Source organism: Mauremys reevesii, linkage group 7 (assembly GCF_016161935.1).
Source record: "Mauremys reevesii isolate NIE-2019 linkage group 7, ASM1616193v1, whole genome shotgun sequence".
NCBI classification, from domain to species: Eukaryota; Metazoa; Chordata; order Testudines; family Geoemydidae; genus Mauremys; species Mauremys reevesii.
The window spans coordinates 71,129,416-71,269,978 of NC_052629.1; the positions used below are offsets into that span (position 1 = coordinate 71,129,416).

A 140,563-nucleotide genomic window follows, 5' to 3' on the forward strand; every position below is an offset into this window, starting at 1 on the left:
ACTCATCACCTTTGCAGACCTTCTTTGGCCCTCTTCAGCCAGTTGTTTTGTAAACAAGGGAAAACACCCGATTCTCTGTCATTGTTGAATAAGAGCTCAGCTGGCGGTTGCATAAGTTGTTGATGTTCCAATGGGATTAATGTTCTTTCCAATAAAAATTCCATTCAGGCCTTCTGTTAAAAAAATGCATGAAGCATAACTTGCTTTGCAAGACAGCTGCTGCCAGTCTGGAAGGCAGGGCTTGTTGGAGAAGACATTTGGATTTGAATTCTGGTGAGAGCTGGGGAATGAAAGAGCTTCTGGTGTTTACTCCTAGCACTGAACTGCTTGGATCTTCAGCCAGCAGAGGAACTGCATTTTCTGCTTCCCGAGATCTGGCTGGATACAGTATAGCGCTGCTCAAACCTCAAATGAGGGAGGCCAGGATTCACGTTTTCAAAAGTGGCCTAGAATGTTAGACCTAATGGTGCCTCCACCTGGGCACCCATAAAACAGCTGCACTCTGAGTTAGGCACTTTGGGAAATCTGTGCCCAGGGTCACTCCGTGAGTCCTGCGGAACAGAACCCCGGAGTGCTATCTAAAGGAGAAGGCAGTGTGGCCTAGTGGATAGGGCACTAGCCAGGGAGTCAGCAAATCCACCCATTCTGGGCTTTGCCACTGACCAGCCATATGGCCTTGGGTGACTCACTCCACTTCTTGGTGCTTCTGTTTCTCCTCCCACCTCTCTCTCACCTGTTCAGGTCATGAGTTCTGTGGGGCAGGGATGGGCTCACTCTGTGTTTCTGCAGCACCATCCTAACACAATAGGGCCCCAGTTACAGCTGACTGAAGATTTGTGATTAAAAATGGCCTTTATTCCCCTAAATGCAAATGCTTTTGTTTGCTTTTGAAATGTTCTTGGTCCACAGACAAACTGAAACTGAGTCAGCTTTTGAAAAATAACATGGATTTTACTGAAAGCCATGCACTTTTCAGACACCCCCCCCCCCACACACACACACACAGCCATTGAAAAAATGTTTGGGGGGCAGGTGGCTGGTTGTTCTTTCAGAACATATGGGGGTGGACATTTGTCCTTCCCTCCCCTGCCTTTCTTATATGGAGCCTCAAGAATTGCCAGAGGGAAAGAGCTGCAGGAGAGTGGTAATTGTGAGTTGCTGGTGATGAGTTCTGAGCTGTGGGGAGGACTGGCTGGAGCTGGGGGACCCTGCTGAGCTGCATGAAGGCTGGTGCAGAGGGGCCCAGGAATGAGGGGAAGAACCAGCTGGGTCAGTGTAATCAGGGCCCACAAACAAGGGGTTGGGCCTGGAAGAAGGTTCCCTTGAGCAGGGGCAGGGCTCACAGGTAAGGAGTCCTGGAGGAGTGAAATACTGTGGGGAGGCCAATCATGGGACAGCTGACTTGGGGCTATAGAACCAGCCTTGTGAGAGCCAGTGGGACTTGGTCCTATCAGGCAGACAGCCTGGAGAATACGGTCCTGGAGCAGGGCTAAGGGACTGGGACTAGGTGACCTTTGAATGGGACTGAAAAGCTGCTCCACTGACACCTGGTCTTGGAAAGGAGGGGTGAGGAATGACTGCTTTCATCATGGGGGATCTGTAGACTGTAGCACCTTTATATAAAATCAGAAGGTTTACATTTGCTGCTGGGACACAATATTCCTTTGCACGGGTGGATAAAGGGAAAACCAAGGTGGGTCATGCCAGTGCTTCTGAGGTCTGCCATGGGAGGATGCTGGTGTTGGGGGTTTCCCTGTAACAAGCCCCCTAGAGCAGGGGCTCTCACAGGGGGTCTATGACCCCCTGGGGGCCCACAGCCCCACTCCCCAAGAGCAGCAGGGCTGAATTCTGGAGCCCTGAGTCCATGGGCAGAGTTGGGAGGTGTAAAGGAGCAGGACTCACCCCTGCAGTACATCCTGGTGGTCATCTCAGAGAATTAGCTCTTTTCCAGCCTCAGAGCACCCTCTGCAGGGCCAGTGTCCTGCTTTCACCTTACCCCATGTCCCTCCCAGACCCGGGTGCCCCTTTGCCCTGGGGCTGCCCCCGGCCATACCTCCACCAGTCTCTATGGGTCTCTCCAGCCTCTATCCCCACCTTGCCTCAGTCATGGGCTACAGCCAGTCACCATCTAGCCCCCACTCCCTGGGGCAGACGGCACTATAAAAGCCACTCATCATAGGCAAGGGGGGTTGGACAAGCTGCCTTCCTCTACCAACCAGTACCTCTGTGGGCCTAGGACCAGGCCCTGCAGTCTGGGGCATTGCCAGCCTGGAGCTCCCCTGGCTCTTCCCAACCCTGCTTCACTTTCAGTATCCTTACTGCAGGCAGCCAGGCCCTGCTCTCTCCCAGCCTGGAGAGAGACTCCTCATGGGCCTATGCCTCAGAGCCTTTTTATACAGGCCAGCTGTGGCCTGATTGGGGCATGGCCCAGCTGCAGCCACTTCCCCAATCAGCCCAGCTTAGCAGCTGTCAGCCACAACCTTCTCCCAGGGCTGACTTTAACCTTTTTTCCGCCGGAGTGGGGGAGCCACCCCACTACAGGGGGACACAGGGGTGTTGCTCACCCTGAAACTACAGTGCAAGAGCATCACCTCCATACTGGTGCACATAACAAAATTCATGTGGCGGGGGTGGGGCTGAGGGATTTGGAGTGTGGGAGGGGGCTCAAGGCTGGGGCAGAGGGTTGGGATGCAGGGGTGTGAGGACTCCAGCTGGGGGGGGCAGGCTCTGGGGTGGGACCAGGCATGAGGGGTTTGGGATGCAGGAGGGTGCACTGGGGCTAGAGCAGGGAGAGAGGACTCTCCCCAGCTCTCTCTCCCCACAGCAGCACCTGGGCTGGGCAGGAGGGGCATCTCTCCCTGCCGCAGCAGCTCTGGGGCTGAGGCCACAGGATAGGCGCCCCTCCTCCAGCCCCTGCAGGTCTGGCCAGGGCTAGGTTCAGGGAGGGGCACCCCAGCCGTGACAGGTCCAGGCCAGGCCACCCCAGCTGTGGCTGGGTCTGGGCCGCAGCATAGCTGGGGATGGGGAGCCTCCCCTGCCGTGGCAGGTTGGGGGCTGGGCTAGATTGGGGCTGGGGGAGAGGCACCCCTGCCCTGGCCGCAGCAGGTTCCCAGGCAGGTTCCCTGAGCGCATGTGCCATGCTAAATAGGCTGCTGCACAGCCGCGTGGCCGCGCAGCTTACAGGGAATTTAGCAGGCGACCAGTTTGGTTTAACAGTGAAATCTTTGGTGAGCTTAAACACAAAAGGAAGCTTACAAGAAGTGGAAACTTGGACAGATGACTAGGGAGGAGTATAAAAATATTACTTGAGCATGCAGGGGTGTAATCAGGAAGGCCAAAACACAGTTGGAGTTGTAGCTAGCAAGAGATGTGAAGAGTAACAAGAACGGTTTCTACAGGTATGTTAGCAACAAGAAGTTCAGGGAGAGGCAACCTAGTGACAGATGATGTGGAAAAAGCTGAAGTACTCAATGTTTTTTTGCCTCGGTCTTCACAGATAAAGTCATCTCCCAGACTGCTGCACTAGGCAGCACAGTTTGGGGAGGAGGTGAGCAGCCCTCAGTGGTAAAAGAACAGGTTTAGGACTCTTTAAAAAAGCTGGACATACACAAGTCCATGGGGCCGGATGCAATGCATCTGAGGGGGCTGAGGGAGTTGGCTGATGTGATTGCAGAGCCATTGGCCATTATCTCTGAAAACTCGTGGCGATCGGGGGAGGTCCCACATGATTGTAAAAAGGCAAATATAGTGCCCATCTTTTAAAAAGAGAAGAAGGAGAATCCGGGGAACTACAAACTGGTCAGCCTCACCTCTGTCCCTAGAAAAATCATGGAGCAGGTCCTCAAAGAATCCATTTTGAAGCACTTGGAGGAGGGGAAGGTGATCAGGAACAGTCAATATGGATTCACCAAGGGCAAGTCATGCCTGACCAACCTGATTGCCTTCTATGATGAGATAACTGGCTCTATGAATATGGGGAAAGCGGTGGACATGATATATCTTGACTTCAGCAAAGCTTTTGATATGGTCTTCAAAAGTATTCTTGCCAGCCAGTTAAAGAAGTATGGATTGGATGAATGGACTATAAGGAGGGTAGAAAGCTGGCTAGATTGTCAGGCTCAATGGATAGTGATCAGTGTCTAGTTGGCAGCCAGTATGAAACAGAGTGCCTAGGGATCGGTCCTGAGGCCAGTTTTGTTCAACATCTTCATTAATGATCTGGATGATGGGATGAATTGCAAGTTCATGGATGACACTAAGCTGGGGGGAGAGGTAGATACACTGGAGGGTAGAGATAGGGTCCGCTGTGATCTAGACATAGATGATTAGGGTTGGAAGAGACCTCAAGAGGTCATCTAATCCAATCCCCTGCTCAAAGGAAGGCCAACACCAACTAAATCATCTCAGCCAGGGCTTTGTCAAGCCGGGCCTTAAAAACCTCTAAGGATGGAGATTCCACCACCTCCCTAGGTAACCTATTCCAGTGCTTCACCACCGTCCTAGTGAAATAGTGTTTCCTAATATCCAACCTAGATCTAGAGTTGTGTCTGGGACAGGAGATATTGGCTAGTGTCATTTGGTTGCACAATCCAAGGAGCAGCTTACATGCCAGAGGCTGTGTGTGAACAACCCAGGAGTGGGGGTTCTCCCAGCAGAGCAGGGTAAGGCTGGCTCCCAGAGCCAAGGATTGGAGTGACCTAGCAGATCACTGGTCCAGATAACACCAGAGGGGAACATCACAGTGGTGCAGCAAGCAGGGTGTATGTACGGCTTGTTACTCCAAATGAAGTTCACACTTTAAGCACTGATATTTGTGATTTTAAGTGAATCTTAAGTGCAGTGGCTAAGAACAGTCAGGAGGAGGTCACAGTTTTGTTATTTTCTGTTTGTTTATTTCAGGAAAGGAAAGCAGGAATAGAAAAGCAGGAAAATGCAATTGCTTCACTGCTTTTACTCAAAGTTGGAGCTTTTTAGGCTGCAGAGTGCAGAAAAGGAGAGGGAGCACCAGAGATTATTGCAACTGAAAGAACTGGAGATAAAGGAAAAAGAGAGAGAGGAAAAAAAGGAAAAAGGAAAAAGAGGTAGCCAGGGAGGAGACTGCACACAGAAGGGCTATGGAAGAAAAAGAGAGAGAGAGAGAGAGAGCAAAAACACCATCTGGACCTGCTACGAAAGCAGAACCAGAACCCCCCGACCTCAATGACTCTCATCACTCCGAAAATCCACAAGTGCGAACACTTATGCCCTGCATACAGTGAGGACGATGATATTGCTGAATATCTGACTACCTTTGAAAGGCTGTGTGTAATACATGGAATCCCTGATATTAAGAGGGTTCCTACCCTGATTGCAAAATTAACTGGCAAAGCTCAAAATGTATTCAATGGAAAGCCTATTGAAGATGCTTTAGACTATTGTAAATTAAAAATCGTGTTTTGCGAAGTTTTCAGATTACCCCTGAAACATATAGAGTTAAATTTAGGAATCTTAAGAGGGATATTGGTATGAGTAATGGGGAGTCATGGGTATGAGTAGGGGGGAGGGATAGCACAGTGGTTTGAGCACTGGCCTGCTAAACCCAGGGTTGTAAGTTCAATCCTTGAGGGGGCCACTTAGGGATCTGGGGCAAAATCAGTACTTGGTCCTGCTAGTGAAGGCAGCAGGCTGGACTCAATGACCCTTCAGGGTCCCTTCCAGTTCTAGGAGATAGGTATATCTCCATTATTTCTTTCTTTCAATAGGTAAACAAAATTAAAGGTTTGTTGGGAAAATGGTTGAGGGGTAAAGAGGTAGCAAGTTTTGAGGGAACATTGGATCTTGTTGCTCAAGAGCATTTCCTGAGCATATGTAAGGCTGATGTAAAGCAGTGTCTATGGGACAAAGATGTGATGTGGATGGGACAGCTGTTTTAGCTGATGCCTTTGAACAGAATCAGGTGTCTATTGAGGGCAGCCCACAGAAAAAGAGGTTTAAAATGGGGGAATGGAGGATCCCATTTTGCCCCTGGGAAGACAGAAGGGGGTTGGGAGTCTAAACATTCTCTTACTCAAAAACATTCCCCAACCCTCATCCCAAATCTCCTGTAACCATGGATGGCAGGTTTGTAGAAATTTTGGTGGTGTCCAGAACCTGCCCCCCCAAACTCCACTCCCCACCTACCTAAGGCTCTGGGAGGCAGTTTGGGTGGGGGGAGGAGGTCTGGGGTGCAGGCCCTGGGATGGAGCAAGGGGTTGGGGTGCAGGAGGGGGTATGGGGTGCAGGTTCTGGGAGGGAATTTGGGTGCAGGCTCCAGGCTGGGGCAGGGGCTGGGTGTGCAAAAGGGGGTGAGGGGTGTAGGCTCTGGGGCAGGGTGGGGGCAAGGGGTGCAGGCTCTGGGAGGGAGTTTGGAGGCAGGAGGTGGTGTATGGGAAGGGGGAGGGGTGAACACTCTGGGATGGAGTTTGGGGATAGGAGGGGGTGCAGGGGTGAGGGCTGTGGGGCTGAGGATGAGGGGTTTGGGGTGTGGGAGGGGGCTCAAAGCTAGGGCAGAAGGTTGAGGTGTGGAGTGGGGGCTGTGGGGTTGAGGATGAGGGGTTCATGATGCAGAAGGGGACTCAGGGCTGGGGCCAGGGCCGGCTCCAGACCCCAGCGCACCAAGCGCGCGCTTGGGGCGGCATTTTGCCGGCAGGGCGGCAGGCGGCTCTGGCGGTCCTCCCGGCCGCAGGCATGACTGCGGACGGTTCGCTGGTCCCGCGGCTCAGGTGGACCTCCCGCAGGCATGACTGCTTGGGGCGGCCAAATTCCTAGAGCCGCCCCTGGCTGGGGCAGAGGATTAGAGTGCAGGGGTATATGGGCTCTGGCTGGGGTTGAGGGGTTTGGGGCATTGGAGAGGCTCAATGCTAGGGCAGACGGGCAGGGTAAGGGCAGCCTGCCCTGCCATTAGTGGATGGGGGGGCACTAGGACCCTGCAGCAGCAGTTGATGCCGGGAGCCAGCAGAGTAGAGTCAGCGTGGAGCTGCAGGCTCCTGGGCCTGGGGGAGGTGAGCAGGGGCAGCAAGTGGGGCCAGGGCACACTCAGGGGAGGCATGTGGGGGCAGCAGGCAGGGGCAAGGGAGAGACCCGGCCCCAAATATTGGTGGAGCCGGGCCCCCAGGTCCTGAATATTGGTGGAGCCCAGGCACCACAAGGGCTGTATAACTTGCTGCCCCTACCTGTAACAGCAGAAGAGCCCAAAAGGTGCTATCAGTGTAATTCCACTGATTACCTGAGGAATAAATGCCCTGTGCTAGGAGGAAGCAGGCAACCGATAGCTCATGTTAATTCTGCTGTCCTCAACACAGAACCCCCCCAAGCAATTGAAACCTATTATATTGGTTTTCTGCTATTAGCCTCTGCAGAACCAGATATGGATCATGTTGAGGTTGTCCAAATTGATGGCAGGGAATACTTGGGACAGAGGGATACAGGGGCCCAGATCCCTCTGGTTAAGCAGAGTGTGGTCCCAAAGGCCAGTATGCTACCTGGCCAAATGGCAGAGATTGTGTGGGTGGGCGAAAGCAGATTCCTCATACCACTAGCTAAAATCTATGTGGTGTGGGAAGATTTGGAAAGTGTTTTGACTGCGGAGGTAAGAGAACACCTCCTAGTCGACCTGCTTCTTGGTAATGATTTTTTCTGTGTAGCTCAGGTTAAAGTATTTGCCTGCAGCAGGAGGGAGCTTTGTGCTGGGACCCCTGAGGGAAAGGGTAAGGTCTCAGGAACTGCTGAGAGAATGGGAGAGAGTCTCCTTGATTCTTCTGCAGCAGGGAGAAACCACATGATTCCAGGTGGGAGGGTGGTTGAGACCAGCTCCTGCACTGCAGGAAGGGATGGGGGTGTAATGCCTGCCAGGGAGAGAACTGTCCAGGTTGTTAACTGCCAGCAGGTTGCAGCTGAACCAGAGGCAAAGCCGGCTCTAGGGAGCAGAGAGAAATCTGTTCCGTAGGAGAACCCAGAGAAGGGACAGGGGATCTCAGAAACCACTGAGGTGGGTGAGGATTCCTGTGACTATGTAAGAAAGGGAAACAGGTTGCTTACAATTATGGCAGAGGCTGAGACTAGCTCCTTTCCAGCAGAAGGCAACATGCCCTCAGGTGCAGGGGCAGGAGAGGTGTTGTCAGTGATTAAAGGAACTGACCCAGTTGTTAGCTGGCAGAGTTCTGCAGCTGAACAAGAGACAGAACCCTTCCCAGGGAGCACAGAGAAATGCGACTTAGGAGGGGGCACAGAGGAGGAAACTGGGGAAGGAATAGTGGGGGTACAGGAATGTTTCTTCACTAGTCACTTGGGGCAGGATGTCCAGGACACTAAGAGGATGGCTGGGTCAGCATCTGTGCACCCAGGCACTCAGCCTGTGGCCCAGGTTTTGAGAAGGAACTGTGTAACTGACCTCCTGGAGGAGAGCAGTCACACAGCTGACTTCTCAGGGACAGACAAAGGGGTGGCAGAGGGTACCCCAATCCAGGTCCCAATTTTTCAGGATGCTATTTCTGATAAGTTTTTGGAAAGTCACTATGTCTCTTTAAATCAAGATGCAACTCCAATGCCTGTAATAACAGAGGAGTTAGGAGCAGGAAGTTGCCAGGTGGCAGTTTGCCAGAATACAAATGACCCAACTAACAGAGAAGGGGATATTTTCCCACAGGTTGGTGAGACACAGAGAACAGTTATGGGAAAGCTGCTGGGAAAAGGTGAATCTGATCAAAGGGTAAACACACCTAGCCCAGAGAGCACAGATCATAGCCCTCTAGGGGTCAGGGAAAGAGTCAGTGCTGGGAGCGGGAAACACAGGGTAACCCCAAAAGGGGAGCTGGATTTTCTGCATATATACAGTCCTGGGATTGAGAGACAGTTCCCCAAAGGGCCAGCCAATGTGCAGAATCCCTCTGAACACCTATCTTGCCAGACCCTGAGGCACCAAAATTCCAAAAACATGATTAAATTAAGAGCCCACACAAGGAGAACACTGGAGGAAAAGAAAAGCCAGTGACCGATTACATGGGAGGGAGTCAAAGAACACCATAGGTAATGAACAAACTAACCTCAAACTACACTATCAGAACAGAGGGCGTGGTATCATAAAGATACTTGTAAACACCCATCTGTGATAAAAATTTTGGTATTAATGTTAAGTTTTGAGGATAAGAATTTTGACATGGACGTTAAACCTTATGATAATGCTACTTTTCAATCAATATCTGTAAACAGGTTTAAAGGTTATCCCAGAGAAACCATTAAAAACCTGGTTTGTTGTGTGTGAATGGGGAAACTGAGGCACGCTGCCTCATGGCCTTAATGGCTGGATGCCAAGAGAACTATGACACAAACTGCCTTCAAGCGTGTCAGTGACTAACCCTCTTGCAGTAAACTAAGATGGGAGGTGTGACACTCTGTACCTCGGGGGAACACCCAACACTCCCATGTTCATCTTTATAAAATGATTGTGTGGCATCCAATGCAAAGTTTGTCATGTTGGGTGTCTTCAGAAGGCTCATGATGCACTGAGCATGGTTGTTATAGTAATGTTATGTTATAGGTTATAATTTCATGTATGTAGTTATGAGGCTGAAAATGTGTCCTCATGGCTTAAAGCAAGCTCAGGCAAAAACTCTCCAAGAGCAGAGAGGCGGTTCACATCTCATCAGGGCAGGTATGGGACAAACCCAGCCCAGCCTCACAGGAACAAAGGACGCTGGCCTAGGCAGCAACAAAAGGATCTGTTAGACTCTCAAGGGAGTCACCCCCCCCTTCCTTTGGGCAGTTTGGAACTGCGATGAGGTAATGCTCACCTGACTCTGAAGGGTGGGGGGTGCAAAGCCAAGAAGGAAGAAAGAACATGATAAAAGGGAGAGACATTTGCCATGCTCTTCCTCTCTCTTCCACCTACATCTACTGACACCCCACCAAGTGACTAAAGTGCTTAGCAAAGGGGAGAGCCTGGCTGAAGAGCAACCAGCCAGCCAGTGGTGAGAAGCATCTAAGTTTGTAAGGGCACTGGAAGTGTTAAGATCAGCTTAGAATGCGTTTTGCTTTTATTTCATTTGACCAAATCGGACTTGTTATGTTTTGACTTATAATCACTTAAAATCTATCTTTCATAGTTAATAAATGTGTTTGTTTATTCTACCTGAAGCAGTGCGTTTGGTTTGAAGTGTGTCAGAAACTCTCCTTGGGATAACAAGCCTGGTACATACCAATTTTTTTGTTAAATTGACTAACTCATATAAGCTTGCAGCGTCTGGTGGACATAACTGGACACTGCAAGACGGAGGTTCTTAGGGTTGTGTCTGGGACCGGAGATATCGGCTAGTGTCATTCAGTTGCACAGTCCAAGGCGCAGCTTACATGCCAGAGGCTGTGCGTGAACAGCCCAGGAGTGGGGGTTCTCACAGCAGAGCAGGGTAAGGCTGGCTCCCAGAGTCAAGGATTGGAGTGACCTAGCAGATCACTGGTCCAGATAACACCAGAGGGGAACATCATAGCTACCCCCTCCCTGCACCCTGAGCTACCCCCTGCCCACACACAGCCCCTAGCTATCCCTCTCTGTGTACCCTGAGCTGTTTTCAAACTTTTTAAGATGAGCTTACCTTTGAGTTATAATTATTGGTTGTGCCCCCTTCCCAGAACCCAGACAGGTGGGTGCCCTGCTGAGGAGAGTCAGGGGCACTCCCTCCTCGGACTCCACTGTGCGGAGCTGACTCAGCCCCCACTGTCTCCTGCCCAACCAAAATAGAAGTCAAACTACACCTATGCCTGAGTCCCCCCTCCCCTCACTGGCCCAGAGCCCCAAGTCCCCCCCTCTCCCACTGAGCCCTGGAGTTTTTATAGCATGTTCTGGGGGCGGGGGGCTCAGAAAGAAAATGGTTGAGAACCCCTGCCCTAGAGGCTACTCTAATACAATTAATAATCTTTGTTTGATCTTTGTTTGTGGAGACAGGTGGTGTCCTATAAAACTGAGTGGAAACTGCCTACAGCTCTCATTGTAGGAACCGCATGCTGAGTAATAACATGATAAAACTCCATGCTTATAGAATCAAATTGGCTCTTTAGTGAGCAAACTATTGACAGAGATGTAGTGGCAGCTGGCATGCTAGCCATGTGCACACAGACTGTCTTCCTGGTGCCTCCTTCCTCCTGCAACCTGGGCCCCCTCTCCATGTTGCATGCAGGTTGCTACCGTTTTCATACTCCTTTATCTGTTCTTCTGCACAAGTCTCTATCAGACCTAAAATAAGAGCTGCTCCTTGTAGGGCTTTGCACTTGAGTTAAAATTTTAGTGAAGATAAAGTAGTTTTCACATGTTAGCAGGTCGTGTTAAAGACTATGGGGCAACATAGGGTGTACTTTGGCCTGGGAACTTGTATGAACATGACAGACTGCCTTGTCTTCCCTAGGATCTCAGCTCATATTAGTTACCTTCAGTTAAGAACACGTCCTTTTTCCCTAGCAAAGATACGATCTAAACTCCACTCTGCAATAAAAAAACTGTCATCTATCCAGGCCAAGAACAGGTTAGCTGGTCAGTGCTTTGCTGTGTAGTGACCCAGCCGATACCTGGCTCATATCCGTTGTTATTATATGTCTTCTGAGTTGAACACCCCGGATTTCAGTTTGAGAAGTACCTCAGCCGTCCCATCTGAAGCCTCATCTGACACCATCAGTGGAGTTGGATCAGACCTATCCAGAGGCTTGTCAGCCACCAAGGACTGAATGACATTTAAGTGTAACTGGTAGAACTATGCTGCTTTGGCATGTGACCTTTTATTTTAAACCAAAATAGCTACCCTAGTACCACCCCTAATTGTGGATGCAGCTAGGCTGGTACACAGGGGCCTGATAGGGGTGTAGCCTGTTCCCCTTCCTTCCCCTTCTTGTATAAGAATAGTTCTACTGGTATAAGCACCTTTTGATACTGGTCTCACAGCATCACCACTACAGGGTTTTGCCACTGCACCCATGCCAGGAGAGTTAAAGCCGTACAACTTGAGGGTGTGGACCAGCCCTTTGCTTGCTTCCCCCCGTCTTTTCTGTACTGCAGAGACTTCTATCACCTTCCTCCATCTGTCCCCAAGGCAGCTGGGCATGCCTTCCTGATGTATGAGATATCACCCCTTCTCCTTTCCCCCCTCTCCTGGTCAGATTGTTAGGTAAAACAACCTCTCCAGCACCCGAGTTCGTGCGGAGTTGGTATGGGGCTTACAATTTGTCAGAGACCAGACACCAATTCGTTGATCAACGGGCTCACACTATTCTTAGCTTAAAAGGCTTCGGAGTAAGTGTGGCAAGTTTATTAGGGGTGAGCATTAATATTTATACACAGAAGTAAACAAAGTGATTAACAGATCATAATGGTCATGCATAATCAATTAAGATTCTACAGGATAAAACAGGTTAAAATGTAAATTTAAAAAGACAAAAGGGGAGATGGCTACTTAAGGGGAGGGGGGGTGTCATGAGTAGTTCGCAGGTCAGAGCTTTGATTAAAAGTTTCAGACAGAGACATCAAGTCTGGGTTAAGTTTAAGCTCATTAAAAGTTCAGACTCAACAAGATCACACCATTCTCTACAGCCATCTAGAGTGGCCAAGTGCCCAAAGTCAGTACTGCTGACCGGACACCAAAAGTTTGGTAACCGCAATCAGTCTCTGCCACCAGGAGGGCAGAAGAGCTGCAGAGCAGCTGCTGTTGGCAGAAGTGGCTCCTGGCTCTGGCAGAGAGGTAGGTACCGGTGTCGCCTGGGGGAGGGATCCTGACAGTGAGCGGCATTTGAGGAGCGGGGCTGGCAGCCGGATTCGGTCCCTGTGACATCCCATCCTGCCTTCTCAGCATCCCGGGGCTCCAGTTCTCTCCAGCCCCTCACTTCAGGGACTGACCCCTGTTTTCACCCCGTTGTGCTTCAATTGCTCCCGGTCCCTTGCTCAGGGCACCAACCCCCCTCCCCCATCCTGCCATGCCCCAGTTGTCCCCAGCCCCTCGTGCAAGGGACCGGCACCCCTCTCTGCTCTGCCATGCTCTGGTTGGGCAAGCAGGCAGGCTCCACGCCAGCTTCTCCCAGCCCAGTTCTGCAGACAGCAGGTGAGTCCTGGGGGAGGTGGGGGAGAGAGCGACAGGAGGTCTGTAGTGTCCAGTTTTGGAAAGTTGGTAACCCTACAGCCAGCCCAGGCATGTGTACTATCCATCCCAGTTAGAGCTCTGCTCAGACACTGAGACTTCTAGTTCTTGCTGCTTGTGGCTGGAGCGCTCACCCAGACACAGACTCTCACCTTCTGTTTTGCTTTGTCTCTCATCAGCCAGCTCCAGCTCAGCTCAATTATTTTATACCCGTATACAAAACATTCTTATGTGATGACCTCCAAGCCCTTGATAAAGTAGCATTAGCCCCACTTTACTGATGGGGAAAACAAGGCAGAAGCAGGTAAAGTGATGTGCAGTAGAGCAGGGAATAGCTGAGATCTCCTGATTCACATCCTTAATTACAGCACTGTCTTCCCAGTCCCACTCTGGGATTCTTTACCGTTGTCATATAACAGCTGTGGGCTGCTATAAAAGTACAACTGGGTTCAGAAAAAAATGACGTAAGTTAATGGAGGAAGGTCCAGCAATGGCTATTAGCCAGAATGGTCAGGAATGCAGCCCCAGGCTCTGGGTGTCCCTAAACCTCTGGCTGCCAGATGCTGGGACTGGACAACAGGGGATGGAACACTTGATCACTGCCTGTTCTGTTCGTTCCCTCTGAAGCACCTGGAACCGGCCGCTGTGAGTGACAAGCCGTTGGGCTAGATGGACCATTGGTCTGACCAAGTATGGCCGTTCTTGTGTTCTTCTGGCTGGTGTCAAAGTTAGACTCAGGACTCACAGTTTGTCAGACCACTCTGTTTTATTAGCACAGCGCTCTGCTAATAACACCCAGATAATGTGAGCACCATGCAAGACACAAACTATCTTATTTATACAGATAAAAGGGTGAGAACTTAACAAGATAACAAAGGAAGCAGAATCAGATAAGTTTACCTGGGCTAGGCATGCATATCTTATTTCCTTACTAACTATTACTGATCTTCTGTTAATGTTTCGCCATTAGCACCATTGTTTAAGCCTAATGTTTCTTTTCCTGGCACCTGTATTTCAACATTTCTTATTTCTGCTTAAAGGTACATACAACATTTCTTTAACCCATTCTTATTTTTACAATATAATTCATTCTACTTTCACACTGGCTAGGCACTACAGCACACAAGAAGGTGGGAGATTCCTTTCCTCCGTCCCTGCTGTCCTGCAGAGCAGAGCCTCTCCTTAAAAACTTTAATGTTTTAAGGAGGTAAATACTAATAGGAACTGTATGATCATGGGAGATTTTAACTTCCCGGATATAGATAGGGAAACAAATGCTAGTAATAATAATAGGGCTCAGCTTTTCCTAGACGTGATAGCGGATGTCGAAGAAAAACTCAGTTCTCGCTTTTTGTTTGGGTGCAGCAAAATTAAATACTTTATTATTTCTCCAGTAATTACAATGGAGGGAGAGAGTGCCATAGGACACAGGGTCCTGGACAGGTCTCTCAACTGGTAAACAATTACAGCAAGCCTTTATACCTTTTACAGACAATTTCTAACAATAATACAGACAGTAAAAAGCAACAACTACATTTTGTTTATACATAGCAAAAAGGCTTATCTTATTTGTCTCAATCCTAACAAAGCAAGCCTGCATTTTGGTTAGTGATTGCAAGGTCGTAATAAGTTTGTACACAGTTCCTGTCCTGTCGCCTCGCACTATCTTTGCTCCTACAAGTCTTACGTCATTAAGGTTACAGTATGGCCTGACTCTTGCTAACTAACATTCATTAAGATCTCTTTAAATCCTTGTTAATTATTTACTGGCTTCCACACTGATGAATTCCTTCATCGAGTAGTTGCTGAACCAACGAGGGGGGATGCCATTTTAGATCTGATTTGGGTAAGTAACGAGGACCTTGTTGAGGAAATAGTTGTAGGGGACAACCTTGGCTCGAGTGATCATGAGCTAATTTGTTTCAAAATAAATGGAAGGATAAACAAAATTGCATCTGAGACTAAGGTTTACAATTTCAAAAGGGCTAACTTTACTAAATTGAGGCAACTATGTAGGGAAGTGGATTGGACTAACATATTTAGGGATCTAAAGGCGGAAGACGCCTGGGGTTATTTCAGGTTGAAATTGCAGGAGCTGTCAGAGGCATGTATGCCGAGAAAGGGAAAACGGTTCGTAGGTAGCAGTTTTAGACCGAGCTGGATGAGCAAGCGTCTTAGAGGAGTGATTAAGAAAAAACAGAAAGCGTACAAGGAGTGGAAAATGGGAGGGATCAGCAAAGAAACCTACCTTATTGAGGTCAGAGGGTGTAGGGAAGCAGTGAGAAAGGCAAAGAGCCGGGTGGAGATGGACCTAGTGAAGGGGATTAAAACCAATAGCAAAAGGTTTTTTAGCCATATAAATAGGAAGAAAACCAAGAAGGAAGAAGTGGGACCGCTTAAAACTTTAAACGGAGTGGAGATTAGGGATAATCTTGGCATGGCACAATATCTGAATGAATATTTTGCCTCGGTCTTTAATGAGGCTAATGAAGGGCTAAGGAATAGTGATAGAGGGACTGATGGGAATGAAGATATGGGGGTAGACATTACGGTATCTGATGTGGAAGCCAAACTTGAACAGCTTAACGGAAGTAAATTGGGGGACCCGGATAATCTTCATCCTAGAATATTAAGGGAATTGGCGAGTGAAATTGCAAGCCCGTTAGCGATGATTTTTAATAAATCTCTAAACTCGGGGGTTGTACCGTTTGACTGGAGATTAGCTAATATAGTTCCTATATTCAAGAAGGGGAAAAAAAGTGACCCGGGTAACTACAGGCCTGTTAGTTTAACATCTGTAGTATGCAAAGTCATGGAAAAAATTTTAAAGGAGAGAGTGGTTATGGACCTTGAGGCCGATGGCTACTGGGACAAATTACAGCATGGTTTTACGAAAGGTAGATCGTGCCAAACCAACCTGATCTCCTTCTTTGAGAAAGTAACAGATTTTTTAGACAAGGGAAATGCGGTGGATCTAATATATCTTGATTTCAGTAAGGCGTTAGATACGGTACCGCATGAGGAATTACTGGTTAAATTGGAAAAGATGGGGATCGAAATGAAAATCCAGAGGTGGATAAGGAACTGGTTAAAGGGGAGACTGCAGAGGGTCGTATTGAAGGGTGATCTGTCGGGTTGGAGGGGGGTTACCAGTGGAGTTCCTCAAGGTTCGGTTTTGGGTCCGATTTTATTCAATCTATTTATCGCTGACCTCAGAACCAAAAGTAGGAGTGGGCTGATAAAGTTTGCGGATGACACAAAGTTGGGAGGTATTGCCAATTCGGAAAAGGATCAGGATATCCTCCAGGGAGATTTGGATGACCTTGTAAACTAGAGTATTAGTAACAGGATGAAATACAATAGTGAAAAGTGTAAGGTTATGCATTTAGGGATGACTAACAAGAATTTTAGTTATAAGCTGGGGACGCACCAGTTGGAAGTAACGGAGGAGAAGGACCTAGGAGTCCTGGTTGATCGTAGGATGACTATGAGTAGGCAATGTGATGTGGCCGCTAGAAAAGCTAATGCGGTCTTGGGATACATTAGGCGAGGTATTTCTAGTAGAGATAAGGAGGTGCTAGTCCCGTTATATAAGGCGTTGGTGAGACCTCATTTGGAGTATTGTGTGCAGTTTTGGTCTCCCATATTTAAGAAGGATGAATTCAAACTGGAACGGGTACAAAGAAGGGCCACTAGAATGATCCGAGGAATTGAAAGCCTGTCGTATGAAAGGAGACTTGAGGAGCTCGGTTTGTTTTCCTTAACCAAAAGAAGGATAAGAGGAGATATGATTGCACTCTTTAAATATATCAGAGGGATAAATACCAGGGAAGGAGAGGAATTATTTCAGCTCAGTGCTAATGTGGACACGAGGACAAACGGATATAAATTGTCAGTCAGGAAATTTAGGCTTGAAATTAGACGAAGGTTTCTAACCATCAGAGGAGTGCAATTCTGGAACAGCCTACCGAGGGAAACAGTGGGGGCGAAGGACCTCCATGACTTTAAGATTAAGCTAGATAAGTTTATGGAGGGGATGGTATGATAGGATAACGGGTTTAGTCAGTAGGTCAATAACATGCCACAATGGTAATTAGTACAAAGGGTCAATGATAGGATATTGTTAGCCTTTTTCCAGAGGGTCTGGCTGGAGAGTCTTGTCTGCATGCTCGGGGTTCAGCTGATCGCCATATTTGGGGTCGGGAAGGAATTTTCCTCCAGGGTAGATTGGCAGTGGCCCTGGAGGTTTTTCGCCTTCCTCTGAAGCATGGGGCAGGGGTCGCTTGCTGGTGGATTATCTGCTACTAGAAGTCTTTAAATCATGATTTGGAGCATTCAACAGCAGAGTCAAGGGAGAGAATTATTTCAGGAGTGGGTGGATCGGCTTATGTGGCCTGCATCTTGCAGGAGGTCAGACTAGATGATCATAATGGTCCCTTCTGATCTTGAATTCTATGATTCTATGATTCCAGCTTTGCTCTGGCACTTGAAAGCCAAATACCTGTTATGAAAGGCTGGGGTGGGTCTATCCACCCACGAGCCTAGGCAGGGGCAGACTGCACTTTGCTCCTGGAAATGAGGGTTATACAGGCTATAACTTTTCTGATCTGTCAACACTCACACCCAGGGAGTGAGCCGAACTCTAGAACTTTCCTATAGCAGGAGAAAAAACGTAGCCATATGAACGCTGCATTAACCAACATCCCTAAAATGGAAACCTGTCTTGAGCCAGGAGGGTTTTGCACTGGCATGAAATGTGCAAACCAGTCCAGTGCAAACAACAGGACAGCAAACGGCAACTAAAGCCCCATGGAGGAAGTTTGCTTCCAGCGTATGCAGCGGAGCTGTCTAGAGCAAAATTGCATTTGTGACTTGTCTCTCTAGAATGACTGTTGTGGCGTCTGCCTTCCTCAGCAAAATGAACGCTTTCCACCGGGGAAGACTCTAACAAGGGATAGAGGCAATGCGGACTACTGGGTGGGGAACTGCTTGGGGAGGCAGGAGACCTGGGCTCTGTTCCCAATTCCTACATGTGACCTTGGGCAAGTGACTGCCCTGTTTTGTGCTTCTGTTCCCCAACCCATCCTGTCTCTGCCTCTATTTAGACTACAGCTGTCAATTAATCACAGTTAACTCACGCGATTAACTCAAAAAAATTAACCGCAATTAAAAAAATTAAGTGCAATTAATTGCACTGTTAAACAATAGAACACCAACTGAAATTTATTAAATATTTTTGGATTTTTCTACATTTTCAAGTATATTAATTTATATTACAACACATAATACAAAGTGTACATTGCTCACTTTACATTATTTTTTATTACAAATATTTGCACTGTAAAAATGATAAAAGAAATAGTATTTTTCAATTCATCTCATACAAGTACTGTAGTGCAATGTCTTTATCATGAAAGTATCAGAAGGGTAGCCACATGCATCTGACGAAGTGGGTATTCATCCACGAAAGCTCATGCTCCAAAACGTCTGTTAGTCTATAAGGTGCCACAGGATTTTTTGCTGCTTTTATCATGAAAGTGTAACTTACAAATGTAGATTTTTTTTTGTTACATAACCGCACTCAAAAACAAACAATGTAAAACTTTAGAGCCTACAAATCCACTCAGTCCTACTTCTTGTTCAACCAATCGCTCAGACAAACAAGTTTGTTTACATTTATGGGAGATATTGCTAACTGCTTCTTATTTACAATGTCACCTGAAAGTGAGAACAGGTGTTCGCATGGCACTTTTGTAGCCAGTGTTGCAAGGTATTTACATGCCAGATATCCTAAATATTCATATGCCCCTTCATGCTTTGGCCACCATCCCAGAGGACATGTTTCCATGCTGATAATGCTCGTTTAAAAAAATATGTGTTAATTAAATTTATGGCTGAACTCCTTGCGGGAGAACTGTATGTCTCCTGTTCTGTTTTACCCACATTCTGCCATATATTTCATGTTATAGCAGTCTCAGATGATGACCCAGCACATGTTCATTTTCAGAACACTTTCACAGCAGATTTGACAAAACGCAAAGAAGGTACCAATGTGAGATTTCTAAGGATAGATACAGCACACAACCCAAGGTTTAAGAATCTGAAGTGCCTTCCATAATCTGAGAGGGACAAAGTGTGGAGCATGCTTTCAGATGTCTTAAAACAGCAACACTCAGATGTGGAAAACTACAGAACCCGAACCACCAAAAAAGAAAATCAACCTTCTGTTGTTGACATCTGACTCAGATGATGAAAATGAACATGTGTCGGTCCGCACTTCTTTGGATTGTTATCGAGCAGAACCCGTCATCAGCATGGATGCAAGTCCTCTGGAATAGTGGTTGAAGCATGAAGGGACATAGGAATCTTTAGCACATCTGGCACATAAATATCTTGTGACACCGACTACAACAGTGCCATGTGAACGCCTGTTCTCACTTTCAGGTGACATTGTAAACAAGAAGTGGGCAGCATTATCTCCTGCAAATTGTAACCAAATTTGTTTGTTTGAGTGACTGGCTGAAGTAGGACTGAGTGGACTTGTAGGCTCCATTGTTTTATTTTGTAATGCAGTTATTTTTGTACATAAATCTACATTTGTAAGTTACACTTTCATGATAAAGAGATTGCACTACAGAACTTGTATTAGGTGAATTGAAATAAACTATTTCTTTTGTTTTTTACAGTGCAAATATTTGTAATCAAAAATATAAAGTGAGCACCATACACTTTGTATTCTGTGTTGTAACTGAAATCAATATATTTGAAAATATAGAAAACATTCAAAAATATTTAAATAAATGCTGTTCTATTATTAACAGTGCAATTAATCACAATTAATCTTTTTTTAATTGCTTAACAGCCCAAATTTAGTAAGGCCCAGATCTGCAAAGGCAGGTAGGCATCTTTCAATGGGAGTTAGGTGCCTAAATACCTTTGAGCTTCTGGCCAAAAGCTCTTTGGGGCAGGGTCTGTCTCTCACTATGTGCTTGTATAGCCCCCAGCACCATGGGGAAATGACCGTGTCTTTGTTCCAGGTTTGCACAGCACCTAGCACTATGGGGTTCTGGGCCATGACTGGGGCTCCTAGGTGCTACTGCAATGCTAAGCATCCAGTGAGATACCTAATGCACACCAATCACACTGGCTACAAGCTGCAGAGAGGCTTTACGGGTGATGCTCAACCTCCTGGATCCTCCTCCACCCCCTTGATCCCTGCACAGAGGGTTCGTGCTGGAGTCAGGAAGCTCCGTTGGGGCCAGGAGGAGTGTGGGATGGGAGGTGAAGAATGCAGGGGAAGCCAGTCTGCAGCCAAATGCCATAGGATTGGCAGGTTGGGCTCCTTCCTATCGCCCTGGCCTCCAGTAAAAGGGAATTGGAACCTAGCCTGAGGTTCAGGGGTGGTGAGGCACCTGGCCAGCGATATCATAATGACAGAGCTAAGAGGAGGCCTGTCCCAGTATCTCTCATTCCCGTTCTCCACTGCAGCTTGTGGGACTCCACGTAGGAGCAACAATACGCTTTGCATTAACCAGACTCCGAATATGGGTTAAACGGTGCAGCTGAGGAACAACGGATGGGCAATTAACAGGGCCTAATCCTGGTGCATGCGCGTGCGCACACACACACACAGAGCCTTAGTCTCGTGCAAGTTACAGAAGGGGTCACAGGATGTAACTATGGGGCAATAAGGACCAAATAATGCTTAGGTTTGAAATGCTCTCAAAGAGACATGCATCTAGAGGAAATACTGGGGCAATGAATCTCAGATTTTAGGAGAAAGAGGAAGTCAAGTCACAAACAGAACAAAGAGTAAAGTTTAAATGCGGTTCTGCCATGAAACGTGACTGTGAAAATGCCACCCTTACACCCTGGGAGCAGAATTGCTGAGTATCAGTGTCAGAGCTGCTGATCTCAGTGAGGTGGAAAATAAGTCTTTACTGCTCTGCATTTGCAGAGTCAACACAGTTGAACAGGGGCAACCGGAGTCTGTTCCTTCTTTTGCATCAACAGAATGGTTTATATAATTGAATACACCTGTGGAAGCCCAGTGTCAGCCAGGAAGTGGCAGATATAATTTGGGCTACAGAAGCTTTATTTTCAGGGATGATGGGACAGGTAGAAAGACCCCCCCCCCCCAGCTTGTCTCTCAGAGCCCAGGCTGAGTTTGCAGGGCTAGTGGTTAGAAAAAGCATCTTTGTACTTGTAAACTGAGTGCACTTGGTCTGGAGTTGCTGAGGGACAATAAAACCAAAGCTAGTGGTAGTTGGTAGAGAAACCTAGATAATTTAGGGGGAAATATACATTTGCCCATCACAATAGGAATCCTTACCCGAAATCAGGAGCGCAAACAGCCCAAGGAAACAGTTTGTTTATAAAGGCATAGTTTTTCTGTGCAATGTTTGAAACTCAGACAATCCAGCACCCTAATAATGGTGGTGAGACTGAAACTGACCATAAACCCATGTGAAACTGACTAGTCTGTTTTCCTGACTTCTCCAAGCTGGAAATGTGCAACAAGTAAAAACACTTGCATAAACAGCAGGGCCGGCTCCAGGGTTTTTGCCGCCACAAGCAGCAAAAGAAGAAGAAGAAGAAGAAAAAAGCCATGATCGCGATCTGCAGGAGCTCTACCGCCCTAGTCTTCAGCGGCAATTCAGCGGCAGGTCCTTCAAACCAAGAGGGAGTGAGGGACCCACCGTCGAAGAGCCGGATGTGCCACCCCTTCCCCGTGGCCGCCCCAAGCACCTGCTTGCTGGGCTGGTGCCTGGAGCCGGCCCTGATAAACAGCCAAAGGTAAATTGGAGCTTTAAAAGACCTTGGCTTACATTCAGTCTGTCAGCTTCTAGCAGCATAAACTCCTGCACAGATCTCCCAGTACAGAAAGCCCATTGGAGGCAGCTGTAGTGATGCAAAGTGGATGCAAGTCCTCCAGCCAGTGCCAGGGCGTGAGCAGCTGCAGGGGGCCAGCACTTCCCAAAAAGTGAGTGGTGCTGAGCTGAGCAGACGAAGGACGTGGCAGGGACAGCAAGCGAGGAATGCCCTGCTGCAGGCCTTGTCCATAAACAAACAGTGAAGGCACTCCAGAGGAAATGATGAAGGTGGTAACAAGTGAGTCTCCTTTGGGGCATAAAGTATGCATGCAAGAAAGAGAAAATGTACACTACAGACTTCTGCTGGCCTAGCTCTGTCAATCAGAGGTGTGATCCCTGACTGACACAGCTGTGCTGGCAAAAGCCCCTAGCATAGACAGTTATGCAGGCAGAGCTGTGCTTTTATGGTGTAGCTTGTGTTGTTCTGGATGCTGGAATAAGCTACGCCAGTAGAGGCTGTGCTGACACTAGCAGTGCTTTGCTGGTGTATTGTGTGACAGGTTAGATCACAGAAACCACGACTACCTCTACCCCTGCTTTCCCTGCCAGCTCAGGACCCCCGCAGCCTGTCTTGCTGAGCCAGACGCCCCCGTCTGCTCCAACACAGACCCAGGGTCTGAATTACTTGCCCCAAAGCTGCAGACTTAACTAAAAGCAGCTTACAGAAGTGTTCTTGTCTTTAACACTCAGATGCCCAACTCCCAATGGGGTCTAAACCCAAATAAATGCATTTTACCCTGTATAAAACTTATACAGGGTAAACTCATGAATTGTTCACCCTCTATAACACTGATAGAGGTATATGCACAGCTGTTCTCCACCCACCCACCCCCGGTGTTAATACATACTCTGGGTTAATTAATAAGTAAAAAGCAATTTTATTAAATACAGAAAGTAGGATTTAAGTGGTTCCAAGTAGTAACAAACAGAACAAAGTGAATTGCCAAGCAAAATAAAATAAAACACGCAAGTCTATGTCTAATACAGATAAGATCCTCACCAGTTTCAGAATGCTTCCTTTTCAGACTAATCTTCATTTAGTCTGGGTCCAGCCAGGGCCGGCTCCAGCTTTTCTGCTGCCTCAAGAGGGGGGGGGGGGGGAAGACAAGCAGCGGCACTTCGGCGGAAGCTCAAACGTGCTGCTTCTTCGGCAGCAATTCAGCGGTGGGTCCTTCACTCCCTCTCCTCTTCGGTGGCACTTCAGTGGCAGCTCAAAGAGGAAGAGAGAGAATGAGGGACCTGCCACCAAATTCCCGCCAAAGACCCGGATGTGCCGCCCCAATACCGGACGGAGTGCCGCCCCTTTGAATTGGCCGCCCCAAGCACCTGCTTCCTTAGCTGGTGCCTGGAGCCGGCCCTGGGTCCAGCAATTACTCACCCTGGCAGTCACTGTCCTTTGTTTCAGTTTCTTTCAGGTATCTTTGGGGGTGGAGAGGCTCTCTTTAGCCAGGGGAAGACAAAATGGAGGGGTGTCCCCTGGGCTTAAATAGATTCTCTCTTGTGGGTGGAGACCCCCTCCTCTCTCCTAGGCAAAGTCCAGCTACAAAATAGAGTTTTGGAGTCACCAGGGCAAGTCACATGTCCATGCATGACTGAGTTTCTTACCAGCCAAGCCACATTCCTGGGAAAGCCCAGATGTGGATTCATGTCTCCAAGTTCATTGTTGGCTTAAGTGTTTCTTGATTGGGTACTTACTGAGAATAGTCTTTTCTCAGGAAGCTGACCAACTGCTTCACTACAGCCTACTTAGAATCAAACAAGTATGCAGCCAATATTCATAACTTTGAATACAAAAATGATACATGCATAAAATAGGATTAATAGATTCAGTATCTCATGACCTTTACAGAGATATGGTACATGGCATATGTAGGATAAAACATATTCTAGTAATGCTAGCACCACCCAGTGAATCACCACCAACAATTCTGCAGCATAGCCTGGTGAGCTGGTGTGTTCCTTGTACACCTCCCAGCTAAATCCCAAACAGCCCACCCCTGCTCAGCTAATGAGATGTGACACGACCACACCCAGAGGTATCATGGCTTCAGATGTACCACGAGCAGCACCCAGAGTGGGGAGTGAAGTCCATCAGGGGGTGGACAGCCCTTCTTGTTCCCCTCTCAGTGCAGAGGCTGGTGTGTCCCCTTCAGGATCCTGTCATCTCCTTGAGGGGGGATGTGTGGCTGCCCTCCAACCCACATTTGGAAGTGAATAGGCCCCCGGCGGCTTAGAGCTGTGCCTGCTTTGCAGACTAGACATGAACCCTGATGGCAATCGCTCTAGGAGGTTTGAGTATAGAGGCAATAGCAGTTGCTGCTCTGTGCTGTTGGTAAACACGTGTTAAACTGGCAGTGTGCTGGTAAATGTTAGACTGGTGCTGAGGTCGCCCAAGGCTAGGCCAAGGGAGTTTGGCCAAATCTACAGGGACATTTTGTTAATGAATAGGTAGTGGAGTCTCAGCGGTACTGGTGTCACTCCAGAGAGACTTCAGGGTCCTGATCTGTTTTCCCCAAAGCAGAAGGTACGTGCCGGTGCCACTGGGCTTGGCTGGCTCTTTACAGGCGACTTCTTATCCAGTGACCAGGGGTGAATTGCATGACAGCAGTAATTTGACACTCCCAGCAGCTCGCATGCGAGCAGAACAGTTTATGTAACTAACTTGAACTGAACCGCAAGCCCCAGAGTAGAGAATCACACTCCACACACTCACTGCTGGGAGACCTCCGGATATAGCATCAGAGAGGAAGCAAAGCTGAGATCTAGGGAACAGAGAGGTAATGATTCCTGCGGGGTTTTGCTCCTGGGTGTGGGGCATGGGGAGAGTGCTATGGATTGCAAAGATTTGCCATTTTCTGCAGCTCAGTTTTGGGGAGAAGATGGCTATTTTATAGAGCGATTCATTTCAGTGTTTAAAAATGTTAACTGCAGGAAAACCAAGAGAGCACTGTTGAGCTCCCGGTAAATAGCTACAATAGGTGAAAATGCAGATTGATTTATCTGTTCATATAAAATTATTCTGTCTCAGCCATTTCTATGGCAGCAGTGAGTGCTCCTGAATGGTATTTAACAAGGACAGACTAGCATTTTGTCCAGTGTAGTTTGTTTGTACATTTAAAACAACTGATGGAAATACAGTTCCTCAGCTTGTGGTCAGTGTGGAAATCCAGGTCCCACTGAGATCTTTTGGAGCAGCACAGACAGAGTCACTTTTGCATGTTGTTTCACTGTACTTTGAGGGGAAAGAGTGGCTCTTTGTTATTTCCTTTTTCTTAACGCCTGGGACGTTCAGATACTGCTTGAAGCGAACAAGGAGCTTGACCCCTGATCATATAAGTTATGAGATTTGGGTTTGTAGCTGGGCTCCCGACTCTTTTCTTAATGGTTGATTCTAGGGCCTTGTGTGAAAGAACATTAATGGTCCCATCTGAGTTTTCCCCAAGGAGAACCCCTCTCTGCTGCCTCTGACTTATCTCAGAGGTCCCCCCTCCCCCATTCCCAGCCCTTCGCCAATCACTAGCCCATGTCAGAATGCCAAACCTGAAAAATGTACCCTGGAATAAACACTTTGGACTTGTGTACACACACATGTACATGTCCTGTGTGGACACTTTATATCAGTTTAAAACTGGTTAGCTTACTCTTGTAACTGATCTAAGCTTGGTTTAAATCAATTGAAGTATCCACACACAGAGTTGCACCTGTTTAACTAAATCAGTTTAAAATCATGTCTTTGGTGCAACTGTGCTGGTCTACACTAGAAAATTAGATCAACCCAGCTACTTTGCTTGAGGGTGTGAAAAATCCACATTCCTGTGAGATGTAACTAAGCTGACCTTAAACTCCATGTAGACACTAGTAAATTTTCCGTCAGCCTTGCCATCACCTCTCGGGGAGGTGGTCTAGTGCAGAGACAGGAGAATCCCTCCAGTCTACAGTGAAGTGTCACAGCAGTATAGCTGCAGCAGTGTAGTTATGTCACTGTAGCATTTTAGCCTGTGTGTATTAAGGTGAAGCTAGCTCGAGAAAACTTATTGGTAACATAAGGGTCATAATCCTTTGTTATCAAACAATCATTAACGTGCCAGGAAATTCAGAGGACAGGTGAAACCTGCAAAGAGCTCAACCACCTGAACGGCTGTGAACTCAGGACTGATCTGCCCTATGCAACATTTCACAAGTATACGGTGGTTTAATTTGTAACCCACTGATGAGTGTGTGCTACATCACCTCCATGCCAATCCACGAGGGTCTGAATTGTCACAGGCCCAGCGACAGTGCTTTCTAGCTGTAGCTGTAGCAGTGTGTGGTTTTAGCTGGTTCAGTCAGTCCCCTGTTGTAGGCCAAGATGGCAGCTGTCACACTCATCCCAAATCCCTCCCCGTGGCTATGGCTTTCCACTTCACTCAGACACTCCTCTTGCTAATCTAAACACATACAGGTCTGGTCCTTCAAACTTGCCATGTGTGTTGTTCTGGATGATAGTGAAGCCTGGATATGAGCTTCAGAGCTGGGGTGGAATTTAAAAAAAAAAAGATTCAAAATCATTTTTCTTCTTACAAAAAACTTGTATTTTCTGACCTTTTTCTAATGTTTCCCACTCAGTCAATTCCAACAGATGATAGATATAGCGCACCCTGGTGACCTCCCTCCAGTGGAGGTCAGCCTCTGCAACACAGACATGAAGTCAAGCACAGCCAACCACAGCATCCTATCCATCGGGGAGGAAGAGGGAGCAGGCAATTTCCTGCGTTCTATCCCAACACGAGAATCCCTTCAGTGCCCTCGGGGCTCGGTTGTGAGCTTCCACGACATCCAGTACACCATCAAACAGTCCCACGGGCCCCTCTGCAAACGGACAACGGTGAAGAAGAAGGTTCTCCACAATGTGTGGTAAGTTCATGCATCCCAAAATCTCTTTTGGAGAAAGGAGAGGAGTGAAATCTGCTAGAGGGGAGAGGCATCATCTCCAGAAGAAGCCTCCTTTAAGACACTGGGGACTAGGGACAAGGAAGGGAACATGGTTACTGCTTTCAAATTGGTGTGAGGGAGGATGTTTCACTTTTTTATTTATAATTTTTCTAAAACTTCCCACCCCATGGAATGTATTTGGATCCAATGTTAGGCCCCGGTTCTGCCAGGAGCTCCACGGAGGCAGATCCCCGTTCAGAAGTAACCGTTTCCCTTCTCTTCCAGTGGCATTATGAAGCCGGGTTTGAATGCTATCCTGGGACCAACAGGGAGCGGCAAATCCTCGTGAGTCTTTCTTTGATTTCCTCCAATGGAGAATGAACAGTCCTAGGTGGAAACTGAACTCCCTGGGGGCTGGAGGAGACTAGCTGGAAAAATCTAAGGCCTTGGAAAGGCACCTTGGTGATTTAGGAACATAGGTCTGGAAGGGACCTGCTGGGTCAAGTCCCCTGCTGTCACAGGCAGCCACGTCATATCATCCCAGCCATGAATTTACCAAGCTCTGTCTTAAAACTAGTTAGGTTGTTTGCCCCTGCTACTCCAGTTCGAAGGCTGTTCCAGAATGTCACCCCTCCGATAGTTAGAAATCTGCTGCTAATTTACAGCCCAAATTTATTCCTGGCCGGTGTATACACATTGCATGGGCTTCAACTGAGAGTGTCGTTTCATGCAGGGGTTCTCAACCATTTCCATACTGCAACCAGTCTGGCCCCCCCTCCCATCTAGTCTCTCTGTCTTCTGTCAGGATACGACCTGCAGGTTGAGAACCCATGGCCTAGTCCTTAGAGAAGAGGCGGGACTCTGGGGTTCCATTCCCGGCTCTGGGAGGGAGCAGAGTCAGGCCCCAGGGTTCTGTTCATGGCTCTGTCACTGATTTGCACCATAACCTTGAGCAAATGATTTCCCTTGTTCTCCCCATCTATAGCATGGGGAATGATAATTTCCGGTCTCACAGGGGTGCAGAGGGGCTGCAACAATGTTTCTAAAGTGATTGGAGATCCCTGGGTGAAAGATGCTAGAGAAGTACAAAGTAGGCTACTTCCATTTAAAAGTTGGATCTGTTGACTTGCTCTTGTGTGGGAGGAAAAGAGGAGAGTGTCTTGCATTGCCACGCATTCACCACCCCAGTGGCCAGTTTAAGAGTGACAGTGATGGGCCAAGTAGCTCATTGAAGATCATTGCAAGGCAAGGCCTAGAGCAGGGTCATCACCCAGGAAGATCAGAGTGGGGGTGAGATGGTCTCTTACAGGCCATCGCTGAACTCCTCCCAGCAGGGTGGAGTGAGTTAAATCAGCGATTGAAATAATGATTTAAATCACCACATGGCAAACCTCGATTTAAATCAGCAATTTTCATCAACCTTTCAATTTGTACTTCAGTTATTTTCTAAAGAAAAGTGCCTTCTCATTCATTGATATAGCCATTAAAATATGTTGATTTACAACTAAAGAGAGCTTTTACACTAGATTTGGTGCATCTTTTCGCTGCCTACAAGGGTACACTACAACTATATACATTTATTTAAGCAATTATATAGCAGAATATTTTCAGATTCTTATTAATTGTACATTTTAGTATGTTAGAAAAAGGTGAATGATATCTTGCTTATTTATTAGATAATTAACATTTTGCTCATGATTTGTGTCAAGCTGCAACTGGAATTCAATTAAACACATAAAACAGCATATTTATGTATTATTTAAATGCTTTATGAGATTATAAGCCGTTTAGGCCTTAACATATTTTGCATTAAATTCAGATTTCATTGAAACAGGTTTATATTTAAAAATACTTATTACAATTTAAATAAAATAAAAAAAATCAGATATAAATAACATTATTTGATATCTAAATTTTTTCCAAAAAAGCATCGATTTTTATCCACCCAGGGTAGGACAAAACCCTATCTGCTTAAGGCTGTGTCTACATTACAGAGCTTATGTTGGCATAGGCATGTCATCATAGATACAGCAAACATCAACAGAATGAGTTTTCCTCCGATGTAGGAACATTGTTAGCTACGTTGACAGAAGTACTTTTCTGTATACATCTGCATCTACTCTGGCGGTTTTGTTGCTACTCACTGACATACCTATACCAATATAAATTCTTAGTGTAGACCAAACCTAAGAGTTCACTTTGGTAATGTGTTTTATTCACCTTTTTTATGTATGTGTGTGTATGTGTGGATAGATGGATAGATAGAGTTGCTCCTGATTTACAATGGATTGGACCCTTAGACAGCACACTTCTGTGTTATAAAAAATTGGCTTGAGTTTGCCTATTAGCAGGAAGACTCATTCCTTGTCTCCACTGGGATTAGAGCCACTGTTTAGAGTGGGGTGGATAACAGAATTCTCAGTTGACTTGCCATTCTGAAAAATTGAAAAAAAAATATTGGTTTTGGCTGTACAGAAAACGATGTTTGACATTTTTGGTGAATCAGAAAGTCAAAAAATATTAGTTTCAGGGCTAACAGAACATCGTTTGACCCACATCTACATTTTTTTCTCATTTCGAGTGTTTTTTATTGCTTTCAATTTTTAAAAAAATAAAAGAGGAAAAGTTCAAAAGGACAAATTATTTTGAATTAAAAAATTGAACCGTTTCACTCTGAAAATGTTGAAATGAAATGGTTAGACTTTCAGAATATTTTTGTGCTTTGCGGGTTTTTTCCACACAGTGCGGTGAAATCAACAGGAATTCCTGAAAAATTTTGGTGTCATCAAATCTTTGCATTTTTCACCAGAAAAACATTTTGGCTGCAAACTACCACCCAGCTCTACTAGTGGTGTGGCTGCACCAGGACAAACCCCTAGCTGTAGGCCCTATTTGCATGAGCGCAACATGATGTGCACCTGTGAATTGCACCTACAGTAAGAGTTTGCACCTAAAATCCCAGTGCAGATGAGGCATGAACCTAGTGCCTCTTGCACTGCTTATAGTTGAGATCAGTCAGTTTGCAGCATGCTCTGAGCAAATTACAGTGCAGGCCCAACAGAAATGCAAGGCCCTAGTAATTATCCCTAATCGTGGCAGTTACCCAATGAAAATAATAGTAGGTATGGCGGAATCTAAGGACTGTTGCTTGTCTTTAGTCTCCTAGATGTGCTGGCTGCTAGAAAGGACCCTGCTGGCCTGTCTGGGCAAGTGCTCATAGATGGCTTCCCGCAACCTCCAAATTTCAAGTGTATCTCAGGATATGTCGTGCAGGTCAGTGTCTATTTCTGTTCTGTCTATGGCTGAGGAGCAGAGATATTGGTGCTCAAGAACTGCCATGGTGTGAAGTCTTTGTAAAGGGAATTGCATGAGAATGTAAAAGTGGCATCTAGACTCCTACATGATAACATGGTTCTTTAACCAGGGTGATGGCCCACAGGCAGAGACATCTCAAGCAGGGCCCTTCAGATGCAGGTGGGTGGTTGTCAGCAAAGACTAGATACAGTAAAACATCTGATAAGACTGGGTAGCAAGGAGAGCTCTAATGATCTTATCTTCAAGCTCTGGTCAGCCTCACTCCTACTATGTTACAGGCAGGCAGTGCCAGCTTGTTGCCGGCACAGAAGTGCCCGAGGACAGCAACAGGGAAGGTTCGTTGCCCAGTGTGCTTTGCTCCAATAAACACACCAAGGTGGAGAAGCAGACAGTTTGAGATCTCAAAGCGGTGCTCAGAGACAGACACGTCTCAGATCAAGCACACAGTTACAAACAGCTTTTCCCTTTTTATACATAATTTCAGCTAAGCATTCCTATTACCCCCACTACTCCCCTCCCTTCTATTTCCCTGTAGCAGATATATCATGCAGGTAGCAATTACATTAAGCAGGTTAAATCATACTTGGCAGCAACCACTTTATCTCGTTAGTGACTTTTTCTTGAACCGTTATCTTGTCTTACTTTCTTTGATTTGTTATCCTACCCCTTAGCCAGATGCAAGCAGGCCTCATTATTACCTCCTGGTACCAGTGTTGCACTGATAACCAGCTGTTACACATTCCATTCTCGGTTGCTGGCCTGTTAGGTTGATTAGAGTTCAAACATGGAAGCGCTTTGGGCAAGCATAGAATAACTTTGGATCTGTTCAGGCCTGGTACAGAAAGGCTTCATTGGCACTATGGTTTTCCACCCTCCTGAGTTACCTAGGGCCATGCCTAATGCCACCAACAAGCTGAATCGTGGAAAGAGATTGAAATGGTGGACTCAGCTCATTCTAGAGTAGTTATGGCAGCCTAGAATTCAGGTAGCTGGGAGAGGCAAAGAGAACACACCTGACTAACTTGGCAACTAAGGCAGCAGGTGACTCAGGGAACCATCAGGGCTTCTGACTGAAAGCAGAGGTTGAATGTCAGTCCTCCAGCTGAGATCAAGTCCCAGGATCCAAAAATTCCCCCATAGCTCTTAGAAAGTGTGAAGGATTTTGATTTTTCCTGTAAGAATTCCCAGTTTAGGAATCCTTGCTTTCCAGTTTCCAACCCACAAGCTATCTATAAAGCAACCAAAGCAAAATGCAAGATTATCTGCATGTGGGGGAAAATATTGGGCTGTGCCCCCCCCCTTTTTTTTCTGCTTTGTAGGTGGATGAAGGGCCTCAGCAGGTTAAAGAAATCTGCTCTTTTCCTGCCTTGAAACCATATTAATTATCCACAGAGTCAGCACCGTGGCTGATGTACCTAAGCTTTATCTATGGAACTCTGCTGTTTCCATCAGCTGAAGGTCTGGCTTGCAAGCCTTAAATAGTAATTTCAATGCTATGAAGCTGCACAGATATTTGCAAATTTGACAGGTTTAATTGGATTGAAGTGCCTGGGATTGTGTTGAACAGTTGCATTTTGAGAGCACTGGGAGTGGTGCTTCCTGACCAGGGTCGGCTCTAGGCACCAGCAAAACAAGCAGGTGCTTGGGGCAGCACATTTCCAGGGGGAGGCATTCTGGCTATTATTTTATTTTTATTTTTTTTTAAACTCACATCCTCCCCTCTCAACCCTGCAGAAGCAGAGCCACGGAGCAGCTGGGGATCCAGCATGGGAGCTGAGAACCCACAGGACCCTGGGAGCTGTAGTTCCTTGCCTAGCTCCCTGCCTATAGAGCCAGCCCTGGAGCAGGGAAAGAACTACATTTCCCAGCAATCCCTTGGCTGCTATCAACAGGGAAGGGAGAGGTAGGGAGTGAGGTAGCTGTGCCATGCTGCAGCTTGCTGTGAGTCAAAAGGGGTGGCACTGTGAATGGAGAACAAGTGTGCCCAAGGAGTAGAAGGCTTTGCCCCAGATATCCCCTTCAGAAGACATCCCCAGACTAGATTAGGGATACTGGTGTGACCTCATCTTGCAGCCCACAAAGAAGGAATTGGAGGGACTAAATGAACAGTGCACCTCTCTCTCTGAAGCCTAGCAAGGGAGGTATGTGGATCCCACTAAAATTTAAAATGAAAAGTAAGGGAGGGGAGGCTCTGCTAGGGGACTTTGGCAGCTTTAGATACAGTACCAGGCACGTAGGAGGATTTCCACTTCTGAGCCATGGAAGCAGAAATTGACTTTTCCTTTCCAGATTTAGCTAATATTCAGAAAGGGAATCTAGCACCTGCCTTCCAGATTTGAACACCTCAAAATTCAGGAGTGCTCAAGCTCAATTTGGGCAGCTGTTACTTCATTTCTCCCAAATCAAATATACTGATCCACTGTAACTTGCTGTAGAAAAACTAAGATAAAATTGAGCAAGAAATGCTTCCCAGTGGTTATTAGGACTGGAATTGCTATTTTCAACAGCTATTGCCCCCTTTTTTTTTTTAATTTTATTTGTTTAAAAGGAAGAGAGTGATATTGCATTGGTAAATTCCCCATAGAAACAAAGAGTGGAACAAAAGAATAATAAAGGCATCTCAACTTTTCCTCATTTATGGAGGACAGTCTTATAATATGCATCCAGATATCCTCCAATCACACAAGCTGAAAATTGTTCCACTTTACTGCAGTTCTGTAACTATATGGGAACCAATCCTGTCTGTTCTGTGCACATCCAAAATTCCTGCTGAATGGCCTGCCCTGGGAGCAATTTACCAGTGACCCAGGGCTGGGGCAGCAGGAGAGTGCAGGTGGGGGGAGGGCACTGGTAGGGCAGGAAAGGAGGGAGCCCAGCGCTGTGGCGGCAGGGGGAGCCCAGGGCTGGGGTAAGGGACAGCAAAAAAACCTAGAGCAGGCCCTGTTCCTGACCAGGTGTTACAGAAGCATGTCAGATGGAAGCACAGGGTGAAATCCTGGTCCCACTGAAGTCAGCAGAAAACCTCCCATTTATATCATTGGGGCCAGGATTCCACCCACAGTTTTGGTGCTTTGTGGGGTTGAGTATCAGCTGGGCGTGGGTGAGAACTCTCTGCTCCTGTTCTGACTTGCAGCTGGAGCCAATAGGTGTTAAAAGTATGTAGCTGGCTCCATCTCATAGTGGGGGCCTTGGCTCCTCCGAGTGGCTGCCATTCAACCTATGAAGGCTGAGCACTTGCAACTTCAGCTGGAGTTCTCAGTGCTCAGCACTTCTGGGAGTTGGGCCCACAGTCACTTACATGACAAATGACCTCCCAGTGCAAAGCTCCATAGCCTGTATTTCCAGCACTACTGCAGCCTTTGTGGGAAGCAGTGTTGTCTAGTGGATAGGGCATTGGGCTAGGGGACAAGGGACCTGGGTTCTGTTTCCTGACCTGCTGTGTGACCTTGGCAAGTCACTCCTCCATCTCTGTAGCCCTTTGTGTGCCTTGTCTATTTTGATTGCAAGCTGTCTGGGGCAGGGGCTGACCCTCACTGTATGTATGTACAGCTCCTGGCACAATGGGCTTTGATCCCAGCTGGGGTCGCTCACTGCTATGGGAAAGCAAATAACAAGGTGCCTAGGACTGAGCAGAAATGTCCTTGGCTTTTCAGCAGTGAATTTGCATTGTTTTCAGGATGATGTGGTTATGGGCACACTGACGGTGAGGGAGAATCTACTCTTCTCTGCAGCCCTGCGCCTCCCCAGCTCCATCAGCTTTAAAGAAAAGGAAGAGCGGGTCAGCCAGATAATCACTGAGCTGGGGCTCAGCAAAGTAGCTGATGCTAAGGTGAGTACCTGTGAGGGGTTAGGGGGAGAACCTGCTTCAGAATCCTAACTTCCTAACTATAGTGGGGATGGGAACTATACCATGCTAGGAATGCAGGGCTTTTCCTCTGAGCTGCCCTGAGCTCAGGAGCTACACCCAGCAAAGAAATGTAGAGTTACTTTTGCTGACTCACTCTGATGTTGGTTCAGCTGCATCTCATTAGCTCCAAGCCAGGGGTAGGAAAGAGTTTGTGTGCCTCTCTGAGGCATAGAAAATTAGAGTAGGAGGGATCCTGCAGGGAAGACAGTTGAGCTGAGCCCTGAAGGCAGTTTTAGGTTTTGTTGAGGTCCAGGAAGTGGCGCAGCTTGGACCATGTCCAGTGTGCATGTGCTATGTAGGAACAGGGGAAGAACTCTGCCTACAGCCCCCCAGATTACAGGGCTCTTCTTTGCCAGCCACATCCTGGCTTTGTGGTATGATATGAGGAAGTCAAGGGGTCACGATGCTAAAACTCATGAGGGGTCAGACGGGCCCAAGGTGGCAACCTCAGCTGAGGTGTCATCATTGTCCCCTCTGGTCTACTCAGGCCCATATGCCATGCCCATTGCTGTGGTAGCTGAGCACTCACCCACACAGTGGAAAAGGCTATGGGGTGAATTCTTCCTTGCCCCATCAGGCTGCCTTTAGCCAGCAGCACAATTTGTGTTTGAAATATTTGCTCTTGTGCTTGATCTCCACACTGCCGCTGTAGTGTCCCCTGAGGGCAGGATCCAGCAAGCACGGCTCGGCCTAGCGCTTGCAGACACAGCTCGTCCCCTGGGTGTTAATGGGACTGTTTGCCAGGGCAAGCCCGACGCCCCACAGTGAAGCCAGGTACCAAACACACAAATCTTTGCTGTAGGTAGGAACGGAACTAATCCGAGGGGTGTCAGGTGGAGAGCGGAAGAGAACCAACATTGGCATGGAGCTCATCACGGAGCCCCCAGTCCTATTCCTGGACGAACCCACCACCTCCTCCTGAAGAGGTAGGAGCTGCAGGGGTTTATTCATAGAATCATAGAACTTAAGATCAGAAGGGACCATTATGATCATCTAGTCTGACCTCCTGCAATATGCAGGCCACAAAAGCTGACCCACCCACTCCTGAAATAATTCTCTCCCTTGACTCAGCTGTTGAAGTCCCCAAATCCTGATTTAAAGACTTCAAGTAGCAGATAATCCTCCAGCAAGCGACCCCTGCCCCATGCTGCGGAGGAAGGCGAAAAACCTCCAGGGCCACTGCCAATCTATCCTGGAGGAAAATTCTTTCCCGACCCCAAATATGGCGATCAGCTGAACCCCGAGCATGCGGGCAAGACTCTCCAGCCAGACACTCAGGAAAAAGACTTTCAATATCCCAACATTGACCCTCGGTACTAATTACCAGTGGTCGCACATTATTGACCTATTGACTAAAACACGTTATCCTATCAAACCATTCCCTCCATAAACTTATCAAGCTTAATCTTAAAGCCAGAGAGGTCCTTCACCCCCACTGTTTCCCTCGGTAGGCTGTTCCAGAATTTCACTCCCCTGATGGTTAGAAACCTTCATCTAATTTCAAGCCTAAACTTCCTGACTGCCAATTTATATCCATTTGTTCTCATGTCCACATTAGTACTGAGCTGAAATAATTCCTCTCCCTCCCTGGTATTTATCCCTCTGATATATTTAAAGAGAGCAATCATATCTCCTCTCAACCTTCTTTTGGTTAAGGAAAACAAACCGAGCTCCTCAAGTCTCCTTTCATACGACAGGCTTTCCATTCCTCGGATCATTCTAGTGGCCCTTCTTTGTACCCGTTCCAGTTCGAATTCATCCTTCTTAAACATGGGAGACCAAAACTGCACACAGTACTCCAAATGAGGTCTCACCAACGCCTTGTATAACGGGACTAGCACCTCCTTATCTCTACTAGAAATACCTCGCCTAATGTATCCCAAGACCGCATTAGCTTTTTTAACGGCCACATCACATTGCCGACTCGTAGTCATCCTGCGATCAACCAGGACTCCGAGGTCCTTCTCCTCTTCCGTTACTTCCAACTGGTGCGTCCCCAGCTTATAACTAAAATTCCTGTTAGTCATCCCTAAATGCATAACCTTACACTTCTCACTATTGAATTTCATCCTATTACTAATACTCCAGTTTACAAGGTCATCCAAATCTCCCTGGAGGATATCCCGATCCTTCTCCGAATTGGCAATACCTCCCAACTTCGTGTCATCCGCAAACTTTATCAGCCCACTCCTACTTTTGGTTCCAAGGTCAGTGATAAATAGACTGAATAAGATTGGACCCAAAACCGAACCTTGAGGAACTCCACTGGTAACCTCCCTCCAACCCGACAGATCACCTTTCAATACGACCCGCTGCAGTCTCCCCTTTAACCAGTTCCTTATCCACCTCCGGATTTTCATTTCAATCCCCATCTTTTCCAATTTAACCAGTAATTCTTCATGAGGTACCGTATCAAACGCCTTACTGAAATCAAGATATATTAGATCCACCGCATTTCCCTTGTCTAAAAAAATCTGTTACTTTCTCAAAGAAGGAGATCAGGTTGGTTTGGCATGATCTACCTTTCGTAAAACCATGTTGTAATTTGTCCCAATTGCCATTGACCTCAAGGTCCGTAACTACTCTCTCCTTTAATATTTTTTCCATGACTTTGCATACTACAGATGTTAAACTAACAGGCCTGTAGTTACCCGGGTCACCTTTTTTCCCCTTCTTGAAAATAGGAACTATATTAGCTAATCTCCAGTCAAACGGTACAAGCCCCGAGTTTAGAGATTTGTTAAAAATTATCGCTAACGGGCTTGCAATTTCACTTGCCAATTCCTTTAATATTCTAGGATGAAGATTATCCGGGCCGCCGGATTTACTACCGTTAAGCTGTAAAAGTTTGGCTTCTACCTCGGATACTGTAATTTCAACCCCGCACCTTCATTCCCATCAGTCATTCTGCCACTATTCCTAAGCCCTTCATTAGCCTCATTAAAGACCGAGGCAAAATATTTGTTTAGATATTGTGCCATACCTAGCTTATCCTTAATCTCCACTCTGTTTACAGTTTTAAGCAGTCCCACTTCTTCTTTTTTGGTTTTCTTCCTATTTATATGGCTAAAAAACCTTTTACTATTGGTTTTAATTCCCTTCGCAAGGTCCATCTCTACCCGGCTTTTGGCCTTTCTCACTGCATCCCTACACCCTCTGACCTCAATAAGGTAGGTTTCTTTGCTGATCCCTCCCATCTTCCACTCCTTGTACGCTTTCCATTTTTTCTTAATCACCCCTCTGAGACGCTTGCTCATCCAGCTCGGTCTAAAACTGCTACCTAAGGACCGTTTTCCCTTTCTCAGGATACAGGCTTCTGACAGCTCCTGCAACTTCAACCTGAAATAATCCCAGGCGTCTTCTGCCTTTAGATCCCTAAATATGTTAGTCCAATCCACTTCCCTAACTAGTCGCCTTAATTTAGTAAAGTTAGCCCTTTTGAAATCGTAAACCTTAGTCCCAGATGCAATTTTGTTTATCCTTCCATTTATTTTGAACCGAATTAGCTCATGATCACTCGAGCCAAGGTTGTCCCCGACAACCATTTCCTCAACAAGGTCCTCACTACTCACCAAGACCAAATCTAAAATGGCACCCCCCCTCGTCGGTTCAGCTACTACTTGATGAAGGAATTCATCAGCTATCACGTCTAGGAAAAGCTGAGCCCTATTATTATTACTAGCATTTGTTCCCCAATCTATATCCGGGAAGTTAAAGTCTCCCATGATCATACAGTTCCTATTAGTATTTACCTCCTTAAAAACATTAAAGAGTTCTCTATCCATATCCAGGCTAGATCCCGGTGGTCTATAGCACACCCCAATCACTATCCCAGGGGAGGCTCTAGTAGTTTTCTTCCCTAATGTGACCATTGCCCAAACAGACTCCGTATTATCCATTCCGTTACTAGTTATTTCATTACAGTTTACCTCATTATTGACATACAATGCTACTCCCCCACCTTTACCTTTGTTTCGGTCTTTCCTAAACAGCACATACCCTTCCATACCTGTACTCCAGTCATGACTACCGTTCCACCGTGTTTCGGTTATTCCTACGATATCCGGTTTCAATTCTCGGACCAGGAGCTCCAATTCCTCCATTTTGTTACCTAGGCTTCTCGCATTGGTGAACAAACATCCTAATTTTTGCTGTTTGGCTTCTCTCACCTTTGTTACCCAATTTGGTAGGGACACAGTACCACCAGTATGACCTATTGGACTAGTATCCATCCCCCCCCTTCCTTATGTCCAAACCCCTCCCTCTGGCTATATCCATTCTTATCCTGTTGTCCTCCCTCTCAATGTTTAAATTTGGCGTGGAGAGTGCCTGGACATCTCCCAACCGTCTCCCCCACAATACCTAGTTTAAAGATCTTTTGATCAGATGAGCCAGCCTCTCTCCCTCCCTCCTAGAAGTCTATTTCCTTCCCTACTCAGATGGAGCCCATCCCGTGAGAACAGTTCTCTGTCCCCGAAAGCCTCCCAGTGCCCATACATCCCAAAGACCTCCTTATAGCACCACTCCCTGAGCCAACTATTTATCATCACAATCCTGTCACCCCTTTGTCGCCCTTCCCTAGGGACAGGTAGAATCCCACTGAAGATCACCTGAGCCTCAATTTCCTTGAGCGTCTTACCCAGCCTGGCATAGTCTCCCTTGATTCTCTCCAGCGAGAATCTAGCCGTGTCATTCGTTCCTACATGAAGGATGATCAACGGGTTCTTACCTGCTCCTTTTAGGATCCTTTTCAACTGCAGGTCCACATCCCGTATTTTAGCGCCCGGTAGACAGCACACCCTTCTGTTCTCTGGATCGGCCCTGGTCACAGGCCTGTCCAACCTTCTCAGTATGGAATCCCCAATCACGTAGACCTGCCTTTGCCTGGTGACAGTGCGGTCTGCTAACCTATCCCCCGTTCCTCCTGGTTGCAAGCTCCTTCCATTCCTATCATCCCTTGTAGTCCCCCTTAAGCCATCCTGCATCCTCCTGGGGCCCAAAGTTGGTGCTGTCTCCATTGACTCCTCCCCTCTTTCTATCGGACTAGCCGCTATTCTCTTCTTCCTTGCCCTCCCACCGTCAGCTACCACCTGCTGTACCCCTTCCTCATTCTCCAAACCTTCAAACCTGTTCCTTAGCTCTATTTCTCTTTCACTGGCCCTCTTTTTCCCCTGCCTGCTTCTCACAGTCACATGCTTCCACTGCCCATGTTCCCCATCCAGCATTCCCCCCTCACAGGCCTTAGCCTCTGCTTCCCCCGTACCTCTGAGCATTCCCCTTCAGCCACAGCTTGCCTTTGCTCCATCAGCTGCTCAAGCCCCCTTCTAATCTCTACCTGGGTTTCTACCTGCATCTCTAGACCTAGGATCTTTTCTTCCATCAGCTCTATTAGGCGGCACTTCATGCATACATACCTCTGTTCTGGTGCCCCCACTAGGACCATGTACATACCGCAGCTGTGGCATGCAATCATCCTCATTGTATCCTCTGCTGCTTGGCTCATGGCTGCTGTTGTCTCTGCCTCTATCAGCCCTCTCACCTGGGGAACACAGCACACGCAGCACCGTGCCCCCTGCCCCTTCCGACTCCCCCTGTAAACTCCCACTCAGACTCCCCTGTTCGCCGGCTCCTGTGCCGCTGCCTGGCTGGGCGGCCGCTTTTATAGGCCCCTCCTCAGCCTAGCTCTGCCCCCTACTCAGGGCTCGGCTGCCCGCTCAGCAGTCTGCCCCTACGGGCCTCTACAGATAGATACAAGCATTACAAAGACAGATGCAAATACACAAAGACAGATGCAAATACAAATACCTGCTCCTCCAATGGGAACTCCCACTCAAACTCCCCTGTTCACCGGCTCCCGTGCCGCTGCTCGCAGCTGTGCCGCTGCCTGGCTGGGCGGCCGCTTTTATAGGCCCCTCCTCAGCCTAGCTCCGCCCCCTACTCAGGGCTCGGCTGCCCGCTCAGCAGTCTGCCCCTACGGGCCTCTACAGATATTATCTCTAACACCAATGCTTCTGTTCTCATCTAAACCAACGGCTTACTGGTCTGAGTGCTGGTGGAAGGGGCTGGCCTGGCAGTCTTTCTCGGGGCCTGAGCCAAAGCCCATTGACTTCACTGGGCTTCAGCTCAGAGCCCTGAAGCACAGCCACAGTATGCACAGTCCCGCTGCCAACTTCCCACTGCAACCAATGCACCCCAGCTCTGTCCCGGAGAGCTCACCTCTGGAGCGGGGAGGATTGGAGAGCTCAGTCCTCATGGTCTAGTCACTTCTTGGCTGTCACTCACAGCGACTAGAGCTGGCTGCTGGTGGATTTTTCAGTTTTGCTGGCAATTCCAAGAAGTAACAATAACAAAATTTGTTTTGGGTTGAACCAAAAATGAAACTTTTCAAAAAATTTTCAGCAAATGGAAAACTCAAAAAATTCCAAATCCTCTTGGGTTGAATGAGCCACTTAGTCTTGACAAAATCAAAAAGTTTAATTTCAGTTTTGACCAGTTTGACCAGTCTAGTGAAATGGACATGAAATGTTTTGGTGACGCCAAATCTGCAGTTTTGGGCTGAAAAAAGTTTTCTACTAAACGTTTTGCCCAGACCTCCTCCCCACATTAGGAAAATGGATCATGGCTGATAACAGGTTTCCTTTAGTCTCTTGTAACTGAAGCTGGAGATGGACTGACTGCTGGGTGTAGATAGGGCCAAATTGTCCATAACAACCACTCCAGAAAGGCTGCTGAATCTCTCGTTCCACCAGAGATGGCTCCCTCCCTCTCAGGCTTGCAGCTTGTTGGCTGGGCATTGTAGGGGAAGCTTTCCCAGCTGCTGCCCATGCTGTATCTGTTCTGGGGGCAGAAGCCTTCAGGGCTGTCAGTTGGGCACTTTCTTCAACACTACATTCACTTAGGCCTGGTCTACATGGGGTGGGGAACGATCTAAGTTACGCAACTTCAGCTACGTGAATAACATAGCTGAAGTCGACGTACTTAGATCGACTTACCGTGGTGTCTTCACTGCGGTGAGTCGACTGCTGCCACTCCCCCATCAACTCCGCCTGCACCTCTCGCGGCGCTGGAGTACAGGAGTCGACGGGAGAGCACTTGGGGATCGATCGCTGCCCGCCAATCCGGTCAGTAGTGAAGATGTACGCCAAGTGAAAGGGCTTCCAGCAAACATTGTTCAAAGGAAAACTAGGTAATAGTGGTCTGGGTAGACTAGGCTAAAACAATAGCTAAGAAAAATATCCTTGAATGACCAGACCCTCTTGCCCTGTCTTCTGAAATATGTATATAAGAACAGCCATACTGGGTCAGACCAAAGGTCCAGCTAGCCCAGTATTCTATCGTCCAACACTGGCCAATACCAGGTTGCTTCAGAGAGAATGAACAGAGCAGGTAATAGTCAAGTGATCCATCCCCTGTCGTCCATCCCCAGTTTCTGGCAAACAATGGGCACAGCTGAGGTTTGGACTCTTTGCTCCCATCCTAGGCTTTCGAGAAGAGGTCGGACCATCATTTTCTCTATCCACCAGCCACGCTATTCCATCTTCAAGCTCTTCGACAGCCTAACTTTGTTGGCTTTGGGAAAGGTGCTGTATCATGGTCTGGCTAAGCAAGCCCTGACATATTTTAGTTCTATCGGTAAGTCTGCAGTGCAAATGCAATAACGCTAATCCCTATTATATTTAGTGCTTATATTGCAAAACACGGCAAGAGATAAGGTAACAAATTATTTTAATTGCTTAGTGCCTGATTCTTAATAATGATGGATCAGCTCCAGCTACGTTTAGTCCATTGCTGCATTTTCCAGACACACAAAGCAGCCTCATGTTTCCAGTCTGAATGAGTTGATGTAGATTAAGAAAAGCAAAAAAGAACAAAAGTAAGGTCTCCATGGGAGCACAGTGTATGTACCCGCTTCAAGGCTCATTGTATCCACTCTGCCTCACAAAGTGATGGCCAACAGCAGGTTCCCAGTCACTTAGAAGCTGAGTAAAACAAACGACACGTTCACGACAGTTGGGTGGCTATGTGCATCCCAGGCAGGGTTATCTCAATGGGTCACTGGTGAGGTCTGTGGACCACTGGGGATCTGGGTGCAGGGCCCGCCGGTCTGAAGGTTGCTGAGAAGGTGGGGAGACTGGCAGGGAAGATCATGTGCAAGAGGGTATTTCTTACAAAGGGTGAAAAGCGCTGTGGTTGGTGCCTATGTAACCCACACACCTCCTGGGTGTGATGCTCTGTCCCCTCTAGTGGCACCGAGATCACTTGGAGAGAGAGATTAATGAGTCTGCTCTACAGCCTTAGCTAAGGGCCATGTGGCTTTTAGCTCATGTGGTAGAGGCCCATGTATTTAGCACCAGAGGTCCCAGGTTCAATTCCCACCTGCCAATGACTGTCTGTCAGTGTTACACCTACACCTGTGTTAGCAGGGTAATGACTACACAGTGGGAACCCTGATTCTGTGGATAATGGAGAGTGTGGTGTGGACTCCTGGGTTCTATTCTTTTCTCTGCTACTGCTGTGCTGTAACCTTACATTCTGCCCTGTCGCTCTTCCTCCCGCCTTGTTCGGGAGGGTACTTCATTGTGTGGGTGCACAGCTTACTCCCTTTGGGTCAGTGAATGGCAGGGGATGGAGGACCAGTATTCTGTGTCTCCTCAGTCCCTCCTCATTCACCCAGTCACTTGCCGCAGGCACCGCTGGCCAATGAGCCCTGCTTAACCCACCTGTGGCCAGAGTCCCCAGCAGAGGTGACATGGAGGGGCCTTATTGCCCCATGGGCCGAGTAGGCACCATGACAGTCTAGCCCTGCAGAGCGTTGGGTGCCCAAAAGGAGACACCCTGAGCTTGGTTTTCAGAAAGGCCGAGCACCCACAGCTCAGTTCAAGGCAGAGGTAGCTGTAGGTGTCTGTAGTTAAGCACCCAAAACCAATGCAGCCTTGACAAAATTGTGGACTTAACCGATGGGTATGCCACAGTTTCCCCACCTGAAAAACAAGGGGCAACCCTCCCTCTCAGCAGCAGTGCTATGGTTAGTCAGTGCTTCCAAAGCACCCCGAGAGGCTTATGTGAAAGAGGCTGGGGGAGGGTGGAGTGTTCTTATAACCAGTCATTACCAAGCAGTGTTCTGTCTAAAACATGAATGTGTTCTGCTTGCTATCGTTACAGGGTATCAATGTGAGCCCTTCAACAACCCGGCTGACTTCTTCCTTGACGTGATAAACGGTGACTCCACCGCCGTGGCGGCAAGCAAAGGTGATCAGAGAAGCCTGGACAACGGAGGGACTGGAGGAGGTGAGCCAGTGAATGAGACAGAAGGCCTTGGCCAGATTGCAGGGGAAGTTTCAGGCAGTGAGGGTAGATTTTTGTTTTGTTGTTTTCTCCTAGTGAGTGGGCATTTTGTTGTATTTTCCTACTCGTACTTTGCCCTCACGTGTAGCACCTTTCAGCAGGAGTCTTCGGGCTCTCAAAATGCTTTGAAAAGGTGACTTTGTGGTATCAATCCGCTTTTACAATGGGGGAAAAAATTGAGTCACGGAGTTAGATGAAGTGACTTGCCCATGGTCACCCAGGTAACTGGTAGCAGAGACAAACTAAAACTCAAGCCCAAGCAGAGTTCTGACCCTGAAAAGGGAGCAGTGCCACAGACTCCCTGAAATTCATTAGGGATGTTGGTAACTGCTGTTGGTTTTATATGGCAGGCGCTCAGACAGTACGGTGATGGGCAGCAGTGTAAAACCCTGAGACAGCCAGAGATCTGGGAGCAGGACCCAGACGTCCTGACTCCTAGTCCTGTGCTCTAACCACTAGAGAACAGTGCTTGTCCTTCAAGGAAGCAATGTACACAAACCAGTTTATGATCACACTGCCTTTTTCTGTAGTTGTGTATGCATGTGCAGTGTGCAGCACTGTGTAGTACAACAGGTCTGTTGTATAGCCACACAACGAAGACCCAGTTGTACAGAATCTCTCTGTAGAGGGTGCACACTCGGGCTCCTCCACCCATTGAAGGAGGTGCCAGCCACTTTTAAAGCAGCTGGGCTAGCTAGAGTGCGGTCAATTGGGCCCAGATCCTCAAAGGGATTTAGGCTCCTAACTCCTACTGATTCATTACATTGAGAGTTAGGCCCCTAAATCCCTTTGAAGACCTGGGCCCTGGTCTGCAATGCCGGCCAGCAGTCTCTTTAGTGGGATCCAAAAATAAGGAACCTGGAGCAAACCATGTTGATCCCAAATCCTGGTCAGCTAAAGATTTCATGGGTTCCTCATGATCAGGGGTTGCATTAGTGAGATCCCACTGAGCCAACGGTGCCAGGTTTAAGATGGGGGACTGGACCAGTCATGCTGAGTCCTGCCTTGGGCCCTTTACTCTAGGGGTAATCAGTGATGACGAGCAGAATGTGGACAAGAGCGTGGTGGAAACTCTGCACCAGCAGTACCTGAACTCCAGCCAGTATCGGAACATGGGAGAAGAGCTGAAGAAAGTGGCGCTCAGACAGCAGAATGAGCAGGGGAAGTCGAGGCGTGTGAATGAGGTCACATATGCAAATGGCTTCTTCACCCAGCTCTACTGGGTGTCCAAACGTGCCATCAAAAACCTCATCAGGAACCCCCAGGCATCTGTGGCACAGGTGAGACATTCCTGCTGAGCAGGACCCCTCCTGTCTCACTCTGCAGTGGTCATATCAGGCTCCTCGTTCTGGTATCACCGTGCCCGCTAGATCACTGGGGTGAATCCAGCCCTGGTCAGCAGGGGCAAGAAATCGTGACTGCCTGATGGCTGGCTGGTGACCTATGTGAAACTTCAGGTCTTTAGTAGACATCGCAGCAGAACCCCGGGCAGGCTGGCTGAGCTGAATGGCTGGTAAATGCCATCAGTCAATTACAGTGCCTCCGGAGCAAGGCAGAAGCAGGGGAGGAACTGAGACTCCTTGGGGTGTCTCTAAAGCACAATGTCTTTGCTCCATACAGATTAAACAGCCCTGAACGACATGGGCTGTGACTAAAAGCACGATCTAACCCTAAACAAATGAGCAGCAAGCAGGATCCAGCACAGAGAGACAGTGGGCTGAGTTCTTCTCAGACCACTCCTTGGGGGGAGGGATAGCTCAGTGGCTTGAGCATTGGCCTGCTAAACTCAGGGTTGTGAGTTCAATCCTTGAGGGGGCCATTTAGGGAACTGGGGTAAAAATCTGTCTGGGGATTGGTCCTGCTTTGAGCAGGGGGTTGGACTAGATGATGATCTCCTGAGGTCCCTTCCAACCCTGATATTCTATGACCCCATAGGCCACGGGTCCATTAAGAAATGGAATTTCACATGGGCCACTGAATTACTTTTGCTCCCTGCTGACCAGGACTAGAGTCCAATCAGTGACATAGAGGCAGAGGACTCCAAATCCCAATATGTCTATTGATATTTATAAAGCACCTGTCAAAATAGGGCTGGAATTTTCCAGGCCCCTAAGGAAACTAGGCACCCTTCATAGACAATGGGCACCCAACCCACTTAAGCGCCATTAAAGATCCCAACCTTAGTTTTGTGCAAGTACAGTGATGGCCATCTGAGAAATGGTCAGTTCTCCATCCCACTGGGGATGTAGACAGTGCCTTGAATTTTGAGTGTGCTGTTAATTCTCTGCCCTGTTTAGGGTTATTGATGATGGGCTGTTACTTTGGAGCACGTGATTCAGTTTCTTTGCGGAGGAGTGTGGCCAAGGCTTTTAGGCTTGTCTAGAGGGTAACTGTTGAGAATTTGGCCCAGTATCTTTGTTTGTACCCAAACACTGGCCCAAAACATCAAAGACAAATGTGAATGTTGGGACCTGTACGTGGCTCTAATGACCTGTGTTCTATCCAGTGACTCTTCCCTGTTCTTCCCTTTGCACAATTCCTTTTTCTTTGCGCCTCCAGATCGCAGTGACCACCCTCCTAGCCCTGATTGTGGGAGCCATCTTTTTCGGAATAAAACTAGACCAAAGTGGCATTCAGAATCGGTAAGGCTTGAAGTAGGGTCCCATTTATTTTGGGTCAATCTCTGCCACATTTCAGCAGCGGGGAGGCGCTGGGTCCTTGGGCTACATTCAAATCCAGGAGGGGTGAACAGGGTTTGACGTCCTAGCTTTTGGTGCCCAAGGTCGGGCATTACTGTAGTTCCTGAAACATCAGCTGTCCCATCAGCCCCAAGAGTATTCCCACTTGGAATATGAAGGAGACAAGAAGAGGCAGGCACAGCCACAGATGGTATCAGTTAAGTATCTGATACCCGTATGCAATGTTGGTCCAATAACATGTATTACCATACCCACCTTGTCTCTTTGATACCTCCTGCGTCAGGGAACTGTACTGTATTGGCAGGGAAATGCCTTGATGATATAATAGGCTTTCGGCGTCTCTAGCTGCTATGATCCTGGAAAGTTTCTGGTATTGGAGATTTTAGCCTGTGCCTTGGTCTTCAACTATTTTGATTTGTATTCCAGGGTTGGATCCTTGTTTTTTGTAACTACAAACCAGTGCTTTTCCAGCGTATCAGCGGTCGAGCTGTTTATAAAGGACAAGAAATTGTTTGTGTAAGTAGCAGCCCTCCCACAAGAATTTCTTTATCAGAATTTAGGGCAGAGGGTGGGAATTTTGAGGCTACCTGAAATGAGTTTCACCTGCCAGGACCCAACTTTGAGGCTTTGCTTCTCCTCTGCAACCTCTGGTGCTAACAAAGACTGCACCACTGAAATAGAAACCCTGCTCTGTTTAGGAATCTGGGATGGTACAAAGGGAAGACACTAAGCAGGGGGCAGAATTTGGGGAAGCTGCAGAGGAGTGCTCAAGAGATAGAGAAAAGACAACCCATAATCAGGGGCACCAGAATGAGGGACCCATTCTTTGCCCAGGCCTGGCCCACTGCCCCGCCTCTTCCCCCTGAGGCCCCGCCCCCTAGTCAGGCCAGAAGCTGGAGCCTGGCCTGGGTAAGAGCAGTCCTGGGGAGTTGCAGACCCTCCACCTGCTGGGGGAGGTGGCAGCAAGAGCAGCCCCTGGCCTGCGTCCCCACCCCCTGGGCCCCCCCACCCAGGGCAGGTGGATGGTCGATGGCTCCCCACAGCTGCCCAGGCAGCTCTTACAATGGCCAGGCTGCGGCTCTTCAGCCCCTGAGGCCCTGCCCCCAGGCCATGCTGGAAGCTGGAGCCAGATCAGAGTAAGAGCCGCACAGGCAGCTGTGGGAAACCGTGGACCCTCCACCTGCCCTGGACATGGGCCGGGAGCTGCTCTCAGGCCCCTCCACTCCAGGCAGGTGGAGGAGCCCAGCTCCCCAGCCAGGCTCTGACTTCTAGCTTGGCCAGGGGACAGGGCCTCAGGGGAAAGAGGAGGGGCAGGGGTGGGATGACAAAAGTGTATGGGGGGGCACAAGGCCCCATCCCCTCTAGGCAGAATCCATCACCCCTCCCCATAATGGCTGAGCACTGAGGCCCAGCCTTGTAAGGACGCCTGAACTATGAGCAGGGTGATCCCACATACACAGATAGGAAATAGGACTCAGAATAGCTTCCAGATCAGTGGGTGTCAGATCCTGGGCCCCTGTGAAGTCCTCTTTGCACCACAGCAGTAATGAAAATGTGGTTTAAAGCTGCTCCTAAAGGGGCAACTGGGCATCTCTCTCTGAAATGTGACTGTAACCCACTGGGAAGTGTATGTTACAGGTCCCCCAGTGTGCCTATCCACACAGGGTATGAGTTGTTACAGCCCTCAGCTACTGCGCCTTGGCTCAAGCTGTAGTAATTCCTACTTTTAGCTCTGAAGGTCGCTTGATCAATCCCCGTTGTGTTGACAAGATGACGGCTGTCACATAATTACCTCTTAAAAGTGTATGCAGTGCCTCCACAGGGTGCTGGCACGATAGCCCCTGGAGACTGGACACATCTGCCTCTCTCCACTACAGCCTCAGCAGCAGCACTGCCAGCTTCCCTCAGGCTGATTTCTGCCAGCGCTGTCCCCTAGAAAGCACTTTAGGGGTGAGGGCCTGTCAGAGTTCAGCCTCCACAGCTTAACCACTGCTTGGCCTGTCTACAAAGACTGCCAGCGCAGGCTCCAGTTAATGCCAGTGGCGACCCGGACACCTTGGCCCTGGTAACTGACCTGAGACCAACTCATTTCACCTGGCCCAGCAAACAGCCAACGACTTGTGGTCATGACCTGGATTGGATTGGAGTCAGTGGCCTAGAAGTGAGTTCCAAGTTTTGAGCCTTCCACTTCCGCTTGGAAACGGATATTCAGAGTTAGCTATGGAAGCTTTCAAATCAGCCCTCTTCCAGTGAGAACCAGCCTTTGGCCTTCCACCTGCGCAATGTTCAGAACCATTCCCTTTGCAGGGGTGGGGGGGGGCTTTTTCAGTATAGGAATGCTTTACACTGCTATAGTGCCTTCCACTCAGGGATCTCAAAACCCTTTTCAAAACATAGGGAAGCCCGGTAGGGGCAGATCAGTAGCGTTCCCCCCACTTTATGGATTGGGAAACTGAGGCACGGAGCAGGTAAGCAACTTGCCCAAGGTTGGCTAGTGAGTCAGTGGCAGAGCTAAGAATGGAACTCAGTTATCCTGACATTAGATGTCTTTTTAATAAATAGCAGATAGACGTTGCTGAATGTAGTTCTCGTCCATATTGATCACCTCTAAACATGTACAATAACCTGTGTTCCTGTCTTCATAGCCATCAGTACACCAGTGGGTACTACCGAGTGTCAGCATACTTCTTTGCCTTGATCATTGGAGACCTTTTGCCCATGAGAACTCTTCCAGGCATTATCTTTTCGTGCATAAGTTACTGGATGATTGGTAAAGAACTGATACGTTCACTTAACAGCCCCCGCCCCGCTTTGTTCTTGCATAAACACCTTTGATGTCTTGAATCTGAGTCGTCCATGCTTAATTTCTACAGCTAAACCACACAAATGGCTTTCAAAGAAGGGGGAGGTAGTGCCTGCAGCGTCCCTGCACAGACTGAACTGTGCATGTGTTTGGAAGCTGTTAAATACAGCCTGATATACAGGAGTAATTCATGGGGTGAAATCTAGCAGGAAATCATGCTAGAAAAAGGCCAGCCAGCAGCAGGAATGCAGGGTGAAGCTGGCTACCGACTCCCAGTAAACTTACTTTGCAGTTTGCATCTCCTGAATTCCTGGCCATCTGGCTTCTGCTTCATTGCAGCCCACTCTAAACTCTGTTGCTCCTCGCCTGAGCAAGTGTCTTGCTACCATGGACAGGGATCCGAGGGCAGCTGCCCAGGTTTTGTATCCCAGCCATTCACCGGACCTGTCTCTTGCTGTTTTGACAGGCTATCAGGCAGTAGCAGGACGGTTCTTTTTCTTCATGCTGACACTGGTACTAGTATCCTACACAGCCACGGCCATGTCTCTGGCTATCAGCGCTGGGATGAATGTGGTGGCCATTGCCAATCTGTTTATCACGATTTGCTTTGTCTTCATGCTTGTGAGTACTGTGTGTGCGGCTGAGGGGAGAGCGGGTTGCACGGAAGGCAGATGTGGATTGACTGAGCACTAATGGAAGTGAGGGATTAACAGGGGTGGGGAAGCTCTGACAGTCTGGGCCCTTGCCCGTACACAGTGCACCTCAGTCCTGACCTCCAGCACCCTCTGTCACTGCAGTCCGAGATCACACACACAACTCTACCAATGCATGTTAGTTCTGCCCTGCAGCTCCCCCAGCTATTCCAGTCCTAGGCTTCCACCTAATGCTGCCAAATGCCCATGGGCCTCAGCGCTGACCTGCAGTACCCCTTGCCCATGTTGTCAGGCCCAACATACCTTTGCCTGTGCACCACTCTCCTACTGCACCCTCTGCTATTCCCATCCTGTCCTGCAGCCAGTGTACTGCAGCCTAACCTGCTGCTGCACCTTTAGTTATTCCGGTCCTGGGCCTTCCACTGCTCTACAATGCACCTTAACCCTGACATGCAATGCTCCCTGCTAGTCTAGTCCCAAGCACACTATACCAGTGCAATTCTGCTGACCCACAACTTCCCCTGCTATTCCAGTCCTGGCCCATCAAATTAAATAGCCCTCCCAGTGCACACAATCAATAGCCTTCCTTCTGGGAAAGAAAGCTACCGAGGCTCGTGGCTCCATGATGTGAGTGTGTGCATAATGAGGACTGGGCTGAGAGAACCAGGCTCCTTTTACTGCTCACCAGGGGCCATATTCACCAGTGGCATTAGTGGGTGCACATCTGCTTACACCAAAATTTGGTGTCTCAAACAGAAGTAAATATTTTCATGATTTCTTTAACAACCTCAGTCGAGGGAATTTAAAAACAAACCCCTCTTCCCTGCACTGCAGGCAGCCTGGACAAATAGCATTGTGCCAGGTCAGGGGAAAAGACTTGAAATAAGCTGTAAAGGGATGTATTTTGTTGTGCTGAATGCTGCACATAGTCTGAGGAATGGGGACATTCACCCCTCATTTATGCTTTGGCTCTGGTTTGCTTTTGGCTTTCACCATTAACATGTTTCTTCCTTGAATACATTTCTTCAAGGCTTGGGTGAGTTCTACCAAGTGAGTGAGAGTTTAAGGCGGAGATGATGGGTTTTTAACTTGTATAGTTCTACAGGTATAGCCTGACGTGTGGGTGGTTTGATTGGCATGCAGGTGCTGTTTTCCCAGATGGGAAGGGGAATAACCAATATAAGGCACACTTATACCAGTACAACTGCATCCACCCAGAGGAAGCAGTGTTGCTTTAACTGTACTGGTATAGTTAAAGTGAGACAACTCTTGTGTGTTGCCAAGGCCTAAAAGTGGATGAATCTGTGTCAGTGCGTGAACGCATGACAGCCTCTTTCTTTCTGTCATTTCAGATCTTTTCTGGCCTGTTGGTGAACCTTCCTTCTGTGATGGGATGGTTGAACTGGCTCAAATACTTCAGCATCCCCAGATACGGCCTCACGGTGAGTAGAAAATGTTGTTCTGAAATGAATAAGGTGCTCAAGGGTGTCACTTCCTGGAGAGGTTTTTAAGGTGAATAAAGTTATTTCGAAAGTAATTGCTTACTCTTTTTTTTTTAATTAATTTTTATGAGTTAATATATTTTCATGGAAGGTGTTGGGTTGGAAGCTCTGGGGAATCAACTCCTCTACTGAACCACAAAATAGGTACCACATGGGCAGCAGCAGGGCAAATCACACTATCCTACCACCCACCCATGGGCTTAGCCCCTAGCCTGGAGAGACCATCTATACGGGTGAGAGGGCAGTTCAGTACCATGGCCTGATAGTAGAGATTGCCAGGGCAGTGACCAATGTGTGGTGGCACTTTATGTAATGTGGGACATCTATCTATATTGTTTGTATGGCACCCATTACCACAGTGTCTGAGCACCTCACCATCTTTAATGTATTTTCTGTGGGAGGCAGGGCAGTGCTAATGCCTTAGCCACCCCATCATCTTCTCTTCCACCAGGAAGTAAGCTGGGACACCTAGCCCTGTTCACGTAGAACCTCCGACACCTTCTCAAAAGGCTACAGCCAAGGTTTTCAGAAGCGATGAGTGATCTTGGGGCCCCTCAGTTTGGGTGCTTAATGTGAGACACCTAAAGGGGCCCTGACTTTCAGAGGGCGGGTGCCCAGCCCTTTGAGGTATCTTATATCAGGTACCCAGAATCACTAGCCACTCTTGAAAATCTTGGCCGTTCCATTTGGACGTTACCTACTTAAATTGGATTTGAACTAGCGAGCTCAGCTGAGAAGCAAACTCTGTATGTTTGCCAGGTATAATTAGCCACAGGGAAGAGAGACACCCAATATAGTAAAGTGTAGCTTTTCACCCAAATCTGAATATCCTTCCTGCATCATCAGGCGTCGCTTAGGGCAATAATAATGCTCTGCCGTCCCAGACTATCGTGCTGTTTGCTAGAACGGCTCCCTTGCTGTGTTTCATTAAATTAACCCCCCCCCCCCCCCCCCCCCCGGGGATAGGTTTTTGGCCTATCAATCAAACCCAGCCGGGAGGATCGGAAACTGCTCTTCTACTGGTCCCTGCCCTTTGACCTGCCCAACTTAGGTGGCCCGACTAGGAGTTAAAATCTCCCACTGGCATAGCTCTCAAGGTCATTGGACACACAGCCCTTCTCACCTCATCAGGGTGCAGCCCCTAGGGGATGTTTTCACTCAAAGCCAAATGTTTACTCAGCGTAGCAGGATGATGTTGCAGTGTTTTACTACATTGTGGTGTCTGCTTTCCTCCACAGGCCCTGCAAGTCAATGAATTTAGAGACCTTTACTTCTGTGGTGAGAACCCTCAGAATATCGCTGCATCCCCCTTGGATGTGGCTGATTGCTCCTCAAATGCTACACAATTTGGAGAAATGTAAGTCTCTAGCTCACAACAGTTCTTGGGCCTCAGTGGGAATGAGTTGCCTGAGGGTGGAGTTTCTACAGCCATTAGTTTGGGGTCGCTATATTGCTCCTGAAAGTAGCTGCTCATCAGCCAGCTTTCTCAAGGAAGCGTCACAGGACACCCACCTCAGCACATTGTGGGGGGCTTATTTGAGACTGAGCAATTTTAGCTAATATAGTTCGGGGGGAACTGTAGGCTGCTGGCCTGGAACCTCAGCCTAGAAAGGACAAACAACAACATGTCCAAACAGACTTTGCTTATCTGAAATTTAGTTTTGGTAGCCTGCCATGGCTTATCTTTATAAAGGAGATATATATATATATATATTAAATCCTAACATTTTCCCAGAATGGGGGTATATCAACAACAAAAGAGAAGCTGTGGAGTTGTCATGAGAGGTTAATGATGCATGATGCAGAAGAACAGGCTGTATGACCTCATGGTAGGACACTTCAGCCCAAATGAGTCAGAGTATAAAAAGATATGGTACCAGCCTGAACTGTTTTGACCCTGGATACGGTGAGATGTGACAGTTAAAGGGTCACTGTGCTGACACATTAGGTATTGCTGGTACTCTGAAGCCATTAAAGGAGGCAAAGTGGTCTAGAGGGTAGGAAAAGTGGGAGTCGGAAGACCTGGGGTTGTATCCTAGCTCTGCTACTGACCCACTGTGTGACTTTGGATAAGCCTCAGTGTCTGTTTGGGGAGAAAATGTCTCTGCAGAACAGAAACAACAGTAGCCACCTTTGTAAAGCACTTGGGAGATCTCTGGCAGAACGTGCTAAGTGTCACTATTAACATCTGTCCCATGTCCCCCTGCAGGTGTTATGGTGAAACATATCTGTGCCGCCAAGGGATTGCATCAACCAACTGGGCCATGTGGGAAAACATAGTGGCTCTAGGCTGCATGACTGCCATCTTCCTCTTGATAGCCTATGGGAAACTCCGATTCATGAAGAAGTTCACCTAGCCTCACCGTCACTTTACTCTGTGACTAACCTCAGGACTTTGAACTGCAGTTTGTCAGGCCCATGCTCATTGAAGACCAATGAAAGATTCAGTGGGCATCGGCTCAAGCCCAGTGTACAAAATGTGGCCACTCATCAAGCACAAGAAATATCTATTATGTGATCATGAGTAACATTTTTTACCTTGTCTATAGTTAAATTGCTGGCTATTTTATTGTAAGGAATTGTTAGACTATCATGTTCTCTTACACACTTCTGTAAAAGTGCACTCTAATTTATATAACTTCATTATTCTGTGGCCACTGTCTGCAGTATCTCAGGAAAACATATTTAAACATATACATTAATATAAACCAGATTTCATTTTGGCAATCACCTTTGTTCTGTCCATCACTGGTATATAATGACTGTTTTTCTGCACTGGTATTGGATTTTTACTAGTGCCTACTATTGGATCAAAATAGAGGCCTGTTCTATGAGGCGCTTCAAGGTTTAAGACTAGAAAACATTTTGAATTGCCTTGTTTTGCAAACTGGGCATGGTGCAGATTTTACTTCTAGTAGCACCATAACATGAGAAGCTTTCCCTATACCAAAATCAGCTCTCCTCCCACAAGGAGAAGAGAGAAAGAAGAAAGATCAGCTATGTAGGACCTGCCAAACACAAACAGGCTCATGGTCCACTAATGTGGTCTTTCTCAACCTGTGGGCCTCAACCTCAGAGGGGCACAGAGCAGGCTGTGGAATTTAACATTGCAGAATTGGAATTTTTCAATAATAAACAAATGTTATGCCTAATTCTATACATATAGTGATTGGCTGCAACCAGTAAGTCATATACACCAAAGGTTACCATAGCAGCACTGAAGATTCTGCAGTTATTTCTTATTCTGAGAATAGGGAAAGAATGCAAATACAAATTGCTGATATAGACTAACACGGCTACCACTCTGAAACCAGTGCAAAATCTGATACTTCTGTGTGATACATTGGTAAATGTAAAAATAACAAGGAGTACTTGAGGCACCTTAGAGACTAACAAATTTATTTGGGCATAAGCTTTCGTGGGCTAAAACCCACTTCATCGGATGCATGTGGAAAAATACAGTATTTTCCATTGCAAGCATCCAATGAAGTGGGCTTTAGCCCACGAAAGCTTATGCTCAAATAAATTTATTAGTCTCTAAGATGCCACAAGTACTCCTTGTTGTTTTTGCTGATGCAGACTAACACGGCTACCACTCTGAAATTGGTAAATGTTTATTTTATAGAGAGAACCACTGTCTCAGAGTGTATCTTCATGCAGCATTAGCTTAAGTTAACTCCTCTCAAGTGAGCCTAGCTCTAGTGGAGCAGACACGCTGCCAAAAACCACTTTAGCCGCACAGCATGAGTAGGTTAGCAGCACAGAGAAGCTGCATTACTAGCTCTAGTGCCAGCAGCAGTGGAGCTTCAACCTACCCCCTGATGGGCCAAGCTAGCTTGAGTATAAAGCACCACTTCACTCAACCTACAGACTTTTGTGTGTAGGCCTGACTCAGGTTAGAGGCAACCTTGGAGTTACAGTTTTAGCTAATGTTGCAGCAAAGACAACCCTTAGTGTCTAAAGATAAGCATGTGCTAGTCATAATATGTGGCAGGCAGAGAGCATTTGTCAAGATCACAGTTGAACCCAATGGGGAGCTAAGCCATGCTACCACCACAAAACACAAATGCTTGTGTTTTTCACTATAAGGCCCCCTGCTAGATCTGAAACCACAATTCCTGGCTTTTCACTTCCTCAGCAGCTTTGAATTGTTGATACAAATGTTGGTGTTTACTAGGTTTGTTTAAATAACTAAACAATATTGTCTAATACTTAGAATTGTTAGTGATTAGTCTTGTTTTTAACGTTATTATTAAAACATTTTAAAATGTGTTTGCTGGAAAAAGACACGTTTTGGTATTACAGAGGCATTAATTAACATGTTCATAGCTATTTATATTATTGTCTGCCCCAACTGAGATCAGTCATTGTGGCTAGGTGCTGTACAGGTAGGTAGAGAAAGGTCCGCAGAGCCTGGTTGCTGATGGTTTTAACACCACCAAGTGTCACATCAACTCCGACTCCATCTAAGCCAGGCATTAGGGCACCGCCAGGGTCTGTTGCAGCAGCGATCATTGAAGGAACACACCCAGCAGCATGGTTCCCTTAACCAGCATGAAGTGGAGCTTTCCTTGGGGTGAGCCCTATAGGGAATGGAAATAAACCTTTCGGTGGTTTTAAAATGATCTGGCAGGAGAGGTGCTCAACCCCATCCCCTCCCCCCAGGGGGACATTAGCATCCCCTGCATGGGGGACTAGGCTCCCGGCACCTTAGGCCCCGCCCAAGACAACCAGGGCCCCTCCGCTCACCAGTGCCACTCACGTGCGCAGAGGGACGTGTGACAGCTGTGTCTGTGCGCAAGCGCAATGCTACCGCGCCTGCGCAGTAGAGAGCAGGGGCGGGGCCGCGCTCGGCGAGTTCGGGGGAACGCGGAAGTGGCCGGGATTTGTCTACCGGAGGGGGGCCTGTCGCTATGGCAACCGCCGCCGCTGCCGAGGGTCCGCCGGAGGCCCGGGTGCAAGTAGCCAAACGTAAGGGAGAGGCCGGGGGGAGCCTGAGACCCGCGCCCGAGCCCCCTCCCCGACCTGAGACCCCGCCCCAAGCTGGGGGCCTGGAACTGCGGCCCCCGGGTGCCGCGCTGCTAATGCGCCCCCATCTCCCAAGGGGGCCCTGGGCCCAGCTGGCCTCTAGCTCCTGAGGCTGCGGCTGTTGCCCTAGGAGGGTCTCAGGGTTCGGCCCCTGGCCCAGGAGACCCCGTAGAGTTGTGGTCTGCCCCCCCCCCCGCACACCCCAGGCTACGAGAGGGGCCGGCGCTCCCATCCCAAGGCGACCCGCACTTGTCCATTGGCCTTAGTGGCTCCTGGGGCGGGAACATGGCGCCCCCAGAGCTCTCAGTTCACCCGTCACCTGTTGGCAGGTGTGAGCCAACCGGGTGGCATCGCTCTGTGGCCAAAAGACCAGGGTCTCCATCCCCTAACCAAGCAGGGGTTGTTTCAACAGTGATGGGCTGTGGTGCTGGCTAGGCTGATTGTCCTTCACTAGGCTGAGTTAGTCTTATTCCCCACACACCGCGCACCCCACTGTCATACATAATGTTAAACCTTCCAGAAGTGGGTGACGGTGCCAGTCTTCTGTCACAGGCAACTGGTGCTGTTTCTTTCTGTGTCTCACATGTGATTTGCTGCAGTCTTTATTTGGCAAATATTCCTTGCTTATAATGACACTGAAATGAGAAGGATGGAGCATCAAGAGGGAGAGGAAAATGTCTTCACTTAGATGGGCAGCCTATGGTTTTGTCATGAAAAGCTTTTCCAGGCTAATAAGATAATCAGTTCTTCGCAGAAGGAACTGATGCTTACTAACCACTTATATAGCACGCAAATTATCATCGCACTATTCCAAACATGGAGTAAGTCTGGTTCCCTGCTCCAAAATGCATATTGCCTACGGGCTTGATCCTGCAGTATGCCAAGCTCTTCCAGGAGTTGCTAAGTGCCCTCAGCCCCTAGGTAAGTCAGCTGGAGTTATGGGTGCTTGAAGAAAGTACTCAGATGAAGCAGTGGAGAGATTATTTGTGGGAAGAACAGGAGGAATGTTACAAAGGGATTTGAAGGAGAAGAAAGAGTTTAGTGGACAGGACTGGGGGACTGTTGCAGCACCTTCTGAAGGGGACACAGAGAACAGTTCTCAATCAGTGATCGAAGATGAAAAAAATGACAGTAGGCACAGCCAATAGAAATGATCAGACTCAAAGATCTTTCCTGAAATCATTGTCTTCACATCATCTAATCTTTGCCAAGGTTAATTTTTGCCTTTGTAATAATAAGGGAAACCAGAGAGGCCTACCCCTGAAATAGATAAAATATTTATTAATTTAAAATCAAGCTGTTAAATCAACTTTATGCTATTTTACAGATAACTTTGTGGGTTAATTGTTTATTAATCTAAAATGTACACCCTATGTTGAAAATAAATGTAGCAAAAAGATCTGTGCTGTTTTTACAATCTTGTGTGTACTTCAATATTTGACTAACTTTCCCTTACCTCTGTACTGTTCATTTATAACCTGATTAGAGGATCCTGCTGTGGAGACAGCGGAGGAAGCTAAGGAACCAGCAGAAGCAGATATCAATGAGCTTTGTAAGGATATGTTTAACAAAATGGCCACTTACTTAACAGGTGAACTGACAGGTAAGGCAAACTGTGAAACTAACAAACCTGGCTAGCATAGAGATAAACTGTTTAAAAAAGGAAATATGCTTCTTAGTATTTTAGGGCTTGTCTACATAGGGACACTCAGGAAAAGTAATCCAAATTAATTAAGGTGTGAATTAAAAGTGGATTAGTTAAACTGCATTCAGCCCCTGCGTGGGCAGAATTAAAGTGGCTTTAATATAATTTAGCGGTCTTATGTACACAAGCAATTAGACCATGGCAAGATGGGGTGTGAATCCACCTTACACTAGCCTGCCCCAATCTAACTGTCCACATGCACCCTGCTGATGTGCATTAATAGTTCATTAATGTTCTTTGAGCTAGTCTCATTTCAAAGAGGACGAGATCAAAGTGCTCTAGTGAACTGTTAACGCATGTCAGCTGTCAGCAGGGTCACACGGGCAGTTAGATGGCTGCCATTGGATCATGTGTTGAGATAGAACATCAGAGCATCTGAACATAAAGCTAAAGAGGGCCCCAGATTGATGTGCCTTTTTATCTTTCAAAAAGTTTTTAGTGTGGTACTGAATCAGGTTAACTATTTCTTCTTCTGAGAGCTTTTCTCTACAAACACTTAATTTGTGGCAAGGTGAGGTGTAAATCTATTTCTCTGTAGCCTGCCATGCACTAAGTGCCTGCGTGAACACTGGTGCCATGTGCTAAAAGTTCCCTAGTGTGCTTTAATCTATTCCCTAACTCTGTACGCGTCTATGCTAAAATGCAGCTCCTACTGATGTAACTCACCCACTTCACCGACTTAATAACTCCACCTCCACAAGAGGCATAATGCTTAGGTCGATGTAGTTTGGTCGACGCAGTGTCAGTGTAGATACTGCATTGCTTACATCAACTGCTGCTGCCTTTCAAAAGCTTTCCGACAATGTTCCATGCTGACAGTCAAATCGGTACAAGCGTTCCTGGTGAGGATGTGCACTACCAACACAAGGAGCGTAGTGTGGACATGCAAAAGCAATTTAATTACTGTGATGGCTGTATGTCAACATAATTTAGGTCCACTTAATATTGTAATGTAGACTGTTCCTAAGTGTTCACATAGACAAGCCCCCAGTGGGGAGGGAACAGATGAAGAGCAAGAGGGACCTATAAACATGCTGCATCTTCATGACTGGACCAAAGCTGATTTTGGAACTGAGCTGGGCTGCCATTCTCCTGTGACAGGAATAACTCGCCTCCATAGGTGAGGGAAGTAAAGGCCATGTAATGGAACCACAGCTGTCCCCTTTAAGAACAGCAGGAAGCTGCAACAAAGACTACCTGGGAAGGGCTCCTGAAATCAAGGAGGTCACCCCAACTAGGAGTAGCCTACTAAGGCAGGAGAAAGACCCTGACATCAGGGGAGTTTGGAAGTCAAAGCTAGAAGGCTGAGCTCCAGCCAGGTAAAGCCTGAGAGTAGTCACCGAATGGGGACACAGCTCCAGGAAAGAGGGCTGGGAATTCCCTAGCTAAGGGGAAGAGAGACACTGAACTAGGGTTGGGGCCTGGAGTGCCCGTGTGTATCGGGAGGACTGAATAAATTGGACTCAAGACGGGGAGTGCTTACATTACCTTTAGACTACAGGTGTGGATTTTATTTAAGAGGCCCCTGAAGCAGGAGTGACAGAGACAGGTGCCATGAAATGATCTTTGACCACAAGGGGGTGCTCGGTTGGCAGCTCACTCTGTTATAGGGATCTCTACAGCTGCTCCATGTTACTGAATGGAACAAGTACTGTGTGTATGCGGCAGAGCCAACATCCCATGAAGCATGCTGAAATGGGTTACTGTTCTCATGAGCTGCAGCTGAGAGAATAGAAATTGCTGGTTTAGGATGTTGGCTCTGTAGCACCGGCAACTTTATGTAAATCGCATTTGTGCTAAAGTTGTTAAGCCACAAATAGCCTGGTGGCATGTTTTTGGCAAGCCACCCATTTTGTCCAAAGTATATCACATCAGCAGACTTTGAAAGAACCTCTGTCATTTCATACTGCCTGTGGCCCTGACTCAATAAGGCACTTAAACACCTCTGTCTATCTTAGGGACTTATCTGGCCCCCATTCCTGTAGTATCTGAGCACCTCACTATTTTTTTTGTATTTATCTTCCCAGGACCCATGTGAGGTTGGGTAACTATTGTCCCCATTTTGCAACTAGGGAATTGAAACGTAGAGAGACTAAGTGACTTGCCTAATGTCGTACAGGAAGTTCATGGCAGAGCAGGGACCCCAATCCCCCGAGTCCTAGGCTAATGCTCTAACTACTGGTCCATCCTTCCTTTCTAATGGTGCTCTGTTAATCAAAGCCTATATGTGAACCAACAGAGGTAAGGTTAACACAGAAGTCTTACCTCTTACGTTTTCCAACTTTTTTCAGCTTAATGTTTCTCTACAAAAATGCAAAACCCAAAACAGTATAATGAGCTGGCTGGTGTCTTAAGCCCTGATCCTGCAGGCTGTTGCATTCAGGCTAGGGTAACCAGATAGCAGCTGTGAAAAAATGGGACAGGGGTGGGGGGTAATAGATACCTATATAAGAAAAAGTCCCCAAAAATGGGACTGTCCCTTTAAAAACAGGACATCTGGTCACCCTCATTCAGGCAGACCACCATCCCTATATGACGCTCCGTTGACTTCTGTGGGGCTTTGTGTTCCTGCATGCAGATCAACTTTCAGGATCAAGACCTTTAGCTTTGTAAATAGAAACTTTTGTCTGCCAGAATGATAGGTATTGTAGAAATGTATAAAATAAGCCCATGTTTTTTACTGAATATGCTACATATTTATTCTTGAGTCCATCTGATATTCCCATCTACAGCATTTGATCCCCTTGTTTTTAGGGAGCATCTTGCTAAGAGCCATATTATTGAATGAGGTATTCTAAGCTATGTTCAGCTGTCACCTTGAACTCTTCAGCTCTGAACAGTGCACACATAGATTCCAAACTCTGCTAGTTGTTTTTAGAATCATAGAGTCATAGAATCTCAGGGTTGGAAGGGACCTCAGGAGGTCATCTAGTCCAACCCCCTGCTCAAAGCAGGACCAAACCCAACTAAATCATCCCAGCCAGGGCTTTGTCAAGCCTGACCTTAAAAACCTCTAAGGAAGGAGATTCCACCACATCCCTAGGTAACCCATTCCAGTTCTTCACCACCCTACTAGTGAAAAAGTTTTTCCTAATATCCATCCTAAACCTCCCCCTCTGCAACTTGAGACCATTACTCCTTGTTCTGTCATCTTCTAACACTGAGAACAGTCTAGATCCATCGTCTTTGGAACCCCCTTTCAGGTAGTTGAAAGCAACTATCAAATCCCCCCCTCATTCTTCTCTTCTGCAGGCTAAACAATCCCAGTTCCCTCAGCCTCTCCTCATAAGTCATGTGTTCCAGCCCCCTAATCATTTTTGTTGCCCTCCGCTGGACTCTCTCCAATTTATCCACATCCTTCTTGTAGTGTGGGGCCCAAAACTGGACACAGTACTCCAGATGAGGCCTCACCAGTGCTGAATAGAGGGGAATGATCATATCCCTTGATCTGCTGGAAATGCCCCTACTTATACAACCCAAAATGCCATTAGCCTTCTTGGCAACAAGGGCACACTGTTGACTCATATTCAGCTTTTCGTCCACCGTAACCCCTAGGTCCTTTTCTGTAGAACTGCTGCCCAGCCATTCGGTCCCTAGGCTGTAGCAGTACATGGGATTCTTCTGTCCTAAGTGCAGGACTCTGCACTTGTCCTTGTTGAACCTCATCATATTTCTTTTGGCCCAATCCTCTAATTTGTCTAGGTCCCTCTGTATCCTATCCCTACCCTCCAGCGTATCAACCACTCCTCCCAGTTTAGTGTCATCTGCAAACTTGCTAAGGGTGCAGTCCACACCATCCTCCAGATCGTTAATGAAGATATTGAATAAAACCGGCCCCAGCACCGACCCTTGGGGCACCCCACTTGATACCGGCTGCCAACTAGACATGGAACCATTGATCACTACCCGTTGAGCCCGACCATCTAGCCAGTTTTCTATCCACCTTACCGTCCATTCATCCAGCCCATACTTCTTTAACTTGCTGGCAAGAATACTGTGGGAGACTGTATCAAAAGCTTTGCTAAAGTCCAGAAATAGCACATCCACTGCTTTCCCCTCATCCACAGAGCTGGTTATCTCATCATAGAAGGCAATTAGGTTAGTCAGGCATGACTTGCCCTTGGTGAATCCATGCTGACTGTTCCTGATCACTTTCCCCTCCTTTAAGTGGTTCAGAATTGATCCTTGAGGACCTGTTCCATGATTTTTCCAGGGACTGAGGTGAGACTGACTGGCCTGTAGTTCCCTGGATCTTCCTTCTTCCCTTTTTTAAAGATGGGCATTACATTAGCCTTTTTCCAGTCATCCGGGACCTCCCCCGATCGCCATGATTTTTATAAAGGTGTAAATATTTTCTCTTTTTTCTAAAGCCACCAGTGAAGACTACAAACTCCTGGAAAACATGAACAAGCTGACTAGCTTGAAATATCTGGAAATGAAAGATATTGCTGTAAACATTAGTCGAAACCTGAAGGACCTAAATCAAAAATGTAAGTAAAACGAGTCAGGAGTGACTCTAGTAAATGGATGTTACACAGTAAACAAAGCATCTGGGGGCCTATAGTTCATTAACTTTTGAAGGAGAGAAGACTCTGTAAAGGCTGTTTGTGCCTAGAATATGTGATAAGTGTAGAATAAGTTTCATTTGAAGCTGATGGTTAAATGAATGGAGCTCTCTGAATAGTACTAATCCTCCTCCCTTTGCTTTTGTATGGGAGATGAAGGATGGTTTTGTGATTAGTTAGCAGAAGTGAAGCCAGGAACCCTGGGTTGTATTCCCAGCTCTATCAGAGTTCCATTCAGAGCTGGAGAGCGTTGGCTGCTGGCTGTGAGCCCAGCTCTGAAGGCAGAGCCATCACCAGCAGCAGCGCAGAAGGATGGCATGGTATGGTATTGCCACCCTTACTTCTGCACTGCTGCCTGCAGAGCTGGGCCCTCAGTCAGCAGCTGCCATTCTCCGGTTGCCCAGCTCTGAAAGCAGCAGCGCAGAAGTAAGGATGGCATGGTATCGTATTGCCACCCTTACTTCTGCACTGCTGCCTGCAGAGCTGGGCCCTCAGTCAGCAGCTGCCATTCTCCGGTTGCCCAGCTCTGAAGGCAGCAGCGCAGAAGTAAGGGTAGCATGGTATGGCATTGCCACCCTTACTTCTGTGCTGCTGCTGGCAGGGCACTGCCTTCAGAGCTGGGCGACTGGCCAACAGCTGCTGCTCTCTGGCCACCCAGCTCTGAAGGCAGCAGAGAAACAACGGTGGCAATACCATGATCCCCCCCTAAAATAACCTTGTGGACCCCCTCCCCCCGCGCAACTCCCTTTTGGGTCACGACCCCCAATTTGAGAAACTCTGATCTCCTCCATGAAATCAGTATATAGTTTAGGGTAAAAACACACAAAAGACCAGATTTCACAGTCTGTGACTCATTTTTCATGGCCATGAATTTGGTAGGGCCCTAATCATTGTGAATATCCTGGCCCAGGATCAGTGTTCCCTCTAATTTTTTACATCCATGTGCAGAATGAATTTTGTTATGTGCACCAAAATGAGGTGATATATGACCCATCACCTCCATATTGGTGCACATAACAAAATTCATGTGGTGGGGGTGGGACCGAGGGGTTTGGGATGTGGGAGGGGGCTCAGGGCTGGGGCATGTTGGGGGATAAGGGGTTCAGGAGGGGGCTCAGGGCAGGGGCAGAGGGAGAGGGTTGGAGTGTGGGGGGTGGGGCCAGGGATGAGGGGTTTGGGGTGCAGGCTTCCCAGGGACTATGGTGGGAAGAGAAAGGACTTCCCCCAGCCTTCTCTCACCATAGCAATTCATAGCTGGGGGAGAGGTGCTTCTCCCCGGCTGCGGCCGCTCCAGCAGGGCGGGGCTGGGCCGGGCCAAGGCAGGGGCTCCTCTCCCCCAGCCATGGCAAGTCCACCCTGGGGCCAGCGGGGAGGGGGACCTCGCCCCGCTGCAGCAGGTCCGCCCTAGGGCTGGTGGGGAGGGTCACCTCTCCCCGCCGCAGCCCTGAGTGGGACTTAACAGGCAGCTGCGCAGCCACCCATCTTAGAGGGAACTTAGCCCAGGATATGTACTTACCTACCTTTGGAGAGTCCTCATAATTTTTTTTTTTATTCAGTATCTGTTTCTGTAAGAGTGAAAGTTTCTTTCTAATATTGGGATGACTTTCTAGGAAGCATTAGTGGATCTTCAAAATCTGTGTTTGTTTAACTCTGTTATATACCTTCCCTCCTAGATCTGGGTTATGTCAATGAAATGTACATGTGATCTTGTTTTCCAAACACCATAAAGCTTTGCAATTCAACATCACTGCAGATAATGAATCAATTCTGCTTGATTACTGCTGAAAGCTGGAGATTTGTAGGAATTACATGCAAAATTGGTGATAAACATTGTGCAGCTGTCTGTCTTGTATACCATTTATAAAGCTATATACTATAGGTAATAAAATGCCTGTACAGCATGTGAAGTAAATGGATTCTTCTTTCATTCTCATAACTGGACTACATACTTAGTATATTTGCTTTCAGATGATTAGAAACTGATTAAGAATTTAAAAATATACTTGTATTGATTTAATTCTCACTGTCTTTTTTGGTGGTAAGTTTGAGAATAGTTAAATTTTTATTTTATACTTAAAAATCTCTCTCTAGACACTTGTTCTTTTTGTTATCCATAAAGTATACTGACCAAACAATGTCCTGCAAAGCTCTTTGTTTCAGCTGTGAACTGTTCCCTCTCAGTGAATTAGTAAGAATTGATTGGTCCGGTTTTCCCCCTTTTTTTAAGATGCTGGTCTTCAGCCGTATCTGGAACAAATCAACTTAATTGAAGAGCAAGTGGCAGCTCTTGAGCAGGCAGCCTACAAGCTAGATGCCTATTCGAAAAAGCTTGGTAACCCTGTTTCTGTATTGTTACTATTGAGCAGGATAGCCTATTGTACAATGTACACAGAAGAAGCCAGGAGTAATTTTCATAGAGATTTTAACTAGGCTGTGTTGGAACGCTGAAGATGCAGTATGTGATTGTTCTCCTTTCAGGAAAGTGGGTAATAGAAATATACTGGAAAGAGCAAGAAGTGTATTATAAGTTGGATATATTAGAAGTAGCAGGCTTTATGTGAAGGCTGACTATAATGGAGTAGTGTTGCAATATAATTCCCACCACCTGATTCTGCAAGGCACTCAGGTATCTGGTGCCTAAAGATGCAGATAGGTGAACTTTTTAAGAGGACCTAAGTAGGTTATGTGCATAAATCCCATTGAGTTCCATGGGAGTTAAGCACCGAGTGGTATCTTTAAAAGCACATGTTTGCAACGATAGGTGCCTAAATACCTTTGAAAAACTGTCCCAAGTGCCTCTTGTGTATTCTAGATTCCCCTTGACTTCAGAGTCACAGGGAATCTAGAATACACATCAGCTTACAGGATTGGATCCTTTAGTCCTCCTCTCAGTGCTAACAACCATTTTGTTTTGTTTCTGCAGAGGCAAAGTACAAAAAACTGGAGAAACGATGAAATTCTACAACAAAAGGATGCTTTTTCCTAAGATACAAGAATTGGGTCATGACTCAGATTGACTTGTCAAATTCCAAAGGTCTGAACTGCACCAAACATACAAGCTGTTATTCTGGAAGAGCCGTGTAGCCAGGGGGATGCCTTGGCTAAGGACTTGAGCGTAGCAGACATCAAACTAGTAATGTTGTGTGTCTGTTCCTTCTGAGGCTAGAAAACCTTCCCTTTTCCTCAGAAGCCTGTTATTTTACTGCCTATTATTGAGCTGTAGTCAAAAGCTGAAATCTACTCTGAGCTCTTATGAGTTGCCATATGACAGTTTTCACCTTTAATACTTCCTGAGCTCCATAGGTCCTATAGCCTTGTAAAAAACTTCCTCCATAGCCTACCACTACATTCTCCTCTACAGCTGGAGGACCTGAAATTCACCTTGTTCCAGTGCTTCCTTTTTCTCACTTAGAGCCGTGTGTCTAGCATAAATATTCTTTCCATCTGTACTGTCTAAAGATCTGTTTTCAGAGGTGTAAGAATTGTTTTGGATCCTCTTAAATTTGTCTTGGTATCCAGATTTCCTGTTGAAAGGGGAATAATAGTTATAGCTTTACAGTTAAACTTTTCTCTATCGCAAATGTCTTGAAATTAACTCAGATTTTGTTTCTGAGAACTGGTTTCTCATGCTTTACGCAAGTTTATCCTTTTAATGTAGCTGAGAACAGAAACATCTAACAGTCATTTTGATTTAGAGATCACAGGAGAAGATGATATTTAAGACCAATTCTGTATTTTGATGAGATTCTTTGGAAGTTAAGCTACATTTGGAAAAAGGCACTTATTCTGGAATAAGTTGTTGACAATTTATCCCAGAATAACTCCATATGTAGACAAGCCTTAAATAAATATGTAATGGGCTAGAAAAGCTAAGATCTTGCATTATGAAAACAAGTGGTGATTCATAATCAGTTTCATTGAGATATTTCTCAATACTAGGAGATTGCATCTTGTCTAAATGAGTTGTATAGACCTCCCTGCAAGTTATGGTACTACTTATCTGCCTTTTAGTGATCTAAAAGCAAACTTTCAATGGATGGGACACTATTAATATTTATGGTATGTCTGCTACCTAGTGTGGGTACCAGATAATGAGTGTTTGGTTCCTATCTGAAAATAAGTGGTTACATTTGTAACAGTGGGATATGACCATTACAAGTAAAAGCCAGATCTGTCAATTCCTGAGTTTTAGAGAGGTGGTATAGGAGGGCAGACCAAGCTTCAGGACAAAGAATGCCCATACAGATAATCAAAAGAGGCTAACTATAACAAACTTTCCACTACATTTATCAATTTCTTGTTGCCCTTCTCCCTTTAGTATATTTGATCCTTGGTCTTCTATGTGTACCATGTTAAAGGAGAAGTAAGTTGTATTTAGTTTAACTAATCAAAGGGTTGTGGACTTAGCACAATCAGGTCTCAGGCCCTGGTGTGCTACCCTAAGATATTATACTATAAAAGCATTTCCCCAACCTTGGCTGAGTATTTCCCACAGGGAAAAGTGGACATTTCACTTGTAGTTATTACAGATGGATTTCTTTATATATGATTAAAGAAAAAGGTTGATACTTAGTCTTGAGCATTTTTTTTTTAAATAAAAACTTTCAGCTTAGGAACTGAATGCTGAAGTTTGCCCTCAAGGTGTTTCAGGTTGAGGGAGAAGCTTGCTTTCTGGATGAAGAGTGAGGAGCAGTAGTGGAAACTTGCTCTCTAACTTTGCAGAGCTAAAATTTGTTATAGCAGCACTGTAAGTGAAAGCATACACACCCTACAAAGCATGTGGACAAGGGGGAATCCACTGGGTATAGTGTGCTTAGACTTTCAGAAAGCCTTTGACAAGGTCCCTCACCAAAGGCTCTTAACATAATCTATCATGGGATAAGAGGGAAGGTCTTCTCGGATTGGTAACTGGTTAAAAAGATAGGAATACATGGTGAGTTTTCAGAATGGAGAGAGGTAAAAGTAGTATCCCCTAGGGGTATATACTGGGCCCAGTCCTATTTAACATTCATAAGTGATCTAGGTGGCAAAATCTGCAGATGATACAAAACTACTCAAGATAGTTAAGTGCCAGGCAGACTGTGTAGAGCTACAAAAGATCTCAAACTGGGTGACTGGACAACAAAATGACAGATGAAATTCAGTGTTGATAAATGCAAAGTAATATAAAAATCTTGTGTATGTATAGTTTGGAAAACAATGATGGGGATCTAAATTAGCTGTTGCCACTCAAAGATCTTGAGTCATTGTGGATAGTTCGCTGAAAACATCCACTCAATGTGCAGCAGTGGTCAAAAAAGCAAGCAATGTTGGGAATCATTAAGAAATTATAGTGAAGACAAAATATAGTGCCTCTACATAAATCCCTGTTATGTCCACATCTTGAATACTGCATGCAGATGTGGTCACCCCATCTCAAAAAAAGATATTGGAATTGGAAAAGGTTCAAAAAAGGGCAACAAAAATGATTAGGGGTATGGAACAACTTCCATATGAGGAGATATAAATAAGACTGGCGCTTTTCAGCTTGGAAAAGTGATGACTGGGGGGGAAATATGATCAAGGTCTATAAAATCCTGACTAGTGTGGAGAAAGTACATAAGGAAGTGCTATTTACTCCTACTCATAACACATGAAGTAGGGGCCACCAAATGAAATAGGCAGCAGGTTTAAAACAAAAGGAAGTCTCCCCCCCCCCCCCAAAAAAAAAAAACAAAAAACAGTCAGCCTGTAGAATTCCTTGCCAGAGAATGTTGTGAAGGTACACACACAGTTAATGGAGGATAGGTCCACCAGTGACTATTAGCCAGGATGGGCAGGGATGGTGTCCCTAGCCTTGGTTTGCCAGAACTTGTAACTAGGAGACGGATCACTTGATAATTACCTGTTCTGTTCATTCCCTCTGGAGCACCTGGCATTGGCCACTATCAGAAGACAGGATACTGGGCTAGATGGACCTTTGGTCTGACCCAGTATGGCTATTCTTGCTCAAAACCAGGTGTGTAAGTCCTTGTTCCATGGAAAAGTTCAGTTCTTTGAGATAAGGGAGTGGCTGGCTTCTGCAACACCCTTTGTTCTGGCCTACTCCCTCAGCAAAATACAAGTAGAGCTGAAGCGTAAATGTCTTTCAAAGGAAAGAGTTGGTTTTAAAACAACAAAAAAATCCACCACACATCAGCTATTTAGCCAATTTCCCATAGCTTGACAGTTTGGGGAATCTTTCCCCTTTAAGCTGCATACATTTTATAGTCATTAACATTATAGTATCGTCCTCCCATATGGAAGAAGGAAGCCATCTTGTGTTTAGCAGGGAAGAGTGTTCTCATTGCCTTTCTGTCAGCACATAGGCCCAGAGAACACACCAATATGCAGTTTGACAGTTTTCTATAATAGCAGGATGTAGGTGCTCTTATTTTTAAGAGGCATTTCTTATTAAATTCGCCTGCAGTTTTCCCTCTGATAGGAAAACTTCAGTTTCCCTTGATCTAGATTCCTGTTTTGCCCTCACTGCTTTGAGATCTGCTGTATCCTACTAACTCCAGTTAAGTGGTAGAGCCAGACTCTTCTGATGTTCTTACAACTCCAGGGGAGCTTTGTGGCTTATACCCACAGAGAGTCTGGACTACTGAAACTGCAACTTAAGTAATCCAATTTTAGGCTTAGCCTGATTATCTTCACTGATCTATTTCTCCATCTTCTCTTACAGTTCTTGAGAACCCCACAGAGAGGGTGCCATCTTTGGCCCTAGGCCCTGCTGAGCTGTAAGAGCTCAGCAGCTGTAAGACAGCCAGTACTCCTGTTGAAAGTCTAACTGGTCATTAACTGCTCAGGAAGTGTTTGCAAGTAATATGCCACTCCTTTGAGGCAGGGAGGAGAACTCATTTGGCTGATGGCCTGGGGCTGAAAGGTCACAGCAAGCTGTCCCCAGAGAGAAGTATTCCTCATTCTGCAGCAACTGTTACTCATTTTAGGGCATGGGGTGACCTTAGTCCCACTAGGCTGTTGGTAGTCCAAATGTGAGTGTAGCACTCCACCTCTTGAGCTTCATGCTCTTGTGGTGCAGTAATTGTACAACCATCGTCACCCCGCCAGGAGAAAGCTGAAGGTTAATACTGGCCTCTGCTGAGAGAAGGACTGGGAAAGGTTACTGCTAGTTGACTGACTCTTCACAGTTCCCCAGGGCTCCCACAAGGCCTGTCAGGCTGCCATGAAAGACTGCTTCAGGGAGCCATGCAATAGCAATCTGAGGGCACTGTTAACTGAAGCAGTGTCCCTTGTAGCAGGAGGGGAAGAACTGAAGGTTTTGGTTTTTTAGTGGAGACAGATCCTGTCAATTGAAGAGTTTCTGGGGCAGAAAGTGGTGTTTTGTTTTTAAAGCTCAAAGCAAAGGGAGCCCATGCCCACACAAAAGAGGGTACAGATGCCCCTGCTTGTATGCTAAGTACATTATCAAGGCAGGCATCATTAGTCCAGAGGCAGAAGGCTACAGCCAGGTGAAGCCTGACAAGGCAGGTGTTTGTGTAGTTGGGTGCTAATAGTGGCCTTGGTCATGCACCAGACTGGAGACCATTCTAATGTGCATCGAGAGGGAAATTTCAGGTACCAGGAAGGAGGGGAAAAAACCCTATACATAAACCACACTCGCCCTGTCAAAGGCTACACATTGGGATCTCAATTCAGTCAAGTACTATGTGGGAACTTGGCAGATAAGTATGTGAGAGCTGAAGTGTTTAGACTTCAAGGTCGAGGCTAGTTTTTATCTGCTGGTAGGCAGTAAATAGGAGGATAAGTCAAACAGGTGTTAGGATGATAATTACCCTATGGGGTTACAGCTGCGGCTGTGTTAATTTTGTTAACCAATTAGCAACTGCTTGCTTGCCTGCTTCAAGAGTATAAAGATGTATGCTGGAGAGAAATAAAGGACCTTTTGCTGCCAATCAAACTGACTGAAGAACTTTGTTCATATACGCCTGCGATGCAACAAATGGTGACCCCGACGTGATTGAATGAGGATAGTGTTGGTGGCCTGAACTGAAAGGAGGAAAAGGAGGCGCACCTGAGTCTCAGTGTCGAGCGGCTAGGAGCCGCAGGGCGTCCGAAAAGAGGGGCGCACCTGAGCTCAGTGTCGAGCGGCGGCTGCAGGGCGTCCGAAGAGAAGGGCGCACCTGAGTTCAGTGTCGAGCGGCTAGGAGCCGCAGGGTGTCCGAAAAGAGGGGCGCACCTGAGCTCAGTGTCGAGCGGCAAGCCGCAGGGCGTCTGAAAAGGGAGGCACACCCCAGCCCAGAGGTGAGCAGCTAACATGGGAACCGCTGCATCAGCGGAAGAAAGGACGGTGCATGAATATCTGATGTGCATCGCGGAGCGGCAGGGAGAGAAGCTCCCCTCTGATACGTTATCCCGTCTGCTGCGGTGGGGACGGAGAAGGGGACTTTCTGTTCAACCAAGTACAATTTTTGATAAAACTGTTTGGGAGCGGCTAGGCTCTGAGCTTTGGAAGTCGGTGGCTCAGGGCGATAAGGAGGCCTTCTCCCTGAGTCCAGTATGGAATAAGGCGAAGGAGATAGTAGAAACTCTCACGGCCGAGGCAGGAGTGCAGGCGGCCCTTTCTGAGCTTTGCCGCCCAACGCCCGGAATGCCTTCTGTGTTGCCGGTTGGAGCCAGAGAGTTTTTCGGTGGTGAGGACACGGTGATACCTTTGGCTTCCAACCCCTACCCTATGGATGATGTTGCCCCTGCTACAGCTCCACTACCCTCCAATGTGGCTATTGGCCCCGACATGATTGATCCTGCTACGGTCCCGTTACCCCCCGATACGCCCGAGCCTATGGAGACAGCCTTGCCGTATGCGTCCCCTCCAAAGCCATGCCGTGTCCACGGGACCTGGGGGTGCCACGATTGCGGGGGAACGAAGGGGGCTCGGGTGGAACATGTGCCATCAAAGCCATATCCCGATTTGACTACGTTTACTCAGTTTACTCAGTCTGATGCCTTCTATAAGGAGATGGAGCGCCAGGGTCGACAGCTGCAGCATATATGTGACAAGTTGGACCAATTGGAAGGTCTTCCACCTGGATCATCGCGATCGCATCTTCACAAGTGCTTTCATTCGACTCGCCCCGGCCTGGCCCCGGGGACCCTCCAACTGGGGACCCTCCGGATCCGGTACAGCGCTGGCATGGGGTTTTAAGAGAAGCCATCCTTGAAGGTCTAACACCTGAGGCCTTTCCGGTGATTACGCCAGACCCTCAACACCCTAATCATAGACGGTGGGCCCCTTTGGACTGGAAGTTGATCCGTGAGGCACAGAAATCGATCATGGCTTATGGACTAGATAATCCGTATGTACAGTCTATCATTGAACAGGTATTTGCTGGCCAAGCAATGTGTCCGTACGATGCGATTAAGCTAGCTGACATGCTTCTTACACCTACACAGAAACTGTTGTGGAAAGATGATTGGGCTAAGAGAGTTGACTTGGCTCTTGTCCGCAATTTGGATTTACCGGATGATGATCCTCGGCGCGTGGCCACTGCTGATATGTTTTTGGGAGCCGGTCGCTTTGTTGACCCGCATTTGCAAGCCCGCCTCGATCCCCGGATCCTGCAGCAGTCGCAGGAACTGGCTTTGGCTGCCTTTAAAGTGGTGCCCCAGATGGGAAAGCCGAGCCCTCCCTACGCTAAAATTACACAAGGCCCATCGGAACCGTATTCCACCTTTTTGGATCGCCTTCGAGAGGCTATTGATAGATCTCCTAATTTGACGCCAGAGGCCAGAACTGCAGTTGGACTTGATCTTGCAACCCAGAATGCAAATCCCACTTGCCGCTGTATATTAGCCACCTTGCCCAAGACTGCAACCCTGATGGAAATGATTGAGGCATGTGGTAGGGCCGCTATGCTTGAGGAGACGGATAAGGCAGCAATTTATGCTAAGGCACAGGCCTCTGCACTGGCCGTGGCGTTACAACCCCTGCTCGGGCGACAGCGGGGGGCTAGAAAACCGACCCGGCCAGCCGGCCCCTGTTTTGGTTGCGGAAAACCCGGGCATTTCCGGCGGGACTGCCCTATGCAAAATGAGCAGCGGGCCTCTGATGTGTTACCTGAAGCTGCAACTGGCGCTTGCACACGATGTGATAAGTTTGGACATCGCGCCGCCGACTGTTGGGCGCGTTACAAGAAGGATGGAACACCGCTGCCGGGAAACGGATCATGGAGCGCCCCTCGGAGGAGCGCGACGACACAAGTGCCTCCACCCGCCAACCTGGCTGCCTGGAACACCTCACCGGAGCAACCCGTGGCAGTGCCGGAGTGGATTTGGCCACAGCGACAGATGTAGTTTTAGAGACTGACGAGGTTCAAGTTCTTCCTTCCAACACCGATGGTCCATTAGGATTTGGCCTGAGTGCCCTTTTGATTGGCGCGTCAACATCAAAACAAGGTATTTTTGTTTTGCCTGGCCTTATTGATGCCGATTATACGGGAATATTGGGATAATGGTACGTGCCCTTTGTCCCCTGTGACTATAACTGCTGGTACACGCCTTGCTCAGTTAATACCTTTCGAGGATGTGTGCCCCGATCGACCCCAATTGACCGCTGGTCTCGAGGGTTTGGATCCACTGGCCCTCCCACACTGCCTTTGCTATGGACATCACTTTGCGAAGCCCACCCGAACTGCTCGGCTTCAGGGATCCGATGAGCGGCAGATCACTCAGGAGCTTTTATTGGGGATGCAATGCAGAGTGGGGTAACTGAGGCACCTGTGACGACAGAGGTAGAAGATCCTGTGTTTACCTTGGAATCAGAGCCCACTGAAGCGGTTGCAGCTGAGGCCCCATGCAGAATGATGTAGGAGATGCGCCATCTAACCTAGTATCAGAATGCCCAGGGCAGTTGTAAATGGGGCCCCTCTACAGATCGCCATGTGTCCTCAAGAACTGCCTGTGTGTGGAAAGGAGACGAAGAGGAGCAAGAGAATTTAGCTGTGCAGCTGGCAGATACTGGCTCACCCATTTTTAGTATTGAAAGCTCTGGGGCTCAAAAAACATTTGTGCCTGTTACAGCTGCAGCAATTGAAGAACAAATCATTGCAGAAACTGTAACATCTATGGAAACCTCAGCTGAAACTTTAAAGCCTTTAGAAGCAGTGCCTGGAAAACTATTTCCTGAACTAGTCCAAGATATTACCACTGCTCATTCAGGATTTGAGGCTGCAAACAGTAGGACTGAAGAAACTGCAACAGTGTCAGTATTAGAGATGACTGCTGCAATGGTGGATGGAATGACTGAGAAAGCAACAAGATGTACACACCCTGAGCCCCTGGAGAACAACTGCTTGTTAGCTGTGCCAGGATCCCGTTTGTTTGATCCTCCCTGATTGATTTAATTGATTGAAATAATTTTTGCTTTGCCTGAATGTATAGGATGATATCCTGATAATTTCCCCTGTAGAACTTGAACCACGATGGTGGTGGAATAGAAGAAAAAACACTCACATCATTGATATTGCCAATGTCTAGAAATTCCTGACTAAAAGGGCATTGAGAACTGACCCTGGTAAAGAAGCAAAGAATTGCACACTGGCAGGAAAAAATTTGGGACTCCTGCTAAAAAATGTGGTATTGATTGGATTTTGGGGTTTATTTTACAGGCTGCGCCCTGTGTTGTGGAATTTTTTTTAGCATGTATTGCCCTCCCTAATTGGATTGTAAATGGTATTACCCTCCCCCCCATTACTACCCCTGTTTTTTAGAGCCTAATTGTTTTTTGTTTTTAAAGTTTGAGAAAACTCAGCCAAAAGGTTTGTTGAGTATTCTCAAAAGGGGGGGGGGAGTTTATGGTGTTGTTTAGGCATAAATTTAGGTAATTTGGGAGAATGGCTTTGAATTTATGTGACCCAAAATACCTTTATGTAAAGTGCTTTGGATCGGGCCCAGGCAGGCACGATAGATAGAGAACTTGAAGAGGAAAAAGGATCGGGCCCAGGCGGCGGGCAACAGACAAGAAGCTTCGAAAACTGGTTGATAACCTTGAGGGTGTAGTTGATAGAGAAGGTAATTAACTACAAGCGAGTAATGTTAGACAGAGTAAAAGTTAACTCTGTGATTGCTAGAGGGAACAGCAGTTGAATTTTGCAAAGTTGCTAAAGAGTAAAGTTTTGGTGTTTTTTAAATGTTTGTAAATAAATTTAGGTAAAGAAATTAGTTTGCAATTGTTTGGTCATAAATAATTTTGTTGCATTAGTTGAAGATTGTATATTGTGTTATGTTATTGTAATTGTATTAGGCTAAGGGTATATAAGTGGTGATTTTTTTGGGGGGGGGGTTAAAGGTAGAAGTTAATAGTAAGAACCCTTAAGCTGTGAATAGCTTTGAATTTAGAAGTAAGCCAAGATGCAATTGTATTACTGTAAATGATTTAATTGATGAAGTGATTCCCCTGTTTTGTCTGAAATTAATAAGGGTATTTGTGTATTTTAAGTAATGATTGATTGCCCAGTAGGGGTATATTTGTTTTTGTATTTTAGATAATTGAGGAATATGGATGTTAGCTGCTTAGTACTTGATATACCATGCATTTGTTTACAGAGTTAAATTTATGTTATGTGTTGTATGTTTGTTTGTTTCTTTGTTTGTTTGTTTCTGGCCAGAATTGTTTTTTGCGTTTTATGTGGTTTATGTTGTGTTTCTCTAGGACCCCCCCCCCTCCCTCAGTGTCAGTTTGATCACCTGACATCTGAGGGATGATTTGGTAATAGAAGTTTGCCACAAGTTGGTGTGCTATAGAGAAGGGGGGAATCCTGTAGAATTTACACCATTTATTTGTTGTGCTTTGTTTTTGTTTGGTGTTGTTGGGGTTATGTTAAGAATTGCATGGTTATAGAGGTTGGCTTTATAAAGTTTTAATTTTGGTTTGTGATAGATTGTAGTGTTATGATGTTATGAGTTGGGAATGTTTTGCTTATGCCTTTTTTCTTTTTTTTTATTTTTTTATTTTGAGAAAAGGCGGGAGATGTGGGAACTTGGCAGATAAGTATGTGAGAGCTGAAGTGTTTAGACTTCAAGGTCGAGGCTAGTTTTTATCTGCTGGTAGGCAGTAAATAGGAGGATAAGTCAAACAGGTGTTAGGATGATAATTACCCTATGGGGTTACAGCTGCGGCTGTGTTAATTTTGTTAACCAATTAGCAACTGCTTGCTTGCCTGCTTCAAGAGTATAAAGATGTATGCTGGAGAGAAATAAAGGACCTTTTGCTGCCAATCAAACTGACTGAAGAACTTTGTTCATATACGCCTGCGATGCAACAGTACTAGACCTTGCTTGCCCCACCCCAGTAGCAGCTGCCTCCCAGCTGACCAGAGAGACCAGATATGTCTGAAGTGTTTATTGCAATGTAATTTCAGGCTGTATTTCTTCCTACTCACTATATTGCGGAGACAAGTATCATGAACAGGGCTCCTGCAAGTGCTACACCAGCAACAGCTAGCACCCCGCTAGCAGCAGTCACGGGCAGTCCTGTTAGAGAGATGAAGAGTATAACTACACAGGCAAGCAGGGGCATGGGAGAACTGAAGCCCTTTGTTGCTTCAAATTAGGCCCCACCCATATTGAGGAAGGAGCTACATGTGCATCATGATTTTAGGTGCAGAGGAGGAGAGTTGTTTCACACCAAATATTAAGCTAGTGCACATTAGTCATTTGATGCCTCTCTTGCAGATTCCCTTGGTTGGAAGCCCAGAGCCTTTAGCTTGTGCTTACATCTGAAAGGGTATAGTTCCTCAATGGTTTGATAGCTGGAACATCTCTGGAAAATTTGGCCTCCTTCCCAGTAGTGATAGGCCTTTCAAGTCTAATGTATTGAAGCAAACAGCAAGATGCTGAAGCCTGTTGACTTCTACTTGACAACCACTGATTATCACTACAAAGTGATTTTTTCCTCCTGTTGATAATAGCCCACTTTAATTGAATGGTCTCATTAGAGCTGACCCCCCGCCCCCTTGGTAAGGCAACTCCCATCTTGTCATAATTGTGTGCACGTGCACACATGTATTTTCTACTCCATGTGTCTGATGAAGTAGGTTTTAGCCCACAAAAGCTTATGCCCAAATAAATGTATTAGGGTAAGGTGCCACAAGTACTCCTTGTTAAGTCAGGAGAGTATACTAGATCAGATCCCAGCGTCCAAGGCCTGGTCTACGCTGGAGGGGTGTCAATGTAAGATACGCAACTTCAGCTATGGGAATACCGTAGCTGAAGTTGACATATCTTATTCCGACTTGCCTCCCATCCTCACGGTGCGGGATCAACGGCTGCAGCTCCCCCCCGTCAACTCTGCTACTGCCGCTTGCTCCAGTGGAGTTCAAGTCGACAAGGAGCGTGTCTGGGGAAAATTGCTATATCACATCTTGACAAGACGTGATATATCGATCCCTGGTAAATCAATTGCTACCCGCCAATATGGTGGGTAGTCCGGATGTACCCCAATTTAAGAAGGGCAGGGGATAATCTAGTTCGGCATTAAAGGGGACATGTTTAGATATTGGAGCCTGTGTTATTCCTGACTACGTGTCTTTAAGTAATATGCAACAGATTGCTATTCAGAGTAGTTTTGAACTTGAACTATAGTTCTGTTTATGGTCCATCCCTGATTTTAATTAAAATAACCTACATCTAAACAGAGGGAACATGAGAGCTAGATACTTCATTGCCATGTTAGTGACCAAAATGAGCAGCAATTGCAGTTTTTAATCTTGAGCACCTCCTGATGCTACCATAATCTGAATTGGGGTTGCAGTTGACATTTCAAGTGTTCTAGAGCCAACAAAGCCACCTGAGAGTTTTCACCATCTCTTCCCAAGGTGATGAGGGGTGAATGGGGTAAAGATCAATCCCCCTCCTTGGTATTGGTCCAAGTTAAGACACCTAGGGATGGAGGTTCTAGATTCAGATGCTTACAACTGGCACGTTGGCCAGTGCAAGCACATCAGTGCCAGGCAGGGAGTAGTGCATCTTGGTGCTCATCTGAGCCCAAGGTGATGTCATGTCCCTATAACTGATGCAGCTCTGGCAGTGTTGTTTATGGCTGCACCCAAGCTCCCTTGTAAAGAGACTAAGTGCTAGGAGTAGTCAGGTCCATGGTACTCACGAAAGCTCTGCACAGCATCATTTTCTATACCATCCTGGAGAAGAAAAACAGGCCCCCTGCTGGTGATGGAGGAAAGGCCAGTCTCTGGGTGATGCTCAGAGCTCCTTCTACCCCCTGAGAGAGACATGAGGAACATGTTTTAGATTCAAAACAATATTGCCCCAGAGTGACCTGCTCATCATCCCAGAGACTGTCAGACAGTACAAGTTTGCTGTAGGGGATGCTAAGATTGCAATGCACAGCCCTACTCCCCCATTCTCCAATAAAGATCAAAGCTTGGATACAAGTTGAAGAGGCGCCTGCATTGATGTGATCTTAAAAATGCAGTGCCTAGCAAACAGAAGTGACAAGTTTGCCCTGCATGGAAATCTCATCTGCTGCACCCTCAGAGGGTGCTAGCCACGATCACTGCCATTTGAAAGGATGAAATATCAACCCTAAGAGTCCTAAAGTCATGCCAGGCCCAAATCACAACTGACCCCAACTGACCCCAAAAATAGAGTTTTGGCAGGTCTGTGCAACTCCTGCCTACTGGAAGTGCCTTGTGTACAGGCCAATGGCCACTTGCCTCCTGAAAGAGCAGCCAGGCATCACCAGCCCCCAGTGGTTGTTCTAGATCCACTATTGAGTACAGGAGTCCTGGCAGCAGCCCTTATCCCCACACCCTAGAGAGCAGAACTGGGACACTTACTGGCTCCAGCAGGGCAGGAGATGGTGCAGGACTCCAGCCTGGAGGGCAGGCACATGGAGGCACTGCAGTGCAGGTACACCTAGAGGAAAGACAGGTGTTAGGAATCAGGCTCTTGCAGTTCACTATAGGAGTAGTGCTGCAGGGGTTCTCCGAACAGACTAGGGGCTGTTGTACCCCAGCACTTGACTCCCCAAGGCTTCTGGGAGCCCAGCCAGTAGGTGAACACCCCCTGGGAGGGAGCCCAGCAGTCTGGCCCCCTGCTGTCCCACACTAAGGGAAGGAGATTCAGTGTCAAGTCAGACAAGCCTGGATTGTGTTTAGACTGTCACAGCCACCCACTCTAGAGAAGGGCAGGAAAAAGAACCAATGGGTTAGAAATATGGTGTACATCCCAATGGGAATGGGAGCAGCTAATGCACTTGGAAGAGCTCCCTGAAAGGCAGCTATTGGCAAACACAGAGCAGGTGGTTAGGAGAGGGATTGCAGGAGTTTCTCCTTGACATGTCACATCTACAGAGCAAAGCAGTAGTCAGAGGTCTCAGTGTGAGCTAAGAGGTGGGGACAGCACCACATACTTCAAGTAGTGGGACAACAGCACCCAAGTCCAATTTACAAATCAGTCCTTAAGTTGGTTCAGTCTATTTGATACCGAACAGTCAAGGCAGTTTGGTCAAGACTGCCACTACCATAAAGCAGCTGCTAGCATCTCAAGTGCCAGGAAAGTTTTCCTCCACATACTAGTTTAAAGCTCTAGAGATGGTTCTCAACCTGCAGCCCAGTCAGCACAGAGCTGCAGCCCACATGACATCCTCAGGGCCATACAGGTAGTATCGGATGCAGGTAAATAGGTTGAGAACCACAGCTCTAGAATGAGCAGCATCTGACATTGCTTCCCCACCCACTGTGGGAAGCATGCTCTAGCATAACATTCTCCTCACTCAGTAAATACTTCACATATGACACCTCAGGCAGGTCAGTCTTTAGCATAGGAATAAGTGACTGCCCTGGGTCCCAGTGAAGAACTTAGAAAGTGGGTTTAGGTGACCAGTCCCATAGTTTCTAACTCCAAGTCCTGTGATCTCACTGGGCAACTGGCCCCGAGACAAGGCTGTAGGGCAAGTATTTCTACACCCAATCAGGGATAAAGGTTAGTTTTAAAGGCTTTTCCACATGGCCTGCCATTTACAAAAGGCATCAGAGGCTCCATTTTTGAGCTCTTTCTTCCCAGACTTTAGGAAGAGTGTCCCTGTCTAGCTGCAACATCACTTCCTCTCCCTAGCCACCAGCTACAGAACCCCAGTTGGTCATTAGCTGGTTATGATTCATCTGAGGTGTTTGCTTCAGCATGAATGGTCAAAGCCCCCCTTCTGCTCATCTGAGGACCCAGTAGGTGAGGTCTCATGTCCACTCTGAGCAGCTCACAAGAGGCTGGGCTGCGGAGCTACAGCAGCAGACAAGAGCATTGAAGAGAAGCCATACTGGCCCTGTGAGTGCCCGCTGGGAGGCAGACTCCACGAAGGTGAAGGTGCTGAGGATGAAGCGCTGGTGGTGAGATGGGAACTGCAACCCCGAGGCGGCTCCCACAGGCACCAGCTGGGTACGGTAGTTATCTCCTGCATACGGGCACCTAGGAATGGTCAAGGGGGAAGCAGCTGAGAGATGGTGCCCTGCACTCCCAGGCCCAAATAGAGACCTCTTACCCCAGACCCCCAGTCACTCACCCATCCACCAGGATAGGCCACTGCGGCTGCTGCTGAGGGTTGGTGCTTGGGATGGCCCAGCAGTGGTGCAGGACCAGAACCAGATCTGGGTCAGTTCTCTGCAGGATCCTGACCTCCACATAGATGGGGTCCCGCAGAACCTTCACCACAGGGTAATCTCGATCTGCATAGTAGGAGCCATAATTCTGCTCTGGAACAGAGATAAGCACAGAGGGGTCACTGCAGGTCAGCATGAGATGCATGTAGAGAAGCTTAGAGCATCATACAGGGCCGACACCCACAGGCTGTTCAGGGGGGCCTGGACTCCCAGCTCAGGGGGCAGTGTTCCCACTGTGCTAGATCTAGCCCACAATGCAGGAGCAAGGCTGCCTTTCCATACACTGAGGACAGATACAGCTCACTTCCGGCTGAGAGAGAGGTTAATTGCATCCTAAATCAAAGTGAAAATGATAGTCAAGTCACAGCCTTATCTCCCACATCCTCCCTAGATCCATTCCACAGGGTCTTAAGGCCTCCTCTGGGCTGGAGGGGCAGCTAAACCAGAGACCAGATTCTTGCACTAAGGAGGTAAGAATGAGCCCCTGCTCCCCCACAGCACTCACCAAGGAGCTCTCCTACCTGTGGCAATGCGTAGCTCCAGCATCAGGGGACCAGGCTGGGACACAGCAGGGGGCGGGGGCAGGGTGAAGACCTGGACACTCAAGGGGAGGAAGTTCCCACTGATGGAGTAGCTGCAGCGGACATGTAACCTGGTGGTGAAAGTGCCAAGAGGATGAGATATCATCAAGGCCAGGCATGCACTGCAGAGGGGAAGGGCACCAGAGGGGGTGGGGAGGTATGAACCCCACAGGGGGAGGGACAGGGTTCAGGGGAGCTGAATTGCCCCATTAGGTGCACCTGGAGAAGAGGCAATTAAGGATTAGTCCCATTTGGGGAGAAACCAATGTGTGGTTCCTATAGATGAGGGACTGCAGGGCAACAGGGAAGGACTGAGGAGAGCTGCCACAGGGAATTGTACTTTGGGATTGGCTCTATGGAGACAGAGCAGCTGTGGTTCCAGGCAGGTGCCAGGGGAGCCCTAGAAACTGCCAAGAGGAGGCTCCCCAGCAGGAAGCCTCACAAGGAATCAGACTTCCAAAGAGGAGTAGATGGTGAAGTCCTGGGAAAGACACCTGTAGGCAGGCAAAGGTAGGAAGTGTAAGGTCTTGTAAGGAGACGGTGTTAGCTGCTTGACCCCAGGGTTCCTGGGCTGGAAACCAGAGCAGAGGGTGGGCCTGGTTCCCCTCCCATCCCCAGGAGAGGAGATAGGAAAACCTCCAACAGGGGGCAGAGTAAGTGACTACAGAACCCAGGCTGGGGCAGGAGACCCAACACAGGGACAGATGCTTTGGCATGTCAGACTCCTACACCAGAAGGAGTGAGTATGAAGGACCTGACCAGAGGCTGGAATCCTGAACAGAGGCTGAATGCGGAGTTGCTACAATGCCAGGCCTGGCTGCAGAGGGACATGCTGGCTGGTGAGTTCACTCCATTTCCTCCCTGCACCCCAGCCCAGGAAAGGGTTACAAACCAATATCCCCCTTTATTGACTTGCTTCATGCTTGCCCCCATTCACCTTACGCCTCATGGTGAGTCTTCCCCCAATGAGCTGGGAGAACCCAGGGCTCTGGGGAGAGTCACTCACTGTGCAGTGTCTGGCACCTGCCATGTAACAGCTTTCTGGAGGAACAGCTGGCCCTGAACCACTCCCATGCTATTGCTATGAGCTGAGCAGGGCTCACATGACAGAGGCAGCTCTGGAGATCCAGGGCAGAGATACCAGCCCCAGGAGTTACCTGAAAGTGCTGTCCCGGGTGATGGAGCCCAGACTCCAGGTTCTCACATCCCGGTCTGCCACCAGCTCATTCTCATACACACCCTGGTCTCCAGCCATCTGCAAGGAGAGAGCAGTCAATTTTATTTAGAGTGTGCATAATCATCTAGCCAAGCAATCATCAGAGGTGTAGCCGTGTTAGTCTGGATCTGTAAAAAGCAACAAGAGCCCTGTGGCACCTTATAGACTAACAGATGAATTGGAGCATAAGCTTTCGTGGGTGAATACCCACTTTGTCAGATGCATGCCTTTTAGCCAAGCAATGGCATCTTCAGCAGCATGATGCAGTTCTTCTAGCCTACTGCTCAACCTAGTCAGCAGGAATTCATTGACAATGTGCGTCATCGGTTTTGCACTGCAGCTGCACAAAGGGCTGTCACAAAGGCCCCAGCAATACTGGTTGGCTGCACAGAGACCTTGCCTGGTCCAAAACCTGTTCAACAGGGACCACTGGCAACGGGGCACGTCAAAACCAGGTGGGCAGATTGTGGGGTCAGCGAAGAGGGACTGATAGGGGATTATAACAGATATCCATTCCTCTCAGAGTGTTTCTGCCTTAACATCCTGGTGTGGTGGATAAAACCATAATGGGCAATGTGAGGGCAAACATGCAGCTGCTGGTTTAAAAGGTCATTGTGCAGCAGCAGGCTTAGTTGGCATGTACTTTCTCCAGTAACTTAGCAGTGGCAACCTCTCATCTGATATAAGGATGAGCAATATTGCTCAGAACTGGAAGCCATCAGACTGGAGTCAGACATAGTGCCAGAGGGGATACGCATGGTGGCATGTAACTGCATATCCACCAATTTGGTGGATGACAATTTATTCCAAACTGGGGCACAGTGCTCTGCAGTACGTGCTGAATACAGTGGTCACTGACTACCGGCTTTGACTCTTGCAGGGCCAGGCTTCAGCTGAGGGGAAGCCAGAGATTTGCCCCAGAGGAGCCACTGTTTGTTCAGCAGGGTTTGTCGCTGCATCAACCTCAGAAAGGGACCTGCCAGTGCACCTTGTTCTGATCTGAGCCCCCTTCTATTCCAGCTGAGTGACCCCATCCTGGCCTCCCCCAGCTCAACTCTTACCTGGAAAGTGGTGCCACAGGCAGAGAGTGGGAACCAGAACAGGACAAAGGCGTTGTTCTGCCCCACAGGGACACAGCCAGCTCCGCGCCCACTGGCCAGACGCACCGAGTCCAGGATCAGGGGAGGCAGCGTCACAGCCCGAGAGACTGCGAGGGAGAACTGGCCATCTGGAGTGCAGTGCGCTGTCACTGGAAGGGAGCCAAGGACGGGTCAGGGTCACCCTACCACCTGGGCTAGCCAGTCTCAGGACACTGGAGAGGAAGCCAGCAGCTGGTCCTGGAGCTGCATAAGAACCCACCATATTCTACTGCACCCGTCCAGGGCACCCCAAAGAGCACAGGCTGGCACTGCAAGGGACCCTGGCAGCATACAGCTCATGGTGGAGCTGCAATGGCCATGAGGCATGTGCTGTGGATTCCAGGCCATTGCGCTGGGGCTGTTATTGACATGGCTGAAGCACTCAGCCCTCAGTCTGAGGTGGATGGAAAGTGTTGCACATGGCCTTGATATATCACACTAACTAGCCCAGCACCCAGCTGTCTACAGGACTGGGTACGTGGAAATCCCACTCAGCTTTGATGCCAGGTATCTCAGACACTGCCCCCCCCCCACCACACGTGGGACCATTACAGTCAGCTCTGGACAATTTATGTGCACAGAAACTCACCTGTATTGCCATAGTAACAAGGCTTCACCCTATCACTGGGGTTGTAGCAACAGCCTTGTTCTTCACATTCTCCCTGGGTGATGGGTGGGGAGGCACAGGGCAGCCTGTCCTGGCTCTGGATGGCAGCACAGACACTGGGGCTTGGAGCATCCAGGGCTGGGGTGAAACAGATGGGAAGCAGCATGGAACTCAGAGGAAGGAACAGAAACAAGGTGGGGCAAGAGGCTGGGCTACAGAGCATGCTCCCTCCTGGCTAGGTTCCCGCAGAACCCCAAGGGTTCTGCAGGACAGACATCCTGCCTCCAGCTCATAAACACTCCGCTAAGGGGCTTCAGTCTGAACCATCCAGCACCAGGGGGAGACTGGTCTATGCATTCTCAGCCCCAAGACACTATTTAATCCATACCTGTTTGGATAAAGGGGTAGTGGAGACATGGCCTCTAGGAGAGCCTCCAGCACCAGTCACCATCCCCAGGCCCTGCCTGGAGCCCTGAGGCACCAGTGCAATACAAAGACCATTAATGCCAGGCTCTCCTATGTGAGAAGAGCAGCCAAGCAGGAGGGTGTGTGCTCTCTGCCAGGGGCACTGTTTTGCTCAGCCTGCAAAGAAGGGCAGTCATTGCCCCCACAATGGCCACCTGACCCCAGGGAGGAGAAGAGGGAGACACAGGCCTCCCTCTGTCAAACTGGAGGGGAGCACCCATCTCTACAAGATCATTGACAGCCACAGGCTGGGGAATTCAGCATAAGACATTAGGCCCTCACCTGGCAGGCTCCTGGGACACCTGAGCACCTTCTCCTCACGCAGGGCCCTGTGCCCACCAGCAGCCATCCCCTCAATGCCAACAACCATCAGGTAACCACCATCCTGGGGAGAGAGACGCACAGATATCAGGCCTGGCAGAGCAGTAAACAGAACCCAAGGCAGGTTCCAGAAGGTCACTCACCCATTCAGAGACAAAACAGCCAGCATAGGAGGCACCCACTATCCTGGAGCCATCTGCAGCCCAGGAGACCCAGACCCCACAGCTGGAGTCATTCTGCAGAGCATGCAGCCTCCCAGCCGTATCTAGAGAGGAACAAGGAGATCAGCAGCCAGTGCAGGGGAAGAGGGCACAAGAGCCGTCCAAGGAGCTACTGACCTCCTGCACAGAGGGGTCAGGCTCTTGGCTGGCAGGAGGCTACCCAGGCTCCTAAGCCCCAGCAGCACTGCTGGGAGCTGGAACTCCAGCTCAGGTCACCCATTGCTGCCTAGGACTCAGCCAGCTGCTGGGCAGGGCTCAGACAGGTTGAGGGATCCCTGGAGATAGTCAGTCCCTTCCCCTCTCCATGGAGCCATACCCTGGACTCCCTCCAGACACCCAGGGAGGGGCATACAGGTCTGGCCTCACTTACCCCAAGCAGTCAGTGCCAGGGACCCCACCCCAGCTTGGCCAGGAGGCAGCATGAACTGCAGGCTTCTCTGGCCACAGACCAGCCCCCTAGGATCCCCCAGGACTACCAGAGCAAAGGGGTAGTACAGCAGCCAGAAGCACACCACTCCCATGGGGAGCCCCCACCACACCCCAGCCATGCTGCTCTCCTACCAGTGACCCATAAGGCATCTGCCCCCAGCCTGCCCCCTTTGTACCCTGCAGGCAGCTGGGATTGGCCAGAGCCCAGGTGGCCATTCCTGCAGAGCCAGGGGGAAAGAGCCCAGCCCAGCCCCTCCTCTGAGGGCTGGCCACACCTTGCCCCAGCAAGCTTTCGGGCGGGTTAGAGCTGCCTGGCCCTTCTCAGGAGGAAGCAGAAGATAGGTCTGTGTTCATGGCCCGTTGCTGATGGAAGGTCAGTTTATTCCTTCCCATTGGAACCCAGGGAGGGTTCAGACTTTCCTCCCTCTCCAAATGCTGGTGCTGGGCCTTGCCTTGCTGAGGGGTCAGCCTGGCCCCTCACCAAGGGCCCCCTGCTGCATGATGGGGGCATCTGCTACCAGGCCAACTCAGGACTCACTCTCCAGGGCTGCCATGGCACCAATCTTCCCCTGGAGCAGGGAGGCTCCTCAGGGCCAGCCCCAGCTGGCCACCGCTCAGCTCACAGGCCAGGTTTCCTGCATCAGGCCCCTGCAGAGGGAGCTGTGAGAGGGGGAGGGCCTGAGTCCCCATTGCCATAGTTACCAAAGCAGAAGGGAAATGTTTTACCCCCTCTGCTGTAAATGAGGTGCAGGCCAGTGGAGAGTTAGGCCCAGAGAATCCAGTTCTAGTGGGAAGCTAGGTTTGGTTCCTCTTGCCGTCACTTCCCAGCCCAGCAGGGACCCAAGATTATCTGAGCCTGTTGAGTCTTGGGGACCCCAAACCCATCTCTATTTCCTTTAAACAAATGCAGGGCCTGGACCTGCTATGGGAGTTTGGGCTGAGGGAACATGGGACGTACCTAAAGCTTGTGGTTTCCTGACAGTTTCAAAATACAAATGGAAAACCATTTTCATCCCATGGAGCTGTATGGATCCCAACTTCATTCATCAGGAGGGGGGAACTTTTGACCTACATCACAGCCCTCTACCATTGAGCTAGAGGCTCCCTTGATGCCTTCGAGGCGCAGTGGCCACTGTCCAGGGTTCTCTGCTCGGTGTCCCCATCAGGTTCCCTTCATTTAGCCCTGTGACCTCACTCTCATTCCTGTTATCTCGTTAGTTGTCCCCTGTGATTATTTGGAATCACGGACCTGTGGATCCTCCCCTTAGGCTGGGGGGAGGTCCTTTATTAGTGCCTGCCCACTTCCTAGATACCAACAAGACCATTGAGCTAGAGGAATAACTGGTAGCAGCACTAGGCTGTTAGTCTCTATGGCAGGGGTGGGCAAACTTTTTGGCCTGAGGGCCACATCTGGGTATGGAAATTGTATGGTGGGCCATGAGTGCTCACGAACTTGGAGTGGAGGTGAGGGCTCTGGGGTGGAGCCAGAAATGAGGAGTTTAGGGTTCAGGAGGGGGCTCTGTGCTGGGGCAGGGGGATGGGGCACAGGGGGATGAGGACTCCGGCTGGGGGTGCAGGCTCTGGGGTGGGGCTGGGGATGAAGGGTTTGGGATGCAGGAGGGTGCTCTGGGCTGGGACCAAGGGGTTTGGATTGTGGGAGGGGGTTGGGGCGCGAGAGGGGCTCAGGGTGCAGGCTCCGGGTGGCATGTATCCCCTCCGGGTCTTATGTGGAGCCACGGCCAGGCGGCTCTGAGCGCTGCCCCATCCACAAGCGCTGCCCCTGCCGCTCCCATTGGCCACAGTTCCTGGCCAATCGGAGCTGTGGGGGCAGTGCTTGGGGCGGTGGCAGCGTGCAGAGCCCCCTGGCTGCCCCTAAATGTAGGAGCTGGAGGGGGGACATGCTGCTGCTTCCAGAAGCTGCGCGGAGAGATGACGTGTGCACAGAGCACCCTCCCACCCCTGATCCTGCTCCCCGGCTGAAGCACAGGAGCAGGGCAAAACCCAGACCCCGCTCCCCAGCGGGTGCTCGAGGGCCAGATTAAATAGGCTGGTGTGTTGTAGTCTGCACAGCCTGCAGCAGCAAGCCTGCAAGCCCATCTCAACAGACTTGGACTACTGCACTAAACATAGCTGGGTAGATGCTGTGGCTTGGGCTCTGAAGCCTAGGGAGAGGGGTATGTTTCAGGGCATGAGCTCCAGCCAAGCCCCCACTTAAAAGTGCTATCTACACAGCTGTTTTTGCTGTGGTGGTGTGAGCCCAAATCTGTCAGCCTGGGCTTGGAGACCCAGTGCCATGGGATGCCACTGGCTGCATAGATGTACCCTACATGGCTGAAACGGAGGAGCGGGATCAGATGCACACTTTGCCAGCAGGATTCAGAGCTATTTGCTGACAGCAGAGGACTGGTGTGCCGCAGGACTCCTGGGTTCCCTTCCAGGGTCTGTTACGGAGTGATTCTAGTAGTCATTTTCCCTTCTGCCATTGGGCTCCCTCCTTGTCTCTAACCCCTCAACTGCTGTTATTTATATTACCATAGCATTTGGGGCCCTGTAGTCACCCACACTAGCTCCTGCCCCTCCTCCTAGCCCACTCCCACCATGGCTCCTGCCCTCCCAGCTCTGTGCCTATCTTGTCCCTTTCCATTTTCCCCCTATTCTCTGTGTGTGGGTCAGGCCCATTACTCCTTCTCAGTGCAGCCTGGCACAAGCAGGGGGTATTGAGATCGCAGGAGAGACAGCTGCCTTGCTCTCAGTCCTGGTGCTCAACACCACAATGTCCCCTCTCAACCAGCAGGAAAATTTTAAGGGAAAGCACTGCTCAGTGGAGATGGAAACTGGAGAATTTAGCTCCAAACAAACATCCACTGAGCTTGAGCAAACTGATTTTTTCAAAGGCTCGGGACTTGGCTCTAAGTGGGAGAAACTTCACAGGGCCAGCAAGAGGTACAGCCCAAACATCAAAGCCACTCTGGGATGTTTCAGCTCCCAGCTCCCCACCAGGAGGGTTCTAGAACTTCTCAATGAAGCAGCTATTTTCTCTCTAATGGGGCAAAACCTATTCTCCATCTCCCCCCACCCCCCAAATCATTCTTGCAAACAGCTGTTCCATTTTAGGTAAAACTTTCCTATAAAAAAAATTCAGCCTGAGGTGGACACCTGAGCTGGAAAATTTCAGTCCAAATGGCTCAGAGCAACTGCAAACAGAGCCTTAGAATGGAAAACATCAGGCCAGCCTTCACTAAAGGCAGAGCTGGTCACAATTGACTTGGCTCTTTTAAACTGTCTCAGCTACACACATGCCACTATTCCAGTGGACCCAGGCTGCATTAAGGCAAAACCGATCTTCCTAAAGTTTTCAATAAAGAAAAAGCACTGACAGATTGCACCAGCCCAGTGGTTGGGGCACTCAGCAGGGATGGAGGAGATCCAGGGTCAAGGCTCTGACTCCAGCAGAGCAGGGACTTGAGCATAGTTCTCCCTCATCCCAAAATACCCTAGCACCAGCTTTGGGTTATGCTGTGGCAGGTCTCTGTGTGAACAGACATTCTACCCTGGACTCAAGAAAGTGGGTAGTGGAGATCACAGCAGGGCTGCTGGAGCTCTGCTGACTAATTCTGCACAGCTCTCCTGCTTTTCTTGGGCAGCTGTAGCTCAGACAGGATCTGCGCCAAGACTGGTACAGAAGGTGTTATTGACCTTTGTACAAACACAAGATTCCCATTGCTCTTTGGGCTCTCTGTCCCCCTTGTCAATTCTATAGCCCTCTCCTCACTCTGGAGTATGTCACTTCCCCAGGGCAGCTATTAATTCTCTCGCCAGCCACTGGCGTCCTGCTGGTCAGCCAGGATCCAGTAGCAAACACCAGAGAGGAGCGCTGGGATTAGTTAAGTTTCCTCAACTAGCAGTTGGTTTTATACGGTTCCTGCCTGTATTTTGCTTTAGTATCCTCCACTGGCTGAGCTGGCCAACCACAGGGGAAGCATGGAGGGAGTCCTGAGCTTACCAGGGTGGTGGCATTTGGACTATACAGAGATACTGGTATCCAAGCCTGCCTATCAAGAAGACTAGTGATCACACTGAGATGAAGTACAGCACTGATGCTCCATGTGCTGTAAGACTCAAAACAAGTTAAGCTCCTTGGTGCTGCTGCCAGATGAGCAAAGCAGCTGTTTTCTGGCTGGGAGATCACAATTGTCCATTCCTGCACAACTAGTCAGACAAGGAGTAGGCAGGGTTGGGCCCACCTCCATTGAGGCAACAGGCAGGAGTGGCAAGCTCTTTCTCTGGTGCTATCACTGAGGCAGGAGCATCAGTAGAGACACAAGGTACTTCACTGGGCCTTCCTCCACAGGCTTGAGTTCAAACCCACAACTGCTCACCATGATGAACAGCTTCCACTTAGCCATAGCCAGTAATCGAGGTGAAGAGACAGGGCAGACTATGCCAAGGGAACCAGGAGCCTTTGCAGAGGCACAGGGAGTGGATGGAAAGCTTCCATAAACATGTCTAGCAGGGTTTTTGCCCTGTTGCTCCACCCACACTCATCTCAGGTTTGTTCTCATGGGGAGACTGCAGAGCTGGGCACAGAAGAGCCAGAGACACAGTATGTCTGGAATGTTTTTAATTCAAGATTCTGGTTTCACAAGCTGCTTTTCTCCTTCATCTCCACCATGCAGTTTCCAGGAGTGACATGGACAGGCCCTTCCCGCCACCCCCCGACTGCAGCACTGGCCTGAGCTGCAGTTCAGGCTGCTCTAGTGCTCAGAGATAAGCCTGCAGGACAGAGGCAGCAGTTATTAGCCATACACCCAGCCTGCACAGCCCAGGGAGGGGTAGGAGGGACAGGAATCCTATCCCTCCCATTGCCAGCCCTTTCCTGCTCAGGGCAGACTCCTACCCTGCCCAGGGCTGGAGAATGTAGCAGCTGTAGATAAGGCAGCAGATGCTATTTGAGATGTGACCACAATACCCAGAACGCAACCTGAAATGCAGAGTCATCCAGTACACAAGTTGTTGCCCTGGTTTAGTGCCCTTGTTCGGTTGCCCAGCAACATGTACAGTTCCCTTGAAGTGAATTTCTACCACTGGGCAGCTCATGCCAGACTCAGGGAGAAAGTCAGCTTCAGACCACAGTTACACCACGGCTCAGATACTCACCACATCCATCTACAGCAGCTTCTCCTCATCCAGTCCTAGAGGAGTATCACAGCCATCCAACTGGTGATGGGGGACAGCCCATCCTGAGGGTGCTGCTCAGAGCTCCTCCTGCCCCCCGTAAGGCCAGCAAGAGTTTAATTGAAAGTACAAGAAACCTGTACTTCCACAACACCAGGTCCCTACTTCAGGAGACCCACGTTGCCTAGCACTCCCCACCATCCATAGCCAGGGCGCTCCCCATTGTTCAGGGATTGAGGAGTACACGTCCTTTTCCCCTGGGATGAGGACAAATTTGGACTTCTCAGAGAGGCTCTGGGAGATGGAGCTGCTCACTGTAAGAACGATGTTACCTCCAGTATTAGAGGAAGTCTGTGCCCAGAAGCCACAGCCTCATGGCAGGAGGGAGAAGAGGAAGACTCCACTCCCAGGTTTCTCAGACCCAGTTCCAGAGAGACAGCTGATTCCTGCCAGGCTCTCTTATCCCATCCCACAGAGAGACGGGGAGGCAGAGGGGCCAGGATACTCATGGGCTCCAGCAGGACAGGAGATGGTGCAGGGCTCCAGACTGGAGGGCCAGCACACGGACGTGCTGCAGTGCAGGTACACCTAGAGGAGAGGGCATGGGTTAGGGCCTGGAGCTCTTGAAGTTCAGAAGCAACCACCTTGGGGCAAGTGTAACAGGGTTGGAGGCTGCCTTTGTATCCATGTGCCAGGAGCCCCTATGGTGTGTGCTCAGGAGTTGGGGGAGCCCTATTACAGCTATGCTGAGTGCTTTGGGGATCAGAGCAGCAAGGTCAGTGCATTGCAGGGCCCCCTCCCTTGTAGGCAAGGAGGCAGCACAGAGTTGGTGTCTCACCCAAGCAGGACTTGGCCACATGGCAGAACTGGAGGAATCTCACCCTGCAGATAAATGAGACCTAAACCCATTCAGAGGGAGGGAGAGCCTGGGCACAAGCAATACTGGGGGCTGGGCTGAAACAGCAGGTTAGGCTGGGAGTGTCAGAGCTGGCCCAGAGCAGTACTGAGGACAAGAAGGGCAATTCCTGCAAAATTGGAGATTTGTGCTGGAAAAGTTTATCAGGAGATTCCTTAGATTCAAACAGAAACTGTATTTTCCTGTGGTGCTGCATTGCCTCATGGGAGTTGTAGCTCAAACACCTTCCTCCTGTGGTCTGAGCAATCCTGCATCTCCCATTGCGACCCGGGGTTCTTTCAACTCAAAGCTCTTGGTAACTTTTACTCTGTGCAAGGTGGTGTCAGGAAATAAATCAAGGGAGACACGGACATCTGGCCGATAGATGGCTGGCATAAATAGGATGACACAAGAGTGCTTTCACTTAAAGCTAAACTTTAGTCTCAAGCACTTACACACTCTGCAACAGGTTAGTAAAACACCCCCAACCCTCAATAATTACCGAAGCTGAGCATGGCTTTCGAGTGGCACCGTAACAGGCTTCTGCTGGCCAGGCTTCTGTCTGCCAGTGGGGACCTCAAGATGTGTCCAGAGGGAGCGTTCTTGAAGAGCCCCTTCTGAGTAGTCCGGTTACCTCAAACTTTCCCCCTTATTTATACATTAGTAACATAATGACATATCCCTTAAAGAAAACTTGCTAAGCAAGCAGTTTTTAAAGAGATTTCCCTATGGTCATCAATTTACCAGATAAGGTTTTTTCCCAGAATGTCCATCCCTTGAGTCCCTGACAAACATTCCTGGAGGCACATATAGACAGACTTCCTGTTTTTCTAAAAGACATAGATCAGCAATTTCAACATTCTCAGCAGGAAGGAGGGCTAACTCCTATGGGGGGAGGGATAGCTCAGTGGTTTGAGCATTGGCCTGCTAAATTCAGGGTTGTGAGTTCAGCCCTAGAGGGGGTGATTTGGGGATTGGTTCTGCTTTGAGCAGGGGGTTGGACTAGGTGATCTCCTGAGGTCCCTTCCAACCCTAATAATCTGACATGGGTTAAGCTGCCCTGTCTGTGGCACCCAAAACCCCCTTCCCCTCCTGTCTTGGTTACACTGAGGCCACTGCATGACCAATTTACAACCTGCTGAGTTGGCTACTTTTAGCAATAACCAAGAATGGCTCAGTACAGCCTGCTATCTGGACTACTGTTAGCAACACTCAATAGTGGTTCAGGCACTTTACTGGTTTGCCAAAATCTCCCTGTACACCATGATGCACTGCAGTCTCCCATCTGTCCAAGAGGGATGGTGCATCATGGAACTCCCATGGCATGCTGTGTGCCTGAGGTCTTAGAACAGAGACAGGCACAATGCTGGATGTGCAGGGCTCCCTCAAAGTTAGAGCCCATCCTACTGATTTCTGAGATACCCAGGTATCCACTGCTGCACTCGAGAGAATGGTTCTCTCTCTAGTTGCTGGCAGTCAAGCTTGGCTTTTTAGAGCCAGTGTCCCTCCCTAGCCCAGGGGCTGGAGGGAATGGGTGGAAGGACCCTGGATTGTTCAGAAGCCATACTGGCCCTCTGAGCACCTGCTGGGAGGCAGACTCCATGAAGGTGAAGTTTTTGACAATGAAGCAGTGGTGGTGAGAGGGGAACTGCAGCCCCGAGGTGGCTCCCACGGGCAGCAGCTGGGTGCAGTATTTGTCTCCTTCATACAGGCACCTGAGAATGGGGGGAAGCAGCTGTGAGAAGGTGCCCTGCATGCCCCAGGCCCAAATCAAGACCCTCACCTGGACCCCCAGTCACTTATCTGTCCACCAGGATCACCACTGTGGCTGGGGGTTGGTGCTGGGGGTGGCCCAGCAGTAGTGCAGGACCAGAACCAGATGGACCTCCACCTGGTTATCTGAAGGTGCTGTCCCAGGTGACAGAGTCCCAACTCCAGAGTCTCACATCCCTGTCTGCCACCAGCTCGTTCTCATACACACCCTGGTTTCCAACCATCTTCGAGGAGAAGTCAGATACTGGCAGATTGACCAAACCAATAAGGGTCAGTTCTGACTCAGGTCCAAAAGCCTGTTAAGTATTCATCCCACACAGCAGCTGGGCACTGACAAGCAGGCACCTTGGCTCCCATCCTGGAACCCAGACCACTAAGTAGCATTTGCCACTTCCCTGGAAAGTGGTGCCCTAGGCAGAGAATGGGAACTGGAACAGGACAAAGGCGTTGTTCTGCCCCACAGGGATGCAGCCAGCACCGCACCCACTGGCCAGACACACCACACCAAGTGGCAGAGTCACAGCTCAAGAGACAGCAATGGCAAACTGGCCATCTGGAGTGCACTGCAAGGGAGCAAAGGAGAAGGTGACCCTGACCTGTCATCTGGGCTAGCCAGTCTCAGGACACTGGAGAAGAGACTCAAGTTCTAGTGCCCATCTGAATGGGACAGTACTCCCTCTTCACTGCCCAGGTATGAGAACCCCTCACTGGAGAGAGATACCTTCCAGTCTCTGCACCTCATCTAGAGTGCCCTCATTTCCATCTAGGTCACTGGGAGAGCCAGGCTGAGCCCCTAGCTGGATCAGGCTCCCCAGATAGGAACCCCATTGCATTAGGAACCCAGGCCAGAGGCTAAGGAACCAGGATAACTCATTCTCCCAACCCTGGGGACTCAGAAGAGGGACAGAGTCCCAGTTAGGCCATCACAGCAATTCTTCATGTAGCTGGGAGAGGGTCATGGCCTCTGCATTGAGTGGCAGTCAGCCCTTGCCATTTCAGGCAGGGTGGAGTGTGAAGTTGGTTTTTGCAGTCACCCAGCCCTCATGAGTGGGAAGTCCCATGCAGCACTCTGAGCATCCAAGTGCCAGCAAGCTCTTCACAGCCACCATCTGAATTAGGAGTTGCACACCAGCTCACTTGTGTTGCCATAGTAATAAGGATTCATCCAGTCACTGAGGTTGTAGCAGCAGCCTAGCCCTTTGCAGTCTCCTTGACTGATGGGTGGAGAGGCACAGGCTAGTCTGTCTAGGCTCTGGACAGCACTACGGAGACTGGGGCTTGGAGCATCCAGAGCTGGATGGAGACAAGCTGGGATTATTGCAGTCACAGAAAGAATGAGGCTGAGACCTCCGTCTGATTCTGCTGACCCCTCTGAGAAAGGGTAAGGTGATGCAGCTTCTGCAACTTCTGCTCCAGACATCCCTGCTCAATTCCAACCCCTCTCTATGTATTTAAAGAAATAGTCAGCAGACTTTAGCCCAGGGACACTACATGCTATAGAAACACACAAGTGGCTTCCCTCCCTAGCTGTAGGTTTGCACATCTCCTCCCAATTGGCCTGGTGGTTTTCTGGGCACTCCTCAGGTCCAGCCCGAGCTGAAGAGGAAGGCGTTTCCTCAGCAGGTGTGGGTGGGAGCTGCAGAAGCCACAAATCGATCAACTTGGCCAAGTCTCTTTGGCGTCTCCAGTCACCCAACGGAAGGGCAGAGACCCAGACCAGAGAGTAGGTGGAGAAAGGAGGAGAACATCAGATCCCCGTTTAGTGTACTAAGGGTCTGTCTGGAGCCACTGCTAGCATTTGACTTTTACCTGTCAGGGCACCTGAGCACCTTACCCTCCCACAGAGTCTGCCCTGCGGCATCCATCCCCTCACTCCCGACCACCATCATGTAATTGCTGTTCTGAGGAAGAGCCAGTGCATTCAGGCCTGTTAGAACAGCATAAGGAGAGATTACAGGCTCTCAGCATTACCCACAACTAGCAAGGATGCCCCAGCAGCTGTCTTCATTATGCTATTTGTAGAGTTAGACAGGAGACGTGACTGAAAAAGAACCAATTTCTTCACTGCAGTTGAAACAGAGCCCAGCTCTGCTCTTGCACACCAGAGAGCTTTTCAGGCTCTTAGTAGCTGAACTCTGGAGAGGCTGCATGGAGTCCCTAGTCCTACCAGACTTAGTTACACACACTCCAGACATGGGCATGTTTGACAGACTATGACTTGTGAACTCCCACCTTCTTCTAAATTGGAAAGAGAGCTCCACTCCCCTTTATGGCTGGGGGAGCCCAGGAAGAGAGAGCAAGTCACTCAAGCCATGCTCTGAATTGCAGCTCCGCAGGTGGTACCACTTTCACCAGCACTGTAGCCACCCTCTCCTTGAAGCTTGTGAGAGGATCTCACTGCTCAGAGCAGTGACAACATTGGCCACTAACACTGCCTACACTAGAGCGCCCCCTGTTGGAGCTGCACCAGTTGGCAGTGGGGTTGCATTAGCAGGGAATAAGCCTAGTGTAGATCAGCCCTCAAATACAAGCAGCCTTAGTGAAGATCTCTGTATTACAGGAGAGGCAGCGGGAACTGGAGCATTTCAATGAGAGCACATTGTGAAGCCAGTTTTCTACCTTCTCACCTCCCCCATAAGAAAAAGGGGATTTCCTTTGCTAGTGGAAAGCCACTCACCAGATGGGGAAGCACCGTAAGAGGCACCAACATCATGTGAGGGGCAGTGTGAGCTACTCAGAGATCAGGAGGGTCAATGCAGAGCACTGCATCACATAGGACCCATTGTTGGGTGAGTGGCAATTAAGACAGGTCTGTCTGGTTTTGATACCAAGCATTAGTGCCACAACCTAGTCACAACCCTTTGGTTCAGGCACTGCTACCCCAGGCCTTTTGCCCAAGGGAGGGAAGCAGCAGCCAATGCCATCCTGGCCACCAGCCTGGGATTCACTGACAGTTCCAGGAGACCAACGGGAGAAAAGCTATGCCAGTCCCAGCACACTCACTCCATGACATAGCAGCCAGTGTAGGGGTACGTCTACACTACGGGACTATTCCGAATTTGCATAAACCGGTTTTGTAAAACAGATTTTATAAAATCGAGTGCGCGCGGCCACACTAAACACATTAAATCGGTGTTGTGCGTCCATGGTCCGAGGCTAGCGTCGATTTCTGGAGCGTTGCACTGTGGGTAGCTATCCCGTAGCTATCCCATAGTTCCCGCAGCCTCCCCCGCCCCTTGGCATTTCCGGGTTGAGATCCCAGTGCCTGATGGGGCAAAAATCATTTTCGCGGGTGGTTCTGGGTACAGCCTCACCCCTCCCTCCCTTCCTCCCTGAAAGCGGCAGACAACCGTTTCGCGCCTTTTTTGTTTGGAGAACTGTGCAGACGCCATAGCACAGCAAGCATGGACCGTGCTCAGCTCAATACCGCAATCGTGGATGTTTTAAACACCTCACGCACTCTCGTGCAGTATATGCTGAACCAGGACCTTCGAACCGAGGCGAGTAAGAGGCGGATACGGCAGCGCGGCGATGACAGTGATGAGGACGTAGACACAGAATTCTCTCAAACCGCGGGCCCCTGCGCTTTGGAGATCCTGATGGTAATGGGGCAGATTCTATCCATTGAACGCCGATTTTGGGCCCGGGAAACAAGCACTGACTGGTGGGACCTCATTGTGTTGCAGGTGTGGGACGATTCCCAGTGGCTGCGAAACTTTCGCATGCGTAAGGGCACTTTCATGGAACTTTGTGACTTGCTTGCCCCTGCCCTGAAATGCCATAATACCAAGATGAGAGCAGCCCTCACAGTAGAGAAGCGAGTGGCGATAGCCCTGTGGAAGCTTGCAACGCCAGACAGCTACCGGTCAGTCGGGAATCAATTTGGAGTTGGAAAATCTACTGTGGGGTGTGCTGTGATGCAAGTAGCCAAAGCAATCACTAAGCTGCTGCTACAAACGGGTGTGACTCTGGCAAACGTGCAGGCCATAGTGGATGGCTTTGCTGCAATGGGATTCCCTAACTGCGGGGGGGGCGATAGATGGAACCCATATCCCTATTTTGGCACCGCAGCACCAGGGCACCCAGTACGTAAACCGGAAGGGGTACTTTTCAATGGTGCTGCAAGCACTGGTGGATCACAAGGGACGTTTCACAAACATCCACGTGGGATGGCCAGGGAGGGTTCATGACGCTCGCGTATTCAGAAGCACTACTCTGTTTAAACGGCTGCAGCAAGGGAATTACTTCCCAGACCAGAAAATAACCGTTGGGGATGTTGAAATGCCTGTCGTTATCCTGGGGGACCCAGCCTACCCCTTGATGCCATGGCTCATGAAGCCATACACAGGCAGCCTGGACAGTGGTCAGGATCTGTTCAATTACAGGCTGAGCAAGTGCAGAATGGTGGTGGAATGTGCATTTGGCCGTTTAAAGGTGCGCTGGCGCACATTACTGACTCGCTCAGACCTCAGCCAAACCAATGTCCCCTATGTTATTGCTGCTTGCTGTATTCTCCACAATCTCTGTGAGAGTAAGGGTGAGACCTTTATGGCGGGGTGGGAGGCTGAGGCAAATCACCTGGCCGCTGATTACGCGCAGCCAGACACCAGGGAGATTAGAAGAGCACACCAGGAAGCGGTGATCATCAGAGAAGCTTTGAAAACGAGCTTCATCAATGGCCAGGGTACAGTGTGACTGCTGTGTTTGTTGATGAACACCCACCCCCCCTTGATTGACTCAGTCCCTGTAAGCAACTCCCCCTCCCCCTTCGAGTACAGCTTACTTATGCAAATAAAGTCACTCATTTAAAAAGCATGAATTCTTTATTGATTCATTATAAAAAGAGGGAGAGAAGTAAGGGTGTGCTTTGGGAGGAGGATAGGAGGGATGGAGAAGGCCATTAAAAAAAAAATTCAGAGTAACGGCAGCCTTTTGGTTGGGCTGTCCACGGGGGTGGAGTGGGCGGGTGCACGGAGCCTCCCCCCACGCGTTCTTACACGTCTGGGTGAGGAGGCTAAGGAACATGGTGAGGGGGGAGGGTGGTTATACAGGGGCTGCAGAGGCACTCTGTGATCCTGCTGCCGTTCCTGAAGCTCCACAAGACGCCGGAGCATGTCAGTTTGATCACGCAGCAGCCCCAGAGTTGCATCCCGCCACCGCTGATCTTCCTGCCGCCACCGCTGATTTTCCTGCCGGTCTTCCTGCCGCCACCTCTCATCTCGGTTGTCCCTCCTGTCCTCACGTTCACTGGCCTCTTTCCTGTAATTTGAAACCACGTCCTTCCACTCATTCAGATGAGCTCTTTCATTGCGTGTAACTTCCATAATATCCGAGAACATCTCATCTCGCGTCTTCTTTTTCCTCCGCCTTATCTGTGCTAGCCTTTGGGATGGAGGAGGGATGGTTGAAAAATTTGCAGCTGCATGAGGGAGATAAATATTTAGAAAGATACATTTTACAGAACAATGGTTATACTGTTTCACAGTGAACATCACTATTCACCTAGCACATGTGATTTCCCTACAAGGTCGCATTTTTCATCTTAATAGTGACTGCTTGCAGCTCTGGGTTTACAGATCTCACAGACACATCAGGTCCAGGCATCAGAATTCAGCTTGCATGCGGCCATGGTAAGCCACTGTCTCAGTGATTTACCCATCCCCAACGCATGGCTAATACCACGCTAGCTCCTGCTAATCAACAACCTTCCCCTCCCCACCCACTGCTTGTCCGGTAGCTTGGGAAGATCGCCGCCGGTGACCAAACAGAAAAGATCATCGGCATTTCACTCCTCCTCCCCGCTTCGCTACGTGCAGGAAAGTGTTTTTTTTAAGCTGCTGCATTCCACGAACCCAGTAGAAAAATGGCCACCCCCCTTACTTAAATTCCTGATTTTTAACCAGGTTATCCTGAACGATATCACTTTGCTGAGGATAACAGAACAAGATAAAGAGCGGATGCTTCTTGAATGCCAGCAGTCACCGGGACCATACGCCGCTATGCTTTGCCACGCAATGATACCTGATTACTTGCTACATGCATGGCATGGTAAAGTGTCCTACCATGGTGGGCGGAACAAGGATGCCTTGCCCAGAAACCTTCTGCAAAGGCTTCTGGAGTACCTACAAGAGCGCTTCATCGAGATGTCCCTGGAGGATTTCCTCTCAATCCCCGGACATGTTAACAAACTTTTCTAAGTAACTACACTGTCTGCGAATGCATCCCAAGTCCTCAGGGCAAATCAATCATTAAAAAAGGCTTGCTTAAAAAACAGTGTTTGCTATTTGCAAAGGTACACTCACCAGAGCTCCCTTCCATGGCGTCATTCTGTGGAATAGTTGCTTGTGAGGGCTGGGAGCAGGGTAATTCTGTCAGGGTGATAAAAAGCTCCTGGCTGCTGGGGGTCATGGAGTGCTGTGTGCTCTCTGCTAGGTCTTCCTCTTCTTCTTCCTCTTCATCTTCCCCGTCTGCATAATCCTCAGACGTGGCAGAGATTACAACCCCCACCTCGGAATCCACGGTCAGGGGTGGGGTACTTGTGGCGCAGCCCCCTAAAATTCCATGCAGCTCATCATAGAAGCGGCATGTTTTTCGACCTGCCCCGGACCTTCCGTTTGCTTCTTTGGTTTTCTGGTAGGCTTGTCTGAGCTCCTTAACTTTCACTCTGCACTGCACGGAGTCCCTGCTGTGGCCTTTAGCCGTCATAGCCTTAGAAATTCTTTCAAATACTTTTTCATTTCGTCTTTTGGAACGCAGTTCTGTTAGCACTGAATCCTCTCCCCATATAGCGATCAGATCCAGTACCTCCCGAGCGGTCCATGCTGGGGCTCTTTTTCGATTCTCAGGAGACTGCATTGTTAACTGTGCTGATGAGCTGTGCGTGGTCACCTGTGATGATGAGCTCTCCACGCTGGCCAAACAGGAAATGAATTTCAAAAGTTCGCGGGGCTTTTCCTGTCTACCTGGCCAGTGCATCCGAGTTGAGAATGCTGTCCAGAGCAGTCAGTGGTGCACTGTGGGATACCGCCTGGAGGCCAATACCGTCGATTGCGGCCACACTATCCCTATTCCGATATGTTAATACCGATATTAGCGCTACTCCTCTCGTCGGACAGGAGTACAGAAACCGATTTAAAGAGCCATTAAAATCGATATAAGGTGCCTCCTAGTGTGGACGGTTTTGGCGTTAAATCGGTTTTACGCTCCTAAAACCGATTTAAACGCCTAGTGTAGACCAGGCTTAGGAGGCATTGACTCTCACAGAGCCACCAGGGGCATGGGAGACCCAGGTCTCACAGGCAGAGTTGTTCTGTAGAGGATGCAGCTTCCCCTGGGCATCTGGTGAGAGAGCAAAGGAAAGACTGGAGGAGGCTCGTGTCCAGTGCTAGAGAAGTTAGGGTCTGGAGCCTTTCCTGGGATTCTTCCAGCCAGCCACTGCCTGACCTGCTACAGGAGACAGAGGCAGCACCAGCATTTAGCTCAGTGGTTCTCAAACTGGGGGTTGAGACCCCTCAGGGGTCACAAGGTTATTAAATGGGGGGGCATGAGCTGTCAGCCTCCACCCTAAACCCTGTTTTGCCTCCAGCATTTCTAATGGCGGTAAATATAAAAGTGTTTTTAATTGTGGGGGGTCACACTGAGAGGCTTGCTGTGTGAAAGGGGTCACCAGTACAAAAATTTGAGAACCACTGGTTTAGGTGGACCCCTCCCTGCCCAGTGAAGGCCTTTTACCTTCCTGTGAATATCCCAGCCCTTAAAGCCACACCACTGACTAGACTGGCTCTCCTGCTATCACTGGGACAGACAGACAAGGGCTCAAGTCCATCTCATTCAGCCCTTCCTGCTATGGACAGCCAGGCAAGACAGTCAGTGCAAGGAGACTCCTCCCCTCAGCTCAGCAGCAGGGTGACCTGCAGGCTTCTCTGGCCACACACCAGCCGACTGGGGTCCTGCCAATAGTCCCCTTCTCTCCCAGCCCCCTGAACCCCTGCAATCAGACAGCAGCGCAATCACCCCCTGAGGCCAACACCCATAGTAGCCCCCATTCTGCTTCTCTGCTAGAGAACCCTTGAGTCCTTGTTTACATTTCCTTCCAGTGCAATTGCTGCTGTGGGAAAGTGCTGAGCTGGCACAGCCTGGGGCTGAAATCCTCTATCCATGCAGCAAGGATGCTATGGGCTGGCAGCAGCATCCCCATCACCAATGGCTTCCCTCTGGAGCTGGAGGGCCTCTGAGTGAGTGGGTGCCAGCAGTTCCAGTTCATGCCCAATCTGCCCTTCCCCTTCTACCACATTCACCAATAAGGTGCACCTGGGGTAGGGGCAGGTTGTGACATGGTTGCTGACCATCACATGACTTGGCTGAGACCCTGCAGCTCATGTGAGATCACATTTGTTGGCATCTGTCCTCCGGGAGGCCATTGAGCAGTGATGTTGGAATGACACCAAATTTGGCTCTCCCTAGTGCCTGAAACCAGCTGGTGGCCAACAGGAGATATACTGGCTGAAGCACCAGGGGGTGGCCACTGCCTTGGTGAACATGACCAACATTCTGCCCCCATTTGTCCACCCTTAGAGCACGTGCTGGCCTGGGGCTGAGCGCTGCCACCACTTCGCTCAGCCAGCAGGGAGGAGGAACAAAGCCAAGGAAGAGCTTAGGGGCAGAGAACAGAGACAATCTGCTTCAGCAAAGGAGATTCCCTGAAATGGTGTTGGCAGCAATGTCATTAGTGACCTGCCTTAACTGCCGAGCTCTTCAGAGGAACCATTGCTCCACACTGGCACCTTTATCTAAAGGGCCCCACTGCCCAGTGGAACAATGACAGGGCCACATCCTGTCCTCACTGATGTGAGGGCATTGCACTCACAAAGGGTCCGTCTGCACCTCCCAGCTGCTCTGTGATTCCCAGCATGGGGAGACATCCACGTGCTTGCTCTACTCCAGCTAGTGGCCTCGGCAGCACGGGCAGCTCAGCATAGCAGCCTGATGACATCCCCAGAAGGCCAGGTGGGACTGCACTCTTTAATCAAAACTAATCCAGCTCTGTGTTTAAACTGAACTGTTTGGTAACTCCAATTAAAGTAGCAAACTCTTGTATATTGGCCAGTCACAGGGGCAACAGACAGCTACTATCTGAACTTCCCAGGAGAGAGCTGGATAGCGCAAAACACATGTTTGAGGGAAATCCCAGACTGGGGGGGCGGGGGGTCACCCTGCAGGTAGTAACCAAGGCTGGTGGAAGCCAGAGTGTGACTGTAGCATTGCTAACAGGTTGCTGGGGGGTCAGAGCTGCTGGACCAGGGCCATAGCTATACACAGACATGCAGGATGTGACCTGCATGCTGGCAGGCTGATTGTGAGTGACCCAAGTTGGGAGCTACAACAGCAAAGCATGGTAAGGCACTCCCAGTTGCCGGGCAAGGGTGACACAGCCCTCGCTAGTTTGGATTGCACCCTGAAATGTGATAGGAGCAAATGCAGAATGTATTTGCCAGAGTTCAGCTCTCATTTTAGGTGTGCACCTAATGATCATGGTTATACTGAGCAGGTGTGGACAGAGACTCCATGAGGGTTTGTTTCACTACAGCTGGACTGCCCAGGGGGATAAGCAGTAGCTTTTGATCCTACTTCCCGCCCCACACCAGGCAAGTGTCAGTTTGTATCCCAGCTAAGGTGGAAATCTGGAAAAGTTCTGAAGGCATGTTGCTAAAATTTGTCTGTCAGGGATGGTTTTTATTTTGGGGGAATGTAATCAATGTATTTTTAAAAAAGAAAATAGATGTGGGAATCTTGCTCAGAGGGGAGGGGGATTAGGAAGTGGGGGAATAGGGGAGATGGGTTTGGGATCAGTGGGAATAGATGGCAGGGAAGGGAAGAGGGGTTGGGATCTAGGGGGAGTGGGAAAGACCGGAAGGGTTAGACAATGTGAGGGGTGACATGGGGTGGGTGGCAGAGGAAGTTGGGGATTTAGGAGAAGAGGGGAGCCTGTCAGTCCTGAATTTTTCCCTTCCATGTGTGTTCTGGGAGAGCCCCCCCCCCCGCAGCTCCCTGTGTAACCTGGGATTTGGGGGACCCTGGCCCTCTCCTTACCTCCAATGTGGGCCAGGCTCTGGCAGAGGGGTGGGGTGGAATGGTGCGGCTGAAGGTAACACAGACCAAAACAACTGAAATCCAGGAAATTAATAGCTAAGGTGCACGTCACCTAGGGGCTGAGGGGGCTGGCCAGAGTGTGTGGAGGAGAGGCAGACTGAGTGGACCTGAGGCATGGCTGGGAAAGCCTGGCTGAAGCAGGGGGAGGGGGCCCAGCTGGGGTAGGTAGTGGGGGTGAGGGGCCCAGCTCAGTGTGCAGCTTGTGTTACATTACCAAGGTAGCGTGTGGGCCTCCAGTAAGCCACTGCCTGTGATATGTGCAAACAGGAGCAGAGGGCATGAGCCAGCAAGGAGAAACTTCCTTATGTGTTAATGGCTTCTGTAGTGCTAACTAACAGCTTAATGGGTTGGGAAGGGGAGGGGAACTGGAAATGTTGGCAAGGGGGTGTTGGTGCGGGGAATGGTGGGTAAGGGCTGGAGAAGGAAGGAGGCACACCAGTCTATTCTTACATACTTCAAGTTACTGTAACCACCGTGTAATAAAATTGCTGAGATTTTGGGATATAGACCATGGATGAGGATTCTCTCACTAGCCCAGTTAGGAACCACACATTGTAAGCATTACAAAACATGACCATTATCCCATGTCCACTACAGCAAAATGTACAGGAGTGGGGAGGTGCATTAAGGTATCACATAACAACTGTGTGGCCTAATGGAAAGACCACTGGCCTGGGACTATTCCTAGCTCTGCCACTGGCCTGCTGGGTGACCTTGGGTAAATCACATAACCTCTCTGTGCATCAGTTTCTCATCTGTAAAATGAGGATAATGTTGCAAAGGATCTACTGATGCAAACACTACATAAAAACTAGGTCTTTTTTGGTATTACTTAACCATAATAGTGCATCTACTGCAACCCTAAGGGAGAACTACAACTGCCTAAACAACCACTAACTCCTTCAACAAACAATTTTCTTTCTTTTTAAAAAATAAGGAAACTCACTGACAAAAAAAAAAAAAACAACTTTATTGGCATAGACTTAAGGTTGCCTGGAGGTATCTTGTGTTCTTCCAGAACATGAACGTTCAGTAAAACTCAAAAATCTGAAAACCAGGAAAAACATAGTTAAGGTACATGCTAGTTTCACCCAGATCCACCTAGACGTTTGAGGATAACAGCCAACTGCTGCTTCCAGTTACTCTGTTAGCTCAAGAAGTAGTGGACTATGCTGTAGCTCTAAAGGGCCACACCCTGCTGATGATTCAAGATCAAGGCAATATGGTCCTATGTGATGATTTTTTAAACATTTGGACTATGAGTTCTAGGCACATCCCATGTCCCATGCACCCCTCCCTCGGCCCAAGCTGTTATAGCAGGTCCAGGCCCTACATTTGTTTAAAGGAAATAGACATGAGTCTTGGGGACCCCAAGACTCAATAGACTTGGGTAGTCCTGGGTCCCTGCTGGGCTGGGAGGCAACGGTGCAAAGAGGAACCAAACCTAGCTTCCCACTAGAACTGGATTCTCTGTGCCTGACTCTCCACTGGCCTGCACCTCATGGAGCCATTTACAGCAGAGAGGGTAAAACACTTCCCTTCTGCTTTAATAACTATGGCAATGGAGCCTCAGGCCCACTCCCTCTGCAGGGACTGATGCATGAACCTGGCCATGTTCCAGCCTCTGCCAGCCCAGGGTGTGAACTGAGCAGTGGATGACTAGGGCTGGCCTCAAGGAGCCTCCCTGCTCCAGGGGGAGTCTGGTGCTATGGCAGCCCTGGAGAGTGAGTCCAGAGCTGACTGGTGGCAGATGCCCCTATCATGCAACAGGGGGCCCTTAGCAAAGGGCCAGGCTGACCTCTCAGTAGGGCGAGGGCCAGTACCAGCATTTGGAGAGAGAGGAAGGTCTGAACCCTCCCTAGGTTTCAATGGGAAGGAACAGACCATGAACACAGACCTATCTTCTGTTTCCTCCTGAGAAAGGACAGGCAGCTCTATCCTGCCCCCCAAGACGCTTCTTGCTGAGGCAGGGTATGGCCAAACCTCAGGGGAGGAGCTGGGCTCTTCTCCTCTGGCTCTGCAGAAATGGCCACCTGGGCTCTGGCCAGGGGCGGCTCTAGACACCAGCACGCCAAGCAGGCGCTTGGGGCGGCCGTTTCCCGGGGGGGCGGCATTTGGCTCCGGTTGAGCTCCCGCCGGCATGCCTGCGGCAGGTCCACCGGAGCCCGGGACGAGCGGACCTGCCGCAGGCATGACTGCGGCGGGTCCCGTCTTCCCGCGGCTCCGGTTGAGCTCCCGCAGGCATGACTGCGGCAGGTCCGCTCGTCCCGGGCTCCACTGGACCTGCCGCAGGCATGCCGGCAGGAGCTCAACCGGAGCCGCGGGAAGAGGGGACCCGCCGCGGGACCAGGGAAGGGCGGCGCAGCGCTCCGCGCTGCTTGGGGCAGCCCGATTTCTAGAGCCGCCCCTGGCTCTGGCCAATCCCAGCTGCCTGCAGGGTACAAAGGGGGCCGGCTGGGGGAGGTGCCTTATGGGTCACTGGCAGAAGAATAGTATGGCTGGGGTGTGGTGGGGGCAGCTTCCTGTAGGAGTGGTGTGCTTCTGGTTGCTGTATTGCCCCTTTGCCCTGGGGGATCCTAGGGGGCTGGTCTGTGGCCAGAGAAGCCTGCAGTTCATGCTGCCTCCTGGCCAGGCTGGGGCAGGTTCACTGGCACTGACTGCTTGGGGTAAGTGAGGCCAGACCTGTATGCCCCTCCCTGGGTGTCTGGAGGGAGTCCAGGGTGTGGCTCTGTCCCAGGGATCCCTCAACCTGTCCAAGCCCTGCCCAGCAGCTGGCTGAGTCCTAGGGAGCCTGAGCAATGGCTGACCTGAGCTGCAGTTTAGGAGCCTGGGAGTGAGCCTGGCCTGGGCAGCCCCCTGCCAGCCAAGAGCCTGACCCCTCTGTGCAGGGGGGCAGTAGCTTCTTAGATGGCTCTTGTGCCCTCTTCCCCTGCACTGGCTGCTGATCTCCTTGTTCCTCCCTAGATACGGCTGGGAGGCTGCATGCTCTGCAGAATGACTCCAGCTGTGGGGTCTGGGTCTCCTGGGCTGCAGATGGCTCCAGGACAGTTGGTGCCTCCTATGCCAGCTGTTTTGTCTCTGAATGGCTGAGTGACCTTCTGGAACCTGCCTTGGGTTCTGGGCTTGCTGCTCTGCCAGACCTGACATCTGTGGGTCTCTCTCTCCCCAGGATGGTGGTTACCGGATGGTGGTTGGCATTGAGGGGATGGCTGCTGGTGAGGAAAAGGTTCTCAGGTCTCCCAGGAGCCTGCCAGATGAGGGCCTAGTGTCTTATTCTGAATGCCCCAACTGGTGGCTGTGAATGATCTTGTAGAGAAGGCTGCTTTCCTCCAGTTAGACAAAGGAGGCCTCGATCTGCCTCTGTGGGGAAGGCCTGTGTCTCCCTCTTCCCTTCCCTGGGGTCAGGTGGCCACTGTGGGGTCAGTGACTGCCCTTCTCAGGCAGAGGAAGACAATGCCTGTGGCAGAGAGCACACCCTCCTGCTTGGCTGCTCTTCTCACATAGGAGAGCCTGGCATTAATGGTCTTTGTATTGCATTGGTGCCTAAGGGCTCCAGGCAGGGCCTGGGGATGGTGACTGGTGCTGGAGGCTCTCCTAGAGGCCATGTCTCCACTACCCCATTGCTCAAACAGGTATGGATTAAATGGTGAGTCTTGGGGCTGAGAATGCACAGACCAGGTCCCCCCTTGGTGCTGGATGGTTCAGACTGAAGCCCCTCAGCAGAGTGTTTGTGAGCTGGACGCAGGATGTCTGTCCTTCAGAGCCCTTGGGGTCCTGTGGGAGCCTCAAAGGCCCCAGCCTAGCCAGGAGGGAGCATGCTCTATAGCCTAGCCTCTTGCCCCACCTAGTCTCTGTTCCTTCCTCTTCCTCTGAGTTCCATACTGCTTCCTATCTGTTTCACCCCAGCCCTGGATGCTCCAAGCCCCAGTGTCTGTGCTGCCATCCAGAGCCAGGACAGGCTGCCCTGTGCCTCCCCACCCATCACCCAGGGAGAATGTGAAGAACAAGGCTATTGCTACAACCCCAGTGATAGGGTGAAGCCTTGTTACTATGGCAATACAGGTGAGTTTCTGTGCACATAAATTGTCCAGAGCTGACTGTAATGGTCCCACGTGTGGGGGGCAGTGTCTGAGATACCTGGCATCAAAGCTGAGTGGGGTTTCCACGTACCCAGTCCTGTAGACAGCTGGGTGCTGGGCTAGTTAGTGTGATATATCAAGGCCATGTGCAACACTTTCCATTCAGCTCAGACTGAGGGCTGAGTGCTTCAGCCATGTCAATAACAGCCCCAGCGCAATGGCCTGGAATCCACAGCACATGCCTCATGGCCATTGCAGCTCCACCATGAGCTGTATGCTGCCAGGGTCCCTTGCAGTGCCAGCCTGTGCTCTTTGGGGTGCCCTGGACAGGTGCAGTAGAATATGGTGGGTTCTTATCCAGCTCCAGGACCAGCTGCTGGCTTCCTCTCCAGTGTCCTGAGACTGGCTAGCCCAGGTGGTAGGGTGACCCTGCCCCTTCCTTGGCTCCCTTCCAGTGACAGTGCAGTGCACTCCAGACGGCCAGTTCTCCCTCGCAGTCTCTCGGGCTGTGACGCTGCCTCCCCTGATCCTGGACTCGGTGCGTCTGGCCAGTGGGCGCGGAGCTGGCTGTGTCCCTGTGGGGCAGAACAACGCCTTTGTCCTGTTCCGGTTCCCACTCTCTGCCTGTGGCACCACTTTCCAGGTAAGAGTTGAGCTGGGGGAGGCCAGGATGGGGTCACTCAGCTGGAATAGAAGGGGGCTCAGATCAGAACAAGGTGCACTGGCAGGTCCCTTTCTGAGGTTGATGCAGCGACAAACCCTGCTGAACAAACAGTGGCTCCTCTGGGGCAAATCTCTGGCTTCCCCTCATCTGAAGCCTGGCTCTGCAAGAATCAAAGCTGGGGGTCAGTGACTGATCTCTCCTTGCAGATGGCTGGAGACCAGGGTATTTATGAGAACGAGCTGGTGGCATCCAGGGATGTGAGAACCTGGAGTCTAGGCTCCATCACCTGGGACAGCACTTTCCATTAACTTCTGGGGCTGGTACCTCCACCCCCTTCTGCTCTGCATCTCCAGAGCTGCCTCTGTCATGTGAGCCCTGCTCAGCTCATGGCAATGGTACAGGGCCAGCTGTTCCTTCAGAAAGCTATTGCATGGCAGGTGCCAGGCACTGCATAGTGACTCTCCCCAGAACCCTGGGTCCTATCGGCTCATGGTATCTAAGGGAGATGATTAAAAACACAGCAAGTCAATAGAAGGGCAATACTGGGGTGTCATAGAATATCAGGGTTGGAAGGGACCTCAGGAGGTCATCTAGTCTAACCCGCTGCTCAAAGCAGGACCAATCCCCAGACAGATTTTTGCCCCCTATCCCTAAGTGGGCCCCCTCAAGGATTGAACTCACAACCTGGGTTTAGCAGGTCAATGCTCAAACCACTGAGCTATCCCTCCCCCTCTTTGCTTATGGTCTTGGGCTTCTGGGCAGCTGGAATTCACAGGTTCTGACTGATTCCTACTTTTACCCCCAACTAAGGCTCTGCAGTGCACATCTGGCTGGCCATGCCCCACTCAGGCTTGTTGGCTCTCTGCTAGGTTACACATCTGCTGCAGCTATGCTATCAGTGGGAACTTCCTCCCCCTGAGTGTCCAGGTCTTCACCTTGCCTCCACCCGCTGCCATGTCCCAGCCTGGGCCCCTGGCATAGGCGGCAGGTTTGTATAATTTTTGGTGGGGCCCAAAATGGTGGTGCCCCCCCGCTCCCGCCAGGGGCGGCTCTAGAAATTCCACCGCCCCAAGCAGGGTGGCGCGCCGCGCCGCTTGCGCCGCCCTTCCCCGGTCCCGCGGCCGGGGCAGAAGTGCCTGCGGACAGTCCTGTGGTCCCGCGGCTCCGGTGGAGCATCCACAGGCATGCCTGCGGGAGCTCCGTCCGAGCCACGGGACCAGCGCACCCGCCGCAGTCATGCCTGCGGCAGGTCCGCTCCTCCCGGGGCTCCTGTGGACCTCCTGCAGGCATGACTGCGGAAGGTCCGCCGGAGCCAAATGCCGCCCTGCCAGGACAATGCCGCCCCATGCACCTGCTTGGCGCGCTGGGGTCTGGAGCCGGCCCTGGCTCCCGCCCTGTAAGCCGATATAAAATGAAGCTACAATGCATCAGTGCCACAAGATTACAAAGGTCAATTAAAAGTGGAAAGTCAGAAGCAGCACTTGCCTACTTCAATATACAGTATTATATTTTGTTGCACCTGTTGTGATGAAGTGGGAATGTCCTTAATATTTTCTCTGAATACTGTGTGGGTGCCTCAGTTTCCCCTGCAAGATGCCAACTGAAGGTGTTGGGGACAAAGATCAGGTGGCCTCCTTGTCCGGAAGAGACACAGAGGCCAGAGGAGGGAGTGTCAGTTTGGAGCTGGCTGGGGAAATGGGGAGAGACCCAGAATTTGGTTCTGGGCTCCCCACCCCCCAAGATGGACCTGACAGAGGGGTTCTGTTTTCTGTACCTACAAGCTCTGTTTAAACTGTGTTCCCGTCATCTAATAAATCTTCTGTTTTACTGTCTGGCTGAGAGTCACATCTGACTGCGGAGTTGGGGTGCAGGGACTTCTGGTTGCCCCAGGACCAGCCTGGGCAGACTCACTGTGGAAAGTGCATGACGTGGAAGGGCTGAATGCTCCGAGGTCAGACCCAGGAAGGTGTAAGCTTCTTGCCCTGGAGACAGTATGCTCCGAGAGAGGAGGCTCCCCCAGAGTCCTGACTGGCTTTGTATGGAGTTGTTCCAAAGCATCACAGCATCCCCTTCCACACCGTGCACTTCGCAGAAGTCCGCACAGGCACTGACACTCCCTCCTCCGGCCTTTGTCTCTTTTCCAGGCATTAGGAGGCCACCTGATCTCTCTGTTCTCCAACACCTTCAGTTGGCACCTTGCAGGGGAAACTGATTTGGGAGAAATGAAGTAAAAGCTGCCCAAACCGAGCTTGAGCACACCTGAATTTTGAGGTGTTCAAATCTGGAAGGCAGGTGCTGGGGGTGGGAGGGGGCTGTGGGCTCCATGGGGGAGCATGGCAGCAACTGTCTGGAGCTGCATGGAGCCAGACACGCTGGTCTGAGTGGCACAGTAAGCGGTTTGGGGGTTGGAGAAGGGGTAGGGAGTTCCGGGGGCAAGGGACAAGGAGCAGGGGTTGGATGGGGCAGAGGTTTGGAGGGGCAGTCAGGGGACAGGCAGCAATTGGATAGGCATGGGAGTCCAGAAGGTTTATCAGGGGACCGGTAGAGGGGTTCGGGGGGGCAGGTGGGTGGGGTCTCCGGCGGGGGCAGTTGGGGACAAGGCGACGGGAGGCTTGAATAGGGGCTGGGGTCCCCAGGGGCAGTTAGGGGCAGGGGTCTCGGGAGGGGGTAATCGGGGGGATAAGGACCAGTGGTGCTTAGATAGGGGGTGGGGGTCCTGGGGGGCAGTTGGGGCAAGGGTCTGGGGAGGGGGTAATCAGCGGCCAGGGGCTGGGATTCAAAGGGCTCTGGGCTGCTGGCAGCTGCGGGGAGCCCTGAGCCCTTTAAATCCCAGCCGCCTCCCCCGCTGGGATTCAAAGGGCTCTGGGCTCCCTGCCCCTGGGGCAGTGCAGAGCCCTCTGACTCCCGGCCGCGGCTGGGATTTAAAGGGCTCTGGGCTCCCCGCGCTTGCAGGCAACCCAGAGCCCTCTGACTCCCGGCCGCGGCTGGGATTTAAAGGGCTCTGGGCTCCCCACGCTTGCAGGCAGCCCAGAGCCCTCTGATTCCCGGTGGCGGCTGGGATTTAAAAGGCTCTGGGCTCCCCGCTCTTGCAGGCAGCCCAGAGCCCTCCGACTCCCGGCCCCGGCTGGGATTTAAAGGGCTCTGGGCTCCCTGCGGCTGCGGGCAGCGCAGAGCCCTCTGATTCCCGGCCCCGGCTGGGATTTAAAAGGCTCTGGGCTCCCCGCTCTTGCAGGCAGCCCAGAGCCCTCTGACTCCCGGCCGCGGCTGGGATTTAAAAGGGGCGAAACCTAGCTCCAACTATTGGTGGAGCAGAGCCCCTGACTGTAAATATTCCTGGGGCTAAAGTCGGCGCCCATGGCCCCTGGTGCTGGAGCTGCGCATTGCCACAGGTAGGAAAGCTCTGTGCAGGGTTCACACAGATCTCTTGGGGCAGGATTTGGGTCTCAGTTGGAGGGGAGCTAAATACTGTGTGGGATGGGAGGGTTGGGGACATGAGAGATTCTAGCTTGGCAGTGGAAACATGGGACAAGGCTGTGACTGACCTGTTCAGGCTGATCAATGATGTGTTTAGATTTACACTAATCTCTCTCTCTCTCTCTCTCAGCCGGAAGTGAGCTGTATCTGTCCTCAGTGTATGGAAAGGCAGCATTTTCTCCTGCATTGTGGGCTAGATCTAGCACAGTGGGAACACTGCCCCCTGAGCTGGGAGTCCAGGCCCCCCTGAACAGCCTGTGGTTGTCGGCCCTGTATGATGCACTATACTTCTCTACCTGCATCTCATGCTGACCTGCAGTGATCCCCCTGTGCTTGTCTCTGTTTCAGAGCAGAGTTATGGCTCCTACTACACAGACCGAGATTACCCTGTGGTGAAGGTTCTGCGGGACCCCATCTATGTGGAGGTCCGGATCCTGCAGAGAACTGACCCAGATCTGGTTCTGGTCCTGCACCACTGCTGGGCCACCCCCAGCACCAACCCCCAGCAGCAGCCACAGTGGCCTATCCTGGTGGATGGGTGAGTGGGCGTCTGGGGCAAGGGGTTTCTATTTGGGCCTGGGAGTGCAGGGCACCATCTCTCAGCTGCTCCCCTTATTCCCAGGTGCCCATACACAGGAGATAACTACCGCACCCAGCTGGTGCCTATAGGAGCTGCCTCGGGACTGCCGTTCCCATCTCACCGCCAGCGCTTCATTGTCAGCACCTTCACCTTCATGGAGTCTGCCTCCCAGCGGGCACTCACAGGCCCAGTATGACCTCCCTTCTATTCCAGTAGGACTGATCAGTCTCTGATGTGATCCATACTCTCTAGCACTCTGCATGCTTGCACCATGTCTGTCACATTGGGCCTGCTCCACAAGTCTTTCCCCCTTCTGTGTTGCTGGTCTCCCTGCCTCTCATCAGGGAATAGCACCATGAGACAGAGGTGTAGGGCAAACCTTAGGCTGACTAAGATTCTTCATCTTCCTGACCTCCATGATGCTCCTCACTGCCCAGCCCCTCCAGTGCTCTACACTAACAGGCCACTCACCCCACAGGTTCAGGTCCTGAGCTCTTGGACCCTGTAATCCGGAGTGTAGCTTCACTCCCCTGTAAGCAAAGGTAGGGGGCATGTCAAGAAGGGCCTGTCCAACCTGAGCTGTGATCTCCAGCTCTGCACCTCCCCTCTCTCTCTCTCCCCTCTCTCCTAGGTGTACCTGCACTGCAGTGCCTCAGTGTGCCGGCCCTCCAAGCTAGAGCCCTGCACCCTCTCCTGCCCTGCTGTAGCCCGTGAGTATCACCACAGCCCAAGCAAGGGGATGGGAAGGAGAGAGCAGGTGGGGTGGCTGCCAGGAGTCATGGACATATCTGATCAGCCATGAACATAAATCCATCTAGCTGGGTGACAACTGGGCTTCCTGCTCAACAAAGGGGAGTAGTTTCCAACTCACCCTGCTGCTTGCACAGCACAGTCACCTCTCTGAACAAACCAATGCAGAGTTCTCCACTCCATTTGGAATAGGGGCTCACTTCCCCTCTCCCTTCAGCGGGAGTGGCTGATAATGCAGCTCTCTTTCTCTGGCTTTGCCCTGAGGTGGCACTAGATGCTGAAGGGAGCTGGGCTGATGCTCTGCTACAGCAGATGCCCCACTGACTGGCTTTCCTCAGACATGGGGTGATGGAAGCATGGATGCTCCTTGGTTAACAGGACTTCCAGACTTGTCTGCTCTGTAGCTAAACAGCTGTTGTGTCTGTCGTAGGGGGCAGGAGGAGCTCTGAGCAGCACCTTCAGGATGGGCTTTCCCACATCACCAGCCAGGGGCCTGTGCTTCTCCTCCAGGCCAGGCTGAAGAGGAAAGTGTTTCCAGAACTTGGTGAGTCCAGCCTAGTATCCTTTGTAAAAGCCTTACAACTTAGCTGTGGGGGAGCTCCCTATGGCAGGGACCTCTTGTTCCAAGAGACCTTCCAGTCAAGGCCACCCTGGGGTGACCCTACAGCCGTAGGGCACCAAGCCAGTGTGAGGCTAATTCAGTCATTGACCTGCCCATGGCCAGTTGTAAGGATAACCAGGGAATTGACTCCTGTCTCCTTGACTACCTTTCCAACCTGGCTGGCTTACTTGGGTTTACAACCCTATGGTATCGGCTAGTAGTAATATTTAATTGCTGATCCTCATCCTGCTGTGGCCAAATGGACTTGGAGGGAAGGCAGCCTCTAAACCCATCGCTGGGCATGCATCCCTCTGACTCTCCTAGCCTGAATAACTGCTCTAGAGGCATTCCAATTAGAAGCCTGTGGGAAATGCCCAACCCTGTGTTCTGAGCACACTGGTATCACATTGCCACCAGAGAAGGCTGAGGCCCATGACAGCATGGCCTAGAGAGGCAAGACTGGGGGGCATGCAGAGCTGCTACTGACTCTTCTGCTGGAGGAACCGCTGGCTGCACTAACCCATCCAATCTGCAGTGAACATGTCCTGTTGGCAAGGGGCTAAGACAATAACCCACTCTCAGTCTTCAAGCTGGGAAGGACTCTGGATTTATGAGAGAACTGGTCTCAGTACAGCATAGTGCTGGTAACTACTGTATAATAGGTGGAGTCTGACTGGAAAAGCTGGAGGAGGAAATGGGAGCAGGATGGGAGTCTGATCAGGACTCTAAAGGGACTTGCTTGCTCTCTTTGTACAGGGTCACCAAGGAGCACTGGAGCAGCCTGGATCTTGGCCTTAGCTGGGGTGATGCTGATGGGGACGTTGTGTGTGACGCTCATGGCAGTCATGTGGGGGAGATGGAGAAATGCAGCCTGTGAGATCAGTATGATACAATAAACACTATTGCAAGCATGCTTCCTTTGGGCTTCCTGGGCTGGGGCTGCGTGGCCTGGCCCTGGGGGAAGCAGGAGAAACCACTTCCGGGCTTGGTACAAGCAGAGTGATGGTACTAGAATGCAGAGTCCATCTATGTCCCCTGGGCAGAGCTACCATCCTGTCCATCTACCACCTGTGTCTATAGTGGGTGCTAGCTGGGAGCAGGACACTAGCTTTCCTCACCAGCTGTCTTGCTAGTCAGTATTAGGTGCTTCTCTTCAGCTGCCCCCTCTGAGCACACAGCAGATGTGACCTGGGCATCTCAAAGCCAAACAGCAGCTGAGCACCAATAGACTCAAGACTGCTGAGGAGGGGAAAAGCCCTCTGACTGCTCAGCTGACTGATCTTAATAATAGGAAGAGTACTGCTGCCCATGTCTCTTTGCTGCAGTGGGGTAGCGCATAAGAACAGCCATACTGGGTCAGACCAAAGGTTCATCTAGCCCAGCATTCTGTCTTCCAACAGGGGCCAATGCCAGGTGCCCCACAGAGACTGAACAGAACAGGTAATATCAAGTTATCCATCCCCTGTCACCCATTCCCAGCTTCTGGCAAATAGGCGAGGGACCACCCCCTGCCCATTCTGGTTATTAGCCACTGATGGACCTATCCTCCGTGAATGTATCTAGTTCATGGTTGGTTGGTTGAACCATGTTAGTCTTTGCCTTCACAACATCCCCTGGCAAAGAGTTCCACAGGTTGACTGCACTGTGTGAAGAAATACTTCCTTTAGGTTTTAAACCTGCTGCCAATTAATTTCATGTGGTGACCACTAGTTCTTGTGTTATAAGAAGGAGTAAATAACATTTCCTTATTCCCTTTCTCCATACCAGTCATGATTTTTATAGACATCATATTCTTACCCTTAGCTTCCCCCCCACGCCCCCAAAGCTGTAAAAGCCCAGTCTTACTATTCTCTCCTCACCTGGAAGCTGTTCCATACACCTAATCATTTTTGTTGTCCTTCTCTGCACCTTTTTTCAAATTCCTATCTTATTTGAGATAGGGCAACAGTATCTGTGCATGTCATTCATAGAAGAGGAAGGCATCTAGTCCAACCCCCTGCTCAAAGCAGGACCAATACCAACTAAATCATCCCAGCCAGGGCTTTGTCAAGCCAGGCCTTAAAAACCAATAAGGATGGAGATTCCACCACCTCCACCATCCCAGTGAAATAGATTTTTCTAGCAGCAAAGAGTCCTGTGGCACCTTATAGACTAACAGACGTATTGGAGCATGAGCTTTCGTGGGTGTGACATGCATCCGACAAAGTGGGTATTCACCCACGAAAGCTCATGCTCCAATACGTCTGTTAGTCTATAAGGTGCCACAGGACTCTTTGCTGCTTTTACAGATCCAAACTAACATGGCTCTGATAGTGGGTTGTTTTTTTCTAATATCCAACCTAGACCTCCCCACTGCAACTTGAGACGATTGCTCCTTGTTCTGTCATCTGCCACCACTGAGAACAGCTGAGCTCCATCCTCTTTAGAACCCCACTTCTGGTAGTTGAAGGCTGCTATCAAATGCCCCCTCACTCTTCTCTTCTGCAGACTAAATAAGTCCAGTTCCCTCAGCCTCTCCACGTAAGGACAGGACAAACCCACAGGGTGCATATATCTTTCTCCCCCCCCATCTATAGAACACCTGTTTCAAATGAAGTCTAAGGCAGGAGGAGATCAAGGTGTGCAATACAAGCCCTTCCCAGTTGCCCCTGGAGGGAGGGGGGATGGAGAGGCAGGGTGGTGCTGGTGTAGATTACATCCAGTAATTATTCTGAGGTATTTGCTTTGTCTCTCTCTCTATTTTCCTCCTCCTTATCTTTTTTTGTGGTGTCTTTGTCTTCCAGGAAGCTTGAGCTGATCAACAGAACATCCAATCTCTCTCTGGCACTTTCCCCAAGTCCTTCAGCCAATCAGGACATCTTTAGGTAGATCTCTTCTTAGGCAATCCTGTGGCTTCATTTCACCTCCCCCTTTTTAGCTCTGTCATAGGTCTCACCCCCACTTAGAGCTGTTGGGTTCCAATATGGGGACCTGCATGAAATTTATCTCTAAACTAAAATCCTAGTTTAGATCTAGTAAAAGCTGCCGCCGCCACCACCCAATCAGGAATGTGGATTGGGACACAGTGCTTCCCCAAAATCCTTGGGGATCCCAAGAGCCCCAAATCCATGGAGTTCTTACACCCAGGAGAAATAAACCATTCCCCCCTGCTTCCTCCCCCCTCCCTGTTCCTAGGGGAGACACCGGGATCTAACTACAGAGGGATACCTCCCTCCTCCTCTTTCCCTGAGAATCCACCCAAGGAAAGACCAACCAAGTCCTTAATAGAAAAGAATTTATTAAAGAATAAAAAGAAAGTCACTGTCTCTGTAACCAAAATGGAACAATATACAGGGTCTAAACTTATCAATCTCTGGAGAGAATTCCCCCTCCCTTCTTTCTCAGTAAAAGCAATAACAGTACAGACTTAAAGAAATTCTATAGCAAAACACAGAATTGCAAATACAGAAATAAAAGTATAAGAATACTAGTTCCTTGCTAATACTCACTAGCTTGAATAGAAGAATTTATTGCAGAAACCTGGGAGGTCTTGATTAAGATGTCTGGACTCTCTTAATTCCCAAGAGAGACTCTCTAAGAAAACAAAGAACAGGGAAAAAAACTTCCCTCCACAGGGATTTGAAAATATCTTGTCCCTCATTGGTCCTTTGGTCAGGTGTCCACAGGTACTGCTTGTTAACCCTTTACAGGTAGACAAAAACCTTAACCCTTAACTAACTGTTTATGACAAGCTCTCACTTTGGGGAATTAGAAGGATGCAGCTCCACATTCATTGGGAGCAAAATAACTCCCCTCCCTAATTCTGTCACTGGCATTGGGCTATCAAAACAGTATTTTTAAAATTCCCTTTATATGAGTCCCGCTATCTGTGCCCTCTGTGTATACACAGTTAAAGTGCCAGCAGGTGGCACTCAAGACTAGGTAACATAGCTTCTCCATTAGTAGGACCCCTGAAACTTGTTGCACACTTCAAGACAGAGCTGTGCAAATTAGGTTTGGGGTATTTTGGTTCAGTGTCTGAATGGAAGAATCGGGGCAGGTGGGCTGAACCAAAGTGAGAATTTTTCACCAAAACAAAGTAAAATTCTGTTCTAGGTTCAGCAGTGTTTTGTTTGACTGGAAATGGAATCCCTTTAGCTGTTGAGGCTTCTCACCTTTTGTGGGGGGAGGGGGTAATCAGTTCAAAGTGAAACGTCATTTTAAAATGCTGTAACCCAACCCTTGTACCACTTGGAATTGCTTTTTTTCTGGCTACCCCCACTCGAGGAATTCAGCTTGAAGTTGCAAAATATTTCAGTCAACCTAGACATGCCTTTTTTTGGGGAGGGAGGGAAGCTTTGTCCAGCTCTACAGCTGAGAGCTGCTAGAAGAAGCTATTCACAGTGGCTCTATGGGTGGGGTGAAAGTAGGATCAGCCCTGCAGTGAAGGGCAGATGCACATACACAAAGCATAGGGCCAAGGCAACCCCAGCTCAATGCTGCAGCAGTCCTTCAGCAGCCAAGGAACAGCTGTCCTCAGGGGATGCCCATGTGAGCTCCTAGCAGGGGTAATCCTCTATCTGCATGCTCTGCTTATCTTGTGTGCCTCTAGCTATGGGTATTGCTAAACAGAGGCTGGTTTACACAGAAAGAGGGGAGTAACTGAGTAGCTAGCTTCAAAAACAGACTTCAATGAGAAACTGCAGAACTGGATTTAATTTGCAGACTAGACACCATCAAATTAGGCCAGAATAAAGACTGGGAGTGTCTGGATCACTACAAAAAGTAATTTTCCCTCTACTGATACTCACACCTTCTTGTCAACTATTGGGAATGGTTGACATCCACCTTGATTGAATTGACCTAATTAGCACTGACACCCCCCCCCCCACACACACACACACACACTTGGTAAGGCAACTCCCATCTTTTCATGTGCTGTAATAATACTGCTTACTGTATGTTCCACTCCATGCATCTGATGAAGTGGGTTTTAGCCCATGAAAGCTTATGCCCAAATAAATATGTTAATCTCTAAGGTGCCACAAGGCCTCCTTGTTGTTTTTGCTGAATATCTAGCTGTGTTCCTGCTCCCCTGTAAGCATCCCTGCTAGTGCCCTCCCCATCCATCCTTCTGCTACCCTGCCCTTGCTCGTTTCAGAAAGGCTGAGCTCCTGCTGATGCCAACATGGTCACTGCTGAAAATCCAGCATGGGTGGGCATCCAGAATCAGTAGCACTGCTGCAAAGTCAGGGTGTAGCTTCCCTGTGCAAATCTGTGCTGTGGGGTGTGGTTTGTGAAGTGCTGGGGGCACTCTGGCTGAAAAGTGCTACCTATGTGCAAGTTTACTCTAATCTGTCCTTCCGTAACTAATTCCTGGGACTCACGCTCTTTCTCAATCACTTCAAGTGTCTCTTTAAAGGCCTGCACCTGAGGTGTGGTGCGGGTACCTAAGCACAGGTCTGGAAGCCAGGAACTGCTACAGTGTAATGGTGGCTCTGATAGTGATTTTCCCTACAGCTCTGGGCAAGTCACTTTGTTGCTCTCTACCTCATTTGAACACTGTACAAAATGGGGAGGATAATCCTGAGCTCACTCCCAGGTACTGGGGATGATTCATGAGGGAATGGGTGGAGTGCTATAAAACAAGATGCAGGATGCTGCTGACACCATGGGATTGTGTTGGGTTACAGGGAGATCCCATAGCCAACAGCTCTCTAGCTAAGTAATGATCTGCACAGAGACTTTCAGGGGCTGAAAAAACTTAATAGTGTCTGCAGAACAGCTTCCCTAAAGAACTACAATGAACCCAGCATTTCTCCAAGATCTAACTGCCTACACACTCAGTCCAGCAGAATTTGTAAACCCCTCTGGAACAGTTCCAATAGGTGATTCTGGATAAATTATACTTTGTAAGCTGTGTTATTCCCTCTGAGCTCACTTCTTCCCTTCCCACTTGCCACCCATGCTGTGCTGGGACTTGTTCTCCCAGGGAGCTCTTCTCAAGGGCGCTGGAGGGAGGTGTGGATGCCTGACACTGAGCAGGATCCCACTTAGAACACGTCTGGTCAGGCTGGAGTTAGAAACACCTCAATTCCCCCATGTCGGCCCTGCAGCCTTGGGATGGCATAGCAGGTTGTGTGGCTTGGTGTCAGCCAGGACTGCTGCTACAGTGAGCTCAGTGGAGCATCTCTTGGGCTGGGGAAGGCCCCTCTCTCTTCTTCTCTACCAGTCTCTTTCTCTCTTCCCCTCATTTCTGCCTCTCCCCCCGACTCCAGCTGGGACGGGTGTAGGTTATTGCTTTACCAGAGTGGAAAAGAGAATCCAAGTACAATTGCATAAGAGCATAACCTGTGAAATAGACCTGTCAGATTAATTTCATGCTCCCCTCTCCTGTGCCCAAGTGGGGCAGGAGGCAGCTTCATGGGCACCGCCCTGGCAGTTAGCCAGAATCCAGATGCCCTGGGGACTGTGACTCACTGCGGGGAGGATGTGCTGGTGCTGCAGGTGCAAATGCAACAGTGGCCAAAATTGCCTTTGCAAGTTGACCCCCCGTGAGACCCAACCCACCCCAAGGGGCTTCAGCCAATGCTCCCCAACAGCTCTGCGCACCATCACCGGGCTGTCAGGGGAAAGGCTGCTCCAATCTCAGAGCGGAGAGAGAACTGGGGGCTGGGATGGGGCTGGTGGAAATGTGCTCAGGCACCATCCCTGGGAGCAGATTGCCCCATAACCGGGCTCTACAGGGGGTCTTGCCCCTTCCTCTAGAGCAGCTGGCACTGGTCACTCGTGGTGGCAGGACACTGCATGAGCTGGACCCCGGCTCCAATCCACCCAGGGAGCTCCTGTGCTCCTAGTCACTTGGCGCCCCCTTCTGCCTACCCCTTCCTGGAGTTGTGTTTAGCCCCCTTGAAATCTATGGGCCCACGTGGAGGGACGTGCTGCTCAGCCAGACAGCAGGGGCAGACCCCTCCCTAAGAGAGAGTCTGAGTGAGTGTTGGGCTGCTCCCTGCCCTGCCTGGCCACCAGCTGGGGGGGCTGATCTCCACCCCGTGAGCATCTTCACAGAGCTCCAGGACCCTGCCCTAGAGCAGTCAATGCAATGCTGGTTCCCAGCGAAGGCCAAAGGCGGCTGCTGGTGGTTGCCCAGCACGCTGGGCCCTTGGCAGCATCCTGATGTGTGTGCTGGGGGTAGAAAGACACCGGGCAGAGGGACAGAGCCAGGCTCTACAATGAGCGCACTGTTCCCCCTCGGATTCATGTGCCCAAGTCAAAAGACAGCGGGGCTGGGCGAAGCGGCCAAGGGTGGGTTGTGAGGTCATCCTTAATGAGAGCAGAAATGCAGTGTCAACAATGCCACCCATTGTAGAGCTGTGCTTGTCCACCATGGCTGGGTTATTTCTGCTCCCAGAACGGGGCTGGGAGCAGGGCCAGTGGGGGCGGGAGGCTTGGAAGTGAGTCAGGCAGCAGGGACTGGAATGAGCCAGGGGAAAGCAGAGAGATAAAGGTCCTTTCTGATAACCCGCCTATTAGTGCTGCACATTATAGGTGCTGATAAGATAACAGGGTGGATCGTGGGGACTTTAGCCACATTGGGCACATTGGCTAGGGACAGCCTGGCACCTGGGTCAGAGCTACTCCCCCAGGACCCTGCAATGCGAGACCGATGATTTCATCTGCTCTAAGTCATCCCTTATCTAGCTGCAAACCTGGCAGCTCTCCGCCAGCGAACTGTAGAGCCTTGGGCTGCATCCCAAGCCAGTCTGTGGCCTTGGGATCCTGCAGAGGAGTGGGCAGGCTGGGGGAGACGGGAACCAGCTCCTGCCCCTGCCCCAGCCCTGCAAAGCCCCTCACAGGCAGCCTCTGCTCGGGGAGCTTCCGTTAAGGGTGGTCCCTGGGGATGGCGTCTGCGGGGGAAGCTCTGGTAACACAACTGCAGTGCAGCCACCCTGCCAGAGAGATGCTGGCTCATGGGAGCCCAGTGGATCTATGGGACCCAGGGAATTAACAGGGCAGCTGTTTGTTCTGTCTAGTGGGGAAGCACACGTGGTATGGGAGAGCACGGCAGGAGCCGTGTTGCCAACTCCTGCGATTTGATAGGAAACCTCATTATATTTGGTGTTTCTCTTAAAGTCCCAGCCCCTGGAGTCAGGAGATCCCGGAGAATCTCATCTCTCATTAAAAAGCCAGTTTCTAGCCCTCGTGGCTGCAGATAAAATCTGGAAAATGGGACCCGAGTCCACCTCAAAGACTCAAAACCCAGAAAGCCCATGAAAAGCCCCAGCATTGTATTGTGTTTAATAAGCTCATGATTTTGTGGGACCTGGCTCATGATGTGTGAATGGGTGGGTTGGCCATACTAGTGGATGTGCATCCATGTCCATGGAGATACATTCATGGTGTGTGCATAGGTATCTATTGCTTGTGGAATGGACAGTTTATTGAGTGACAGTATTGAGTAGTGCATGAAACATCAGACAGGGAGCCAGGAACTTCTGGGGTCTGAGGCCAGTTCTGTCACTGACTCACTGTGCAGCCTCGGGCAAATCACTTTAACCTCTCTGTGCCTCGGTTTCCCCACCTATGTAACAAGGCACTAGGACTAGGCTATATACAGTGCATAACTGTGCAAAGAAATCAACCCCTAAAAACCAGATAGTCAATAAACTCTAAACTGCCTGTAAGTGGCAACGGTAAGAGGAGCAAAGGGCATTAAAATGCCATGGAAATGGCTGGGCATAGCATGGATAGATAGGATAGAACAGAAGGCATTTCCTTCTTATTTTTACCTTAAAAATACCAGAAAGGTCAAGTCAGATCTCCTTGCTTTTCCAGGAGGACTTCTGAGAGTTTTTAGATGTTTGTTGTGAGTGCTGACACCTCACAAGGGGTGAGGCTGTTGAATCTTTAACCAAGACTTCTTTTCTTCCCAGTGTTCATTAGCCATCAAAGTTGCTAACAAAAAACTAACAGAGCTTTAAAGACACTGATTAAAAGTCTCTTCCCCTCCCCCCAACTCAGCTTTCGCTCTCTTGCCACCTGGGATGTCACAATTTCACTAGATATCCGGCACCACAGAGTGTTCCAGGCTAGATGAGATCAGAAATTCTCATTAAAAAAACCAATACACTCTTCTCTCAGATCTTGTCCCCCATCACAATGAAAGGAAAAAGGACACGGGTCCAATTCCTTCCCCTTTTGCTGGTCACTTTTCAATGTAAAACCAGAAGAGCAAAAAAGTGTCTGCTTTCTGAGGACAAGTATGAGATTTCTTTGAAAAAAATGAAGTTTTCACCCAAAAAATTTCAAATGTTTGGGGGGGGGGGCAGGGATTGACAAAAAGTTGACATTTTTCAGTAGAACCCCCTTCCCCCCACGTTTTCCGACTCTTTCTATTCTGCACCCAACATCCCCACCCCCTGAAGAAAGGTAGCTGCTGGGTGCTGAGCATGTTTGAAAATCTGGTACTGTGAGCCCCAGCACCCTGGAAGGGTTAGCAGTAATGTTATCACATTTCAGTGATGCTGTTTCTTCCACATAACACCAGGAGATCACACAGGGCAGCAGTGCTGGTGCAACCATTTAGGCAACCTAGGCAGTCGCCTAGGGCGCTGGCATTTGGGGGGCGCCATTTTCTTCGGATCTTCAGCCGCCCCGGTCGCTGCCAGCAGTTAGGCAGAGGGCGCTGGGGCAGGGGAGTGTGGGAAGGGCCACCTGCAGCAAGTAAGGGGGGGCAGCATGCAGGGGAACTCCCTGCCCCAGCTCACCCCTGCCCTGCCTCCTCCCCAAGCACACCGTGGCCGCTTCATATCTCCCGCCTCCCAGGCTTGCAGCGCCTAAGCTGATTGGCGCCGCAAGCCTGGGAGGTGGGAGAAGTGAAGCAGCCATGGCGTGCTCAGGGAGGAGGCAGGGAAGGGGTTAGCTACTTCACTTCTCCCGCCTCCCAGGCTTGCGGCGCCAATCAGCTTAGGCGCCGCAAGCCTGGGAGGCTGGAGAAGTGAAGCAGCGATGGCATGCTCGGGGTGCTTGTGCTCGTGCGCAGAGCAGGGCTGAGCTGGGGCGGGGTTGGGTGCCTCAGGGCGGAGGGTGGGGAGCTGCCGCAAGGGGGGCGCCTCAGGGTAGAGGGGGGGGAACTGCCGCGGGGGGCGCCTCAGGGTGTGGGTGGGGCGCAAGGTGGAAGTTTCGCCTAGGGTGCGAAACATCCTTGCACTGGCCCTGCAGGGCAGGGAGAGGCCCCTCCGTGTTGGTGACACGGCTGAGATGGAAGCTGCAGCCGCAGCCAGACCTGCACAACTGAACCTCAGACAAGCCAAGAATCAGTGGCACAGAGGGGTTGAGGTGGCACCACATGTCCTCCAGCCAGAAGGCTGCCTCGAAACTTTTTATAATTTCATCTGAATAAGAGAAAGAATTTCAACTTTTGTCCCTGTTAAGCAAATAATCCAGGTTTAATATCTCATTGCTCAACCATTTATCATGAACTCATATGGAACTCCTGACCCCAAATTCACCTCAGCCATGACAAAAATCAATAGGGCTGTATATAAGAGGGATTTTCAGAACAGTATGTAAGAGCAGGGTCAAGATAATTATTGTGAGGCTGCAGGTGATTTGCTCACCGGGAGGTGGGCGGGCGGACAGCTGAAGGCCCCTCCCGCAGCCTCAGGCGAGGAGCGACTCTGCAGGTGCGAAGGCATCACGAGCAATTCTCCAGCCGCCTCCTTAGGAGCAAGCTGCAGGGCTGGATGCTGATCTGTTAATGTCATAGGAAAACAACGGCCCTAATACACGCTGCGGGGGTGGTTGCAAGCCCAGAGCGCTGAACATTCTCAGGCTGGGGAGCGAGAGCTGGAGCCAGCCAAGCCAAGGCAGGGAGACACAGCCCTATTCATCTCCCTGGGAGGGGCCCGGATCACGCCCCCCGTGTCAGCCCCGGGGGCGGTGCAGCGGAGCGCCGCACAACGCATCTGTCAGCGCGGCTCCTGCAGAGGCGATCAGAGCGCGCTGCGAGCAAACCCAGACAGGTTTCCCTTCGGATGGCTGCGCGTTTGCTTCGGGAGGAGAAGGTAGGCTCGGCTGTGGCGTCTCTCCGCAGCCCCGGGCAGGTCACCTCAGTAGCCGAGGTGTGTGCAAACGCGTGTGTGAAGGGGGCACGGCGGGCTGGTAGCGCTGCCTGGCACTGCAGGTGCTGCTCAGACCCTATTTTCAATTGCTTTGAACTTTGCCAGGCGGTGACCGCTTGGGCTGAAATCTCCCGTGCCAGGGGGCTGGCTCGGGCTGAACCTTTCGGGGAAATTTCAGCCAAAATGGCCCAGCTGTTTGTGAGAACGAGCCCTGGGCAAGACAGGCTGTTTGCCTGGGTACCAGCTCCCTAGCTGGGCCGGGAGCAGCGATTGGGATGGGGGCGCCTCTGTGTCGGGGACGGGCCTTTCCTCCAGCTCCCTGAAAATCCCCCCCAAATCTGACCCAATTAGAAGGAGCTGCTGAAAAAACTGCAGTTAGCACATACTGGGGAGAGACTACGCAGCTCTATTTCCAGGGGATGCCTGCACTGGGCATGCTCCGGGCGGGGCGGGGCCAGAGTCGGGCTTTTGCTCTTGCAGTTTCCGGCTCGGCTGCCCGGGGCCGGGGCCGGGAGCAGAGGGCCTGGCTCTCCTGTGCTCTCGGGGACCCTTCTGCTGGCCCCAGCTCCAGGCGGTGTGGAGGAGGCAGCTGCCTGATTCCAAAGCAGAGCGTACAAGAGGATGGGGGTGGGAGGGGGCTGGAACCGGCTGTACTAGGTTCCAGAGGATATTGGGACTGTTTCAGCAAAAAGACTGGGACTGGGGGCTAGCCGGCCGGGGTGGGGCAGAAACTGAAATCAGACGAGGGGCTGGGAGAGACCGGGGCTGGCTGGGCAGGGAGGCTGGAACTGGGAGCTAGTGGGGTTAGGAGAACGAGGGAGGGAGACAGACCTGATAAGGAGCTAGGGTGCACAAGGAGAACCCGGACTGACCAAGGAGCTGATGTGGGGAGGCGAAGGGCACTGAGATTCGACATGGAGCCCAGGGAAGGAGACTGTGAGACCAAGGGGACAGGAATATGGGCATGGGATGGCCCTTGGTGGGGGTGGGAGACTCCGATCAGACAAGGATCTGGGAGGGGGGAATTGGAACTGGCTGGGTAAAGAGACTGGGACAGGGAGTCTAGGACTGCATGGACAAGTAGACTGGGATGAGAAGCCTGTGGAGTGGAGATTAGGACTGGCAAGGATTGAGGAGCAGGGAGGGGGCACAAAACTGGGACAGGGATAAATTGGAGAGTATGGGACAGAAGGGGTCAGCTATAGACGAAAGAGGCAGAGGGGTCTGTGCTTGGCTCGCTAGAGCACACCTCTTTCCAGAGCCTGGAATGGAACCCAGGGTCCCTGAGTCTCATCATTCTTCTGTGGTCAGCAAATATCTCTGGAAGCTACTGACCATGGGTGTGTTCCATTCTCCCCTCTAGTGCTGGTCCATGTAGAGGATGACAACCTACTACTGCTATCGGCTCATTAGCTCAGGTGACAGGTCTGCATGGTGGATCTAAAGGTTCCAATGTTGCTGATGTGGGTGTCACTAGGATGTCACATGATGGAAATTCTGATTATTTTTTTCAGTTTGCTTTTTTAAAAACCTGTGAAATTGCAACCTTAATGCTGTTCTTTTAATGTAGTAGTTGTGTGTAAAGTCAAGCATGCAAAAGTTAGGAAATACCAGGACGAAGGTTCCCTGTGCAACTAGAAGAGAGGATGGAGGGAAGAGTCAGAGCCCCTTGCTTGAATGCAAAGAAGACAGATCTCCAACCCCACAGCTGTCTGGATCCACTTAAAGCGACAGGCTCTTCCTTGTACAGGGGAACGTGTTTAATTCCAAATGGCCATGGGAGTAGGCAGGGTGTGTAGGGTATGTCCGAGTGAGGCTCTCAGCTGCTCCAGTCACTGCAGGAAGGTATTCCTGAGCCTCTGGATTCTGCCCCAGGAAAGGGAGGAGTTGGTGGTCATGTAAGTTGCATGGTCTGATTTTTAATGCCTCCCTCAAGAAATTGCATCACAATGGCCCCAGTGGGCCAGCTTCTATTGCCCTGCCACCAAAGAGACAAAATAGCCTTCACAGCTACAGCACTCGGGCGCCCTTGGTATCTCCAAAGATATTGGGCTGGAACCTGCCATTGTAATTGGGTAGTGGCCCTATACCCAGTTTGCATGAGTAGAAATGATTGTGCTTGGTGAAGAGCAGTGGAGGCCCATTGGGGCTGATTCTCAGGAGTGTGGACCAGCCACAACTCACGTTGGCTGTGAACATGCCTGGCTGAGAGGAGGATGTTACTCCAGATTTAATTAAAAGATCCTGCCTAGTGAAGTCACTTGTGTGTGATTCTTTCATCATGCACATGTGATCTGGTATTTCTGCTAGTACAGGGGGTAGAGCATGTGAAGAATGAATGTTGTGTCATGGTTGCATCAGGGGAACTGGGAGCCAGGATTCCTAAGGTCTGTTATTAACTGTGCCCCTGACTCACCGTGTGACCTCTGGCAAATTGCTTTGCCTCTCTGTGCCTTGATTTCCCTTCTCTGAATGTGGAGGATAATGATACTGACCAGCAGACAAGAAGCGTGAACTCCAAGTTCTAACTGGGAGCACCCAACGCTATCCTTATCCTCCGCACTCCTCACCCTCAAAGCACTTATTCAAAGATTCCAAGTCCAGAAGGTTTAGGTTGGACATTAGGAAAAACTTTCTGTCAGGGTGGTTAAACACTGGAACAAATTGCCTAGAGAGGTTGTGGCATCTCCATCACTGGCGATTTTTAAGAGCAGGTTGGACAAACACTTGTCAGGGATGGTCTAGAATAATACTTAGTTCTGCCATGAGTGCGGGGGACTGGACTAGATGACCTCTCCAGGTCCATTCCAGTTCTATGATTCTATGAGTTTGTGATTGTGAATTGTTGGCCCCAGAACTGGACACGGGATTCCAGCAGTAGTCCCACCAGGGCCAAATACAAAGGTAAATTTTAAAGTCTCTGCTCCTACTCAAGATTCTCCTCTTTATGCATCCCAGGATTACATTAGCTCTTTTGGCCATAACGTCCCACTGAGAGCTCACGCTCAGCTGACTCTCCACCACGCCCCAAAATCTTTTTCAGAGTCACTGCTTCCCAGGATAGAGTCCCCCATCCTGTAATTATGGCCTCTATTCTTTGTTCCCAGATATATACATTTACATTTAGCCATATTAAAATGCATATTGTTTGCTTACGCCCAGTTTACCAAGTGACCCAGATCGGTCTGAATCAGTGACCTTTTCTCTTTATTTACCTCTCCCCCCATTTTTGTGTCATCTGCAGACTTTATCAGTGGTGATTTTATGTTTTCTTCCAGGTGATTGATAAAAATGTTAAATAGCATAGGATCAAGAACTGATCCTTGCAGGACTCCACTGAAAACAGGCAGGCTCAATGATAGATCTCAAAATGTAGCTGTAAATGGGGAATCATCAGTTAGCCAGTTTTTAATCCATTTAATATGAGCCATGTTAATTGTATATTTTTAATCAAAATGTTGTGCGGTACCAAATCAAATGCCTTGCAGAAGTCTAAGTATATTACATCAAACTATTAACTTATTAACCAAACTTGTAATCGCATCAAAAAAGATATCAAGTTAGTATCATTAACACTGTTTTCCATAAACCCATGTTGTTTTGCATTAATTACATTACCCTCCTTTAATTCTTTATTAATCAAGTTCCGTATAAGCTGCTTCATTATCTTTCCCAGGGTTGATGTCAGGCTGACAGACCTCTAATCACCTGGGTCATCCCATTTACCCTTTTTAAAAATTGGCACATAAGCTTTCTTCCAGTTCTTCTGGAACTTCACTAGTGCTCCAAGACTTGTTAAAAATCAATAATAATGGTTCAGCGAGTTCTTCAGGCAGCTGTTCATAAAATTCTTAGATGCAAGTCATCTGGACTTGCTGATTTAAAAATGTGTAACTTTAGTACCCTCCATTTAACATCTTCCAGGGATACTAGAGGAATGGAAAGAATGTTATAGAATCATAGAATCTCAGGGTTGGAAGGGACCTCAGGAGGTCATCTAGTCCAACCCCCTGCTCAAAGCAGGACCAAACCCAACTAAATCATCCCAGCCAGGGCTTTGTCAAGCCTGACCTTAAAAACCTCTCAGGAAGGAGATTCCACCACCTCCCTAGGTAACCCATTCCAGTTCTTCACCACCCTACTAGTAAAAAAGTTTTTCCCAATGTCCAACCTAAACCTCCCCCTCTGCAACATGAGACCATTACTCCTTGTTCTGTCATCTTCTAACACTGAGAACAGTCTAGATCCATCCTCTTTGGAACCCCCTTTCAGGTAGTTGAAAGCAGCTATCAAATCCCCCCTCATTCTTCTCTTCTGCAGACTAAACAATCCCAGTTCCCTCAGCCTCTCCTCATAAGTCATGTGCTCCAGCCCCCTAATCATTTTTGTTGCCCTCCGCTGGACTCTCTCCAATTTATCCACATCCTTCTTGTAGTGTGGGGCCCAAAACTGGACACAGTACTCCAAATGAGGCCTCACCAGTGCTGAGTAGAGGGGAATGATCACATCCCTCGATCTGCTGGAAATGCCCCTACTTATACAACCCAAAATGCCATTAGCCTTCTTGGCAACAAGGGCACACTGTTGACTCATATTCAGCTTTTCGTCCACCGTAACCCCTAGGTCCTTTTCTGCAGAACTGCTGCCCAGCCATTCGGTCCCTAGTCTGTAGCAGTGCATGGGATTCTTCCGTCCTAAGTGCAGGACTCTGCACTTGTCCTTGTTGAACCTCATCATATTTCTTTTGGCCCAATCCTCTAATTTGTCTAGGTCCCTCTGTATCCTAGCCCTACCCTCCAGCGTATCAACCACTCCTCCCAGTTTAAGATGGGCACTACATTAGCTTTTTTCCAGTCATCCGGGACCTCCCCCGATCGCCATGATTTTTCAAAGATAATGGCCAATGGCTCTGCAATCTCATCGGCCAACTCCTTTAGCATCCTCGGATGCAGTGCATCCGGCCCCATGGACTTGTGCTCGTCCAGCTTTCCTAAATAGCCCCAAACTACTTCTTTCTCCACAGAGAGCTGGTCACCTCCTCCCCATACCGTGCTGCAGAGTGCAGCTGTCTGGGAGCTGACCTTGTCTGTGAAGACAGAGGCAAAAAAAGCATTGAGTACACTAGCTTTCTCCACATCCTCTGTCACTAGGGTCCCTCCCTCATTCAGCAAGGGGCCCACACTTGCCTTGACTTTCTTCCTGTTGCTAACATACCTGAAGAAACCCTTCTTGTTACTCCTAACATCTCCGGCTAGCTGCAACTCCAAGTGTGATTTGGCCTTCCTGATTTCACACCTGCATGCCTGAACAATACTTTTATACTCCTTCCTGGTTATTTGTCCAATCTTCCACTTCTTATAAGCTGTTCTTTTGTGTTTAAGACGAGCAAGGATTTCACTGTTAAGCCAAGCTGGTCGCCTGCCATATTTACTTTTCTTCCTACACATCGGGATGGTTTGTTCCTGCAACCTCAATAAGGTTTCTTTGAAATACAGCCAGCTTTCCTCGACTCCTTTCCCCGTCATGTTATTCTCCCAGGGGACCTTGCCCATCAGTTCCCTGAAGGAGTCGAAGTCTGCTTTTCTGAAGTCCAGGGTCTCTGTTCTACTGCTTTCCTTTTTTCCTTGTGTCAGGATCCTGAACTCGACCATCTCATGGTCACTGCCTCCCAGGTTCCCATCCACTATTGCTTCCTCTACTATTATCACCATATGATGAGACTAAATCATCTGTTTTTTTCCTCAAATACAGAACAGAAATATGTATTGAATACTAATGCCTTTTTGGCATGATTATTGATAATTCTACCATTTCCATCTAGTAATCGACCAATACTATTCTCAGGATTCTTTTTGTTCCTACTATATTTAAAAAACTCCTTATTGTCCTCACTCGGTTAGCCATAGATGGCTTATTGTGTCCTTTTGCTTCCCTTATCAATTTTCTACAATTCCTAATTTATACTCTTAAGTACCAACTTCCACTACACACACACACACACACACACACACACACAGAGTAACTCCTCACTTAACGTTGTCCCAGTTAACATTGTTACGTTGCTGCTCAATTAGAGAACATGCTTATTTAAAGTTGTGCAATGCTCCCTTATGTTGTTTGGCAGCCACTTGTTTTGTCCACTGCTTGCAGGAAGAGCAGTCCATTGGAGCTAGCTGGTGGAGGCTTGAAACCAGGGTGGACCGGCAGCCCCCCCATCAGCTCCCTTAAGTTGTGGCAACTGCCAAGCAGGCTATCAATTGCCGGGCAGTTCAGCTGTCCCTCCCCCCACTGCTGAGTGCTACTTCTGCCCTCTGCCTTGGAGCTGCTCCTGGGAGCCTCCTGCTTGCTGTGCGGGAGGGTGGGGGGACGGTGGCTAATGTCAGGGTGTCCCACTTTCCCTGCTCCTGTACCCCATCTCTACAGGGTGGGGACAGGACAGGGCTCAGGACGGAGGGAGCTTGCTGGGAGCAGCTGCTGTCTCCTCTTGCTGAGCTACTTAAAGGGGCAGTGTACTTAGAGTGGGGTCTGTGTACTTAAAGGGGTAGTGTGTGTGTGTGTCTCTCACACACACACACACACACACACACACACACACTGTGTGTGTCTCTGTCTCTCTCTGCCATGCTGTGTCTCTTCCCTCCATTCATGCTGCCTTGTAGAGTGTGAGGCTACTCTAACAACAATATGTTAACCCTTGAGGGCTCAACCGAGGGCTAGTTCATCATTTAGGAGTAAGGCATTCGCTGGGAAATATCCCACCCTCTGACTTTACCACCTCAAACAAGCTTCACAATCATCATTGCTATGTACAGTATTAAATTGTTTATAACCTAACCCCCCTATTTACATTAATTCTTATGGGGAAATTGGATTTGCTTAACATCTTTTTGCTTAAAGTAGCAATTTTCAGGAAGATAACTACAGTACTAAGTGAGGAGTTAGTGTGTGCTTTGTGTGACAGGGTCAGGCCACACGGCTACAGGCGAATGTTAGAAGGCAGATATATTAGTCCCAGATTAAGTAGATAACGGGCAGTTCCAGAACAAGCAGGAACTTGCTGGAACCAATTAAGGCAGGCAGGCTAATTATGAGCCAATTGAGAAGAAACTGTTTGAATCAATTAGGACAGTCTGGTTAATCAGGGCACCTGAGTTTAAAAAGGACCTCATTTCAGTTTGTAGTGTGCATGTGAGGAGATGGGAGCAAGAGGCAGTAGGAGCTGAGAGTGGGAAGGCGTATTGCTGGAGGATTGAAGAGTACAAGCATTATCAGACACCAGGAGAAAGGCCTTGTGGTGACAATAAAGAAGGTGTTGGGAGGAGGCCATGGGGAAGTAGCCCAGGGAGTTGTAGCTGTTGCGCAGCTGTTCCAGGAGGCAGTCTAGACTTCTGCAGTCCACAGGGCCCTGGGCTGGAACCTGGAGTAGAGGGCAGGCCTGGGTTCCTCCTCAAACCTCCTAACTCCTGATCAGACACAGGAGGAATTGACCTGGACTGTGGGTTCTACCAGACAGGAAGGTCTCTGGGCTGTTCCCTGACCCACATGGTGAATCTCTGAGGTGAACAAATCCGCCAATAAGCACAGAACCCACCAAGATAGAGGAGGAACTTTGTCAGAATAGATGTAGTTTTATAGTTGCCTTTCCTTCCTCTAAACCAAGCTGGTTTACTAATGTCGGCCAGTATCCCTCTCCCCACTCAATAGACAAGGAAAGTAAGGCAGCGAGAGGTGAAAAGGCGCCACAAAGGGGTTGTAAGGCTTAACCCAGTAATGTCTGAACTGCCCTGAGATTCTCCATTGGAAGGGGCTGTAGAAAGGCAAAGGATTGGTATTAGGAGCAGCCCCAGGAACAAATTATGAATCTCATTCCCCCTGTTGCTGGTTTGCACAATGTAATTTATTGGTGGCTGAAAGAAACGAGCCCAGCCCAAGCTCTTAGGGACCTTTGGACGTAAAACACCCATTGACAAAGCCAAAGGAGGGTGATTCCCTGCGCCTTCAAGGGGATCTCTGCTGCTGTGTGTCTTAAACACCTTTTGCTCCCACTCTCCATGCCCCCCAAAGCCCCAGGGCTGAGATCCACCCTTGTGCAGAGCACCACAGATCCTGAGTGGTGCCTAGGGATGAAGTGGTGTCTAGGCCTCACGCTGACCCCGGGGTGAGGGGTGTATTGCACACAGGAGAACAACATGCCATTGGCTGGGTGCTGCTGGGTCTGGCCAGAGGACCCCAGACCGAGTCCTGCTACCACTCAGAGGCTGCTTTAATGACCTTCTCTTCCACCCCCACACTCCCTCTCCTGGCGGGGAGGGGCTCTGATGGAGAGGCACTGTCTGAGTGAGACAGCCAGCCCTGGCTGTGGGGGACCTGCTCCTAATGCCCCTCCGTCCTAGGAGATGGGTGTGATGGTGGATCAGCAACCCAAAGCCAGCCCCTCTTGATCCTTGTGGTGGGGACCGGATTGTAACCATCACAATGTTGTTTGTTTGTAATGTCCCCTCCCAACTCCAGCTCTCCAAGGATCTCCCTTCCTTCACCACCACTGCTACCACCAGGGCGACGAGGAATGGGGGAGCAGGCATGGAGAAGGCCCTGTCCAACCAAGAGGACTTGGGAGGAGACCGGGGCATGACAGATGATATCTTTGACGAGAGCTACTGTGAGAAGGAGGGCCCCAAGCCTGCCAGGAGATACGTCTGGAGGAACATTGTCCTCATGAGCCTGCTGCATTTAGGGGCCTTGTACGGGTTGTGGCTGATACCTTCAGCAAAGCCTGTCACCTTGGTATGGGGTAAGCAGAGGCTGTGACAGATTAGGGAATATGTGTGTGTTAATTATGAATTCTATTTGTGTGTAATTGTTACCATCACTGTGGATTTGATTATAGAATCATAAAATGTAGGGCTGGAAGGAATCCCAAGATGTCATCTAGCACAGCCCCTCCCTCTTCTCTTCTTCTCTCTCTCTCTCCCCCCCCCCAGGCTGAGGCAGGAGCAAGTAAACCTAGACCAGCCCTGACAAGTGTTTGTCAAGCTGGCTCTTAAAAACCTGCAGTGACTGGGATTCTACAATCTCCACTGATGATTTATTCCAGTATTTAACTATCTCTACAGTTTTTCCTAACATCTAACCTAAATCTCCCTTGCTGCAGATTAAGCCCATTACTTCTTGTCCTGCCTTCAGTGGGCGTGGAGAAAATTGATCACCGTCCTCTTTTCTCCAAGTCTTTAACATATTGGAAGACTGTTATCAGGTCCCCTTGAGTCTTAGTTTTTTTTAAGACTAAACATGCCCTTTTTTTAACCTTTCCTTATAGGTCACTTTTTCTAAAACTTTTTTATTATTTTTGTTGCTCTTCTCTGGACTTTCTGCAATTTGTCCACATCTTTTTTTAAAGTGTGGCACCAAAAACTGGCCACAATACTTCAGCTGAGGCCTCACCAGAGCCAGGTAGAGCGAGACAATTGCCTCCTGTGTCCTACATACCACACTCCTGTTAATACGCCCCAGAAAGACATTTACCTTTTTCGCAACAGCATCGCATTGTTGACTTCTATTCAATTTGTGATGCACAATAAGCCCCAGATCCGTATCAGCAGTATGACTACCACGCCAGTTATTCCCCATGTCGTAGTTGATTTTTCCATCCTAATGTAATGCTTTGCACTTGTCTTTATTGAATTTCATCTTGTTGATTTCAGACCAATTTATCAAGGCCATTTTGAACTCTAATTCTGTCCTCCAAAGTGCTGCAACTCCTCCCAGCTTTGGGTCATCTGCAGATTTTATAAACAGACTCCCCACTCCATTATCCAAGTCATTAATGAAAATATTGAGTGGTACCAGACCCAGGACTAACCCCTGTTGGACCCCATTAGACATGACTTCTAGTTTGACAGTAAATCATTGATAGATGCTCTTAGAGTGTGTTTTTTGAATCAGTTATGCACCCACCATGCAGTATGTTCATCTAGACCATGTTTCTGTAGTTTGCTTATGAAAATGTCATGTGGGACTGTGTCAGAAGCCTTACTAAAATAAAGGTATCACATCTATTGCTTCCCCCATCCATTAGGCCAACAACTCTGACAAAGAAGGAAATTAGGTTGGTTTGGCATGATTTGTTCTTGAAAAATCCATGTTGGTTATTACTTATCACCCTGTTAGCCTGTGGGTGCTTGCATGTTGAATAACTTATTCCATTATCTTTCCAGATATCCAAGTTAGGCTGACTGGTCTATAATTCCCTGGGTCCTCTTTGTTCCCTTTTTTATAGATAGGTACTCTGTGTGCCCTTCTCCGTTCCTCTGGGACCTCACCCATCCTCCAGGGGTTCTTAATGGCTCTGAGATTGGTTCAACTAGTTCCTTAAGTGCCCTAGAGTGAATTTCATCAGGCCCTGCCAAGATGACTACATCTAGCTTATCCAAATATTCTTTAACCTGTTCTTTCCCTATTCTGGCTTGTTCCTTTTTCTTCATTATTAATATTGATTGTGTTAAACATCTGGTCACAATTAACCTTTTTACTGAACACTGAGACAGAACAGGTATTAAACACCTTGGCCTTCCTGGTGCTGTCCATTTTAACTGTCCGGCCGCACTAATAGTGGACCTACACTTCCCTTCCTCTTGTTTGTAGAACCTCTGCTTATTGCCTTTTATGTCCCTTGCTAGCTGTAGCAGTGTCTTAGCCTTTCAGATTTTGGTCCTGACATGCTGGTGCTGTCCTTTTGTGCCCCTCCTGAGCAATTTGTCCGTGTTTCTACTTTTTGTAGGATTCTATTTTGATTTTTCAGGTCACTGAAGAGCTCCCGATGCAGCCATATTGGCCTCTTAGTATTCTTCCTCTCTTTTCCACTGGTCACAAGCTCCCGAAGGACAGAACTACTGGTGCAGAACCAAGTCGGATCTGTTGCACGGCCGATGGACAGGGTGCTGTAACCCCAGGCCCAGTCTAAGAATGGGGGAATTGTATGATTCCACCACGGGAAAGGTGAAGGCCTGAGGTGGTGCTCTCAGGCCAGGAAGAGGTCAGAGCGTGCAGCCAGCCCGGTAAATGTGACTTATTGGGGGAAGCCTGGTGGGATGATTGTGACAGTGGTGAATTTCCAATAAGTGACAACAGCAGTAAAAACAAGTATTGTAGAAGGAAAAAGCAAGAGAAAAAGGGGCTTGTGTTCTGGTGGAGAAGAGAGTAGGGAAGGGCAGAAGGGAAGAATGAGTTCTGAACAGCTCAGGACAGATCAGTTAATCAAGTTGTGCAAAGAGAGGAAACTAAACTCAAAAGAGCTAGAAAGATCAGAGCTGGTGTCTTTGCTGTATGACGATGACTGGAGGCAGAATGGGGCACCAGCACCAGCCCAGGACCTAGACGAGGGTTCCTGTTCTCTTGCAGCCCAGAATGGCCCAACTCTCAAATCAACAGCGGCGGGGGTGGAGGAGGTGCAGCTGGAGGAGGAGAAGCTGCAGCTTGAGAGAGAAAAGCTGTCCTTGGAGGCCAAGCAGCTTGCTGACTGGTATCAGGCCAGAGCAGAGCAGGAGAAGCAGCACCAGCATGAGCAGGCGGAACAAGAACCACAGAGAGAGCACGAACTGGACCTTGCACAAGTGAGGAGCCAGGGACCGAGGGATCCAGTAAGTGGGGCTAGTACCAGGAATACCAGCTCTGCAGGGGGCATAGCTGCTGAAATTCTTTCCCGGTTTAAGGGGGTGGGGATATCAATGCCTGTCTCTTGTGACTTGAATCTAGGCCCTCCCGAAAGATTGGCATAGAGGCCTCCATCAAAAGAGATGCTGCAGTCTCTGGGGATCATGATCAAATTATAGGCGTCTTGCTCCTTACATTTCAGCTGGCTCCCAGGCTTATGGGTCGGGCCCTACCAAATTCATGGCCATGAAAAATGCGTCATAGACTGTGAAATCTGGTCTTTTGTGTGCTTTTACTCTATACTATACAGATGCCATGGCGGGACATGAGCATTTCTCAAACTGGGGATCCTGACCCAAGAGAGGGTTGCGGGGAGGGGGATTTGCAAGGTTATTTTAGGGGGGTCATGGTATTGCCACTTTTATTTCTGCGCTGCCTTCAGAGCTGGGTAGCTGAAGAGCGGCAGCTGCTGGCCAGGTGCCAAGTTCTGAAGGCAGTGCCCTGCCAGCAGCAGCACAGACGTAAGGGTGGCAATGCCATACCATTCTACCCTTACTTCTGTGCTGCTGCTGGCAGCGGCTCTGCCTTCAGAACTGGGCTCCCAGCCAACAGCTACCTCTCTCTAGCCACCCATCTCTGCAGGCAGCGCCACTGCCAGCGGCAGCGCAGAAGTAAGGCTAGAAGTACCACAACCCCCCCACCCCCAACCTTATGACACACGTATCCCCCACAACTCCTCTTTGGGTCAGGACCCCTACAACTACAACACCGTGAAATTTCAGAAATGTAAATCATGAAATGTACTATTTTTAAAATCCTAGGACCATGAAATTGACCAAATAGGCCATGAATTTGGTAGGGCCCTACTTATGGGAAAATATTTTAGAAGGAAAAAGGGGATGATATATATATGGAGGTGGCAGCTAGCTGGGGGAACCTCTGCAAGTGGGCAAAGGTTGGGGGGCCTTGCTGCCTTAGATAAGCTGTATGAGAGATGTAGGTTGGAACAGTTTTATGATCTGTGTCCCCGTGACCTTAAAATGTGCTTAGGGATCAGAAGCCTTGAAGACGTGCATCAACTTCTTGTTGCTTTAAGTCCTTTTTCTCTCATGTTGTGCTTTGTTCCTGCTGCTAAGATTAAACCATACAAAGGCTAAACAACACTTTGGTTTAAGAAGGCTGTCTGGTCACTGTGTTCACCACTGGACACAGCTCCCGAAGGAAAGAATCGCAGGTCTGCCCAGTCGGACCTGCTGGGTAAGCATGGTTAATCCACAGAGTACTGTAGCCCAGAGCCTGGTCTGAGGGTGGGGGAATCCCAGGATTCCATCCCAGAACAGGTAAGGGCACGAGGCCTAGTGTCCGAGGGGGTGAACTCCGACCTCTATCTGAGGTGCAGTTGTGACACCACCTCTTCTTGTGACCAGGGTTCCTGTGTTTCCTGCTGAGTGCTCTGGGGATAACAGCGGGAGCGCATCGCATCTGGAGCCATCGGTCCTACAAAGCCAGCTTGCCCCTCAGGATCTTTCTGGCCATAGCCAACTCCATGGCTTTTCAGGTAGGAATCCTTTTTGCCTCTTCCCACATTCCTCAGCCTTGAAGGAAAGCAGCGAGACCCCAGCTGCAGCCACACATGCAACAGAGAAGCAGGGGAAAGTCACATTATTCTACCATGCCTCCTGTAGAAACATTTCCCTCAGAGCTGCATCTCCTCAGCTGTGCCTGAGTCTACATTTTCCACGGGAGGGGGAGACTCAGTGTTGCTGGGGTGGGGGAGGGGTATTGGGAGTGCACCCATGCAACTCTGCATGCAGCCCCGTGTGTGCTGACTTCAGGAAACGCTGAGGATATTTGGCACCTCCGGTGGTGGGCTGTAAAGGAGTCAGTATACCCCAGTGGTTGGAACTGAGGCCTGGCACCCATATCCTTCTTTACCACTAACATGTTGTGTGTCCTGCAGGTAAATCACTTCCTCTCACTGCAAGAAGGATGGTCTTGTGGTTAAGGCGCTAGACGGGGATGCAGGAGACCTGGGTTCAATTTTTGTCTCTGCCACAGATTCCCTGTGTGACCTTGGCAAGTCTCTATGGGCCTCACTCTTCCCATCTGTAAAACGGATGATAACGTTACTTGCCTGCCTGCAGAGTGTGGACAGGAGAAATCCTCCATATTATTGAGATTATGTTGGTGCTCAGACTCTGCAGTGACGGGTACCATAAATGTGCCTGGATAAGACCTCCATTTCCCTGCTGTAGGACGGGATGAGATTTAACCAGCTTTTCAAAAGTGCTTTGGGATTCCTGTGTGAGAGAGGCAATGTACATGGGAACCGTTTTCACTAGTAGTGCTGGTCAGAATAAACATTTTTAATAAAATCATGAACATTTCACCATTTTCAAAACTGGTTTTGAAATGGACTGATCTTTTGGCTTAAACGTAATCTCCTAGAGAAATGTTTATAAATAAAGGTTTTTTTCTGTTTTTGAACATTTTCAAAACTGAAATTTTTCCATTTCAAAAGGAAAAAGTGTTTGTGGTTTTTTTTGTTTTTTGAGACTGTTTGACTTTAAAAAATAAATCCCACCCTGGTGCTAAGATGACCAATGGGAGTAATTTGCAGCGGTGGTGTAGCCATGGTAGTCCCAGGATATTAGGAAGACAAGGTGGTGAGGTAATATCTTTTACTGGACCAGCTTCTGCTGGTGAGAGAGAAGCTTTCGAGGTACACAAAGCTGAAGGTCTGAAGAAGAGTTCTGGGTAGCATGAAAGCTTGTCTCTTTCACCAGCAGAAGTTGGTCCAATAAATACGACTTCACCCACCTTGTCTCTCCAATCAGTTAGCAATGCTGCTGAGGAGGGGGCAAACCAAATCCTGGAAATGATCAATTTAAAGAAAAAAATTCAAAAGTGGAAGGTTCTGAGGAAAACAGATGTTTTGGTGGAAAAAAAATTTTTTTTTAAACTTGGCCAAATACTGTTAAAACAAAAACAAATTTCAATTGAGTAATGTGGCCTAACTCTAATCCTTGCTGATCCAATGAGTCATCTAGCCATGTTCATTCCAGAATGACATCTATGAGTGGGCCCGAGATCACCGCGTCCACCACAAGTTCTCCGAGACGGACGCGGACCCTCATAACGCCACGCGGGGCTTCTTCTTCTCCCACGTTGGCTGGCTGCTGGTGCGCAAACACCCCGACGTCATTGAGAAGGGCCGGAAGCTGGACATGGCTGACCTGAGGGCCGACAAAGTGGTGATGTTCCAGAGGAGGTGAGCTGCATGCAGCCGGGGTAGGGGAAGAAAATAGGGTGATTGTGGTGCAAGGTGAAGGGCAGGTGTTGTGACCAATGTATCACTGGGGAACCAAAGGGGCTCTGAGACATGGCATCTGGCTACAGGAATCTCTCACAGGGGTAATCAATAGGCGGACCGCGGGCCAAATCTGGACTGCCAGACACATTTGAATTGACCACAAAATCTTTTATTTACTTATCATTATTTTTGTATCTTCTCTGGAATCTGGACCTTGACTAGACCTTGACCAAGACATTTGGACCTTGACAAAAAAATAGACTACCCCTGCTCCAGAGCAAAACTAACCACCTTGTGAGTCACCCCGGATCCTTTCTGCAGGTGACCAGCCCCAAATGAAGTCAATGGGACGGTTCAGGTGTGTTTGGAGCATTGGGGCCATTGTTTGCAAACCTGGGCTGAAATCCATGAGGAAAAAGTTCCGTCCAGCACAGCAGTGGGATATATTACGTTTTCCTTTTTTTTTTTTTTTTTTTTAAAAAAAAAAGGGAGAGGAGGAAGTGAGGTCAGAAAAGGCAAGGGCAGGGCTGCTGCCTCGCTGGGAACATCATTGGCATAGAGGGCCCAGTGCCAACCTCTTGTGTAAAACATGTCCCACTGCTGTGGCCTTAGCAGGGGTACAGACACACACACCAGCTGCACTTAGACTCCACCATCTGATGTCTCCCCCTGTGCAATCTCTCACTTGCTGGGATTGGGTTTTCCTCCAACTAGCCCCTCCCCCGTTGCGCGCGCGTGCACACACACACACACACACAGAGCCCGGTTCCCCAGGGCAGCCGAGCGCCAGGCCTCCCCCAGTGTGAGTGACAGGTTCCCTGACAGACGGAGGAGAGGAGTCTGCTGCAGTCCACAGGTAAGGAGCCAGAACTCAAGCTGCAGCAGCACATGCCCTGAGATCTGGAGGTACCTGGTTTAATCCCAGGTGCGTCAGCCAAGATGGCAGCTGTCGTGCTCCCCCTCCCCACCCCACCCCCCCCAAAATGTGACCTGGCAGCAGTAATGATAAATGGAGCCCCAGGAAGCCTGGCAGCTCTGCTTCACAGCACCTGTACTCCGTTCCCAGCTCTTCTGCTGGGTCCTTCTTACCCCTGCCAGCGGGGGTGTGGCTCTCGTGTGCCCAGCCTATCCCCTTTATTCTCCTGCGCCCACTTTGTCGCTGCCCTTGTTTTCCTTTTTCTCCAGCAGTAAAACCGGAGCAGAGGTGGGCTGGTTCTGTGTTGTTTTCTTTGTATAGTTAAAATTAGCACCTCTCCCCCACCCTAGAGACTCAGCCCTGTAGATGACCTGAACTGC

At 49.4% G+C, this 140,563-nt stretch overlaps 5 protein-coding genes and 1 long non-coding RNA gene across 10 annotated transcripts in view; 4 read left to right on the forward strand and 2 right to left on the reverse strand.

Moving 5' to 3' along the window:
- Positions 1-26,605: 26,605 nt before the first annotated feature.
- On the forward strand, positions 26,606-53,862 carry LOC120368930 (broad substrate specificity ATP-binding cassette transporter ABCG2-like). The gene is made up of 16 exons (XM_039481681.1): positions 26,606-26,893; positions 27,197-27,256; positions 30,070-30,184; positions 33,903-34,055; positions 34,936-35,047; positions 36,175-36,220; positions 41,614-41,765; positions 43,296-43,421; positions 44,502-44,758; positions 46,038-46,120; positions 46,604-46,693; positions 48,823-48,947; positions 49,447-49,601; positions 50,986-51,075; positions 52,374-52,492; positions 53,345-53,862. The coding sequence occupies exons 1-16, from the start codon at positions 26,619-26,621 to the stop codon at positions 53,490-53,492; spliced, it is 2,106 nt and encodes a 701-aa protein (XP_039337615.1). The 5' UTR covers positions 26,606-26,618; the 3' UTR covers positions 53,493-53,862.
- LOC120368932 lies at positions 46,060-56,017 on the reverse strand. The gene is made up of 3 exons (XR_005582851.1): positions 55,885-56,017; positions 52,259-52,376; positions 46,060-46,664 (listed from the first exon to the last, which is right to left on the reverse strand). It is a non-coding gene; the product is annotated as an uncharacterized LOC120368932 (long non-coding RNA).
- On the forward strand, positions 55,949-67,903 carry BLOC1S2 (biogenesis of lysosomal organelles complex 1 subunit 2). Of its 2 annotated transcripts, none has more exons than XM_039481680.1 (5): positions 55,949-56,106; positions 57,650-57,766; positions 62,239-62,358; positions 64,661-64,765; positions 65,357-67,903. In XM_039481680.1, the coding sequence occupies exons 1-5, from the start codon at positions 56,049-56,051 to the stop codon at positions 65,386-65,388; spliced, it is 432 nt and encodes a 143-aa protein (XP_039337614.1). In that variant the 5' UTR covers positions 55,949-56,048; the 3' UTR covers positions 65,389-67,903. The 2 variants fall into 2 exon arrangements, with proteins under 2 accessions (XP_039337614.1, XP_039337613.1); XM_039481679.1 differs by lacking the exon at positions 55,949-56,106 and adding an exon at positions 56,683-57,084.
- A 7,896-nt stretch (positions 67,904-75,799) lies between these two features.
- On the reverse strand, positions 75,800-85,632 carry ZP4 (zona pellucida glycoprotein 4). Of its 3 annotated transcripts, none has more exons than XM_039482253.1 (12): positions 85,602-85,632; positions 84,557-84,678; positions 84,375-84,477; positions 83,610-83,765; positions 82,943-83,130; positions 81,823-81,920; positions 80,606-80,736; positions 79,988-80,177; positions 79,746-79,893; positions 78,267-78,345; positions 77,576-77,689; positions 75,800-75,945 (listed from the first exon to the last, which is right to left on the reverse strand). In XM_039482253.1, the coding sequence occupies exons 1-12, from the start codon at positions 85,615-85,617 to the stop codon at positions 75,854-75,856; spliced, it is 1,437 nt and encodes a 478-aa protein (XP_039338187.1). In that variant the 5' UTR covers positions 85,618-85,632; the 3' UTR covers positions 75,800-75,853. The 3 variants fall into 3 exon arrangements, with proteins under 3 accessions (XP_039338187.1, XP_039338186.1, XP_039338185.1); XM_039482252.1 differs by lacking the exon at positions 85,602-85,632 and adding an exon at positions 85,066-85,209 and having other exon boundaries at positions 84,557-84,664; XM_039482251.1 differs by lacking the exon at positions 85,602-85,632 and adding an exon at positions 85,005-85,207.
- Positions 85,633-105,548: 19,916 nt separating this feature from the next.
- Positions 105,549-114,099, forward strand: LOC120369229 (zona pellucida sperm-binding protein 4-like). Its single transcript, XM_039482254.1, has 11 exons — positions 105,549-105,721; positions 106,962-107,117; positions 107,590-107,777; positions 108,005-108,099; positions 108,665-108,754; positions 111,144-111,187; positions 111,621-111,810; positions 111,895-112,042; positions 112,484-112,562; positions 113,033-113,146; positions 113,960-114,099. The coding sequence occupies exons 1-11, from the start codon at positions 105,550-105,552 to the stop codon at positions 114,097-114,099; spliced, it is 1,416 nt and encodes a 471-aa protein (XP_039338188.1). The 5' UTR covers position 105,549.
- Positions 114,100-123,874: 9,775 nt separating this feature from the next.
- LOC120409280 (acyl-CoA desaturase-like) overlaps positions 123,875-140,563 on the forward strand; it is a 22,135-nt gene continuing 5,446 nt past the window's right edge. Inside the window, exons 1-4 of one of the 2 annotated variants that reach the window (XM_039547055.1) lie at positions 123,875-124,305; positions 132,817-133,096; positions 137,382-137,512; positions 139,020-139,225. In XM_039547055.1, coding sequence (XP_039402989.1) covers positions 124,219-124,305; positions 132,817-133,096; positions 137,382-137,512; positions 139,020-139,225 — 704 coding nt within the window. In that variant the 5' untranslated portion in view covers positions 123,875-124,218. The remainder of the gene's footprint in view (positions 124,306-132,816; positions 133,097-137,381; positions 137,513-139,019; positions 139,226-140,563) is intronic. The other variant, XM_039547056.1, reaches the window with a different exon arrangement.

Coding starts and splice junctions, on each gene's coding strand:
- LOC120368930 (XM_039481681.1), top strand. CDS start 26,619: ATGATAGATATAGCGCACCCTGGTGACCTCCCTCCAGTGGAGGTCAGC. Junction 26,894..27,196: donor AAGGTTCTCCACAATGTGTG/GTAAGTTCATGC, acceptor CTTCTCTTCCAG/TGGCATTATGAAGCCGGGTT. Junction 52,493..53,344: donor GCTACACAATTTGGAGAAAT/GTAAGTCTCTAG, acceptor GTCCCCCTGCAG/GTGTTATGGTGAAACATATC.
- BLOC1S2 (XM_039481679.1), top strand. CDS start 57,009: ATGCATATTGCCTACGGGCTTGATCCTGCAGTATGCCAAGCTCTTCCA. Junction 57,085..57,649: donor TAAGTGCCCTCAGCCCCTAG/GTAAGTCAGCTG, acceptor TAACCTGATTAG/AGGATCCTGCTGTGGAGACA. Junction 57,767..62,238: donor CTTAACAGGTGAACTGACAG/GTAAGGCAAACT, acceptor TTTTTTCTAAAG/CCACCAGTGAAGACTACAAA.
- ZP4 (XM_039482251.1), bottom strand. CDS start 85,182: ATGGCTGGGGTGTGGTGGGGGCTCCCCATGGGAGTGGTGTGCTTCTGG. Junction 84,478..84,556: donor GCTGTTTTGTCTCTGAATGG/GTGAGTGACCTT, acceptor CTCTCTCCCCAG/GATGGTGGTTACCTGATGGT. Junction 77,690..78,266: donor CTCCTGCCCTGCTGGAGCCA/GTAAGTGTCCCA, acceptor TGTCTCTCTCAG/GGGGTAGAAGGAGCTCTGAG.
- LOC120369229 (XM_039482254.1), top strand. CDS start 105,550: ATGGCTGGGGTGTGGTGGGGGCAGCTTCCTGTAGGAGTGGTGTGCTTC. Junction 107,118..107,589: donor TTGTTACTATGGCAATACAG/GTGAGTTTCTGT, acceptor GCTCCCTTCCAG/TGACAGTGCAGTGCACTCCA. Junction 108,755..111,143: donor TTGCCTCCACCCGCTGCCAT/GTCCCAGCCTGG, acceptor CTGGGGCTAAAG/TCGGCGCCCATGGCCCCTGG.